Raw genomic sequence first — 142,194 nt, 5'->3', positions numbered from 1 at the left:
TGCCCCTTCCTGGTCCCCTTCAGACTCTCTCCACATTTTGATCTGCCTGAAATGCTATTTCCCCCACGTTACTCTTCTGCTCTTACTATATTCAGTGATGCACCATTATTTTGACATGATAAGTCCAAGATTCTTAGTAGGACTTAAAAGTTGTTCCATGATCTGGCCTCTTCCTACTGCTCCAGCTTCATTTCACACCATCTCCAGTCTTAGGCTTGAATACCCCAGCCACACCAAACCACCAGTGGTTCCCCCAAGCTCTTTATACCTCCTTTGCTTATGCCATTCCGAGTATCTGGAAAGCCCTTCCCAACCCAACGAACTCCTTTTTTTTTTTTTTTTAATTTATTTCTCTCCCCTTTCCTGCCCCCCACCCCGCCCCTACCAACTAACTCCTATTTATCTTCTAGACTCCAACATGAAGTCTACCCGCTTCAAGAAACCCTTCCCAAGCTGAGTTAGATTCCCAGCCACATTACCTTGGGGTATCTGTGAATAGCCCCACCCCCTAATCTGGCAATGCCTGCCTGTTTTGTTAGGGTGTCAGGTCTTTGAGAAAAAAGTCTGAGTCTAATTCATTTTATTATTTAAATATATATCTATATATATATTTCTAATTCATTTTTTTATTCCTAAAGTTCAGCACACAGTAGGGGCTTAATCAGTGTTTGGATGAATCAATCAATGAATAAATGAAGGACTACCTCTTATGCCTCTGTAGCAGTTTGGCATTGTTCATGAATTCCAAAAATAGATTCTGGATTATGTTTATAAACTGGTCTGTTCCTCTGGGCTTATTAGATTGTATTATTTTTAGATGTCTCTGCTTTTATTTGATTAAATTATGATTAGGGCTTTGATTGGACCACGTCAGTAGGACTCTCAGAGAAAACGACAAGGCAGAGAAGAAAGTGGAGTTTTGGATGCTGGAGCCCTGAGAAGTAAACACACAGAAGAAGAACATAGAGGAAAAGAGTTGGCTCCATAGACATGGCAGAGGCCCCGGGAAGAGAGAGAGCCTGATAATCTACAGCTGACCTGGTGGAGAGAACAGAGCAGCTGAACCCAGAGAGGAGCGAGTGCCAGGAAAGAGAGGAGACTTATCCCAGCCTACAGATGATATTGGAAGAAGCTGGGACCAAGGAGCCTTAAGAGGAAGAGGAAGGCAGGACCCTTGAAGATGTCAGCTGCCATCTTGCTCTAACACGAGGCAATAGACTTTGGTGAGGGAACTTTGCTTTTGGCCTGCTAACTGTAAGCTTCTACCCCAAATAAATATCTTTTATAAAAGCCAACTGATTTCTGGTATTTTGCATCAGCACCCCTTTGACTGACTTATATAGTCTCCAATTAGAAAAATAACCTTCACAGCCCACTCTTGCACCTCTTTCCAAAAAAGTGGTGAGTGGGTGATATTGAACAGAGCTCTCAGGTATGCAACCCCCAGCTCAAGGCTGGAAGGCTTCTATTCACCTTTTCCTAGAGGTTAGTCTTGGCTAGTGTCTTAGATTCTCAGTTGCTATGACAAATACCATGGATTGGGTTGGCTTAACCACAGGAATTACCTGGTTTATGGTTTCAGAAGCTGGAAGCCTTGCTTCCTCCATGGGTCAGTAGCATTATAGCTGACTGGCAATCCTTGGGTTCCTTGGATTTCCTGTTACACAGCCATGTCCTCTCCTTTCTCTTCTGGTTCCATTAACATACAGCTTTTGTCTCCTCCCCATAACTTTCTCTTTAAAAGGCCTCCTGTGGGGAATGGACATGGCTCAACCAATTGGGCTCCCACCTACCATATAGGAGGTCCAGGTTCAATGCCTTAGGGCCTCCTGGTGAGGGCAAGCTGGCCCATGCCGAGTGCCAGCTGATGCTGGAATGCTGCCCCACACAGGAGTGCTCCCCAGCGCAGGAAAGCCGCCCTGTGCAGGAATGCCAGCCAACGCTGAGACCTGGTGCAGCAAGATGATGCAACAAGAGACACAGAGAGAAAATAAGAAGATATAGCAGAACCAACTAGGAGCTGAGGTGGCGCAAGAGAGTAATCACCTCTCTCCCACTCTGGAAGGTCCCAGGATCAGTTCCTGGAGCTGCCTAATGAGAAGACAAGCAGACACAGAAGAACACACAGTGAATGGACACAGAGAGCAGACAATGGGGGGAACAGGGCGAGGAGGGATAAAAAATAAAAATATGAAGTCTTCTGGTAATAGAATTAACACCGATCCTTATTCAGTTGGCCACACCTTAACTAAAAATGACATCCCCCAAAGGTCCTACTTACAATGGGTTCCCACCCATAAAAATGTGGGTTGTGATTAAGAACATATTTTTTTTCTGCACTGTCTTACTCAATCTGCCACAGCTAGCAACTTATTTTGCCCCATTCTTTCTCTAGGATTTCATACTGCAGTGGTTTCTATTTTTCATCCCAGGTACACTGACCATCCAATCCTGACTGTCTGAGGTCAAACAGTCTGTCTTCATCTCCATAAGGTGCACTTAATGCCTTAAAAGCACAGATCCCAATTTGAGGTTTAGGTGCCACAGGCACCCTGCTCACAGCTCTCAAGTCCCCACCTCTTCACCTTTTTGGAAAGGGAGGTTTACAGAGATCAGATGAGAGGTCACAGGAAGGGGAGTGGAGGGAGTGGTCACTCATTTATTTATTTATTTATTTATTTATTTATTTATTTCATTTTTAAATTTTTTTAATTTTTGGGTTTACTTTTTTTTTTGCCTTTATTTTTTAATGTTACATTAAAAAAATATGAGGTCCCTATATACCCCCCATCTCCCCACCCCACTCCTCCCCCCATAACAACAACCTCCTCCATCTTCACGAGACATTCATTGCCCTTGGTGAATATATCTCTGAGCACCACTGCACCTCATGGTCAGTGGTCCACATCATAGCCCACACTCTCCCACAGTCCACCCAGTGGGCCATGGGAGGACATACAAAGTCCAGTAACTGTCCCCGCAGCACCACCCAGGACAACTCCAAGTCCTGAAAACACCCCCACATTACATCTCTTCCTCCCACTCCATACCCCCAGCAGTCACCATGACCACTTTCTCCACACCAATGCCACATTTTCTTTGATTACTAATCACAATAGTTCATGAATAGAATATCAGTAAGTCCACTCTAATCCTTACTCTATTCCTCCATCCTGTGGGCCTTGGAATGGTTGTGTCCACTCCACATCTATATCAAGAGGGGGCTTAGATTCCACATGGATGCTGGATGCAATTCTCCTGCTTTCAGTTGTAGGCACTCTTGGCTCCCTGGTGTGGTGGTTGACCTTCACTTCCATGTTAGCTGAGTGGGGTAAGTCCAATAAACCAGAGTGTAGGCTCATTCATTTATTTAACAGATTGAATCATACCAGGCCCTGGTGAGGTTTGGACACACAGTGGCAAGAGCAATAGACACTTAGGAGTTTATAGTCTAGTGTGGTAGACAGACATTTATCAGATTCTCATACAACTAAATGACAGAAATGCTACCCAGAGGTCCAGGGCACTTGGAGAATTTGTAGGAAGGGGCTTGATGCACAGAGGAGAAGCCTTCTTGGGGCCGTAATGACTTAGGAGGCATTGGAAGGAAGAGGTAATTAATCCAAAGGGAAGGGACAGGAAGAGCTAGGGAAGGGTTGGGGGGAGGCAGTTTTTGGCAAAATGAATCTGGAGATGGACAGGGATCCCATGAAGGGTAAGACTAAGGCTTTGGGTCAACCCTAAGAGTGGTGGCAAGCCACTGAAGGGTTTTGAGCAGGGGTAGAGGCTGATCAGATTTGTGCTTGGAAAAGAAAATTCTCTGGCTGAGAAGTGGAGGGCAGATTGGAACTGGGCCGTGTTTTCTTTACAGGAAGGCAGAGAGAAGACACCTTCTAGGGTGTCTGCTATTCATAGACCCCATGTTCCTGCTGCTCCCTCCCTGTGTAAGCTCTACCACAGCAGGGAGAGTTGTCTGTTTTGTTCAACAACCAAAACCGTATCTGGAACATAGCCTGTGCCCTCCAAATGCACTTCCGAGCTGATGTATGTCAATCTTGCAGCCCTGATTGGATAAGTGAGGCCTCAGTCATCTTGTCTCATTCAACTACCTTGTACTGGGGCCTGGAAAGATCTGATGAGGAGGATACAAATGATCCCACTGTCTCAAAAGTGAGAAAGATGAGCAATCAAGGAAATACCAAAGGCAGGGTAATGAAGGCTGGACTGTCTACACAACAGAATGGTGAGTTTATCAAAACAGATCTGTTGGAAGTTTCTCAATTAAATCAGCAAAACCTCTTTAGGTACTTGTTTTCTGCAACCTGTAGGACCTTGGGCAAATCACTTTAACTTGTTAGAGATTCCCTTTCTTCATCTGGAAAGTGGGGATGAGAATAACTGCTTTGCAGGGTTTTTGTGAGAAGTAAACAAGATAATTTTTGTGGATCAGTTTTTCTAAGAGCTAGGTTCTTGGTGGACAACCCAGCTATGCCACTGCTCTTCTCCTCCTCCTTCCTATTTGTCTTCCTCCTCTCCTTGTTGCTATTATTTTTATTCAGCCAGCATCCCAAGTGTTCCCCCAGGAAACTCCTAACCATGGTTAAATAAATCCACCCTGGCTGCTATTCTCTGATAATTATATATGGTGTTGCTCACGTGAGAAGCAGCTCAACTGCAAATGGTGGCGAGAGCAATAGACACAGCCCTTGTCCTCAAGGACAAGGTTATGTGATTTTTGGTTTGGGGCTCATATTTGAATATATTTGAAGTGTGTTCTCTGTCCTCATTTTATTTTTTTCTTTTCTTTTTTTTTTTGAGATACCAGGGGTCAGGGATTGAACCTGACCTCATATGTGGGAAACTGGTGCTCAACCACTTGAGCCACATCCGCTCCTCGTTTTCTTAATATGTGCATTACATCTCTCCTAATTGGATGTCACTTGGGCCTTTCACAGTACCCCTTGGGAGTACTTTTCACAGTACCCCTTGCTCAGGAGAATGGTCACCCACTCAGCCCTTGGGGTGCCCCCATCCCCTACAGGCCAGTCCAAAGGGAATCTTCCATAGTCCTCATAGCTTCTATTTTGGGTCAAACCACTTATAATAAATTCTCCAAATTGGGTGGAAAATCTACCCAGTCATTTTTATGTGAAGTGGAAATGGAAAATCTTATTTATATGGAGAAGGTCCCTCTGGGACTTCACAATCCAAGGAGAAGGCCTGTGGAATGTATTACAGGAAAGGCCCAAGGGGGAAGGAGTCCGGGGTTGCTGGCTTTCTGGAAGGTCACCTTAAATTCCTGTCTAGCATTCAGAGTGGTTGAGAATGTACCTTCAGGAGACAAGAGCAAATTGACCCCAGGCCCCCCACTCCCACATCCTTGCAAGGCAATCTGGGTAAGTAACAGGACTGGCTGGCTGTTGCAATGCACCTATTCACATCATACTGTGGCCCACAAGGGATGGAACCCAAGGGGATGGGGACAGTTATAAACAACCCTACTGGCTACCCCTTACTGGGCTTATCTCGGCAAATATTGACTCTGAAGGATCGAACATGTGGCCAAAAAAACAATAATATTTTCCTCCAGAGAGAAGGTCCTGTTCCAGGCAGACAAGAGTAAGAAGGGTGGGCTGGTGGACAGGGACATGAGCACAGGTGGCAGGTGAAAGTCTACCTTGCGTGGTTTCAGCCAGGGAAGGAGAGGTGGGGCTCAGGGTGCCGGCAGGTGGTTCTGAAGAACAGTTGGCACCCCAAAATGCAAGAGCTCCCCCACCCATAAAGACCCAGCTTCAGGCTTGACAAACATTTAGGCAAGTCCCCACTCTGGACCAGATATTTTGCCAGAGTCCTTCATGAAGTGATAAACTCAACTCTCACCTGTAAGCTAGGTATTATTACCCAGTTTTGCAGATAAGGAAACTGAAGATCCAAAGTCACATTGGGGATCATCTAGTTTCAATCTCTTTGGCCAGGAGTGAAACCCCCAAATAACTACCTCTAGATATGTTGTGTTCATTCTGGTTGTTTCAAGCTCTGAGTTCCTTCCCGTTACAACTCAAACACCCCTTTACACACAAAGTCCAGAGAGCAGAATTCTGGACAAAAGAGCAGGGACTGGGGTCATTGACTTGGTTGAGCCTCCAGGCTGTTGACTATTTTGTAAAGATGTGGATGGAAATAATTATTGATTCTCCATTCTGGCTTGTGGACAGGAAGCACAATTTGGAAAGTATTGGCAAGATGCCCAATGCTGCACCCCAGCCATGCATCCCGCGTGCCCTGTGCGTGCGTAAGCAGCAGGTGGAATAGGGGTAGAGGATTCTCTGTGACTCCCTAAACCTTCCTCTCAACCCAAACCCCAGACAAGGATGCCTAAGAGTGTCTTGGCCCCTGATTACCATCACAATATAACAGAGGCATCACGGACTCTACCCGGAAGGAAAAGGCTGGTGCACAGGAGGCCTCCAGCCAGGGGTGGGGAGATAACAAATATCCTTAATGACAACAATGGGGAAGAGAAGGCAGTCAGAAAGAGAGAAAGCAAGACCAACCCCAAGATAAGCTAGAGTGTGGCAGAGAAGAACAACAAAACAAGAGGTAGAAATAGTTGCACAGTGACAAGCTGCAGAGGAGAGAGAAACACTTTACAGAAAGTGAGGAACAGAAGTTTCTCTGGAGGCGGTAGCCAGGAAGATTGCAAGTGGGAAGGAGGTCCACACCAGGAGGCTGTGGATTGTGTGGGGGGTGCTTGGGGAAGGGCCTCCGAGCAGCAGAGGGTGACGAGTGATGGCAGACACCCCAGAGACACAGCACTGATTGTCCTGCCATCTGCCAGCAGGCTCCAGAAAAGCAGTTTCCAACAGGCACCTGCCCTCCAGAGCTGACACCGCAGGGGAATGTAGTGTTGAGCTGAGGATGGGACTCCAGAAACACCCCAGAACTGAGGAGCCAGAGCTCTGATTTCTAACACACATCCAGGAAGCCCTCCTAGTCCAGTCCTTAGTTTGGCTGTGGAGTTCCCACCACTCATCTGGAGACTGACGGTACCCTTGCTTAGCATTCACTGCTCCAGTGAATTATCAGGGTTATCATTCTCTCCAGGCCCTTTTATTTGTGTTTTTCATGTGGGTGTGTATTGTTTCTTTTAATAGTCTGTACATTTCTCTACACCTTCTATTATATCTCTTTTGCAGTATCTGGGGCAGGGCTCCTGTTCTCTCAAGTATGTACAGCACTATTTACTCCTTCCTCTTTTAGCAATTTATACTTTGAAAACATTCCCAAGCATATTAAATTTTATGCCATTCACCTGGCATGTCTTCTATTAAAAATCCCTTCCTGTTCCTCAAAAAGTCGAAAATAGAATTATCATATGACCTGTTAACCCCACTTCTTGGTATATATCCGAAAAAACTGAAAGCAAGAAATTAAACAGATACTTGTACATCAATATTCATAGCAGCACTGTTCACAATTGCTGAAAGGTGGAAGCAACCCAAGTGTCCATCAACAGATGAATGGAAAAGCAAAATGTGGTATATACACACATTGGAATATTATACAGGCATAAAAAGGAATGAAGCCCTGATGCATGCTCATTTCATACAACATCACGTTGACTGAAATAAGTCAGACACAAAAAGACAAATATTGTATGATCTCTCATATTTGAAATACCTATAAGAAACAGATTTCATAAAGACAGATGGCATTATGTATTATATTAATACATTTCCAGGGCCAGGGCTGGGGAGACTGTGGGAGCTATTGCTGAGTTTCTGTTGGAGGTGATAAAAAAAGTTGGGGTAGTAGATATTGGTGATGTTAATGCAATATTGTGAGTGTAATTAATACTACTGAATAGTACACATGAAAGTGGTTAAAATGGGAAACTTTGGGTTTTTACTACAACAGAAGTTTTTAAAAAATCCCCTTCCTACTTGGTTGCTGTCTATGTTGTTCATTGCCCTTCATGAGGCACTTATGAGTGCCTTATGGAGGCAGACCAGGCATTATCATTCCCATTTTACAGATGAGGGCACTGAGCCTCAGAGACAGCTGAGGTTGCTTAACCCAGCCACAAGATTACAATAACTAATACATTTTATATCACTGTGTGGTTCACAGTCTGAGTATAGGTGTTAGTCCAAGGAACATCTTCTAATTGAAAAGTGATGTATTTTGTTTTCATGCATAATTGGGAAACTAGTACATTAACCTAGTGTTTTCAGGGATACTATTGCTTATAATAAGGCTAAGCTTGTTTAAAAAAATAAGTGAGTTGACTTAACAGTAATTATTAAGGAAATAATAATCGAGGTGGTTCAAAGCTATGGCAAAAATGAGGAGGGAGGCCCTTGAAAGAGTGATGTGTGAGAGGCACTGCTTGGTGTCAGCCCTGCACAAAATGGGGCTTGGTCAATGATGTTTTATAGGCTGACTGCAGCCAGGATGAAGAAGTAGGAGTGCTAAGGGGAGTGACGGGTGCTGCTTGAATGAGGAGCTTCCCTTCTGCAGGCTGCAGATCTTCCTTTTATGCAAAGTGAAATCCTCAGGGCTGCTCACACCTAGGCATATTGGGAGAATGGAGTCATCTCTGCTTCCCTTGGGCAGAGCCTGTAGGAGGGGTCTGTGTGGAGAGGGGAGTCTCAGGAGCCAGAGAAGACCAGTCCTGGCCCTCACAGAACTTTCAGTGACATTGGGGCGATGGAGAAGAAGGAGGAAGATCACACCAAGCAACAGAAAAAGTCAGATCTCAGGACAGCTTTCACAGAGCCCGATTCCCAAAGGCTGGCCAGTGGAGGTTTGCCTGAAGGCTTAGAGAAAGTGCTCTGCAAAGACTGAACCAGAATGCCTGTTAGAAGAGAGTTTTCCTTCCAATGAACTTCCCTAAACCTCCAAAGGACCTATAAAAAACCTTTAAATTGAGGGTCCTACTTTTCCCTAGATGCTTTGCTACCTCCACCCCACAACAGCCCATTTTCTAAACTGGATTATTTCCTTGCATACTCAAATTGACCTCCCTCCCTTTCCCCCCCATCCTCTCTTGAGCAGTTGCAGATTGGCTTCTGATGGGAGGAGAGGCTGCAGTTTAATTACAGAGCAAAGGAGAAACAAGGCCTGTCTGTAAAATTGCAGTGTGTGGTCTATACATCATTATGCAAGGCGGGAGGGAGGTGGGGAGGCAGAAGGGGCCGCTTCAGACCCAGTCTTCACCACAGCCACCTAGCAGCAATTTTGTAAGAGACCAAATGTGCCTCCAGCAACTTCTTGCTTTCCCATGACTCTGCTGATTTCCTGGAAAGGGGAGGTGGGTGATGGAGAATGCCTGCTACTTTGAGGGAAGAGCGTGAAAAGATTGGAAAAGGGGGAGAGGTCAGTGTGCTCAGCTGGACACACATTGCAGCCTACATTGCAACATGCCTCTGCATGGGTTTCAGCTGTAGGACGGGGTCAGCTTTTCCGGTTGTTGTTTTTATGGTGGTGACAGATGGGGGAGGTTGGTGTCTGTGGGGAGCTGAGAAGAAGGCAAGCTGAGTGAATGAGCTTGTGATTCCCTGTTGCTGGCTGTGTCACTTCCCCTCCTTTATTTGTTTAGCTTTGCCTGCTTCTCCTGGCCTCAAGAGGGTGGGGAGGGGGTAACAGGGAGATGAGATAATTGTGGGGACCTGAACAAGTTTGTTTTAGACAGTATGGTGTGGCTGAGATCCATTGAGTGAGCAAGAGAAAGAGGGAGAGGGAGGGAGGGAGAGAAAGACAGAGACCCCCCCCCCCTTGGAAAGAGGGGGCAGAGAGGAGAAAAAACTAAGTACAAGCCATTCTAAAAGTAAATGTGAAGATGCAAAAACAAGAATATGTTGAAGTTGAGAGGGTCTAGGTGTGCGATCTTTCTCCAAGTTGAGAGCCAGGGGCTGGGGGAAGCGGCGGTTTGCTGGAAGGAGGGGGGGAGGGGCGTCTGCAGACAGATTTAGGATTAAGAAGTCTGCTATGTTTCAGGAGCTCCCCCATCGGAATAAGATGGGCTGTTGTTTGCCAGGGCCTGAAAGGTTTATTTAACGATTCCAGATAGAGTATCGCCAAACAGATGTAGTCTTGTTCCTCGAAAGAAAAGCTGCAGCCGGGAGGGGGGTGGAAGGCAGGCCCATCTAATGGAGGCAGCAGCCCGCTCCAATTTTTCACAGATGCTGCACCCTGCTTACAACCTTTTCAGGGAAGCCAGTTCTCTTTCCCTCTGACCCACGCATCTGTCCCGTCTCCCTCGGCCGCCTGTCCTGCTTCCCTTCTCTAAGAGGTCTCCAGGAGCACCCTTTCCAGCTGGTAACCTTGTCCTAGATGCCCAGAGAGGGTCTTCTGGGGTCTGGCCGGTTGCCGGGTGAATCAACTTTTCCCTCGTGTTGCTGGCGAATGGAAGGGAAGGGATGGGAGTTGGGGATCCTCATAAAAAAAACCCAACATTTATGGAGTTGGCCTTTCCAACAGGCACCCTATTTCTCCTTTGGGATAATGCATAGGGAAGCTGTAACTGGGGCAGGGGAGGGCAGTCAGACGCAGTTGGGGAGTGACACTGTAGGGAATATACTCTTTCCCAGCTGTGACAATCTCCGAAGGTCTGCTATTGAGGAGGCCTTAGAGCAGGGGTCAGCAAACTAAGGCCAGTTGTGGCCTCCATCTGTTTTTGTAAATAAAATTTTACTGGAACACAGCCACACTCATTTAAGCATTGTCCTTGGCTGCATTTGAACTCTAATGGCTGAGTTGAGTAGTTGCAACTGAGAACACAAAGCTTGAGTTATTTTCTATTGGGCCCTTCACAGCAAAATTTGTTGACCCCTGATGTAGAGAATTTTGGCTGAGGGACTCTCTGCTTAACAAGCCCCTCCTTCTGATGCAGTGGGCCCCAGGATCCTGAACCTCTTAGGGGTGCTGAAGGGAGATGATCTCTTTTCTGTAACTGCTTCCTGCTGACCATGGGCTGTAGTCATTGCCTAACAAGGTGTAAACTCTTTAAGGGTAAAACAAAATTAATAGGTGGATCTGGAGCCTGACTGGAAATCTGCGTGAGCACCAGTGGCTCCAGGATGACTGCAGGCCCTGCCCCAGGATTCTGCTGTCCAGAATGAAAATTTTTAAACTTCTGAAAACAGGATCCTAGATGCTACACTGAAAATTGATAAGTAATCAATCAAAACAACAAACAGCCACCCACCTCATAGCTTTGATATGGGCTATGGGTGGGAGGCTCTTCATCTCTTTGTAGATAACCTAAGCTGTCTGTGACTTGTGGGTGTGGGACAGTAAGAGGCTGCAGTCCTGCCCTTGATAACCAAATGTGTTAAAAGCTTATCTAGAATGTATAAGGTCCATGCTAAAAGCTTACCTAGGATGTGGACGAGATATGCTCAATGTGGACGAGATATGCTCAATTCAAGCCTATTGAGCACTGAAACAAAGAACAATTCCTCTCTGTTCCTTCCTCTCTGTATAAAAGGAACTTAAAATTCTTGTTCGGGGCTGGGGATTGAAACAGAAAGCTCCTGAGTCCCGCTGGTCATCAATAAATAATTTTTCCTTCTCAAAATCATTCCTGAGTCCTGGCCTTTCTATACACAAATAATTGAACCTCTTACAACTGCTACCACAAACCCATCAAGGATTTCTACCCATCCCTGCCCACAACAACCTTCTGAAAAGGGAGCAGCAGAAACCTCAAGTGGCTTCACGAGTAGTCCCTCCACCCCGGGTTTGCAATGCTCTCGGTTGCTCTTTGTAAAACTGTGGGCCTCAGAAATTGGGAGAGAGAGGGTGGCCTGGCTGAAGGGAAAAGTTAGGCTCATTTTACTCAGCTCACCCAGAGCCTGCCTCAGGGGAGCAGCAGGGGCCCCTTGCTCCCTAGGGATAACTGGCAGTTTGAGAAGCAGAGGGCTCATGGGGTGAGTCCTTGGACTATGGCCCCGCTGATCTGCAGTCATTCTTGCCAGTGAGGAGGGTGTGGAGGCTGTGCTTTCCAAAGATGGCCTCAACAATAGCTCCTGCCCACATGCAATTTCTCCAGCCCCTTGAGTATCAGCTGGTCTGGGACTGCTTGGCCAGAAGAATGCAGGGAAGCGAGGCTGTGGGACTTCCAGGGCTATATCGAAAGGCCTTGCAGCTTCCGCTGGGCCTCGTGGAACACTCTTTCAGAACCCAGCCACTGTGTGCTCTGAGAAGCCACATGGAGGAGCCATAGGTGGGGTTGTTTTGACTGCCCCAGCTCAGTTCCCAGCCAGCGGCCAGCATCAACTGCCAGCCACGTGAATGAGCAGCCCTCCTGGACGGCCAGCTGAACCTGGCCTTTAGGTGATGCCAAGACCAGCACTGTCTACTTCAACTGCACGAGCAACCCATGCAAGAGTCACCCCACTGAACCCGGTGAACACCCAGAACCACAGGGAATATCGTAAATGGTTGTTTTAAGATCTAAGCTTTGGGATGGTTTGTTACACAGCAGGTGATGACTAAAACAATGACAATGACAGTGTGGGCTGTGATGGGCCTGGTGGATGACTGGGGCAAGCTAGTTGGTTTCAGAGGTATTGTTCAATTGATTTGGTCTGGAAAGCATCCTCTAGTTGCAGGAGATTTAGGTTTCTCCCTTCTGTGCTTGATATCCCCTTATTAGAGAAGAATCATCACTGACTCCATAACTAAACACATATCAAGACAGGATTTTTTTTTGAGCCAACAACATGCCAGGTGCTGAGCTCAAAGAACCTTCACAACCACCCTTTGAGGTACAGATTATTATCCTTATTAAAGATAAGGAAGGAAAAGCTCAGAAATTAGTTGGCTTGGTTAACAACATCTAACAAGCAAGTGGCCACAAAGGATGGAAACTCAGATCTGTAGCACATGCTCTGATTTGAATCAAAACTAATAGACACATTCCAAATGCTACTGCTACAATAATGCTGTAAAATAAAAGTACTAAATCATACTTACGTAGTACTTATAATGTTTCAGGCACTATTTTAAAAGTGTAAGTTCTTAAAGTATTAAGTTATCTATATTCTCACAAAAAAAACCCCTCCAGTATCTCCATTTTATAGATGAAGAAACTGAGGCACACAGAGGCTAAACAGCTCAACTTTACACAGCTAGTAAATGGTTGCATTATTCAGTATAGGTTAGTCTACACTAAAATAACAAATTACCCTCCCAAATCTCACTGGCTTAACACCTGTGATGGTTTGATGCTCGATGGACCCCAGAAAATTATGTTCATAAAGCTAATCCATTCCTGTGGGTGTGAACCTACTGTACGTGAGACCTTTCGATTAGGTTGCTATAGTAGGGTGGGACCCAGGGTGTGTCTTGACCCTCTTACTGGAGTCCTTTTTAAATGGGATGAATATGGAGAGAGACATAGGGAGAGAAAGCTGGAAGCAAGAAGCTGAAGCAATGAAACCCAGGAAAAGGGAAAAAACAGCAGATATCACCATGTGCCTTGCCATGTGACAGAGGAGTCCAGGATCACTGGTAGCCAGTCTTTGGGGGAGAAATCATCACCCGATGATCCTTGATTTGGACACTTTCATGGCCTCAGAACTGTAAGTTGGAAAGTTAATTAATCCCCATTGGAAAAGCCAACCGATTTCTGGTATATTATATTTTGGCAACCTAGCAAACTGAAATAAAAACACAAAGGCTTGTGTGACACTCGTTACCTCTTCCAGGAAGGTTGACAGGAGACTCTATTCTCTGTTCCATCCAGTCACTCAGGAATCCCAGCTGGTGGACACTCTGCCTTACTGTAGTCTCAACATCTGGAACAGGTGGGCTAGATGGAAACTGACAGACACATAGGGTTCTTTTATTAGCCTCAGCCTAGAAGTAACATGTCACTCTACCCATTCATTGGCCAGAACAGCATATATGGCTCTGCCCAAGGTAAGCTTCTGTGTGACCGGAAGAAGAGGAGAGCAGGACGTGTGTGAACATTACAGTCTCTACCACAGGGGTTTGAGACAGGATTTGAGACAGGCAATGAGTATCCATGTTCTTAATCACCCTATATTGCCTTCACTTGGTGACTGAGAACATCTAGGCCAACCCCTCATCCTTCAGAAGCACTTGGATAAATTTAGAGAACTTGAGTAAAGTCCCACGGTGTGCTCAAGGCCACACACCTTCAAGTTAGCAGCTAATCTGGATTTAGAGTCTGGGTTTCGTGGCTCCTGTAGAGTAGTAGAAAAGTACAGGTCTGGCATCTGGATCTATTCTATCCTAGTTGTGTGACCATGAGCAGGTCACCTAGCCTCTCTGAGCCTCATTGGACACTTGTGAGAATTAAAAGAAATCAAATAAAATTAAAAGGCCTCCAAGTCCTTTCTCATAATTCCTCTGCCACCTTCCAGGGCTCAGCATTTGTTCTTATTCTTTTCTTTTGTGTCCCCTCTATTTAGTCACTTAGAGTCATCCAGCCTGATTCAGCAACTTCTAGAAAGCAGGACCATACAAAAGCCTAAGCTAGTGTGTCCATGGGAAGAAGTATTTGTTAAAGACTTTCTGAAGACAAAGAGGACGGTGGCGATCAGATCGAGCTGTTGGCATGGAACCCGAGGTTTGTTCAGGAAATCGTCACAAAACATGCAGAATGGCCTCCTAGTCACCCAAGAGCACATTTTTACTTTTTGTTTTTAATTTCTGCTTTTGCACAGTGATGTTACTCAGCATTCCATTATGAAGTTTCCAACCACGGAACTGGGTCAGTGAAAAGGCAGAGGTCCTCATCCCTACTCATTTTGCAATGCAGGGCACACCAAGGAGGATGTAGCTCTGGTCTGTGGCAAATCCCAGGGGAATGTATAGAGAGAAGAGCAAACCTCCTCTGCTCAAGCAATACTCTTATCTGTCTATGCCTCTTCCCTTCCTCCTGAAATGACAACTAAAATGAAAACTAAAACCTCCATTCTAAAAACATATGGGACCAGTGCATACAAGGTGATTTTAGGTACTACTCAAGATATTCAATCATGGTATATAGGCATGACATTACATAACACTGCGTGAAGTTATTCCCTTTTAAAATTCTTCCTATTCTATCATACAAAAATATGCTAAAAACTCACAATTTCTCAAATACTAATTTTTTAAAAAGATGCTCGATTTCATTAGTCATTTGGCAATTACAAATTAAAACCACAATGAAATGCCACTGGATATCCACCAGAATGGGTAAACTAAGAAAAGATGCGGGAAGTGGGTGTGGTTCAGGCGACTGAGCTCCCCTTCTGCCACATGGGAGGTCGCTGGTTCGGATCCCTGTGCTTCCTAAAGAAGACAGTGAGCTGGTGCGATGAATAGGCGTGGCAAGCTGACACAACAAGAGACACAAAAAGAGGGAACATAATGAGAGACACAACAAAATGGGGAGCAGAGGTTCCTGGTGTCTCCTAAAGGAGACAGCAAGTGGACCTGATGCGATGTGGCAAGCTGATGCAACAAGCTGATGCAACAAAATGACACAACAAGAGATGAGGAGAGGAAAGACAATGACAGACACAACAAAGCAGGGTGCGGAAGTGGCTCAAATGATTGGGTACCTCCCTCCCACATTGGAAGACCTGGGTTCACCTCCCAGTGCCTCCTAAAAAGAAACAAGATGAACAGACACAGCAAGTGCAAACAAGGCGTGGGATTGGGATAAATAAATAAATAAATAAGTCTTTAAAAACAAAAAAATGGAAAATGCCAACTGTTGGTGAGAATGGAGAGCACGTGGAACGCTCATACTCTGCTGATAGTATTAGTACATATATTTACTTAGGAAAACTTTTTGGCTAAGTCTACTAAAGCTGAAAACAAAATGACCTATGGCCACACTTCTAGGGGTAGACCGGACAGAAACAGGGGCACCTGCTCAACAAACGACCTGGCAGACAAAGTTCAGAACAGCTCTATTCTTAAGAGTCAAAAACTAGAAACTCCGCAAATGCTCATCAATGGTAGAATGGATAAATTAATCGTGGTGTAGTCATACAATGAACTACTACCCAACAATGTGAAGAAGCTATCTACAACTACATGAGAGAATATGGATGAATCTCACAAGCATAATGTTGAGCAAAAATGAAGCCAAACACACAGAATGCGCATTGTATGTTTTCATTCATACGAAACTCATCTGCACTAACAGAAGTCGGGACAATGGTTGTGCTTTGTGGAGGGTTGGTGTAATAACTGGAAGGGGAATATTGTTACTGCTCTTTCGATCTTGGCCTGGGTGCTAGTTATCTGGTATGGTCAGTTTGTGAAAATATGTTGAGTTTATGATATGTGCACTTCTCTGCTTGTCTATTATATTCCAATAATATGTTAAAAAAATATTCCTCTCTTGCTGGAGAAAGATCTCAGTTTGGGTCTGGCTTGCCTTTTCATAGGTAGAGAGTGTGCCAGGCTCAGAGGCTTCAGCAAGCAACACTTTCCAGCTCCAACTGAATACCATTGTTTTGTTTTCATTGTGTTTATTTTTATGGTTACCGTCTAAATATGGCCATCAATTCTGGTTTTCCATTTACGGTAGTGATATAAAGTTTCTGTTAAAAATAGCTTTGAGTGAAAAAAAAAGTGAATTGAGTTACATTAAAAAATATTGTGTAAATAATAGTACAGGTGGTACTTAGTTACGGCAAACCCTGTAAGGGTGGAGTTTGTGAAACTGTTCAAATAGAAAAAGGCAGGGTTTAGCGGGAGGGAAGAAAACCAGTCTCAGCCTGTCCCATCTTTCAACCAGTCCTTTCTGCAGGGCACAGGCATGTACTCAAGCCTAAGGACACGTCCTTTACAGAGGACTCATGAGAACTTTAAAGTAAGGAGTACTCCAGGAACAGGAGGCCAGTGAGTGGGGCCTTGGTCAAACCTCCACTTCTCTAGACTTCAGTTGATTGGGGCTTGTCTATGATGCCAGCCTCACCAGCATCTTTACTTTCTGGAGTAGGACTCTGAGGCTGGTGGCTGTTAGGAAGGGATTTCAAAAGATGAGGTAGTGGTAGTGGTGATGGTGGTGGTGGGCAAATAATGGCTTTTAACCAGGGGACTAGGAGAAAATAATTGAGGTAAGACCTTTAAACTTATTAAAAGGAGAAATTCTATTGAGCACTTTGCACTTGTCCAGGTAGCATCACTGCCTGCCCACCTCCACTGTTCCTGGCTAAAAGATGAACTTTAGAAGGAGAGGGAAGGAGAATGAATCTCAAAAGGTAAATGAGTGTGACTCAGTCAAAGAATGCTTCTCTTAGCCTCTCAAGGGATTAAGTTCGTTACTTTAGTTTCATACCGCCCCCCACACCCCCAGGCATTATAATGGAGATGAATGCAAATGAGGGTTTTTGGCCAGGTGTATTTTTAGGATAAGACTGCACTTTTTGTTCCTTTCCTTGTTCATTCATTCATCCAACCAATAATTTATCGGGCCTACTGGCTGTCAAGCACTATCCTCTAGACCTGTACACTGTCTAATATGGTGGCTACTAGCCACTTGTGGCTACTGAGCGTCTGAATGTTGGCCAGTCTGAATGGAGATATACTGTACGTATAAAATTCACATCAGAATTTGAAGGAGCATTAAACCTCTTGTTAATAATGATGATATTTTGGATATTATGGTGGGTTAAATATAATATATAATTAAAATGAATTTCACCTATTTCTTTTTACTAGTTTGTAACAGGGCCACTAGAAACTAAATTTATTTCTGTGGTTTCCATTTGTGGTTCGTGTTAGCTTTCTATTGGACAGCATCCTGCTAGGCGCTCTCCCTGTTCTGTAGTGGTAAGCGCAAAAGAAACAAATGTTACCAGGCAGGTACAAGACTGCCAGTGCAAGAGGGAGGTGGGGTCCAGCAAGAGCTTCCCAGGCCTGGCTCTTTTTACTTCTATCAGGTCTGCCCTGCACCCAGCTCCAGATGATTTCCAGAGGTCCAGCTCTGTTTATTTCACTCCTGGACTCTAACATCATACTTGTAACCCTGCTGCCCACCAAATTAAGCCAAACCTCCCCACAAGCCAACTGGCCTTTCCTGCCAGGCTCTCACTACTTCCTCCAAGCGTTCTGCTCTCCAGCCAAAGTGGATTTACTTTCTGATCTCCAACCTCACTTTCCCATTTCTGTGCCCTTGCTTCGGCGGTCCGGTCCCTCTTCTCAGAGGGACCACCATGTGCCCTGGAGGAATTCCAAGCTCAAGCTTCCCCACAAGGCCTCCCTTACCCCACCTCTCCACCCTATCCTTTCGTCTTTCTATTGAACTATCTTTTCCTCAAAGTCGTTAGCAACCAGTTATTTCTTTGTCTTAAACTCTCTACCATAACATTGTTAGTTCTTTGACAGCAGGAACTTGATGTGACTTTTACCTGCATCTAGCTGGCCTACTTCCGGGCTAGGAAGCTACTTACTTGGTAAGAAGCTGTTGAATTGAATTAAATGGCTCTGAGCCTTAAAGTTCGGAATGAGCTGGCGTGGAGGGATCTGGTGGGGGAAGGGGACATGGGGCAGTTTAATGGTCCATCCTTCATCCAGGGAATTTCCCTGACAAGGGTCTTTGTTTGGGGCACAACGCAGGGAGACCGGGATAATCAAGGCTGAGCTCTGCCTGGAATGATGAGGGGTAGGGGCAGCTCAAATACAGGACTCAGTAAATCAAACAGAACAATGCAGGGAGGCGGGCCTAGTCCATCCGCCTCACAGGAGGGCTGCGCGGTAAACGGCCGTAACTCCCCTTTCCCCCACCCCCACCCCGGCCTGCTCTTGCACCTGGAGGGTTGACCTGACCTTTTCAAGACCTCGCAGCAGGGTATTCTGGGATCTCTCCTGCAGCACATGCAGCAATCAGGGGCCGGGGACACAGATCGCTAAAGGATTCTTAGGGGGTGGGGTGATGCAGAAGGCAGCAGGATTCCGAGTGCCCAGAAATTGCATTTCTCGTTCTTACCTATTACACTCACCAGCCCCAGGTTTAGGAAGATGCATTGGTCACTAAGAGGAACTGTAAAGGGCTAGGCTGGTCTAGCCAGGTCTGAACCTCCCCAGGCCCAGGGCATCTCCAGGCAACAGGCCCGCTCGTAGGGCATTAGTGGGAGTGGCTTGAAATCTCCGCGAAGGCCCAGGCTGTGCCGGAAGTCCTTTGAATCGCCCCAGCGGTTATCCCTGTGCCTGGCACACGGGAAGCGCGCGAACTAAGCTCTTTGCTTCGTGTGGTTAGGAGACAAAGGCACCTACTCTTCTCCACTCTCACGCCTATCCTACCCAAACCCCCAATTTAGTCTTACTCTCCGGAAGTCAGGGAGCCCTGGGTAGAGGAGTGTTGGAGGGGCAGAGCCCGGGGAGGAGTAGGTGACCCATAAGGCAGGAACGAACTGGGCGGGGGCGAGTGGGCGTGCTTGCATGCAAAGGCACCGGCGCGGGACTGTCGGGGGAAGGGGGTGGTCTCCAAAAAGGGGAGGGGAGAAGGCAGGGGGCGGGGAGAAGCTGGGCCTTTTAGGACCCGACTGCAGCGGCTGGGGAGAGAAAGAAGCGCAGCAGGAGGCTCCGGCGTTCCCTGGGTTGAGGCACCTGCGCGCTCGCTTCCAGCCTTCGCGCTCACACCGCCAACATGCTGTCGAGAGTGGGCTGCCCCGCGCTGCCGCTGCTCCTGTCGCCGCTGCTGCTGCTGTTGCTGGGTGCGGGCGGCGGCGGCCACGAGGTGCGCGCCGAGTTGCTGTTCCGCTGCCCACCCTGCACCCCTGAGCGCCTGGCCGCCTGCGGGCCCCCGCCAGCCGTGGGGCTGGAGGAGGCCGGTGGCTCCCGTGCGCCCTGCCCCGAGCTGGTCCGGGAGCCGGGCTGCGGCTGCTGCTCCGTGTGCGCTCGGCTGGAGGGCGAGGCGTGCGGCGTCTACACCCCGAGCTGCGCCCAAGGGCTGCGCTGCTATCCCCGCCCGGGCTCCGAGCTGCCCCTGCAGGCGCTGGTCCAGGGCGAGGGCACTTGTCGGGACGCCAAGTACGGAGCCAGCCCCCAGCAGGTTGCAGGTAACGCGGGCTGGGACAACGAGTTCAGAGAAACTCGGAGGGCGGCGGGGGATCCTGGCTGGCGGCCGTTAGGTGGGGAGAGGGTAGTGTGCGGTGGGACCTCGGTGACTTTTAGGAGAGGAAGAGAGGAGTCCTGGACTGGCTTGTGGGGGGTCGGGGGTGGGGAAAGACTATTGGGTCCAGGGAGGGGAACTGGAGTTTGAGAGTGCGCGAGAGCCCTGCCGATTTACTAACTAGATGGGGATAAACTGAAGAGAGGGAAAGCAGGCTTGTTAGCTAGGGTGAAAATTTACCCTGAGTCAAATTTTAGAGGGGAAATTTAGTGGGGAGGAGGGTGTTGATCTGTGGGAGAAGTCTTGAGACTTACGTGGGGGGCTTCAGCTGGTCATGTACGTGACCGCAGACGAAAGACTCCTGGCGCAGAGCCCTGCCGGGGGACGGAGGCTGCAGAATGCCGGTCACACTGGAGACTTGAAGGCGAAGCGCCAGCGCGTAAAGGATCCTTTTCATCTACTGGAGGTGGCAAGGCAGGGCTGGTTGGGTACTTTATAGGGTGAGTCGCTTTTACTTAAGGGGGAAAAATTAAAACCAGCGCCTTCTGTTTTTTACATAGAGAGCGAGGAGGGCTCTTGCCATCGGGTGAGGTGGAAAAATCAAAGGGGGGGGGGGGCATTTGGGAGGTTAGGAGGGGACCCCAGCGGTTGAGTTCATGTAACTTAAGCCAGATGGCCGGCCAGAATCCTGGGGCGGGGGTTAGTCTGACCGCGGCAGTTTCACATCTGGCCCCCCCTGGGCGGTGGAAGCAGCTATTCTTACTTGAGCTATTTGCTAGCCTCCATCCTCTTTCTATACAGTAGAAAGGGGGCTCTGGGGTTCTTACTAAGGGGATCTCGTCCTCTTGAAAAAGTTCTTTGGAGGAGAAAACCAGGCTATATGCTTCTCGTTTTTTTTTTAATTACAAAAGCCTCCTGCCCAGTGGTCTGGAGGAAGCTGTAATTATTTTCTTTCCTCTTTGAGACCGTGGTAAATGTGTCCACTGCCTGCTGCTGTTCAGAAAAGCAAGCGAGGGTGACCAAGTTTCTCAAAGTAAAGAAGAAAAGACAAAGCAACAAGATTTGTGCTTCCTTTCCAGGCTCTGTGGGTCACTTTGCCCCCCCCACCTCCCAGGTTCCTCTGGTCTGCTATTGTTCTTTCTCTCTTGAATGGAATGAAGGGTCAGAGTTGAACTCTTCTGTTTCACAGGCACATTTTGACCTTGATTGCAGAGCAAGTTAGGGTTCCTTCCAAGTGGAAGCCCTCAGCCCCTTTTCTCCTGCTAGCTTCTCTCGCCAGCTGATTCTGCAATTAACCCTTCCCTCTTGCTCCTCTTAAAAAGTAATAAAAGGAAAAAGACTGGGCAAAGGTCCTTTGACTGCAGGGGTCCTTTCCTGAGTCTGAGGGCCTCCTCTCTGAGCTGGGCCTCCCCATCACCCCTTTGCACCCCAGCCCCCACCTCCCAGGACGTGCTGGGTCCTCAGCTGGGTAAACTTTTCGAATGGCCTCCAAGTTAATGAAGTCGTTTGGATTGGGGCTGTTTTAATAAAGTGCGGTGCATTTCCATCCTAAATGTTTTAGTGTTTCTTTCACTCTTCATTCCTCCCACTCTAAGCCTGGAAAACCAACTCTCCTGCTTCCCAGGCTCCAGAAACAGGTTAGAGACTTTGGACTGGAGCAGATGCATGGAGAGCCTTCCCATTCCCCTCTTCCCAGAGGGGGAGTTGTCAGGGGAGCTCGGAGGTAATGGGGTGAGTTCATGGGAAGAATGTCACTCTGGATTTTCTACCTGGGTTATGGGACTAGCTTGGGCCAGCTGTCTCCCCAGCCTTCTCTTCCTCACTGCCCAGATGCCTTCTGCATTTTTCTATTGTGACCCAGACTGTGAAGAGGGGGCACCAAGGTTTTTTATGGGAGGGGAGGTGGATGGTGGCAGTGGTAGAAACATTGTGGAAGTTGAGTGGGCTTATGGGAAGGAAGTGGCCAAGTGCATGGGTGTGCCTGAGACAGGAGTAGGGCAGAAGCCTGGGCTTTCAGGGGCACTAAGAAGGCAAGGTGGGAGGCCTCTGTGGAGCAGGGCCTGGGGACCCTGCTTGGAGCGTGCTGGGGTCAGAGTTGGGGGATGCCAACTGAACATGGCTCAGATGAACGCTGCTGCCTTCCAGTGCTCTCCTTGCATCTCTCCTTGCATCTCTTCTCCCCCCTCTGAAGAATGAGCACCCCACCCCCCACCCCCAGCCTGCATTCCTCTTAGAGCAGGTTGCTTTTGAGAATTTTAAACATACCCTCTTATTTCCAGGCAGCAAACCCCAGCAGTTCCGGCTTTGCTGTTAGCTCTTTTGTCTTTGTTCCCAGGACTCAGGGGCTGAGTTGCTAGCTTCCTGGGGATGGCAGGGATGCGGGGAGTGGGGTGAGGGGGGAAAGAGGGCGTGTGTGGGGGGGTGGGCACGTCAGCGGTAGACGTGGGTGATGGTGAGCCCGCATTCCGTTTGGCTGATAGCTTGGGGCTTGCTGGTACAGAGTAGGGGTCTGGGTGGCTGGGCCTGGAAGAGAACTGGGAGATCTGCCTAAGGTCAGTGGAAGGTCTGGACCTTAGAAGTGTGTGGGTGTGTTTGGCAGTGGAGTGCCCAGAAATGTCTGGGTGAGCGGAGGGAGTGGGCCTGGGCCCGGCTTTCAGAATTCTGGGCCTTGGCTTGGCTTGCCCCAGGCGGGGCTGAACTGCTTCCCTCTGCATCCTCCCTGCCTCCTGCCTGCCCGGTACAATGCTGGGGATTATGCTGAGGGGCGGAGCCGCCCAAGTGGCTGTCTGGCCCGCTGCACATATAAAGGTGCTATAGAAATGTGCAGTCATTCAAAATCCCAGGGCCGGCGGGCCTGGGGAGGCTTTGCATCTGCAGTTGCTGGGGGAGCAGAAAGGGGGGCAGAGGCGAGCACTGATTTACAGTGGTTCAGTGCAGCTTCAAAAAAAAGGGGAAAAAAGCCACGGGACTTCTGGCTCAGAACGCTGCTTTGCATCTCGTCTTGCATAAATTTGCATACCGAGTTCAAAGTCGTAAAATAGGCTGGGGAATGAGTGGGACCCACTGTCAGTGATTGCTAACACCACTACCTTCCGCCCGCCCTCCCCGCTCTGGACAGAACACCCAGAGCCAGCTCTGCTAAGCTGCTCCGTCTGACTCACCACTGAGGGCTGGAAGGAGATGGGGGAGCTGACTGCTGCTGCACTTGGGTCCTGTCTCGGGGGGGACCAGGAGTTTTTTGGCTAAGAGACTTGGCAGGGTGTGACTCCTGCACTCCGGAGCCTCTGAGGCTGGGCGGGTCTGAAGGGTGGGGCTGACAGGTTCGGGACCTGGGAAGCTGAAAGTGTGTTCCCCACCTCTGCTCTAGGGTCTGGTGCGCTGGGATTTGTGGAAGCCACAGTCTCCCTACTCACCCCGTGCATCTGTCCAGAATGTTTACTGTGACAGCTGCCTTCCTGCGATCATAGTGACCCTGTTCTTTTGACAAGATAATTTAGGAGACTTTGTGGGGAACAAACCTGTGTAACCGGGTTAACATCTTTAACAAAACAAGGCTAAGGAATTTCTGAATTCAAATAGGTGGCAGAATATGGGGGGGGGGGGGGGGTGGAGAGGAAAAACCCATCTGTATGGTAACGTGGGTGTCTCTACACAGAGGTTCTTGGCCAAATTGGATGGTTGAGTTTCCTGGCAGGCAGAGTGAAGAGAGAGGCTTATATGGTAGAAGGTTCCCCAAATACCTCTTTTGGGATAGGGGACTCTGGAAGATAGCCCTATAAAAGTGCCTGTGGGTTACTTCGGAGCAGGAGCATATTCTGTCACTTATTAAATATCTGCTCCAGGATTTACTTTGAGAGAACCCTGTTTTCTAGCCCAGTTAATCAGGTTAGCTTCCAGTTGGTTCTGAGGTTAACTTTTCTCTGCCAGTGAACCAGGACCGTGAAAATGGGATGTACAAATGCTAAATTTAGATATGAAAAAAGTTCAGAAAGTTCTTGGCATTTGGAGGGGCAGGGCAGGGGTGGCTAACAGAATGAGAGAAGAGCAGAAAATCAACGGGCTGTGCCCATGCTGGTTTTGTTCACTCTCCTCACGTGCTACAACTTTACCAAGAAAATGCTTAGTATTTTCTTTTAAGGGACCCTGTAAGAGGGGACTCTTTCTCCCTAGTATTCTCTCAGTGCTTCCAGCCCTCCTGCCCGCCCCCACTTCTGTCCTCACTTCTCCACCCTCAGTCTCCTCTAGACTGTTTCTCTCCTGCTTCTGCCATGCCACTCCTGCTGCTGGTCTATCCTAGAAGAACACCTGGACCCATAAGTAGGTGGACAAGGCTTCACTAAAAGGCAAGGAAAGTCTGTCATCCTGTGGTGAAGACTGGTCTTCTCGGCCGGCTTCATCTCCTGTCTTCCAGCACCCCTGTGAGGGAGGCAGGCTTGCATGTTTATAAATGTGTTAGGCAGTGCTCTTTGGAGCCCATTCTCAGCATGGAAACTTCACTTTGTAGTGCCTAGATTGGTGGTGGGAGGAACCGGTGCCAGAGATGGCCCCAGAGCTTGGACTCGTAGGTTCTTGTGCCCACCTTGCTGCTCATGGCAGGTGATATGGCGCTGAGTCTGGCCCTTACCTGCCAGCCTGGCTTGAGGACTCAGCCCTCCAGAGGTAGGTGCTCGAAGGACTGGAGAATCCCTGAGACGCTGCCTCAGGAGTCAGGAGGGGGGAGCCCCTCTTCATAGATGGTCCCACCGAGGAAACCTGCTGGCACTACCCGAACCTGTCCTAATGCCTTCATACATATGGAGCACGGGAGGGTGTGCTGTTGTCAAAGCCCGGGAAGACTCCATGGCGCCCATTTCCTGCTCCAAGAAAATGGGCCTTTCAGTCCGTCCTCTCTGGGCCTTGGATGCCAAAAACTTGAACGTGATCCTGGCAAAGAAATGGGATGTTCGATCCAAAATGACGTCTTCCTGCTGCGTGGTCTCCAGCGTTCACTCCTGAGTGCGGGGAGCAGCATCTCATCCTGTGGGGGGCTGGCGGGTCCTCAGCAGAAGAATTGGGCAGGGACCTTGTATTTTGGGCACTGGGGACCCCCCCCTGGTCTCTGAGTTCACCTGTGGTTTCAAAAAAGCCCCTGGAGTGAGGGCCTTTCTGTGCACTGGTCGCCGACTCCTCAGCTCTTGGGCCAGGCAGGAGGGACTCTGGAGCAGAGGCTCCACTTGTGTCTTTGGGGACCGGCATATAATTGGGAAACTACTTTCCAAACCGGAAATCTGGGACAGCGGGCCGAGCAGCATAGAATTTGCCATTGGGGCAATCTCCTGTGGGCCTTCATGGGGAGCGGGGAAAGGAAAAGCCATTACACATGGGGTCGTAGGCCCAGAGAAGTTTGTTGGTTTTCTGGGTTACCCTACCCTCCACACCCAGAGCAGAATGTATAGGATGTAAAAGAGGTCCCCCCCCCACATTGGAAAATGGCCCTTCCCCCATACCCTCTTCCTCCTTGGCTCCTACCCCCTGACCTTCTCTCCCCCTTCCTCTGGCCATTCCTGTTCCTTAACAATGCCAGGGAAGATCGGGGCTGGCTGGGCTCCTGGGTGTCAGTCAAGGCTCAGAGGGAAGAACTTGCTTAGAAAGCCTGTTCCAGTAGAGGCGGCTGTAGTCAGGAATTTTTTGCCTTCCTCTTTTTTTTGGGGGGGGAGGGTGCGTAGAGGGGGGAACTTGGCAGCCCTTGGGCCCTTCTGGCCGCCAGCCCCACGTCTCTTCCTGGCTGTTGGGAGGCAGGGCAGGAGTGAAGACCGGAGAGAAGGGGGCAGGGGCTGGCAGACCTCCAGCTGCTGGGCAGGGGACTTGGCCGGGGGATGCTGATTAAGCTGGCCTGGGCTCTTGCTAATGAGTGGAGGGCTGTAGGTGTGTCAGCTCATGTTCATTCTAGGGACTGGCCAGGAAGCCAGGGGAGGGAGACCGAACTCCAGAAGGCCTTGGCCAGCTGGGGTAGGGTGGGGAAAAGGGGCATGCTAAGCTGTGTTCAATCCCGATTTGCTGAGAAGATGGAGGCTTTCTAGCTGGAGGCATCCTAGCTGACTTGCAGGGGAGCAGAGGGTCCTTGGCAATGAGTGGCTGTTGGGAGCAAAGGAGGCCATCCCCAAAAGGGTAAATGATAAAATAATGACATGGTCCACTTCTACCAAAGAGCCCATAACTTTTTTCAGCTGTTTAATCTCAGGTTTCTCTCCACCCCCCCCCCCCCCCCCACAAACTTTACAGATTAAGAAATCAAGGCTGAGTTCATGTTGAGATACCAAGTCAGAATAGTCCAGAACAGTCTCTGGATTCTCATTCCAGTGTCCTGTTCCATCAGACTTCCCCCATGCAGAAAAAAAACCCCCCAAAAACCCCAAAACACACACAGAACCAGTGAATTATATACTGCCTCTTGGAAAAAGCTCCTTTTCCGTGGGAGTTAGTAATTAAGGCATAACTTCGGAAAAATGTGCCTTTATGCAACTCCCCAGGAAGTTTCTTTTAGGTTTATTGTCTTTACTTCTGGATAGAGTTGCCAAGCTGCCTCAGGATGGTGAACTTGCTTTCTGTGCCTGAGGCCAAGACAAAATGAAAACGGCAATTCCCTGCCCCTGCAACTGCCTGATAATGCTGTGTAGTTTCTATAGCAACAGTGGCAGAAGGTGTATCAGGAAGGATAAGGGGGGTGGGATTGGGATGGGAGTGGGTTTATTGGATAGTAAAGGCTTTTGAGGGTGTGCAGGGCCAGCTGGTATAAGGCTTTTCTCTCTGGGAGAGCGATGGCCCTGTGGCAGTAGGGATGGGGCGAGTTGATAGGGAGCAGAAGGAATGAAGCAGTTGGATTAAAAAAAGGTCTTGGTTGTGCCTTTTCCTTAGGTCACATCAAATGACCTGATGCCACGTTGGTTGGCTAGGAGCTGTGAAGCCAAACAACGAGGGTTTGGTTCTGGCTCTGCCACTGACTTAAGTGACTGAGGTTGACCCACACTCTTCTGGCTCTTTTGTCAAGTGTGAGAGGGAGATAAGTTATCAACTTCATGGGTTTGCTTATGATAAAACAAAAGTTTTGCACACAAACCACTTAACAACAGAGCAAAACTCTGAGCTCTTATGATTAGAAACTCAGATAATCGAATACATTGTGCTGGTTCTTATACTCTCCTTCCTTTGATTTCCTTTAAGGAGACTAGAAGGAGAATGGCATATGATAGGTTTTTGATAACTTTTCTGATTGCTGCAAAGAATAGGTGTTAGAATCCTGTTTGGGGTGTGGCTTATCTCATGGGGTGTAGGTTATCTCATGGGGTGTGATTTATCTTATGGGGTGTGTCTTAGCTGCCTTTGCTTTGGAACACCTTTCTTGTGTCCCAGACTGAAGTCATGGCTTGAGATGTTTCCAGTGGTCAGACCTGGCCTTTTGTGCCAGTGTCATATTTAATGGTTCTACCAATAGCAGATGGCCACCTGTGGCCACATTGTGCCCTGCGGGTTGGGGTTCTCACTAGAGCTGATGCTGATTGTCTCTGGTTTGGCTTGCTGCCTCTTAAGCCAAGAGAGGATAGCCAAGGAAGGCAACTGATGTGATTCAGTATTATATCAGACCAAATTAGTGAACTCTTAGTTAAAGAAAGAGAAAAACATGGTGACCTATTTAAAGACACTTATTTATATTCAGAACGCTTCTTGTGCTGGTTCGAAAGTGTGGCCTGCAACCCTGGACATCTGCAGGTTTCCGATTTCCTTTTTGCATCCTCCAGGTTCAGTGTGTCAGACCTGGAGTATCCGAGGGCCTTCTTGTAAGGATGGAGAAGAGTCTGGCAGAAGGGGAAGGGGGCAGGAGGCAGGAGAGAGATGTGTCAGATTCAGTCTTAATACTCTCTGGGAGCTGTGGGATTGCATCCTCAAAACTGGGGATTGTCAGAACAGTCGGCTGTGGGCCCTGGAAGAGGGAAATGTCCTTCCGAGCCCATCTTCTGCCCACTGCCACTTGCCACTCTTATTGCTGTGTGGCCTGGCTGGGGAAGGAGAGGGCAAAAAGGGGAGAAAAAAATTTGTCAAGCAGGGTACTGGTAGGTTGCTCTCTGGATAGTCAGTTTTGCCAGTCTTTAAACATTGATTGTACATTCACTGGGAACAAGTTATGAAACTAGTTTAGACCATTAAAAAATGCAGTCATCATGCTTCCTGTAGTACAAGCTTTTTGATCCTGTTGGGGACCAAGAAAACATTTAAAATATTGAATATTTGCTTAAAAAACCAAGTTAGTACAGAAGTGTATAAATCAAATGCAAATAAACGGTGGTTCTTTTTTAGCCCTTTGACCAGGGCTTTTGGGGAACTGTTGCTGTGAAAGTCCTTTATGATGAATAAAGTCACAGAAGTGAGATTCAAGTCTGGCAGGTACCTACTTCTTCAGTCTTGGAAGAAGAAAGCACAGTTTTCATCTTTCCACAAAAGTAAATTTGGCACGCGGGATGGCTCCTTTTCCATTCTCCTTGTTAAATATCATTTTTACTTAAAACTGTGGAATCTAAGATAAGTGTGCTCAGAAAGTTTCCATCCTATGAAGGGGGGAAGGAAAGGCTTTTTGCCCATGGCTGGAGTTCTGTGAAAGAAGTTAAGTGAAAGAAGTTGTAATCAGATTACAAAGAGTGCTTACCTAGAAATGTCCTTCACTGACTCAATCCAGTGGCTTCTTGTCTGTCCTCCTTTCTCAAAAGGTTTCTACTGACCTATACCAGAGGGGAAGCCTGTGGAGAAAGACTTTTCCAAATATTTGCACTTTGTCACTTGTTTTAGTTCTTTCCCATGAAACTCTTCGGTGGCTTCTAACCTGGGGTCCTCTGTTTCGTCTGGCTTTTTCCCCCCTTTGGTCCTCAGGGAGCTGGTACAGCTGTGTCTTTCTCGTTGGATTGTGTATTACTAGCCCTTGGGCCCCTCTGTGACTCTGCACCCTGTATGGTATTTCATCATAGTATCCTACTGACTTTTTTGGGTTCTATTGACAAACTTTTTGGTTGCTAATTGTTTTTTTTTTTTTTTTCCAACTACAATTCAGGCTGTACTGAACATATTTTTGCATGTGCCCTTGTACCCATGCTTGAGAGAAGTAGAATCCTTTGATCAGGCCCAGTCTTCCAGTTTCTGTAACTCCTGATCCAAGTTTGCACCAAAGCCATTTCTGCCCACTTCAGCCTTCAGTGGCTAGGTCACCTTGCCAGGTTCCTGCGTGGCTTCAGTTGAACAAGAGGAGAAATGTGTGGGAACCACAGAAAGGAGTGAAAGCTGATAGTGCTGTGTGCTGTCTCCATAGTCTACCCTGGCTCTTCAAGGACAGCGTTGGCTTACAGCGCCCCAGAGGACCTTTGCTGAATTTGAGCATGCTATTGTCTTCTCAAACTGTCTGCCTCAGCCCTGACCCTCCCCAGGTCCTTGTGATTCCAGGAATGACCCTGCTGTTTATAAAGCAGCCCTTTCAAGAACGCATAGGCAGGGAGACTCAGGAGAGACTGGGCTGTTTCTGCTCACTCAGAAGGAGCCCGAAGTAGGATGGTGAGGAAAAGGCATGCTCCAGGAATCTCCGTAATGACTGGCCAAGAAGGGTCTCTCTGTGGGCCTCCAAACATGCAGCCGTGCCTTTTTAGGAACTTATGAGTCTATGGGAAGAAAAGCCTCAGTCTTTCCAAAGTCTGTATACAGGGCCATATTTCTTGAAAAGAAGAAGCATTGTTTTTCCATCAAGCAGAAGTTCATCAGGAAACCTGGGCAGAATGAAGAGGAAAGGAAAGGAAAGGAATGAAGGCCCTGGAAATGCTGTTGCTTGAAGGGCTTGTTAAAAACACAAGATTCCTCGACCCTTGCCCAGATTTGCTGTCTTTAAAACTCTATTTTCATAGCAAGTTCTTCAGGTGATTTCTGACCAACAGTTGAGTTTGGGAACCAGTGACCTCTAGTGTGAGTCCCTGGATTGACAGATTGGGGACCCTATAGCCCTTGTGTGTCCAGCACCCTGCCTGGCCTCACTCAGGACCAGCTTCTTGGTCTTTGGCTTTTGGATCAGGTCTGCTCTTCCGACCACAATGGAATCTGTTGGTCAGGGCCTCAAGCCCAAGAGCCAGTGTTCCAAAGGAAAACCTTGAAGACTCTGCCCTTCTCCACTAGCTGCCATCTCCTGTAGCAAGTCCTTCACTGTCTGAGGTTGGGGTTATGTATCTCCTGGGCCTCAGAAGGACAGTTTCCTGAGCTTATCAGCACTTAGCTGTGTCATAGGCCTATGGTCACTGCAGGGCAGGGGGATGAGAAAGGCCAGTTCCCACCCTTATTGATATAACCTGGGTGACTCGTAGATCTAGGTCATTCTGAGGGTCTGGTGGTGGTCATTTGCTGCCACAAGGGGAATTCAGAGAGGAGGAACTACCACCTTTTTCTTTTTTAAAGCATGCTAAGGAGCTACTGGGCCATGGTGGAAGGGGTGCGGGTGTGTGTGTGTGTGTGTGTGTGTTTCTTGGCACTTCTGAGGGCTGTCTGGCTGTCTCCCCTCCCCTGACCCCTTGCAGGGAACGGGGCTTCAGTGGGTGGGAAGAATGGAAGAGGAGTTTGGAATGAAGCTGGGTGTTGGCAGGGGGTAGATGGAGAATGCCATGAACTGGGTCGGACTGGGTCCTGGGTGCCAGCGGCACCGCAGCAGACATACACGCTCCATCCAGAATTCCAGTGGGAGAGGCCACTGTGTGCCTGCCTCCAGCCTTTTGAAAGAGATGGGGAAGAAACATAAACAGTGTCACTCACCCAGAGACACTTAAGGGCTTCAGGTTAAACTTTAGCGAAAAATAACAAATAGTCCCCCTTCCTCTCCCACCCATTCCTAGCTCCCCCCCACCCCCAGCATGGCCTGAGTCTGCCCTTCCAGCCTGAGGGGGTGGGATGAGCTGTGTTGAGGAACGTAGCAGCCACGCGTGAAAGTTTGGGGACCACAGTCAGCCACCCCAAGGGACTGGCTTTAGAGTTCTGGCCCACAAAAGCGTTTTTCCATGTGTGTAGCAGGAGCCCTGCCTCACCTGCCTTCCCGAGCTGCCCTTTGTCTTGCCTCACTTCCCATCTAGCTCATTGTCCCTTAAGGCTTCAATCCGGGGATGCCTTGTGGAAATCTGGGTTCTGGACCAGACACTTTGTTTGGCCTTGCAGAATTTTCTCTGTAGCCCAGTTTTCAAATCTGGCCTGTCATTATCTCACTGAATTTGTAGAGAAAGAAAAATGTGACTATATTGGAGGCTTCTGAAGATGGCCTAGAAACTCCTCCCTCCCTCCCCCTAAATGTTGTAAACAAATAATTTAAGCCTTCATCAAATGGCAGAGAGCTTTGAGGTGTGGCAATGTACAGAATTTATACAATCAACAAAAAGTTTAGGAGAAATGTGCAAATAGTGATAATTTCTATTCCCCCATGTATTTGCATTTTTACGCATCAGATATTACTCTCTTCCCCCTTTCATTTACCTATTCATTTCGTTTACCTTTTCAAGAAATAGATCATCTGCTAGAACATTTCTTCTAAAGCATGATTTTGCTCTCAGTATGATACAGTAATCTTGTATCCCATTTAAATCATAGCCTTCACTTGAATAGTTACATTCCCATTTTTAAGACTAGAGACTAATTAGAGTCCAGAAAGGTTAAAGGGTTTGGCTAAAAACACAGGTGAATAATAAATTAGGACTCTTGACTCTTGGTGGTTTTCGTCCACTCAAGCTAGTTAATTAATTGTCCCTGCCACGGACGTTGGTGCAGAAGTTATCAGCGGAGAGGATGGTGGTGGGTGAATTTTTATTTTGCCCATCATGCCAAAGTTAAATGCATTTGGGGAGAAATTAACCAAGGGGCCATGTGAATTCTTTGCCCAGAAAAGCAGCCAGCGTTCCTCAGGTCCATTAGTTGGAATCAATTCTTGAAGGTCCAGAATGCTAAAAAACCTGGTGGTAGGTTCATGCCCCAGTCTTAATATTGAAAGGTAATCTGAGGAGGAGACGGCTGAAAAATGGTTCAGGTTTCTTCAGAATAAAGAAAAGAAAGAGAAGCATGTTGACCTGCTAGGAAGATGTGCCGTGACTTTGGGAAAGGATCTCATTTTCTCATTAGACCTTGCCTCAGACTCTAAGCAGGAAGGCATGGGGAGGCTACTTTTGGATTCTTGGGGCTGATTGTCCCAAGAGTGGTTCACAGTCTCAATCTAGGATGGCCATGTGTTAAATGGGGCATTGGGGTCTGAGACAAAAATTGGGCTTTTATTGCACTGGGGAAAGATGAGGTTTTTATGAGATAAGCACCTACCACAATGGTTTTTTTTTTTTTTTTGAAGATTTATTTATTTCTCTCCCCTCCACACCACACAGACCAGGCGGCCCTGGGTTTGAACCTTGGACTTCCTATATGGTAGGCAGACACCTTATCAGTTGAGCCACATCCGCTTCCCCCACAATGGTTTTGATTCCTTGAAAAAGGCTGTCAGTGCTACAGTCAAACAAGATTATACCTGGAAAAAGGGGCTTATGCCAAAATTACCTTTTATTAAAATGAGTGTATTATTAATGCACAGAAATAGACATGAGCTATTCAGCTTGCAGCTGCCCTCCTTGGCTGAAGTAGGCCAAGGGACAACAATGTGGGGACCCCATACCACTTGGGAAATACCTCTGATGATGCTTGCTCCTGTCCACTCAGATAGTCGTACTTCTGGACCTTACGTTTGTCATCTGAGAAGTGCGACCACACTGTTTCCTCTATTTAATCTGCTTTTGTCATCTCCAGCTCTTCTTTAGGTTTATAAGGTTTAGGGGTGTGATATGGTAAGGAAGGGGGTTCACCCCTGTTCTTCAAGCCCTCCACTAAACGGGGTTGGGACCCTCAATATTGCCCCTCTAAATCTCCCCCACTTTTCTTGGAAAAGTTTTGCCTTCTGTTTTTGTTTATAATCGTGAAACTCCCTGTTGACCCCTTTTTGCCATCACTGTTAGGGGAAAACGGCTAACGCTTATTAATGGCTTGGGAGTAACATCTTTAGGGGCCGCAGAGGTTCCTATCAGTCGTCTCTAAGCCCAATGCCTTCTTCCTTTACAATTTGGGTTGCTGGCAGCAGGAGCAGGTGAGAGCTGGCAGAGCTGCACATGTAAGTGACTGCTTAATAAATATTATTCTGAACCCTACTCTCTTGGGCAGAAAAAATAGACTGGGTGTTTTTGTTATGAGGGCAGATTCCATCTCTAGCTGGAGTTCTACATCTGGAATGTTTTCCTTTGGATTGGTCTGGTAGCCTATAAGAGAATGTACGGGAAGAACTTGGTAACATGGGACAATGCCCAGTCCAACCGAGGTACTGTCCTGGGAGGGAGGAGATGGAAGTAGCAAAGAGCTAACCCTGTGTGCTCCTACAGGGTGCCTGGCATCATATGTGTACGTGTGATACCTGGAATCCTCCCAGCAGCCCACTGGAGCTGCGTGGTGCTTGTCCTTCTACAGATGAGCAATAAAGAAAGATACAGAGTGCTTAAGTAATACAGTAGGGCTGCACAGCTAAGTGGTAAATCTGGGAGTCAGACCCAGGCAGTCTGGAGCCTGAATTCTTGAACCACTTTGATTAGAAATGGAAATGGTCAAGAGGCTTTTCTCAACCTACAGTCCTTTCTGATCTCCCCTCACACAGCTGTTTCATTTTCCAAACTTCAAACTCAAGACTTGGAGTTCAGAACTTGGCCATTGAACTTGGGTCCTGAAGTCTGTTCCAGAGAAAGGAATGGATACTCTTAACACCTTTAAAAAGAGCATGCTCAGCAAACGATGCCCTTGGATTTCCTCATCTTGCTGGCATGTTTGTTGGTTGAGTGATGGGATCAAAAGAGGGATGAAACGAAACATACTCTTGAGTTTAGTGGCCTCCATGAGAATGGACAAACTGACCTTCACCTTGGGAGAGGTAGGGGCCATTTCAGAATAGGAAGCCAATTCTATTCTCCCCGGAGAAAATTGGCCAGTTGACCCCCACCGTCTTCTGGGACCTGGAACCAGGGCTGCACTATGATTTTGGGGGACCCTGGGTACTTTTGCCTGGGTGGGACCTTTTCTCTATAAAAAGTATAAGAATTTTGTCACTGTTGGTAGAAAGACTAAAATGTATTATTAATAATTATATATTAAGGCATTTTATTCTTCCTTTTGATTTTTTTTTTTTTTAAGAGACAGTAAAACATTTTAGTGGGCTCTAAAACTAACATGGACCCTAAACACTGTGCCTCTTTTGCTTAAAGGACACATTGGCCCTGCTTGGGACCTCCAGCCCTGAATGCACATTTGTCTGTGTGTGTCTGTCTTCTTCTGTGAGGCCAAGTATATTTCCAGAGTGTGTAGTGGGGCTCATGAGGGATAAATGATCTGACCTCTAGGACTCAGCCAGAGGATGCTTCTTTGTCCAGTGTCCCTGATACAGGTGTGCTGCGCGGGAGGGCTTAGGGAAGGGGGAGAGGCGGGCTGAAAGTCCTCCGGGATGCCTGGGGAAGACTCTGGAAGCTGTGGAGCCAAAGGCCAGATGTGTGGCTGAAGCTGGAGGGGTACTGGAGGGGAGGGCACTTAGCCATGGGTGGGGAATGTTGGAGAGCTCAGATCTGGTCCCTGTGGGACCTGGAGCCATTTCAGCAATGTGCTGGGGAACTTTTAGGCCTTTGTACAAAGCCTAATTCTAGAGCAGTGGTTCTCAGCTAGGGAGGTTCAGCCTTCCACGGGCTGGAGAAACTTTTGGTTGTCTCAACTTGAGGGGCTACTGTTGACATCTAGTGGATAGAGGCCAGGGATGGCTGCTAAATATCCTACAATGCACCAGACAGCCCTTCACAAGGAGGAATTACCCAGTCCAAAATGTCCATAGTGCCGAGCTAGAGAAACCCTGCTCCAGAAGGCTCTTCCAGGCATCGGGTCAGGTGAGCGGAGCCTTCCAGAAGCTCCTGGATATAGGCCGAAACACAGGCTGCCTTTCCTTTCTCCACCCAGAGAACAGGGATGACCTCTTCTCCTTTTCATGTTGGCTTTATTCCATGGCATGCTCGGCAAGCAGATGGCCACCCTTCCCAGCACTGTGCTCTTGTGAGGCTCCAGGGTCCCTAACAGGCTGGTTCTCCACATGTCTCATGAGGAATTTGCCTAAACTTCAGGGCTGGGCTGGCTGCTTAGGGTCATTTTCCTCTGCTTCCTGACTGGGTCCCACATGACAGGTGGCAGGTCTCCGAGGCAATTGCCATCGTCATCAGCGTGATGAAAGTAACAACTGGCATCATGGTTGTGGAGTTTCTGGGCCCCAGGTTGTATTGTAACTGCTTTAACTAGGAGGTAGGACCTGTTACTGTCCACAGTTTAAGGTTAAGAAAACGGAGGCACTGAGAGCTAGGAAGGCACAGCCAGGAATAGAAGGTGGCGGAGCTGGGATTTAGCTTGAGTCTGTCGTCGTAACCAGTCTGGCCAACCTGGAGATCACGTGCCGGGTTCGGAAGGGGGTGTTATGGTAACTAGTGAGCTCTGACCAGGTTTGAAGTCCTCATGGGAAGGGAAGGGATGGGAGTGAAGCCCCGTTTTGTCGGGGACCATGGTGAGGCATGCCTCCTGGAGACTGGAGGACCATGTCCCCGTGGCAGCAGGTGCTACTGTAATGCCAGCACTCTGTGCCATACCTGGCCCAGAAGAGGCACCCCATCCCTCAGCAGTTCAGAGTGGGGGGATATTACAGCCCCATTTCACAGGTGGGGCTTGCAGCAGGGCGGGCCTTGGACGCCACTGCCTAAGACCAGCCTTTTGAGCCACCCTGCTACCTCAGGTCTGAAGGGTCAGCCAGGTCCTAGGTGCCTTGTCTCCAGTGTGACACACACAAACACACCCTGTCTTGACCGTCTTTTTTGTAGGGGCCCGCAGGGGAGCTGTTCTGGGTGGTGTGGTCTGGGGTTCTGTTTGCTCTGTCAACAGCTGCTGGGCTGAGCTGTTTGATTCCGGTTTCTAGGTCTGCTGGGACTTGTCTTCCCAGGTATGACTCTGCCATATGAGTGTTCTCTCGCTCTCCCCTGGCTGGACGTGCCCGAGCCCCAGCAAGACCATGGTACTGGGCACTGGTCACAGACCCCTGACCTGGGCTGTGCACACACGAGGAGCCTTTCCGTGTTGTTGACTGACAACCGAGGGATGATTTAAGAATAGAATAGATGGTCTTTGGACAAACAACTGATGAGGCTCCAGGCTCTATGAAAGACTGAAATTAAAGGCTGAAGAAGTCAGGTTTCCTTTCCCAAGGCACTCAGTGTAATGGGGAGGAGGCTGCATAGATAGACCTGGATACAAGTAAGAGTCGGTGGCAGCTATAGGAGCAGAGCAGACTGGCAATAAGACTAACAGAGCAGAGAGCATGGAAATGGGAAGCTGGGAGGCGGTGCGGCTCTCTGCCTTCTCACTCCCTCACACACGTGGCATGGCCCCCTGGTCTCTGCAGTGTAGTCTTAAAAACCCACCTTATCTGTGTCCTTTTGAGATCATAGATGATGAGGAATTTAAGCTGGGGGTTAGTGGCAGGCGAATCTGGGTGATCTTTCTAGAGAAGGACTTAATCCCATTCCTGTTAAGGACCTACAGCTGCCCATTCCATGCTCCTCTGCTCTGGTATCTCAGGATAGAAGCAGGAAAGCATAGGTGTTTGGAATAATTTTTCCTGGAGTCAGAGCTAGGTTCAGATCCTGGATCTCTCACTTACTAGGCTGTCTCCAACAGGTAGCTGGCCACTGTTGCGAGCCTCAGCTTCTCTATCTGTAAAAGAGGGAGTGTGTGAGTAGTACCCACCTAAGAGTTAGTGTGAACATTGCCCTAGATAGTCCGTGGGAATTGCTTAGCACAGGACCTGGCGTGTCAGAAGCCCTCATTAGATGACCGTCCTCTCCATCCCCATCATTGACCATGGTCCAGGCGGCCCCTGGAGCCCGTCTTCCTTTCCTCTCTCTGCAGACAATGGCGATGACCACGCAGAGGGAGACCTGGTTGAGAACCACGTGGACGGGACCGTGAACACGTTGGGCAGTGGGGTTAGTGCTGGCCGCAAGCCCTTCAAGTCGGGCATGAAGGAGCTGGCTGTGTTCCGGGAGAAGGTCACCGAGCAGCACCGGCAGATGGGCAAGGGAGGCAAGCATCACCTCAGCCTGGAGGAGCCCAAGAAGCTGCGGCCCCCGCCTGCCAGGGTCAGTGGGGTCAGGACTGGCTTGGGGGCGGGTGGCAGAGGACAAGAAAATGAGGTCTCACATCTCAGGAGGGCATCCCTAAAGAACTGTGGATGTCCTGTATTACCTATACTCAAAGCTCTTCTATTTTCGGCTCTACTGTTACTGTGTTCAGTGACTTTTGGTCCAGTTAGTTCAGCTTTGGAGCCTCTGTCCCTCTGGCTGTGAAATGGACCCTGCATACACACGATTGCTTGAAATCCCTTCCTTCTAAAACCTCCATATTGGGTTGTCTTTGGGACATAGGCAGAGAAGATGGATCCCACAGATAAAGATGGATTCACTTGAACATGTGCCCTCTGGCTGCTCCTCTCCCTCAACTCCTCCCCTTCATCTCCTCAGCTCCTGCTCTGCTGTCTTGGCTTGACCCTGGCTGGGTGTTTGGAAAGGAAGGGAGTTTGGACAGTTGGGTTGATGTGTAGATACCCTGGGGACAACCACTTAAATTCTGTATTTGCCTTTAGGCCCCATTAGGTCCCATTTTGACCCATCAGAGCCTTTGCCCTAGAGCAGGGAGGGGAGGGAGACCTTAAAGGCATCTGAGTGAAGTGGATTTGGCTCAACTGATAAGAGCCCCTGCCTACCACATGGGAGGTCCAGGGTTCAAACCCCGGGCCTCCTGACCCATGTGATGAGCTGGCCCACGCGCAGTGCTGATGAGGGCAAGGAGTGCCATGCTATGCAGGGCTGTCCCCAGTATAGGGGAGCCCCACGTGCAAGGAGCGCACCCTGTAAGGAGAGCTGCCCAGCGCGAAAAAAGTGCAGCCTGCCCAGGAGTGGCGCCGCACACACGGAGAGCTGACACAACAAGATGATGTAACAACAAAAAAAAGAGACACAATCCCAGTGCTTTCGACAGGAATACAACCAGACACAGAAGAACACACAGTGAATGGACACAGCAGACAACCGGGGAGGGAGAGAAATTGAAAAAAAAATCTTAAAAAAAAAATAAAAGGCATCTGACTTTCTTTATGGGGTCGGGTAGCCACAACAAGATGGCACTGCCGACCAGCTGTGTGACCTGGGGAAAGTTCCTTCCCCATGGATGAGGGTCCTCCCGCGGTTGGCTGTAGTGCTTTGGAAGCCCTTTCTCACGCCAGCCGTCCTTTTGTGCCCTCCTGTGCCCACAGACCCCCTGCCAGCAGGAGCTGGACCAGGTCCTGGAACGGATCTCCACCATGCGCCTTCCAGATGAGCGGGGCCCACTGGAGCACCTCTACTCCTTGCATATCCCCAACTGCGACAAGCACGGCCTCTACAACCTCAAACAGGCAAGCGTGGGCTTTGGCCTGGGCAGGAGAGGATCCCCCTCAGCCCCAGGCTCCGGTGGTCTCTTTCCTGCCCCCACCCCACTCCACTCAGGGTCTTCTGAGGCCTAAGTGTTGAGCAGGAGACCCAGGCTTCTGTGACCGTGGGGCTGCAAGGCGCCAGGCCGGGGAGGTGGGGCGTCATTCCTTGGCCTCAGGTGGGTCAGAAGCTAATTCCAGTTACCCAGCTATCTGCCAGAAGCCCTGCGTGGTGGGATTGGGAGGGAGCTTCTTGGGAAATGTAAGTGGGTTTAGACCAGTACCTCTGGAATTCTGTTGAGCACTAAAATCTCCTGGAGGTGATGCTTGGACCCTACTCCAGAGATGACCGTTAGTAGGCCTGGGATGGGTGGGGCCGAGAGTGTGCATTTCTAATAAGCTCCAAGCTGCTGCTGCTGCTGCTGCTGTGCCCTGGGCCACACCTTGAGAACCTATGATTGAATCATTGGCCAAGTAGCTTCTTTCAGGAAATGGAAGATCAGGGAAATCCCATTTAGAATATTCCTAAAAATAATTATAGGTCAACTGTATAAGCACACTAGAGAAAATTAAGAAGGTAGAAACCCCCCAGGAGCCCTCTTCCCCATCCCACTCTGTCCTTATGCATTCTATTGATCAGTGGACATAGGCAGTATCGTCCTACCATGAGATCAATATTTTTCACATAGACTTGGCAATGGTGACTGTTAGAGGCCATGTAATTGTCCATGGATCAGATGTTCTTTTACTTAGCCTTCTCTTTACCTCACCCCTTCAGTAGGGAGTGAAAATTAAATCCTTATTTCACTTAAGATAGGGAAGAGAAAAGGAAGGAGAGGAAGAAAGGGGTGGTTTGGGCCCCGCCTGAAAGTCTGGTTTTAAGCAGAAGTTCTCAACCCTGGGTACACATTGAGATCTCCTGGGGAGCTTTAAAATTTACGAATGTGAGGGCTTCATGCCTGGAGATCTGCCCATCTGAGGTGCTTTCTGGGCATCAGGAATTTTAAAAGCTCCCCTAACGATCAGGGTGGATGCCTGGAGCTAGGAGATGGCATACCAGACTCTGCTTATCCTCTGGGGTCTCAGGGCAGGCACCTTGGCCCTTTAAATATTATTCTAGTGTTAAAAGTCATTTGTACACACCCTCTAAATAAAAGCCAGCTACTTCATTTGAAGCTCGAGAAGAAATTGTGATGAAAAATACAGACAACCCCCCTATTTCAGGGGTTTTCAGGAGTAGTGGTGAGATGGGTGAGAGCATGGACCCTGGGATCAGAAGGCCAGAGTCTGCCTCTTAGGCTGTGTGACTTTGGGCAAGTTGCTTAACCAATCCGTGGGTCATTTTCATCTGTAAAATAGGGATAGTAATGGCACTGGGTTTACAAGGTGGTGAGGATCAGGTTGAATGTATATGTTAGATAGTCACTATAAATGAGCAGTGACTAGATTGCTCACCCAGTGCCTGGCAGTTGGCACTGTGCTAGCCTTGGCCTTTATCATCACTTGCATTTTTCACCATATGCTGTGGCTGAACCTCAGTGGGCTGTATCCTGGGTCCCCAGGGGACAGACCCTCCTTGAAGGGTGAGGGGCTTTTCATCTTCCAGCATCCCTGATTGCCAGCCAGCCTTACTCAGCAGCATCACCATGGAGCTTATTTGCAAGGCAGGAATTCCACCTACCGCAGACCTCCTGGATGGGAATCTGCATTTTAACAAGATTCCCTGCTGCATCTTCAGGTTGGAGAGGACACCTTGCAGATCTAGCTCAGAGCCTCAGCAGCTGCCCAATGATTGTATGAAGGGAGGAAAGCTGGTGGCTGGGGAATGGGTGTCCTTCACTATCTCCCCTTCTCTCCTCAGTGCAAGATGTCTCTGAATGGGCAACGTGGGGAGTGCTGGTGTGTGAACCCCAACACCGGGAAGCTGATCCAGGGAGCCCCCACCATCCGGGGGGACCCTGAGTGTCATCTCTTCTACAATGAGCAGCAGGAGGCCCGTGGGGTATTCACCCAGCGGGTGCAGTAAACCAGAGCCAGCCGGTGCCTGGTATCCCCCCCTCCCCCCACTCTCCAATCGCCGTCAGGGAAAAGAAAGGAGAGCACAGGGTGGTAGGTGGTGGAGGATTTTCCAGGAGTTTTGACACGTGTATTTATATTTGGAAAGAGACCAGCACCGAGCTCGGCACACCCCCTGCCTTCCCCCTCCCCAGCAGGAGACGCCTACGCCCTCCCCTTCTCTCGCTTGCCCGCTGGGGAGGAAGAGGGGTGGGTACAGTGGGGAGCTGGGGTAAATGTTTGGGAGGTGGGAAAAAGACATTTTTATTTTTGAATCTCCGTGTCTCTTTCACATACAATTAAAGGAAGGAAAAATAAAGTGTGTGTCTTTTGCTGAGTCTTTGGGGCCTCCCTGGGAAAGCTATCCGGAAGGCTGCTGAACCAATCCAGCTTTGCCCCATGACTCCCGTGGAAGTGGGAAAGGGCCTTGGTTTCCCACCAATCATGAAATGGGAATGGGAAGGATGGGACAGGAAGAAAGGGGGCTGCTTCCTTGGAGTGGTGTTGGCCTCTGGAAGCTTGAGATCCTTAATCCAGAAACCACTCGCGAGGCTTCCAGTCCCGACGCAGCCCCGGCTGGCCCGGCAGGGGCAGAATGAGCCGTGGGGAGGGGGAGAAAAGGCTTATTTCCCCCCCTCACATTGAAATGACACTGCATAGAGGACAATGAGGAAGTGGAAACATTGGAATTGGGCATTTCAACTCCAACTCAGCACCTTCAGAAAGGTTACCCTTGAGGCAATTCAGGCCCTACACTTTAAGGGACCCAAATAATTTTGGCTCCCAAATAATTCTGGCTCCCAGAACAGTGAGTGTTCCTGGATACAAAGGGCCGGGGGTATAAAAGAATAAAGGTGGGAAGCAGACTTAGCTCAGTGGTTAGGGCGTCCGTCTACCACATGGGAGGTCCGCGGTTCAAACCCCGGGCCTCCTTGACCCGTGTGGAGCTGGCCCATGTGCAGTGCTGATGCGCGCAAGGAGTGCCCTGCCGCAAGGGTGTCCCCCACGTAGAGGAGCCCCACACGCAAGGAGTGCCCTGCCGCAAGGGTGTCCCTCACGGTAGAGGAGCCCCACACGCAAGGAGTGCGCCCTATAAGGGGAGCTGCCCAGCGCCAAAGAAGGTGCAGCCTGCCCAGGAATAGTGCTGCACACACGGAGAACTGATGCAGCAAGATAACTACACAGAACAGACAACTGGGGGGGAGGGGGGGAAGGGGAGAAAAATAAAAAATCTTTAAAAAAAAAAACAAAAGCCGAGGGCCTAGGGAAACTGAGGCATGGGCCACAGGCTCTCTACCCACTGGTACTGTTGGCCCCCAAAATCCTGGTGAATTTTAGGAGACTTAAACCCTTTGCAGTGGTTCATGGAGAGCAAGACATGCTCAGGGCTTTGAGGCCCATTGCCTGTCCCTCTGCCCCCATCCCAGCCGGTGGTACAGATGCTGACTCATCTGTTACTCTCCTGATCTGGGGTCTTAGCTCTTCTGTCTAGAGGAGGGGCCACCTCCCTCTCACCTTGCAAGAGGCAGAGGGACCCCTGGGATCTTCTGCCAGCTCCCTCAGACACAAATCCCAGCAGGAGTCTTGTAGGCTGCACAGGCCTATGCCAGCGGGCATGCGGCAGCCCCCGGGAATATAGGAATTCACTTAATCCTGACTCTTGGAGGTGCAATTAGAGGCATTCTTCAGAGGAGGAAAAAGGTCCCAAATGGTGTCCCTAATTTCAGTTCCTGGGAGCAGCTTAATCCTGAGTTCTACTGCCCCCTGTGGGTGGAGCCGGGCAGGACGCCTCGGAGAGCCTGGAGCACCCCGGGCTCAGATTGGATTTGGGTGGGCCTTGGAGGGAAGCAGTGGTTCTGATTTCCTTTCATCCAACTGATGGGCATTCCTGCCACCCCCTCAGCAGTTGTAAGAGAGTAGTGGGCAGCTGGTGTTCCGGGTAGGGCAGCCCGCGCCGGCTCTCGGGGAAGCACAGTAGTTTTTGTTGTCGGAGTGAGACAATTGGAACAGCGGAGACGAGCGAATGCAGTTAAGGATTTATTGAGAAGCTCTCCCAATAAGAGGGGGTAGAAGACAAACTTCAGCCCGCTCCGGGCAGAGGCAGTCATGAATGTATACAGTGCCTCTATAGGTGGGAACATGCTTAGTGGGAGTGGGTTTGGGCTTGGGTAAGACCCGAGGGTCTATAGGATGGCTAGGGGGTGGCGGGCGAGGGGCAGTGAATTCTAGGGGTGCAGGAGGGGTAGGTGGGGTGGTGTGGCTTGTCTATTGTGAGGAAATGCACGGTATCTGGACATGTAGGGTCTGGATAGGGGCTGTTCTATGTCACGGGATGTGGCTCCTGAGTAAACAGTTGGCCACCCTTCCACAATGGGGCTGGTTAATAATAAACTTGTGGCTGTTGCAGGGGCTAGGGAGGGGGCCTAGTCCTGTCAGTTTTCAACCTTGGCTAATATTTGAATTGACTGGGGACTTAAGAGCAAACACTTGGATGCCAGCGTCCCACCATCAGAGAATCTGATTTAATTGATCTGGGGCACAGCCCAGGCAGGATATATATATAAAGGTTATTTTAATGTAGCGCTGGGATGAAAACCAAAGCGAGGCAAGAATACTGCTGGCATCAGGACACCTGAGTTCAAATCCAGATTCAACCACTTGCTCTCCCATTTGCCTGGGGCTGCTTTACTTGCCCTCTCAGCCTCAGGTTTCCTCATCTCAGGTGCGTGTTTAATTTTAATTTAATTTTTTAAAATGAGGTATCAAGGACTGAACCGAGGACCTTGTACGTGGGAAGCAGGTGCTCAATCACCGAGCTCCCTCGCTCCCCTGAATGTTTGAACATGATAAAATGGGAAGGGTTAGCACGGGGCCGTTGGTGGGGTCAGCTCTCATGTCAGCCTCTCTGCACCAAAGTTACCAACTTACTTAGGTCTTCTCTGCCCTATTTTGCAGTTTGCTGAGGATTTCACACCTCTGCCCATTTCCATGTCACTTACCCAGAGCCCCTTTGCACTCCCAATCCTCAGAAGAGGCGGATTTTAGGGGCGTGAGCGGCAGCACCTCCCCTGGGACCCTCAGCTACAAGGGTCACACTAACTGGCATATAGTATGACCTAAAAACATTTGCCGAGGAAAAACACAACTGCACCTTTGTGGGAAAATGGTTGGCTGTACGGAATCATGAAAGTGGCATGCAGGTCTTTCACCTTCGGGAGAGGTACTTCTCAAATTTAATTCAGCTTGGCAGCTAACACCGGGGCTCGACTGCCACAGTGTGGCAGCACCAGGAACTGCAGCTGAGCTTCCACTGCCATCCAAGGGTCTTCTAGTTCCAAGAGTCCAAAACGGCCCATTTCCGGCACTGTTAAACTTACAGATTCATGGACCCTATCCCAGACCTCTCGGGGTGGTAGCCAGGCAGGGACCTGGGAATCTGCATTTATACATACCTCCTGGGTGAATCTTATGCAGGACGGATGACCTAATTTGTGGGGCCCAGGGCAAAATGAAAATATGGAGCCCTTTGTTTGGAAATGAGGAAGAACTTCAAGAAGGTGACAGCACAACATTAATCTAAGCGCAGGACACTGTGTGACCACACAGCATGCCCATGAAGCTGGTCCTCATCTCACGCCCTCTGGCGTCAGAAAATTCACTGCTGTGGTCACTGATTGCATCTGTTTAGTATGTGTTGAGTACCAGCAACATATGGTATGCTCAGGTGGTGGGCTGGGAGGTGAGGCAGGCTTTTCATGGAATCTGGCCTCTACTACTTGTGAATTAGGTGACTTTGGACAAATTTCTAGCCTCTATGGACTTCAGTTTCTTAATCTTTTACTATTGGGATGTTTCTTGTCTTTTCTTTCTTTCTTCCTTTTTTTTTTTTTTTTGAGGTACCAGGGTCTCTGAGGATTGAACCCAGGACCTTGTTTGTGGGAAGCTGGCGCTCAACCACTGAGCCACACTGGCTCCTCAGAGTTGTTTTTTTGGTTTTGCTTGGGGGGTGTGTGTGTGTATGTGTGTGTGTTTTAGGAGGCACTGGGAATTGATCTTGGGACCTCCCATGTGGGAAGCAGGTGCTCAAGTGCTTGAGCCATATCTGCTCCCTGGGATGATTTCTATCTAAAGAATGGTCTGAGCATAGAAAATAATTTCTGTCACATAGTAAATGCTGCCTAAATATAGTTATCACTGTGTGCTAGGCTTGTTTTTAGACTTTTAGGATATGAAGATGATAAAGATTATGACTCCCGTCCTCAAAAGACTGACTTGTTTTTATATTAAATAATTTGTTTATTGTACTGTCGTTACAAAGAAAACAGACAATGCACCCAGTAGAAAGAAAAAAATGTATTCAAGGTTGTATTTTTTAAATAAAGTTTAAAAAAATTTTTATTTTATTTATCCCCCCCTCCCATGTGGCTTGCTTGCTCTCTGCTCTCTGTGTCCATTTGCTGCACATTCTTCTTTGTCTGCTTGTCTCCCTTTGTTGCGTCACCTTGCTGCGCCAGCTCTCCACGGGCATGGGCTGTCAGCTCTCCGTGGGTGTGGGCCAGCCTGTCTTCACAAGGAGGCCCAGGGACACAAACCCACGACCTCCCATATGGTAGATGGGAGCCCAATCGATTGAGCCACAGCTGCTACCCTCAAGGTTGCATTTTAAACTGACAGCAAATAGAAATAATTACTGCAATCATGGCAATTTGACAGTATTACGATTAAACTCAATATAGGTAGGTGGGGTACTTGGAAGATCAAGTTCTAAAACTACCTCTTTCTACATCTTCCACATCATCTGGCTCCTTAAATGAGAGGGAAAAAGCCCTTAGTAGAGTGGGGAAACATTTCCAAAATGAGTTAAAGCTCCTTTCTCTTATGAAAATTTCCTTTCATTCCTGTCAATTGTTTGCTGAAATAGGGGGCCTTCTGGATTTTTTTGGTTATTTCACCTTAACATCATCATGAGCATTCCCATAATTCCACAATGTGATTTTCCAGTGTAGAAGAGAATACAGTTCTGTCTTCTATTGCTTTAGCTGTAGGTACAGCTGAAAATCCAAGGTGGATATGAATTGCTGAAGAATTTCCCTGCTGTTGTTTAATACAATCTATTTTCTTTATACTTGATAGGTGCATAGACAGCCTGTCTTAAAATTCTTTCTGCAGAAACATGTCTGATTTCAAGAGTACTCAGTTAAGGATCCAATGAATGACTGGCCATAGTGACTCAGGTAATGAGTTTACAAGTTAAATGGATTGCATAATGGCACCACTTTTTCCTTTGCCATTGTTGGTGGAGAAATAAGAGAAACAAGATTCCAGTCTCCCATATAGAAAAATGACTACCTAACAGTCTCATCAGGAGCTTTGCTATAAAGCCTCAAGTTGCACCTCTTGGTTTTCTGTAAATTAAGAGTCCTGCAGCCATTTCTGGAGAATGCTGTAATACCCAAGGCTATTTGGTCCATGCTGAACAAGCAGCGGTGACTCCAATCCTGCCCCACTTCTGCTTTTCAGTATAACCTGAGGAATAGGTAACATCTAGAGGAAGTCTAGGAGAGGCCCATCCTAAAATAATATTCACAAAGCTTTTTTTCATTAAGGTAAAAAAAAAGTCTCAAGTACATCTCAATCATCTAAAAATTGAGGTTAAAAACTTACATTATATAAGGAAATAGCAGCGGAGAATGGCTAATCTTAAAAAAAAAAAGTGCCAACTCTCCCCTCCCTTGGTTCTTTTATCCTGGGGTTTCATGTAAGACACTAAACCTCTGAGAAAATGAGAAAGAGGTAAAGCCACAGATGGAAACTGCTTCAAAGCCAAAATCTTGGGCAAAGTAAAGAAAAAAGTCATAAATAAAGTTAGGGGACTGTTCAGAAAGAGTGTAGAGCTCTGGGACATTTCTTCTTAGATGGAAAGCTCTGAAACCCAGATCTCCTTTCTAGTTATCCTGAATTCTTTAGTTATAGGGCAATAAACTCAAGTGTAATGAGTAAAGTGACAGCCAGGGATTTAAAAACAACAACAAAAACCCCACAAAAAGTTCATCAAAATAACTATGCTCGTAGGGTGACAGAAGACACGTAGGAAAGCACTGCTTGTCAAACACCTGTGAAAAGGCTGACATTTTTTAAAAAAGCTTTTATTTATTTATTTATTATTTATTTCTCTCCCCTTCCCTCCCCCTTGGCCCCGGTTATCTGTTCTCTGTGTCCATTTGCTGTGTGTTCTTGTTTTTGTCCGCTTCTGTTGTTGTCAGTGGCACGGGAATCTGCGTTTCTTGTTGTTGTCATCTTGTGTCAGCTCTCCGTGTATGCGGCGCCATTCCCGGGCAGGCTGCTCTTTCCTTTCGCGCTGGGCGGCTCTCCTTACAGGGCACACTCCTTGCGTGTGGGGCTCCCCTACGCAGGGACACCCCTGCGTGGCACGGCACTCCTTGCACGCATCAGCACTGCGCATGGGTCAGCTCCACATGGGTCAAGGAGGCCCGGGGTTTGAACTGCGGACCTCCCATGTGGTAGACGGACGCCCTAACCACTGGGCCAAGTCCACTTTCCAAGGCTGACATTTTAATGGAGGGAAACAGCCAAGTATAATTCAGTAATTGCCATTCATGTGGCCTGATATGGTGGAGGTGGGCCCAGGCACTATGGCGGCAATAAGGAGCACAATCTGGGCGGGGTCGGCAAGGGCAAGGGCAAGGGCAAGGTAGAGTCTTAAGGAGGAAATAGGAATTAGGGGAACAGAGTGATGTGGGGGGTCAGAAGGCGGAACAGCCTGTGCAAAGATCTGTAGGCATGCACTATATGATGAACTCGGAGACATGCACGTGGTTGAGGATACCTGTGGTTCAGGGATGATGCTGGTAGGTGGGTAGCTAAAGATGAGACCAGAGGGGAGCCCATCAGGAAAGACCTCAAGTGTCTTGCTGAGGAGTTTGAACTTTGAACTGAAAGCTCTGAAGAGCAAAGGAAGGAATCTTGGCAGAGGATGGGCGTGATTGGCTCTGTCTTAGCGAACTCTGACCAAGATGCACAGCGTGGAGGACAAGCACGGAACGGGAGCAGGTGGAAAGGCCCGGCAGGACGTAGCACTGGCCAGGTGAGAAGTGAGCATGAGCTGAACTTGGGTGGGTTGAGGGGAACGGAGAGAAGAGTCAGACTGAAGAGTTGTCAGTGGTGGCTTCCTGGATGCAGGGGTAAATGAGGAGGAATGCGTCTTTGAGAGAAACAGAGGAGGAAAAAGAGGAGAAGGAGGAGAAAGCAGAGGAAGAAGGGAAGGAGGAAGAGGCGTGGTTTGGGGGAAGATGATGAGCTCAAATTTGTTGAACTTGTACTTTGTGAGGTAGAAGATAAAATAGGCAAAGTACCTGAGCTCACAGGATGAGTTCCGTTTTGGAGACACTGAATTTGAGTTGCCTGAAGGACAATTTTTTTGTGGGGGGAGGTGGGCAGACATCCTGGACTTCCACCTCATCCTCGCCTGACAGCCAGTTCCTGAGCAGGCCCCGTCGGTTCCACCTTCAAGGTGCTGTTCCTGCCCACCCCCGTCCTTCGCTCTGCCGCCATTACAGAGGGAGAAGGATGGCTGCAGAGGGAGGTGCGGGCAGCCAGCGGGAGAGCAGGGGCAGGGGCCGTCCCTTGGGAACAGAGGAGGCCTGATACGGGGGTAAGAGAACGTGATGGGTGGTTTTGTGGATAACTCCGTAGGGGTGGGGATGGGAAACTGAGTGAGTTCTCACCTGCCAGTCTCAGTTGGCTCTGACTGGGAGAGGATGAGTGCATTTGCTGGGTGGCAAGCTGACCTGGGAGAAGAGTGAAAATCTGTTATGGACAATGGGATTAGGCCCCGCTCCCCGGGAGGACTTGGTGCCACGGAGTCTGGGGATTCTGCGGTAATCCTGGCTCACGAGGTGGTGGGACTTTCTCCAGCAGGGCCCAGCAGCGCTGTGCAGGAGTGATAATCGTGGACCTGGAAAACTAGAAGCTAATGATGGAGCCTTGGGCTCTACTCTCCTTAGAGAAGGCAGCACAGCCAGAGAGGGGTGATGGACTGAAAAAAAAAAGGGGGACCAAAGATTCGCTTTCTCGGTGAGGTAAACTGCTGCCTGTGCGACTCCCTGGCCCTGTGCCTCCCACTAGCAGATGACGACCCGAGTGGGAGGGTGGGCTTTTCAGATTTTAGGTGTGGGTCCCAGGGCTCAGAGTATGATCTCCATTGTTGCTAGAAGTGTGAGCCGGGGCCAGCTACAACACGGGTGGAGGCAAGGGTGCAGGAAAGCAGGTTCCAGGTCCTACCACAGTCGGACTGAATCCGAGTCTCTGGGGCAGGTGGCACCAGGGAATCAGCCTTTTCCACGAGGACCCAGCTGACTCAGAAGGTCACTAAAGAGTTGCACAACGTGTCCTCAGGGGAGGGCGGACAAGGGCGGAGCACTGGGAAGCCAGAGTCCTACCTGACTGCGGGATGAGAGCAGGGAGTCAGTAGAGGGTGGAGGGGAGGCCCCAGGGGAGGAGCGGAGCATGGTGGAGCAGGTGGGGTCAGCAGGTAGGGGTTGAGATGCACCTCTGAGGAGGAGTCCGGGGAAGGGTGCCCCCACTCACACACCCCTCCAGGGAAGAGGAGAGTGAGCAGCTGAGTGACTGGACGTGGGAAAAGCTGTCTGTGGCCTCTTTTCCTGCTCTGACAATGTGAAGATCTTGAGGAGACCTGGTGCCCAGGGACCTTTCAGAAGACAGTGTGCTGACTGGGCCACACCCAGGCCAGGGCTCTCCCAGGGACTCCACTTGCCACCTTCCTTGGACGCTGCGGGACACTGTGGTCCCTGGAGACCCCAGACTCCCGGCTGAGTTGGGAAGAGTGGAGACGTCCCCAGGTCAGCCTCCCCAGTTGTCCCAGTGGGCTGGGGTGGGTTGAGAGGGGAGGGATGGCTCCTTGCTCAGGTGTCACCATTGGGATGAATAAGGGACAGTGTGCTTTTGGGCTCTGTGGATGAAGAGGGGCCATGGAGAATCACAGGAGGAGCCTGAAGGAGGATGGGGCCAAAGAGGAAGGGAAAATAAGAGGGTGATGTGGGCAGAAGGTACGGACTCTGCTCTTTAAGCCACTGAAGGGTTGAAATCAGAGTAAGGAGCCATTTCATAGTTTTCCTCTTTACCGGGAGGAAGCAGCAATGGAGGGCTGGATGGAAGCTGGAGGCAGGATTCAACTTGGCCTGGGGTTCCTAGGAATGAAAAGCTTATAAGGCACTGGGGTAATGAAGTCTCTTCTAGAAACAGCTTCCTTAAGTTCCTCTCCAAGGAGAAGAGACTTGCTCTTTCCTTCAGGTGAATTAAGGCACTTTCCTGAGGACTAGGATTACATGATGATGCTAATTGTAGTGTCATGACAAGAGCTGAAAGTGGACTGAATACTCACTGTTCTAAGTGTTTTATGGATGTTCACTCTTTTAATCCTCACACCAACCCTATAAGGTTGCTGTTGCCCACGGAGGAGTAAAGTAAGTCCCCCAGTCTTCATGCCTGCCGCGGGGAAGGGCGCACCCGGCTTCCGGGACAGAGGTGCTGTCCACGGGAACCAGCCATCCTCCATTCAGGGGATGCCTCTGAGAGGCCAAGCCTCTGACTTCACTGGGTCCCTTCTCCTTCCCTTTGGCTTTACGGGCTGTGGTAGGTTGAATTATATACCCCCAGACAGACATGTTCTTCATCTGAACCTGGGTCCCTTGGGTGTCATCAACAGGACCGCTCCAAGGTGTTATTTTTAGTTAAGGTGGGGCCTGGGTGGGCTGTACTCTGGAGCACAGAAGGCCTTATAGAGAGAGCCCGGAAGTCACAGAGGGAGAGGAAGGAGAGGCCATTGCTGTGTGATGGGGGCAGACCCGAGCTAAGGAACCCCCAGGCTCGATGCAGCTGGCACCAGGACGCCCCAGCCTCTGGGAGAAAGCAGATGCGGCTACCTTGATTTTGGACCCCGTCTCATCTCGAAATACGAGCTCATAAACGTGTTTGTCGGAGTAGCTCAGGCAAACTGAGACGGGGGCCAAGGAGAAGCGTGCACCTCACCCTCGGGCGACCTTCCCTGGGCCTGGGCAGGAAGCTGAGGCAGGCTAACTGAATGCATAACTTTATTAAATAAATGCTTTGCCATGACAAAAGACAAAGATCAGGAGTAACATAAATTATACGTTGAATAAATAGTATACAGCAAATCTTCACTTTTAATAAAACGTGAGATCCTCTGTTTGTTTGTTTTTTTCCTTTATTTTCTGAAGTACAAAATGCTGAACAGAAGATGCGCTCTTCCACATTCAGGTGATTCTTTTTTCTGCTTTTTTTTTTTTTTTTTCTCCACAAACTAGTTTTGTTTGTTGGTTTATATTTTTTTCATCCTTTTTACCATTAAAGATTATGAGCATTTATTTTTTTAAAAAACGAAAACAAAAAAGAAGAAGAGAACAGAGCTACGGTATGTATGTATGTCAAACTATTAAGAGCTACAGTAATATGTGCTGTGGTTATTGCTGTTAAAAAAACAAACCGGTAGGCAACTCGGAATCTGAAGGAATCTTGTCTGACAACTGTGCTATCCATGTGGGCTACTGTGTGGTGGTGGTGGAAGGTACCGGACTCAGGCTGTGACCAGGGACCAGAGAAGTGGGGTGAATGGGCGCAGGGCAGCTGGGAAATGCTGCCCCACTGCCCCTCTGTGTCTTCCCTTTCCCATCCAAAAGGAGTTACAGAGAGGAGGCCAGAGTCTGTGGAAGTGGCTAAACTATATACTCCATTAGAACACCAAGACAGTATTTTTTTTAAAAAAGAAACAAAAACTTAAAAGGAAAAAAAAAAAGTGGAGAAAGAGTGCAAAATCCTTCTTGCACTTTAGTGGTTTTAAAAATAAAGACAGTACAATGCCCAGGTTGCTGGTTGGTAAAACCCCCATTCCTTTGTCTCACCGCTTCTCAAAATATAGCCTCCTTGCTCTTGGAAGCCAACACTGAGAGAACAGAGGGTCTCCCCTCCTTGGCCCACTCCTCTGAAGTTCCCGTTCTGAGTTGGTAGAGAAGGGGAACGGACTGCCCCACCTTGCGGGGGGCTTGGTGGTTGCCTCAGCAGAGGAAGTTAACCCTGAAGGGTTACCATGGAGACCACAGAGGTGGTGAAGGGCAAGCGGGAGGAGGTGTGCGGGTTGAATGTCTCCAGGACTGTCTTTCCAGGCCTGGCTGTCAGTGAAACTATTGTTCTCTTCCTTCCCAGATGCCCTGCTTCGCCTGGCAGGGTCAGGGCAGGCTGGGGGAAGGAGGATCAGTCCTGGCGAGGTTCCTCTCAGTTACCTGGCAGTCTTGGGGGAAGACAGAGGTATCTTCTCCACTGCTGGAGTGAGGCATGTGTCAGAAGGGGGAAGAGACCTCCCATGGGGAGTGGGAGGACAACACTTAGACCTGAGCCTATGGAAGGACTTGCTAGGAGCCTGGAGTCCAAGGCCTCTATGTGAGTACAGAGTGGGCAGTGGCCAGTCCGGAGTCAAGGAGATGGACACCCTGCTCCAGACCTCACACACTCACACCATTCAAAACTTACCTTCCTGCCCACCCTGCCAAGGGAAAGAGGCTCCATCTTTCCTTCAAGGACTCCCTTCCTTCGGTCTCCTCGCCCCGGGCTAAGGCCAGAGCTCCCACTGGGAAGTTTAGTTCTCCAAGCCCATGAAGGTCCAGCTTCCTCTAGGGAGTGGCCTGCTGCACAGAATCATACCCTGCAAGCACTGATGACTGGTCAGTAGGCATGGGCTTTGGAAATCTGAACAATCTGGTGGAGTTAAACTAGGCCACAGCCCCCACGCGAGGGCTGAAGTAAAGAGCCAATGCAAGAGGCAGAGGCCCATTCAAAGTCCAGCAAGCAGTGCGGAAAAGGAGGGAACCCCCTTTCAGGAATCAGGGCCAGCCTTGTGAGGGTGTGGGGGGTGGTCTATGCAATTCCTGGCTCAGTCTTTTCTTAGGGGGAATGGTACCCCAGTATCCCCTTGGCAGCAGTATCTGCTGCTCAAGATCCATAGAAAAATGGGCAGAAAGAAGAATGAGGTGGAATAGGTTTAGGATACTGGCCTAAGACATATAGAAATGCTGAGTTGGGGGTTTGGGGACAGTTGTGCAGAGAGATGGGGCAGGCCGACATGGCAGGTCAAGTTTAAGTTCTCACTGCTGGCTTTCCCATCTGGCCCTTTGTCTCACGAAGACTGAACACCTCTCCCATCCCCATCCAACTGTCCTGTCAGGGGGAGTAAGAGATATCCCCCAAGGTCCATGGCTCTGCATTTTCCATTAGTTGAAATCAATTTGCTGCTTTGCTGTCCCTCTTCATTTGCCCCAAGTTCATGTATAAGTTGGCCTTCACTGGGTTATGCCATCAGGTACGAGTGGAGGGAGCTGTGTCCACACAGAAAAAGTCTCCTTTGCCGGTGTCCAAGCTCCCTTTCTTGGCAGGCTATCTCCAGCCTTAGAGGACAGACCCGAGGCCACCTATCAGTTGAGAAAGTCAGTGGAGATGCATTTTTCTTGGTTCAGAATCTGGCTGCCAAATGACAGATCCTCTTGAAGCAACCATTCCCTGGTTGTCCTGGACCTTCTTCCTTCCTCCACCCAAGGGAGGAAGCATGGACAGGCCAGAGTGGATGATGAGCTTAGGACACTTTGGCCTCAGTCTCTCATTGCAGCCTGAAGGTGGGCATCTGAACACAGTCTTGTCCCTTTGGAAACATGGCCAGTTTCTACTGATCCTTGTTCCCTCCTAGCTTCCTCACACACCAGAACCCATCTAATGTTACCCACCTTCCCTGGCTCTATGGCCTGCATGAAGGTCATTTCTATTTCACAACCTGTTCCCCCATTTTCATCTGTCCTTCCTCTTGACTTCCAGAGGCTTACAGAGTAGGGCAGGCAAGGAAGGTTCTACTGACTCTGTTCCCCTTTCTGTTGCTTTGCTCCCAAGCTAGAATGAGGCAGTTAGGCCCCTGTTCTTATCCATTTGGCCTCACCTGAACAATCAAGTTCATTGTTGCCCCTATATTTAAATGCTTTCTCCTCCATCTTACTCTTTGCCATCTCTCTTTCAATCTTTCTCCTTCTCTGCCAGTGGGAAGACTGAGAGACCTTCAAAATGCAGGCTCTGTCCAGATGAAATGAAAATGAAATGAACTTGGACCTGTTGGGCTACTTCAGAGTCTGAAGGCTAAAAGGGGATGTATTGGGGAGCATGGCGTGTGCACCATTGAGACTGGTGTCTACCAGGCTTGATGGCACACACATGCACACATGGACACATGTGCAAATGGGAAATCATTTAAAGAAATCCCATAGTCTGGCCCACAAAGGCTTGAGTTTGCAGCTCATAGAAACTGGTATGTTGGATTTTATCACTTTCCTGGTTTTCCCAGAACGAAGAGGCTCCTCACTGCCCCACAGGAACTACTTTGAAAAGTTAATGCAAACCATTGAAAGAAAGGAAGAGAGAAAGAAAAGAAATAAAAAAGTTTATATGCCTATATATGACTATATGGAGCTCTGTAGATAAATACAAGCTCACATTTTTTTTTTTTTTCCAGCCTATCCTCCCCCATGGAGGCTGTGCTAGTTGGGAATTGAATGAAATGAGGGGCTGAAACCATACACTAGAGGATGTGTTTTCAGTCACCCTGGAGAATGAGTGTATACTGATTTATGTATCTGCCTAGGAAAACCTATCTATATAATATTATTCAATTATTATTATTGTTTTTAAAGAAATGGAATGCATTTCAGTTTTGCTAAATTTTTGGGAGGGAGAACACTCTGCTGGCATAAGGAGAAAGGAAGGACAGGTTTGAGCCATCAAATTGCTGGCTGGAGGAGGAGATGGATCCAGGAGAGGCACTGGCAAGTGCTGTCTTTCCCTTTCGGCCCTCAACCAATCCAAACTGGGAAAACTCCAAGCATGTCACCCAATGCCACTTCTTGGACCACACTTTTTCCTGCTCAAACCTCTCCCCAACCAGGGCCAAGGGTTGGATGCGCAAGATGCATCTGGCCATGGCCCCGGGGACCTTTCCTTCCTGCCCACTTTCTTCTTTTCCTTCCCATAACTCTTTTCATCTCTCCCTCTCTTCAACACATTGGCTTTTTGCCCCTCTTTCCCTCATTATTCCTCTCTTCCCTTCCCTGTTCATTCGACTTGCCTCGAAAAGAAAACAATTTCAAAAGGGGGAGGTCTCCTCAGCTTTTCACGTCTCCGCTGTTGCCATTTTCAAAGTTGAGACCTTGCTAGAGATTCCGAGGTCCTCAGTTTCCTCAAATATCTATCTATATATTTTTTTCCCTTAAATGAGATGAAATGAGTGGCGTTCTGGGGTGGAGGGAGGCGCTGGCTGGAGTCGGGGCTGGGGGTGGGAGGGGGTGAGGAAAGGACGGGGAGGGGACGCATCACTCAACGATGGTGCCGTCGAAGGTGTGGCACTGAAGGTCTCCGTTGACATACTCCATGCCTGGCAGCTTCATCCCATACTTGTCCACACACCAGCATTTGCCACGTTTGCGGCCACGGGAAGGCTTGCACTGGGGGTGGGGAGAGCAAAAGGCAGTGAGGATGGCTGGGCCCAAGGCTCTACTTCTGTCTGGCCCTTCCTCTACCCCACCCCCAGAGAGGTCAGGGGGCTGCCCCGAACCTGGGGGTTCTGGAGTGCCCATCTCATGGGGGAGAGCCCAAGGAAAAGATGTGAATTTTGGCAGTCTGCCCGTGGTGGGCTCCCACAGCCTTTTTTTCATGTTACCCCTTGGGATTCCCAAGGAGACCTCCTTTTACAAAGCTACATGACCTTGATAGCAATGGAAATAGGAAGTATCACTTGCCCAGCTTTATCACACTGGCCACTGTTTATTTAACAAACAGTTATGGGAAGTGGATTTGGCTCAACTGTTAGAGCATCCGCCTACCACACAGGAGGTCCAGGGTTCAAACCCAGGGCCTCCTGACCCGTGTGGTGAGCTGGCCCATGTACAGGGCTGATGCACACAAGGAGTGCCCCGTGTAGGGGAGCCTCATGCGCAAGGAATGCGCCCTGCAAGGAGAGCCACCCTGCCCAGGAGTGGCACTGCATATACCAAGAGCTGATGCAGCAGGATGACGCAACAAAAAGAGACACAGATTGTCGATGCTGCTGACAAGAGTGCAAGTGGACACAGAATGATACACAGCAAATGGACACAGAGAGCAGATGGGGGGCGGGGGTAGAAATAAATAAATAAATCTTTAAAACAAAACAACAAACAGTTACGTGACACTTATTATAACCATAGGTACTGTTTTAAGCACTCTATAAATAACATAAACTCATTAGTCCTCATAATCCTGTGAGGCAGGCAACATTAAATAACTGGGAGCAGGGGCTGCATCTTATGGGCGGTAGAGCCAAGAGCTGGCCCGAGGCACTTTGGCTCTTAACCACTAACTTGGACTCAGAGTACCCTTGAGACAGTAGTTCTCAAAGCGGGTTCCCCTGACAGCACCATCAGCATCACCTGGGAACTCATTAGAAATGCAAAATTCTCAGAGTCCACCTCAGACCTGCCGATCAGAACCTGTGGGGTGGGGATTTGCCACCAGCGTTTGAACGAACCTCCCCCCCCCAGATGATTCTGATGCCCTGGACAGTTTGGGGGCCAATGTCTGAGGGCCCCGGAGACCCCTCTTCAATAGGCTCAGCGTTACTGTTAACCTAAAGCAGGGTTATTCAAAGTGTGGCCTGCCGAGGAAAGGTTCATGATTTGATTTCGGGTGGAAGCTGGAGAAAAAAATATTTTTAAAGTTATGTCTAAATAAATGTAAATATTGATGAAAAGATAGAGAGCTAAATAAATCAGAAAGGTATTTAAGTAGCATTTCCAACCTGTGTTGTGATGCAGTAACGTCAAGTCTCCTCTGGAAATGAATTCATATAAATAAAGGGAGGTGGAAGCGGACCTGGCCCAATGGATAGGGCGTCCGCCTACCACATGGGAGGTCTGTGGTTCAAACCCCGGGCCTCCTTGACCCGTGTGGAGCTGGCCCATGCACAGTGCTGATGAGCACAAGGAGTGCCCTGCCACGCAGGGGTATCCCCTGTATAGGGGAGCCCCACGTGCAAGGAGTGTGCCCCGTAAGGAGAGCTGCCCAGCGTGAGAGAAAGTGCAGCCTGCCCAGGAATGGCACCGCACGCACGGAGAGTTGACACAACGAGATGACGCAACAAAAAGAAACACAGATTCCTGGTGCTGCTGATTAAGGATAGAAGCAGTCACAGAAGAACACACAGCAAATGGACATACAGAGCAGACAACTGGGGGGTGGGGAGGGGGAGAGAAATAAATAAAAATAAATCTTAAAAATAAATAAATAAATAAATAAATAAAGGAAGCCCATGTAACTCTAAGGAGGTGACAGCATAGGATGGCGTGGGGAAAGCCGATTGTGGTACGGGGCTGGCTGTGTGCGGTTCAGGAAACACTCAGTCTGGAATGGGAGACATATATGCACCTGCACGAGGTCGAGGTTTCCCGCTAGTTGAACCTGGGGTAGAGAACCCGTACCTGCTTCCTCTTGTAGAATCCTTTGCGGTCGCAGTTGGGCAGGTACACGGCCCGGAGCACCATGCGGGGGCTGGCTTTGAGCTCCTTCAGGGAAGTCTCTATGTGTCTGCGGCAGGGGCCCTGTGTGTGGACAGGAAGGGTCACGAGAGGCCCGAGCGGGACCCAAGAGGAAGCCACACAGCTTTTAGAACATGCAGCTCTGGGCGTGGGGGTTCAGGTGTCCAAGGGGACGGCCCCTGGGAAAGCCACCACCTATTTTTTTTTTTTACATACCAGGGCCGGGGACTGAACCCAGGACCTCATACGCGGGAAGCTGGAGCGCAACCACTGAGCTACATCCGCTCCCACCACCACCTTTTGTTCCCGCCGGTTGCTCTCAGAGACCTCTCTTCCCTCTCACCCGCCATTCCCAGGGGCATGGACAAAAAGCGCGGCTGGCCAGGCCCATAGCCATGCTTTCCCATTTGTCTTCCATGCCGCCCACTCTCAGGGTTTGCATTTTGCTGAAGAATTTGTTCTTTTATGTGATCTATTTATCTTTTTAAAAAAAAACATTAAAAAAAAAAAAAAGAATTCGGCTCAGAGGTAGCCCTCTCTGGAGGCCTGAACCGCTGGCTAGGACTGTTCCCAGCTCCGGGGGTTTCACATGCCTGGCGAGCGGTGGGGGTGGCAGGCTGGCAACGGCCTTCAGTTAGCACCACCCGCACTGCCACGCACGTGCCCAAGCCACCCCCCCACCCCGTCCTTATAAAGGTAAGCTCTGAAGAGTTCCCTAAGAAGTCCTAAGTTGAGCTGCTGGGGCAAGCAGGAGGCCCTCTGCAGGGCCTAAACGCCCCCTGCGCCCACAGGTGCCCAAGTCAGGACGGTGGCCGAGGCCACTGGGCACGGACGTGGGGGGAGGCTTGTGGAGACTCACCTGTTCCGACTCCTGTCTCTTCTCAGGGAGGACGACGACCCGGGGGTGGGCGGTGTTCTCAGCCCCGCTCAAAAACTTGGCCTGGCTCATCTGCTTTCTGCGGTCCTTCTTCATGGCCTCGGCCTTCAGCTCCGAGATGCGGCTGTGCATGGGCCGGAAGATCTTGGGGGAGTAGGCCTCCTCGGCCACCTCGGAGGTGGTGGGCTCCTCGTGCTCCTGAGAGTCTTTGTCTGCAGGGATGGGTAGACAGAGGGTCAGCGGCTGGCTGAGGCACCTGGTTCGGGTGGGTTTGGGGCAAGGGGAGAAATGAAGGGTGGAACAGATGGGGTCTCTGCCCTCCGGGACCTTCCCGGATTCAGGAAGGTAGGGAAATGGAAGCCAGGAATAAGCGTCGCCCCTCACTCAAGGGGTGGGAAGTTTCTGGCATGCTTGGCATCTCATGGAAGACGTCCTGGGCCAGGGGGGTCTGGCAAATGGTGCGCTGATTTTCAAGGGGAAGTTTGATGGGAGGGAGGACAGTCTGTGGGGAGGAAGAAGGGTGAGGGGTGCCCTTCCTGCTTAAGGCTGAGGATGCCCTGAGCCCCTAGCCTCAGCCTCAGCCCGTGGTGGGCCACTTTGCTCGCTGGGGAGATGGCCGAGGAGAGGGGGAGCCGGTCAGAGAAGGGGGGCAGAGCTGTAAGAAGAGGCCTGGAGGTTTAGCCAGAGCAGGGAGAGGAAAGACCCAAACTCTCCTCTTCGTGTGGTCCTTGCACTTTCAGAACTGCTGGGAGTTGAGATATATTTGGGCTGTGAGGCCATAGGAGGAAGGGGCCCGGAAGAGGGTTGCGGCAGAACCAGAACCGCAGGGCCTGGAGGGGATCAGGCCTGGGCCACTGGAACACGGCACTTGCTCCCAGCTCTGGCGCTGTGCTCTGGGCCCTGGTGTCGGGGACATTACTCAGCTCCAGGCTGAGAGAGGACAACAGCTGGCAGGGCCAGAGCAGTTATATATAGAGTGACTCGGTGACAGTCTATACTTAGCTGACTTATGACCTTTAAAGAAGTAGGTCTTTGTTCATTTATTCGTGGATCTGTTAATTCCACCCTTCCCTGGCCTTTTCCTAGTCCACGTATTTCAGTTAAGTTCTTCTGGCACTGGCCTCCTTCTCGGGGAGCCCCGTTTGCCCTCCTCAGCTCCTGGGTCCTGCTGGCCTCGATGGACCCAGAGTGGAGAGACCTTAGACTGCTGTTCCCCGGGGCCCAGCGGAGAGTGCAGGGAGGCCATGCGTTTATTGCTCTCTCTTCTTTTCAGATGCTTGTAAAAGGAAACAGGGCTTGGGGTGACCTTAAGTAACTAAAATGGGGTGAAGGACACGCCTCTGTCCCCTCACTCGCACATCCACTTGGACAGGGCCCCCAGAAGCATGAGGACCAGGCAGCAGGCTGGGAAAGAGGTGAAAGGGGAGGAATTCAAGGAAGTGGGGTGCCAGGAAAAGGGGGCTTTTTGAGAACCCACAGTTGCACATCCCCCAGGCACGACTAGAGCCTGACCGCTGAGCTCTTAGCTCAGGCCCAGTGCCAGGTGTGTGCAGGCTGTGGAGGCCTGGCCTAACCTGGTCTGGGAGGCAGGAAGCACCCAAACACCCGTGCCTCCGTTGGCACAGATTTGTCAAGTTTAACCAAAGAGGTATCGGTCATTTAAGGCCCTGGTGTGGAAGTTCCCACCCTGAAGGAGCCTCCAAGCATTTTCCTGGCTCTGGGTGGTGGGTTAATTTGCCTATCTATCCACAGGAGAGGAGGGGCAGTAGTTACTGGAAGGGAAGATGAGGTAGGGAAAGCAAATACTGGGCAGAAGCGTGACCTGGGCAGAAACGCGACCTGGCCAAATGGAATGTGAGGGTCCCAGGCCCCTCTGGCCTGTCACCCCTCTCTCTAGGTGTCTTTGTGTGCCCAGCACCCTGACTCAACTTTATCAAAGTCTGCTGGAATGATTCATATTCAACACAGTGATGTGCCTTGTGGGCAGAATGCAGCAACGTAAGGATTAGTTAAAAAGAGTGCTGTTTTGGGGTCAGCCAACTTTTCTTCGTTGTGGGGCAAGTTAGAACGGGGGTGGGGATGAAGGGAGGAGTGTGGCTGGCTTGGGGGGTGTGGTGCAAATCAAAAGGCTAAGTAAGACTCTGTCCTCTGTTACACAGGTCCAGACCCAAGGTTCGAGGCTTGGGGAAAGAGGAGACGAGGGGTCCTGGGTGACCCCAGGCATTCTAATCCTCAGAAAGCAGTTGGTCCCTGCTGGAGGGAGGAGATCAAGGAACGGCTGCCATGGAGAGGCTGGGGGCGGAGGGCATGCCGGTGGGGCTGGGCTCCCACAGTTTGCCTCTCGGAGGGGAGGTGCCCCGGGGGGCTGGCTCACCCCAGCTGGCGGCACCTGCTCCTGCTTCCTTCCAGTAGACCCTTTTGTTCATCCCCCTGTGGTCAGGCAGAAGCAACTACATACGCATCTCCCAGTGGTGCTCTTTCTAATTCTCAAAGACATCTGAGAGGGGTGCCACCTGTCCCCCTCTGTCCCTATGGTCAGAGAGTCATTTTAGCTCATCCTCTCTCCATTTCACTTTTTAGAACTTTTTCTTAGAAGTGCTGTGGGCCATGCTTAACCTTTAATAATCACCCTTCCTTGGAGGAAGATGGGGCTGCTTTTACCTGGGACCAAACAATGGAGATGCTAGGAAGTAAAATGTAGATTCCTGTGTCCTTCATTGAGGAATACAAAACGATTTTGCAAACTCTCTCCTTTCACCCCCTCACCAAGGCGGGTCTGCTGAGGGTATAGCCTCCCAAGAGTGCTGGCTCTTTGGCTGCTTCTGAAGGGCAGGCTTAAAGGTTTGATGCGCCTCCTGGCTTTTGGTGCCACCTAACCCCATGGGGACTATTACTTCGGCAGCGGGAGAGTCGAGTATCAGCTACTGATCAGGATCTTGTGGTCACCTGAAGGCTCCAGAGAGACAGTGGAAACTTGGAGGGGAGCCAATGCAGAGTCACGAAGATGAAAGGATTAGAAGGACCTGGAGCAGGACTGCCACAGCCAGCTAGGGCAATATGAGATGAGCTTCAGGACTGTGCCATTCTCCACATCTCAGAAAACACAGAAGGGGCTGGGTGCAGGCCCAGCTGCTGTGTGCCCAAAGGTGCCCTGGTGTGGGCACAGCCCAAGTGCATGCACCCTAACCGAGCTCAGCCATTCCCTCCAAACCTGCCCACTTGCAGGAGTCAGAAGGCTCCCCAGTGGAAGCTGGCACATACCCACAAGCAGCATTCCCAGCGCCGCCCTGCCGCCGTATCACGGCAATGGGTGGCTCCAGTTGCTGACCTGCTGCTGCTGCGTCCTGAAATATACCTTTCTACCTTGGGGCTCTTAGCCCTGCCCTGGTACCATGAAAAAGCCTGGTTCTGGACTGGGGGTAGTTTCCCACTCTATCCTAACTTCACAGTCAAACATAAGAGAAAACAGGGTGGTCCAGGTATTGTGAATTGGTTTCCAGATGTGGCAGAAACAGGTGTCGTCAGAATTCACGGCCCGGGAAGAAGGTAGGGCTTAGCCAGGCCACCTGGACCTGGGGGAGGAAGGTCTTTTTTTCTAGCTGGAAGACAAGATGGAGACACCGGGAATGTCTCTGCAAGGAATGAAAAGGGGGTTGGGTTTCCTCTGGCTCTCATTCTAGCTTCCTCTGTGGAATTTAAACCGTAAACTTCTTAAGGGCAGGGCTTTGTCATTTATTTTTGCCTCTCCAGCACACTGTGGTCAACAGATACTATTTAAATGGAGAGATGCACGAATTTGCCCATGAGACAAAGAAGTGGGTCTAGCTGCATTTCTGATAACATCAACTGGGCCAAGCAAGAGGTCAGCAGATGCCTCGAGAGGTCATCTCACCCATGCCTTGCCTTTGAGCAAGAGAACTGTGCCACAGAAGGGAGTGGGGGACAGAGATGAGCAGCAAGGAAGCTGGAAAGGAGAGGCCCCCTAGGTTTACCAGTCTTCTCTTTGGTCTAAGGCTGTACTGTCCAATTCAGTAGCCATTCATCACATGTGGCTATTTAAATCAATATTTATTCATTAAAAATAATTTCTAATAAATTTTAAAAATCCAGTTCCTCAGTTGCTCTGGCACTTTTCAAGTGGCTCAATAGCCACGTGTGGCTGGCGGTTACCATACTGGCCAGAGCAGATAGAAAACATTTTCACTATGGCAGAATGTTCTATTGGTCAGTGCTGGAGAGAAGGACAGACCTGTGGTTGCATGTGGATGAAAATAGTAAGGCTGAGGCTATACAGCTCCCCCTCTTCCACTCCCACATTCGCCTTGTTTCTTAGCCAATCTGCAGCTTCTTGCTCTTTGCTACAACATTAGGCTCACGGGAGAATGATGGTTCGGCTGCTCACTATATTAAAAAAATTTAAGACATGTTCTAGTTTCCTGGAGTCAAGACAGTTTCCCAGCTGTGATGCCAAATGACTCAATTACACTGTGTGTACGTGTGTTTGCAGAGAGAAAAGGGACAGGGATGGCAAGGAAGGGCTGTGGAGCCTTCCAGGGGAGCTGCAGTGCCCCTTCTCCTACCTGTTCCAGCAGTGACCAGCACCTGCCTCCCCCGGTCTCTTTTGGAAGAAGCTGTTTTCTTTTCCTCTGTGGTCAGGGGTAGGCATGCTTGTTATGGGCTGAGAAGGAAAAGGGCATTAACTTTTCTAGAGGAAAATGAACCCAAACAAGTGTCATCCTAAGGAACAGGCACGAGGAGGAAGAGGGCCAGGAGGAAGATACTGGAGGGAAGTCTGCTGGCGTGGGGTGAGTGGCAGAGGCAGGGAGCAAATGTAGAGTCTGTTTTACTGGACAATGAGGGTGACAGACTCACCCAATGAGCTCCTTTGCGGCCCCCATCCCATTTCAAGATAAGAGAACTGAAGTGGTTAGGTGCTGTAAACCAACAGCAAAGTTGGTCAAGGTAGAAGTGCAACATCTCTGTTTTGACCTTATAGCCCAGTGGATAAAAATTCAGAATCAGGAACTAGACCACACAGGTTCAAATCCCAGCTCCACTACTTAATAGGGAAGTTACTTCCCTTCTCTTTTTCTGGTTTTCTCTTGTGAACATGGGGAGGATAACAATAACTCCTTTCCTATAAGAGCTATGAAGAGTGATGAGCTAAGTGCTAATTAACTCTTAGTACAGCCCCGGTCTTTATGGGTTTCTGCTGCCTCTGGCATCCTTTGTTCCCTCAACTAAAAATGTGGTTGCTATGGACCTGGACCTGGCGGATAGGTGTCAAATAGATGGCTCTACCCTTGTCTCCAAAGAGCCTGATCACCCCAAGTAAGAAGGGCTGTGCACAGGTGCTTCTGGGAACTAGTCCTCACAGAACTCACCCTGGAAGTTCTTCTCTCTGTCTAATCCAATTCTTTCAGGCTGCAATAAAGCACTAGATCTCCTTCCCTAAGGAGGAGAAAAATGACCAAGCACATGCCAGTGTAGATGTGATCAATTTACACATAGGGAATAGACACTTTTGCACAGCTTTCTCCAAAGATGAGCATCTCCAGTCAGGTTTCTTTGGGAGTTGGGAAAGGGGGTGCCTGTTGAGAAGAAATCAATGTTGATATCTGCTCCCCATACGCATCCCATGAGAAGGTAACGTTGAGGCCAGCTGGGGTCTGTGCACAACCTCTGAACAAGAGCCAGAGTGGGGCCGAGGAGGTGGGGAAGCGTACACCACTGCTCTCCCCTGGGGTCCCAAGTTGAGTTGCTCACTTAGAATTAGGCAGCCGCCTTCCCCACATTGTACTGACTGACCAGAAGGGGGCAGCAGGGAGCCCACAGCACTGTGTTCTTTCTCCTTGGTGGCCCCAAGAGAGGCTTTGTTTGGGGTCACACAAGGGAGGGTTCAGTGGTAACCAAAGTTTAGACTCTTGGGAAGCAGGAGGAGAGTGTGGAGGGCAGCTTCCCTTCTCAGGGGAGAGAGGGATGGCTGGTGACCTCAGCCTTGTTCAGTGAGATGGCCATTGGAAATGTGTGGCCAGTATGACTGTGGACCTGAACTTTTAAATTTGTTTAATTTTAATTATTTAAGGTTAAAAGCTGACATTTGAGTCAGTTATTGCTTTAGGTGTGCTTGTGTATTTGAGTCTACTTCAACTGTAAATTTTATGAAATAAAAATACAGATGAAGTATTTCTGATGAAAATGTCATGTTTGAATTGGGATGTGCTCTGAATACGAAGACTTCATAGGAAAGAAAGAATAGAAAATATCTCAATAGATTATTTTGAGTACATGTTGAAAAGATAATCATTTGGACATATGGAGTTCAAATATATTATTAAAACCAATTCCACTTGTTTCTTTTTACCTTTTAAAAAATGTGGCTACTAGAAGATTTAAAATGATGTATGTCACTTGCCTTATATTTCAATTGGGCAGCACGATTCTAAAGGATTTGGAAGAAGAGTCATTTTAGCTGGGGTGACAGAGAGAAGGTACAGTTGTGAGGGTATTATCTGAGCAGTTCGGGATAATTGGAGTCCACTTACAACGTCTTTCCTCCAACAGCAGAGGTTCCTTTGGGGCCTGGACCTGAGTTTAAATTCAATCATGGGCTTGTCCAGATCTGAGAGTTTGGGATGAGGGATCAAGGATGAGATAAACTATTCACTTTAACCCTCTCCTAGGGCTTACTGGGAGGGCCGAACCTATTAGGAGGAAGGGTAGATCTCATCCATCTCTTTCTCAAGCATCCCCAAATGAAAGCTGCCTCTACCTCCAACATCTATTCAGCAGAGACTCTAGCAGTTCCTGGGGCTCCAACTAAAGCCCCAGGCTGTAATTCAGGGGAAGCCTACCTCTCGCCACCACACCCTCATTCCATCCAACACAAGGTAGCCCTCTTGCTCTCTTCCTTATCAGCTTTTGCCGGGCCCCTCCTTTTCTCTTTCTGTGGGAATAGCCAAGCTCATCCCACCCCGCCCCATCCTCCCACACCTCAGCTCCTGCTGTCCCACTTGCCTGGCCCCAAGTAAGGCCTGTCTTGCCAAGGGAAGACAGTACTGTGTTCACCTTAGAGACTGTATCCTGCCCTCCCAAAGCCAAAGGGCAGCCGGAGTGCTCCCTGTCCTTCTGGAAATGAGGCTTGGCTTAACACCACCCCTTCACACCCTTGGCACACTCCCTGACCAAACCACTGGCCTAGCCGAGGCTCGGAGCCGGGTTTTATGAATGTGCAGGCAAAGGAACTGAACAAAAAAAGTGACTGGAAATGACAGGGGCATGGGTAGCTGTGTTCTCCACTTTTGGGCTGCTTCACTCCTTCCCTTACCTCCCCCACCCCAAAATAGAGCACCCCCAAATTCTGAGTTCTTATTTCATCACCACCAACCCCACCAGATGACTGTGCCAGGCAACGTTTTCCAAAGGCCTCACTGCCAGTTAGACCAGGCTGAGTCAAGGGCCCTCGGGACAAGCAAAGAAAGTCGGGCAGCATGGCCTGGAGGAGGACAAGAGGCAGCAGGGAGCCAAGCTCTAGCACTGTCTTTACCACTAATCTTCGGCAAGTGACTTCCCACTCTGGGCCTCAGCGTCCTCATCTGCAAAATGAGGGCCTTGACTGCAGTGATCGCTGTGGGTTCCTTCCAGCCTCAACATTCTTTGGCCCATACCCAGACAATTCCTGGAGAGAAGCTAGGACTAAATTAAGCTGAGTGGCCAAGCAGGAAAGGCCACTTCCCCTCTAGACAGAGATTTCCTGTTATTCCTCTGGATTTGTTAAAAAAAAAAAAAAGAAAGAAGGAAGGAAGGAAGGAAGGATGGAAGGAAGGAAGTGATATCATAAAACTCACGGAGGGAAGTGGAATTGGAAACAATGGGGCGGGGGAGGGGATTCTCTTTGTTGGAGAAGGAGGGAGAAAGTAGAAGCCTACACTAACTTCTTCATTTATTTATTTTTGCATACATGTACTCATCTTACTGTTTTGGTAAACATATCCAGATTACAATTTAGGGATGGTCTCTGGGATTGCAATGTTTGGACCAACAGTATAAAATCACAAAACACAAAAAACCCTCCCAGTTGCCTTCTGGTCTCTCCTGGCCACCATTCTCCTGTGTCTTCACTTCTGCCCTCCACCCCCCCCTCACCCCCCACCACCTCTGACCCCTTAGGGGCTCCCAGTCTGTTTGTGGTATTCTCCTGGTTCCTGGATGCAGTGGGTCTGGAGTGTGGTGATCTCGTTTCCAAAACTATTTCTTCCCTCCCCCCTCACCCCCCCAGTAACTCAAAGTTTCAGAGACATTGCTTAGTACAATGTCAAAACTTTAGGCAAACGTGACTTCCCCTCTCTGCTCCTAATGGGGGTATGTGGGGACTGGGGTGTACTCCAGGGACACGCCCTTTGCTTCAACCCTTACCCTGACTCTGGCTCCTGGGTGGGCCCAGTCCTCTCCCAGCAGTTGCAGGCCCTCTGCCTGCTCAGCTCCCCTCCACAAGTCCCAGGACTAGCTCACAACTGCTCTTAGAACACACATCCTCAGGTGATGACTTAGGGTTGGGGTGGGGAATGGAGAAAGGGGGCAGGGAGGAAGAGAGGGAGGGATAGCAGAGGGTAAAAAGAGAAATGTAAAGAAAAAGCTCCCTCACTGTAGCCAACTGTGCTTGTCCTTCCAGTCTGAGCTGACATTGCAGAAGGAGGGAAAAGAAGAGGGGGGCAAAAGGCAAGGAAAGTCAAGTTAAAGCATGGTCTCTTGTCTTTCCAGCTCCAGTTTTCCTTGGCTAGGGGTACAGCCAGCCTCTCAAAGACGTGTTTCAAATGGATCCGGGTGCGGGTGGGAAAGGAATCTGGCTCCTTCAGTTTTCCATGATCTTGTTCAACCCAGACATAAATTTGGCCAACAGACCTAACTCTGGAACTCGACTGCAACATGGCATTTGGATCATGCTTGCAACTCAAAGATGCAAAGACTGAATTGTTTTATTTATTTTTCCCCAGAAGGATATTTTTGGCCCCTCTTTCTCTCCTATTTCTCAGTGACAGAACTGAAACCCAGATTCCCCTGTCCCCCAAATAATAAGTATAATGGGAAGCTCTGTGGGGGTCCCCTGACTCTCCCCCTGGTTTATTTTGGTTGGTTCCTCTAGCCCCCTGCCTCTTCCCACCTGCCCCTTTGCCGGGTCTTTTCGGGCGCACCTCGCACAGGCTGGGGTTCGCAGGGCTGGAGGGGTAAATGTCCGGCCTCAATCCGGCCTCCTTGACTTGCTTTCTGCTTCCCCTACTCATCCTTTCCGTCTCCGAGGCCGCTCAGGGTGCTCCGGGCGCCTCCTCCAGCTCGCCACACAAAGACTCCAGCGTGGGCACTTCTCATCACGTCCCAAACTGGAAGTCTCACCTAATTCCGTAAGTATGCGCTGGCGTCCAGAAAGCCCCAAGACCCCTCAGCCAAACGCCCTGAGCAAAGCCGGGTCCTTCCTTGATCCCAGCCAGCTCACCGATATTTATGCGCTCTGCCTGGTAAATAACTCCCGTCTGTCGCCTTGCCTCCCCTCCCCGCCCCCGGCCTCTCACACACGTCCCTCTGTTTCTATATCTATCTCTGCTCCTGAACTGGTCAAAATCAAATGCAGCACCAGGCTTGGGCTCAGGGCCCACTCCCTCCCCAGTTGCTCAGTAACGCGCCTAGCAAAACACCCGCCCCAGCCCCGCCCCCTCTAGCCTCATCCTCCCAGAAGCTTTGGCGGTCTGCCACCTCACTCTCCTCCGCTCCCCAGTTCTGATTCTAGAAATGCACTTTTTTTTTTAAATTGAAAAAATATATTTTGCAACCGCGGGAGGGAGAGGGCAAAGTCAAGTTCGCCTTGCTCAATTTGGCGCGCGAGGGGGGGGGGGAGGGGGTGTTGGCGGTTGAGGGGCAGGAATTTTGGCGGGAGGACCCAACACTCTCCTTCTCCATCTGTCCAGTTTTCCTCTCCTTGGGTAAGAATCGTCTCTGCGCCATCTCTAACTTTTTTGGGAACCCACCCAATGGCTCTCCGGCTGAAAGTCTCTGGCCAGGAGCGCGCACTCCCACCCCATCCGGCTGGGAGCTAGACAGAAGCTGAGCGCAGCCTACGGCACCCGCCGCCCGCGAGGCACCTGCCTTAAGTCGGAGGGAGTCCGCGAGCAGGGCGGGAGAAGTTGCTACTCTTTTGGCCCAGAGGGATCTCAAAGGTGCAGGGTGAGGAGGGAGCAGGGGTGGGGGAGGTTGCTCCTTGCTGGCGCAGAGGGATCCCGAAGGTGCGGGATGAGGAGGGAGCGGCCGAAAAGTCTCAAGTGGAGCCTGCTTGGGACAAAAGCCGCGGACTGGAATGGGTTGCACTGGGAAGGTGGCGGCGCCTCTCCGCTCTCCAGGCAGTGGCGCGTGTCGCGCCCTGCACACCGACCACACCTTACCCACCGTCCAGAAAAGCTGGCGGGGATGCGGCTGAGGGATACCTCGCATAATTTCCGCGGCACCGGATTGTTCTTGAGAGCCTCGTTTGCAAGCCAGGAAATCAATGCATAACTTTCCCCCGTGCTAAGCGTTTCCAAATCTGCATCCCGCAAGATGAAGGCGGGCGGAACCGCCTTTGAGCCGTGGCTCTTAGTAAAAATAACCCGATAAGTGGGTCTCTGGAGTCTCCTGGGTCTGCACTTCGCCTTCCTTTTTCCCCCTAAGGCTGCTACCCGGAAAGCAACAGCTTTTTGCAAAGCTGGAGGGGCATTCTGAACTTGAACCTGGGAGAGGTTGAACTAAAAGCTCTCCTGCCTCTGGTTAAGGGCCGACTCACTCCTTTCTTACATGCTAGTGTCTGTAATTTGCACTTAAGAAGACTACAGTGGAGGTGGTTATGCCAAATGGATAGGAGGGGAAAAAGGGATTGTCCCAGTAAGAAATTGCTCTGGATAAACGTTATTTCTCCAAGTCTTAATAACCCCTCCCTCTTGGAGACAATTGATAACCAGGCTGGTGTCTGAGAACCTGTGGACAATGCATTAAATTTAAAAGAAAAAAAAAGTAGGATCAGGTAATTCCGAAGAGAAACCCAGCCTAAGGGGGCAGAGCCATTCTGATTGAACAAGTAGCTCTGTCAATCATTTAAACCCTAGACTCCTGGCGCGGAGGGCTTAGGGGCGGGGCATCCCGGGGGCGGGGCAGCCGGGAAGCAGAGAGGAGGCACTCCGTGAGTGGCTTTGCTGTCTCCGCCCCCTTAATTTTGCATTCGGAGATTCAGGGCCCCTCTGTGCTTTTACACCACAACCACTTGTGATCTGGCTTGAGAGGTTGGGGGTGGGGATGGGGGGGATTAGCACAGGCGGGGGAAATTGGGAGGTGTGAATCTCACTGCCCTCTTGCCTCCCAATCCTATCTGCACTTTACCTCCTAGGTAAACTCTGAACTGCGGAGGGGGAAAAAGGAACCAGATTCGGGGACGAAATCCAGCACAGAATACCAGTGCCCTCCTTTCTCCCTCTTCCCCCGCCCCCCACGTTCCCCACGTCTCCCATGTCCCCACCGCCTCCCATGTCCCCACCGCCTCCCATGTCCCCACCGCGTATCTAAAGTGTTCCTTCCCTTCCGGGCTGGGGAAAGAAAGCACTTTAATATGTTTCACCACCTACCACAATCAATCATATCAAGTTAAAAGCGATGGGTGTGCACGTGAGAGCGGGGATCGAAACCCCCACCCAAAAGGCATTAACTACCTAAGGTGCCTGCGCGTGTTGGTGTGGAGGGAGAGAAACGTCGGTGGGGGGGGGGGGGCAAGGGGGTTGGGAGGGACAAAGGTGGAATTAGTTCTCAAGACGCGTAACGCCCCCTTCTCCAGTCCCCCAGTTTAAACAAAAATATTAACAACAAAAATTTTCCCCCAAGGTCTGGGAAAAACGTATATGGTGCGGGGTGGAGGAGGGAGTTGATAATGGAACATATATAGCTTCTCATACTGGGGATTGGGTACCAGAGAATCTGGACTTTGAGGTCGAAATGAATTGTCAGATTGAACTGCGGGGAGGGGTGGGGTGGGTTGGAGTGCGGGCAGAGGGCAGGAGAAGGATCGAAAACTGGAAAAGCCTCGGCTAGATTGCAGCCCAGTGTGTCAGGATCGGCCAGGGCTCCAATTCTGAGGTACCGGGACCCTCCCCGCCCCTACTCCCGGCTACACCCCGGCTCTAGGCCACTGGCTGGGCAAGCGCGCGCGTGCAGCGGTGCTGGGTCCCTCCCCGCCCCTGCGCTCTCTGCTCTGAGCGCGCTCACCGATCTTGGCTTGCCGGGTGTAGTTCTTTTCGTTGGTGCAAGCTGCACGGCCGTACAGCATGGCGTTCAGCGGCTGCTCGTCGTCCTGCCGCGGGAGGCAGCGCAGGTTCCTGCCGCAGTTCTCAGTGTAGACGCCGCACGACTGCCCCTCGACCAGGGCGCAGGTCATGCAGCAGCCGCAGCCGGGCTCCTTGACCAGCTCGCAGCCCACGGGGCTGGGGGGGCACATGGACAGGGCTTTCTCGTCGCAGGGCTCGCACTGCACCAAGGAGCCCAGGCCCTGGGCCGGCCCCGCGCAGGCGGCCAGCAGCAGGAGGACCGCGGTGAGCACCATCTTCTCCGAGTCTCCTCCTTTACCTCGGGGCGGGGCAGGAGAGCGCGAGTTTAGGGAGAGAGGGGGCCGAGAGGTGGCCGGAGACTTTTTGGTTTTAATTTCTGGCAGATAGAGCAGGTGCCCTCCCTCAGGCACTTGCAAAATTCAGGGAGAGGTGTAAGGTTGAGGTGCCTGCAAGCTGGCCCCAGTTGCAAGAATTAGAGACTTGCAACAGGTTGTGGGGGAAAGAACAGCGCCAGGTGCACGCAGAGGAAATGGAGGCCAGAGAAACCCCCAAACCCGCGCTGGTCAGAATTGCAAGGGGCAAAAAAGCCACAAAACTGCTCGCCCTCAAGCACCCACCGGAATAATGAGCTCGGAGGCTGTGGGAGAAAAGAGAGGAGGGGGAGAAAAAGGGAGTTGTCTTTGAAAATTTTGTTTAAAATCTCAGTCACACCCAGCTCCTTTCTAACCCTCAGCTGCCAGCGGCGTGCGGCTGCTGCGGAACAGGTAAAAGGCGGCGGCTGCCGATAAAGTGGGGGGAAAAATGTTGAGATCAAGAAAGTGAAAAAATGGAAAAACCTAGCACCTCTTTTCTCCTACTCTGCTACCACCTTTTCGAAATTCGCAGGTTCTGCGTAAAGCCCAGAGAAAGGTGCAAACTGAGGAGGGGGTCAGTAAAAGGAGCCGGGGGAGGGGGGAAAAAAAAGGAAAAGCCCCACGCCGCCTTTCGCCTTTCGCCTTTCAGCTCTTCCCTAGCTCTTCTCCTTCTCGGCAGAAGTTTCCAAAGAGACTACGGGCTCCGATGGAGCGGGCGCTTTTAAATACACGGCCCCTGGCTGGCAGCCAGTTTGTAGCTGCAATTTGAGCTCCCCAACACCCAACCCAGGCAAGGATGCCAAGGAGTCTGCAGCGCAAACTCACATGGGGTGGGGGCGGGGAGCGGCCCTCTAGACACCCCGGGGGCTCCCCTTCACGCCCTCAACAGTACCCTCCTCCCTCCGGAATGTAAGAAAGGGGCACAGGGACAGGCCTTGGGCCACTGAGAAGGGGGAGGTGGAGGAGGTCGAGTGCAAGAGAGCTGTGGAGCAGAGTGGACACAATGAGGAAAAGAACTCCGTCTCCCCCTCCCTCCCACCCTTTTACTAGTCAAGGCACAGGCTGGAGGGAGAAGCATTTTCTTAGTAGCCAACTGGATATACACAGTGCAGGGGAAAATCTTCCCCAGCTTTGTAAAACGACTCTCTGCTAGTGCTTAGGTTCCTGTATAAAGTGTGTGCCTGTGTGTTGGGGGACAGGGGGGCTAGGGTGGGGATGCGGGTAGTGTAGAATGGCCAGCGGTGTGCAGTGAGCTAAATGAAATAAATAAAGAAAAAACCTGGATTTCCCCCCAAAAGTCTGCGGAGAGAGGATTTACTCTATTGCTGGTGAAGGGGCTGTCTTTGGTCATAAGAGGTGATAACTCTCCTTCAGCTACATTTTAGCCCAGGGAACCTATGTGTTGTGCGTATTTGCACGAAGGGACCTTCACACAAGCCCCATTGTTGGGAGCGGGAGTTCCAGGGTCTGTCACTTTGGCGGAAAAGCTAAGTCTGACAACCTAGCCTGGTTGTCCTAAAGTGTCCTGCTGTGGGGTCTTTAGATGGAGGGAAGGCAGATTGGAGTGATGATTTCCCTCCGTGTTATTTCAAAGGGATATTTCTCTAGGGCAGGGCCACATCTCTGGGTGATAGAGCTGAGGGACACCTTGTTATAAGCTAATTGAGGCCTTGCAGGAATAGCCCAGGAAAATGAGGTGAATAGCCCACAGGACGTGCTCCAGAGGTCTCTTGACCAGGGACATTGCCACTTCCCTTGAAACCTCAGATCATCTAGCCAGAAACTGTGTGTCCCCTTTTGTCTTTTGTGAAATGAAAGAAATGAAGTCTTAGAAGAAAGGCCATGATGTTAGCTTTTTCTGAAATTGACAAGCTGTGGATTTCACAGCCAGGTCGGAGAGAAACCGCACCCTAGTTGCAGTCCCTTTTGAGGGTACTTACCTCCTTTCCTGCCCCTTCTTTTTAGAAGTACTCTTTTCTTGGGAGAATGGGCTGCATTTCATGAAGTTTGCCACTAGACAGCACCCTTATCTATGATAAGAATTCTTTCTGCAGGACTGTGTTTAAGAAAATATTTCACTTGCTGGTTGGGTTCAGAAGCAAATTGCTTCCTGCTGTTAGCACCCCCAGATCCTGATCGCTCTTCTCACTTATCTACCTGCCGAAAGACACACTTATTTAAAACAAGGCTAAAGCTTAAAGGTCTGCTTTGGCTTGTATTGCCAAAGGGATTTTAGGTGTTGGCTGGGAGAGGGGGAGGAGGAACTGTGTGTAAAGATTTTTAAAAAGTAGCAGCAAGGCTCATTCTCTTTGTTTCTCTTTTCTGTCTGGGGGCATTCAAAAGCTGGGTTGAAATATTTTGGGAACCAGAGAGAGAGATTATGTACTGTTTTCTCAGTTGCGTCAAGGGCGAACTGGAAGAGCGGCAGGCCAGTGTGTTTGGTGTGTGTTCTGGTCTCGGCCCCTATTTGAGCACCACCACACCGGACTCCAGGCATGTTGGAGGCATTTAAGATGAATGGGGAACTTGTGGCGCTCTTTCCAAAGAAATAGGAGTTGCCTCATCCCAGCCACCCCGTACTCTGAGGGACAGCCACCAGTGACATGTCTTTTTGTCTAGCCGGCTTCCAGTGGCTGGAAAAGAAAATGTCTGCGGACAGGTGAAGAGGGGATGATTCACAGAGAAGAGGAGAAGGAGAGAAGGAAAGCGGAGACTGTGGTGGGAGCTGGTCCTTGGGTTAGGGCAGTAGAGGGGGGTGAGGAGGGAGCAGGCTCCGCAAGTCTGTAAATGTTAAACAACCTTCTTTCTCTCCACTTCGAAATGGGCTGGTGTCTTGAGGGATTTAAGGTTGATGATGGGAGGACTGGAACTGCTTGGCTTCCCGAGAGGGCATAAAAGAAGAACTCTCAGTGGTCTGGGATTGCCTGAAATGCTTTTGTGCAAAGATGGGAGACTGGCCAGATGGGTTTTGCTTCTGAGCCCATAATTAACGTGACAGTGGAGAGGGAAGGTGTTGATTCTCTTTCTACAGGTTGTTGGATGGAGGGAGATGCTTCTGAGGCTCTCTTGAGTCCATTTCCCTCTCTCTCCATTCTGAAGGCCTAGATCTGCTCACAGTCACCTTTAGTGGATTGTTTCTGCAAAGAAATAGCTTGCATCAATGAGTTTAGTTGGGAGTGGCTCTTTTTTTCCTGCCAAATGCTAGTATCAGAGGCCAGATTCCCTTCCCAGGGACCTCCTTTTCTGCCAACTTGGTTTCCCTGCCCCGAGCTTGTAACTACAGCACATCTGAGTTCTGATACCTTTTAACCCCATCTTTCTTGGCAAAGGAGGAAATTAAAATAGCATCCACTTGTGTCACGTTTCCCCAGAGACCACCCCTCCCCATTCCTTTCAAAGATTAACTGCCTATTGAAACCAAATTTCAAGAAATGCAATGGAGTCAAAGCTGTGCTCTTATCCGGACAAGTTTTCAAAGTGTGGGTAGCATTTCTGCCTTGTAAATCGTCAGTGAATTTCTATGTGAAAGTTTCCAGGAAAGAATGATACCTGATAAAATGGCTTGAGAATGCCAGCCTCTGAAGAAGACATAAAGGATGGTGGGTTCTGGATGGGAAGGAAAAACAAAGACAGCTCGAGGTCTTCTCTTTACTCCCTTCTGTGCATTGTTCTAGCTTCTCTCTTGGACGGGCTTGCCTAACCCATTCCCCACAGTGAGTATTCGTTCTACTTTAATGACCTCATGAGCTGACACCAGTTCCTTTCCCAGGTGCCAGTGCATTTCGGGCATACTAATGCCCCCTCCTCGTCCTGTACCAAAACCGAGGTACTTGACTTGAAGAACTAAAGTACGCAATTGTTCTGGTCCCTTCCTGGCTGAGGGAATCTCAGCAAGACAGAGGTCTGGGCAGAAGAGCATCTTAAGGCAGCTTTATTGTAGTGACGCCGCGGAAGGCTAGGTGGCAGACTAGATACACCATTCAAAATGCTACTGCCTCAGAAGAACCAGACAGAAGTAGAAATCTCTAACAATGGGGATGGGTGGAGGGCGGAGGAAGCAGAAGTACGTGTGGGGAGACACGCACAAACACTCCGTGGGTCCACTTGTCATGTCCCCCTGGCCTCAGCCTGACTGCGTTTTGCCAAAACAGCTCCCGTCCAGTTTTGGGTGCACAGTCCTCCAGGTCCCACCGGCAGCCACGCTCCTGATTAGTTAATCTCAGAGACAACGTAGGGCCAGATCAGAACCTGAGTACTTTGGGCTCATCAGAGAATGCCTTCAAGCTTCTCTGATAAATAATTCGAGTGTGAGCTTCAGCTAAAGTGTATATAAAAATTCCTTTTTAAATTTAAACCTGCTAATTACGGTATCTACAGCAGAAAATTATCTGACTGATACCCTATAGGTCCTAAACACATTTAACACATGGTAGACTCTGTCCCTTTCCTGTCTTACCTCCCAGAGGTAGCACTATCCTGAAGTTGTACTGGATCTTCTGTTTCTCTAGGTTTAGATGAAATTTCTTATGGAACAGAGCTTAGAATGATTTTGAGGATGAAACCATGTGCTGCGTTAGAGTTAATTTCATAATGGTGGCAATTTAACTAGAGTAAAATTGACCCTAGGGCTGACTTTTGAAGGGGCAGGAGCCAGCTGTGACTCAGGGTGATTTATATTTCTCTGTGAGCAGCATATAAGTTAATAGTTTTAAAAATTGACTCTTCGGAGGCTTCTGGAGCAGTTCCAGGCAGATGGGGCAGAGCAGGGAGGGCTCCATCAAGGCAGAGCCTTGGGGTTGGAGGCTCCGATCTTTCTGGATCGTGGTCTGGGGCATGTTCCTACTACACACAGCCCTGAGGCTGTGTTTGAATCTTGGACAAATGAGCTCACCCTAGAAAAATGACCTATTACGATTTAGCAGACAATTGTTGGTAGACCCAGAAGGAGAAGGGAGAGAGATGGGCTAGGTGGGAAAGATGGAGTCCCATGGAATAGGGGTTGAGGAGTGTTAACTGCTTGAAGCAGGTTTCATATGATACATTTGAGCCATGGAAAGGTCAAATAAATTCACAGTGCACGGTTGAAACCTGGATTTCATCACGGTTCAAGAGGGAGAAGTGGTGAGAACTAGCTTATAGGTCTAGCCCATTGGTCACATCTCTGTGAATTAAAACACACCCTTCCTTAAGACACTGTATTTCCATTTGTTGAAAACATCTTGTAAAGTACAGATTTGTTAGAACAAGGAACTTCTCTGCCCTTGCCAGGAAATTGTCATAATGCATGTATATATCTATGATGTCTGCTGTGTGAATAATATCCCTTGATTGGGGCTCCACTGTGCAGTGCACGACCTGTACAGCTGTATGCAGTGCCCCTGGGTAGAAGAGGTAAGTCTGGTTTCAACACCATCAGGAAACATTGCTTTTCTACTAGTGTGGAAAATATTGGTGCAGTGGCTTGGTTTGATCTGTTACCTGGGCTCAGGGATTAGCAGGGAGCCCTTCAAAGCTGCCTCTGGCTAAGTTCGCAACAGGGTCCACGATGCTCTTGTGACATTCCTTAGCTAAACCGTGCTCTTCCATGTTGCCACGACATCGCATAAACTGTTCAGACTGCCAGGAGTGCCTTTCTCCCTCCCTGCTGACCAGTGAATTCATAGTCATCGTTAAAGACCAGATCCAATTGCACCTACCTTGGAAGGTTTCTCTGACTCACAGGCAGGCAGTGGCTCCCACGTGTGATTTCATAGGGGCCCCTAGCTGGGGAGCAGGCTTCATCCCACGGTCCTGTCAGTTCTGTGTCCTCATCAGTTAAACGAGGTCATAGTGTTGCCTCCCACACAGGGTTGTAGTGAGGGTTGAATGGGGTAGTCCATGTGAGTACTTAGTACTGCCTGCTCTAGCCCTGTCTTGTCATTAGGCTGAATATGGTAGAAGGTCAAGGTCTCATTGTCTTGGGATCTCATTTCCCCCTTGTTCTTCCTTCTATACTTCTTGGCCATGGGTCCCTAGTATAGTTCCTAGCACGGAAGACACTTCATAAATTATTTTTAAATGCAAAACATATACCACCTCCTAATTATTCCACCATCCCCTTACATTTAGGTTTATCTGTACATTATTTTGACTAAGTGTTGGTCCTTCCATGATCACATGTTTCTATTTTGTTTCTTTGTGCCCTAGTCTGACTTAACTCTGTGTCCCTCAAATGTGAATAATTTATAGACTTTTAAAAAATAAAGCAAAGTCCAATAGACCACTATTTCTGGACTTAAATTTTGTTAATTTTGGACTTAAATTTTGTTAAAGTGGTTGAGCTCCTGCTTCCCATGTACAAGGTCCTGGGTTCAATCCCCAGTACCCCCTAAAAAAATTTTTTTTTGTTGATTTTAACATAACTTAAATGGGTACCAACATATTAAGGTTTAAACTCCATATGGTTATATCGCTGTAAAATCCATCAAATATGTAAATATACTCAAAGCTACAAATCCAACAAAAATGTTACATGACAACATTAATTTAGTGTTTTGGTTGATGTTTGGTTGATGTTCTACTGAAAATAAATCACTATTCATCTTGTGATTATGGCTTGACTCTTATGGTGCAAGTTTGTTTGAGCTTGGCAGGCACACAGTACTGAGGCCTGTTTGATAATTTAATTCTTCCACTCTTTTTTTTTTTTAAACTACAGTGGACTCATGTCTTACATAGTGGTTAATTTTAAAGTAAAAAATTGAGTATAATCAAAACTACCCATGAAAATCCCTTCAATCCCTTGCAAAATAAAGCAGCATTGCAAAAACTTCACATTTATAATGTGGCATCACCTCGCCCAGACTTTGCTCAGCTCCCACACATTATTTCAGAACTGAGCCCATTTCTGTTTTTTTGTCCATTAGCCAGGGAAAATGAGAGTGGTGCTGCTTGGCTCCCATGCCTTTGAAAATAGACAATGTCTCCTAGAGCTGGGATTACAAGATGGTCACCCAGATGACCTAGAATACATTTAAGTTTTTAAGATTACTAGCAAAACGAAACACACTTCCCACTGCCACCCTTACCCCTGACTTCTATGCAACTTGCATCCTCCTGGGAATATACCCATAGACCATTCCAGTTTGAGAAACACAGGTGAAGGACTCTTCACTGTTCTCTGTCTTATCCAAGATGTCTCTGTACTCAAGGAGAACAGGAATGATGTTCAGTGTCTGATTCCACTTTCCAGAGCTACTGATGTTCCCTCCTTAACAGTGCTGGAACACACATACTACACCACGAACCCTAAGTTGGGTTCACAGTTTCACAGACTCTTGAGTTGACCAGAACTTCAGGATGTTTTCCTGCGGAGATTCTGTTCAAACTCCTGGCTTGTTGGGAGGACTGTGAGCTCATTCAATTTCACTAGGCAATGAATGGCTTTTAAAAAGACTCAAGATCTGTCTTCTGAGAGCTTCACTCTAGGCTGGATATACCCGACAGGCTGAGAAAAAGAATCTGTACACAACTGTGTGACGAGCCTTGGACAAAAACATGAATTAACACACGTCAGTAGTCTGTTCTATTCTGGCTGTTGGGTGTTGGTGGGGTGTTCACGGAGGATGAAGGAAGTGGGATGACTTGGTGCCAGGAGGGTTGGCCCCCAATTAGTAGTGAAGTGAGGAGGGAGGAGTTGAGGTATGATGTCTCACATTGACAGCCTACACATTAGTCCATTCCACCAATTCGAAGGCCAAGCAGAGAAAGGAAGCCCCAGCATAAGCCAACCAGTGTATCTGTTCTGAGCAAAGCTGAAAGGCTTAACCTGCCAGACAGGTGGGATTTTTCTAACAGGATTGGGGTGGAAGGTGGGTTTCCCTGAGCCCCAAGCTTTGAATACCACTGTCCCTTTTTTTCCTTCAAGGTTTATTTTATTTATTTATTTCTCCTCACCTCTTCATGATTTATAGTTGCTGTGTCTGTTCATCTCCTTTATTTCTTTAGGAGGCATGGGGAACTCAACCCTAGACCTCCGATGGGAGAGGGAGGCGCCTAATCGCTTAAGCCTCCTCCATTCCCTGCTTTTGTTGTGTCTCTCATTATGTTTTTCCTCGTGTGTCTCTTGTTGCATCATCTTGTTGTGCCAGCTTGCCGTCCTCTTTAGGAGGTAGTGGGGACCGAACCACAGACTTCCCGTGTGGTAGGTGGGAGCTCAATTGCTTGAGCCATATCTGCTTCCTCCTCTGTCCTTTTTTTTTTTAAAGATTTATTTGTTTATTTAATCCCTCCCCCTCCCCCGGTTGTCTGTTCTCTGTGTCTGTTTGCTGCGTCTTGTTTCTTTGTCCGCTTCTGTTGTCGTCAGCGGCACGGTAAGTGTGGGCAGCGCCATTCCTGGGCAGGCTGCACTTTCTTTCGCCCTGGGTGGCTCTCCCTATGGGGCGCACTCCTTGCGCGTGGGGCTCCCCTACGCGGGGGCACCCCTGCGTGGCAGGGCACTCCTTGCGCACATCACCACTGATCATGGGCTAGCTCCACACAGGTCAAGGAGGCCCGGGGTTTGAACCGCGGACCTCCCATGTGGTAGACGGACTCCCTAACCACTGGGCCAAGTCCGTTTCCCTCCTCTGTCCTTTTTCGATGAAAGCAGCTCTGTCTCAATTTACTGTTCTGAAAAATGGGATAGGGTACCTAACCATGGCTTATTGGGAAGATAAAAAGAGATAATCTATGTAAATCACTTAGCGCAGCACCCAGTAGACAGCAAACACTCAAATAGTATCTATTATTATTATTTTTCATAATATCCTCTTTTTTTAAAAGATTTATTTATTTATTTCCCCCCCTCCCTCCATTGTCTGCTCTCTGTATCTCTTCGCTGTGTGTTCTTCTTTGTCTGCTTGTATTCTCATTAGGTGGCTCCAGGAACCATTCCTGGTACCTTTCAGAGTGGGAGAGAGGCAATCATTCTCTTGCGCCGCCTCAGCTCCCTGGTCTGCTGTGTCTCTTATTGTCTTTCCTCTGTGTTTCTTTTTGTTGCATCATCTTACTGCGTCAGCTCTCAGGCTTGGCTGGCACTCCTGCATGGGGCGGCACTCCTGCATGGGCTGGCACTCCATGTGGGCCAGCTTGCCGTGCAGGCCAGCTTGCCTTCACCAGGAGGCCCTGGGGATAGAATCTTGGACCTCCTAGATGGTAGATGGGAGACCAGTTACTTGAGCCACATCCATTTCCCATAATGTCCTCTTTAATCACCTTCACACCGGGTATTTTTATATCCAAAATTCTTGAATCCACATCTCTATTTTCATAATCTTTCCAGCTTTGATTATGCCTAGAAAGAAAGCAATGTGAGAGCAGGCAGCTTGACTGTCCAGTACCTGGAACATAGTAAACACTCAGTAATGTTTGTGGATAAATGGATGAAGTTTCTTTCTTCCTTCCTCCTTTCCTTTTTTTCCTCCAATTTCTTAGGGGCCAACCATTCTCCCTGGTTGCCTTTTCTAAATTGCCAATGTCTCTAAGGCAAAAGAAATGAATCCAACAAGGTCTAATTCTTTTGGTTGATGATGATTAAATCCTCCCATCTCAACCAGGTGGGAAAGGGCCTTGCAGTGGGGTGGGTTGTATATGTCAGAACTGGAGCCCCTCTGGGCATTTCCTAGGACGTGATATTGGCCAGGTCTGGGAGTTTGGAATGAATGAGACCTAAAATTACTCCAAGAGTCTGGGAAGAAACCACTGAGATCCTTGCTGGCTCTCAAAGTTTAAAGTCAGAGTCTAAATGAGGAGCCAGGGTCCTGGACAGACAGGTGAGATTCCTCTCCCTTTCATCTGATGCAATGACTCCCTGGGTTTGACCACAGGGCAGGCCCAAGAGATTGAGCCATCTGGGTCAGACGACTCCTGGTCTGAAAATGTGTCAGGACTTGTGTAAATCTTGGAGGCCTGTGGGAATTGGAATGTGAAATGTAGGGAGGCAATGTTCTTTGCTCTAGAGACCCAGAGATGGACACTGCCACTGGCTAGGTAGCTCTTTGGTGGTCTCTGGACCTATCTCCTCAATGTCCCAAAAAAGAAATGACTGAAAACTGAAAATGCATTAATAATTACTGAAGGATGAGCATCATCCACATACATATGTATTTATCTATCTACCCATCTGTTTTGTCACAGCTCTACGACATAGGTCACAAATGGACACAGCAGGTATAAGGGAAGGAAGTGACACAGACTGGGTGAAGACTGTGGATAATCAAGCCATGTTCATGGGGGTCAGTTGTAATTCAGTCTCAGCCTGTGGGTACCATTTGGTAATAAGAAGATAGCATCAGCACACCCTCCTCTCCACATACATTGTTTTAAAAGATTTGACTGGCTTTTAAATTTTACTTAAAAACACCCATTTTATTATGGAGAATTTCAAACGTACACAAAAGAAGACAGAATAGTATAATGAAACCCTATGAGCCCATAACTCAGATTGAACAACAGTCAACCCATGGCCAGTTCTGCCCTGTCCTCACAGCTCGGTCTGCTTCCTTCACTCCCACTGAGTGAATTTAAAAAATAATGAAAACATGATTCCTCAGCTGCAAGTAGAATATTAACATATGGAGCATCTTTGGTCTCATGCCCTGAAATCTCATCCAAACATTTTCTGAAGAATAAGGATGGAGATAGATCATTTCTCTCCATATTATGGAGGAAGAATTTAGGAGCCAATGAAAGTGAATATGTGAGGGGAGTGGGTGAGCAGAGGATAAATGATCATTAGCTTCTTGAGTCTGGACATCTGGAAAGATGGGGGTGGAGAGACAATCCAGGCTCTGGAAGCAATGAAGAAAGAAGTAGAGGAAAGTTGGTGGAGATGATACATCCAAGCGAAACTACTCAAAGGACAGAGGATGTAGCAAGGCTGGTAGAAAAGATCTGGGGATCATCCATAAAAATATGGCAATACAAGTATGAATTTCCTGAGAGAACATGCTATGTAGAGCATATAAAGAACTAAGAAGGTCTAAGCTTAGGAGGAGAGCCCACGCTACTGCTTAAAAAGAGCCACCAAAAGGAAACAAAGAAGAGTTAGAGAAAGGAAGTAAGAGGGGTATGAGCTCCTGTCTTCCAGAATTAAGGGACTCTTTAAGATAAAGAAGAGAATTACTATAATGATACCAATACTTGCTAACATTTATTGAAGGCTTATTATAAGCTAGGCACCTGACATACATTATTTCATCTACAGCCTTATGAGGGAAAGCGTATTTATTGGCTTCATTTTATAATTGAGGAAATGGAGGCATAGTTGGGTTAAAAAACAAGCCCAAGGCAACACAGCCAGCAAGTAGAAGGGTTGGGCTATGAGCTTAAGCAGTCTGAGCTGAAAGTCTGCATGCTCAACTGCCATCCTCATCTGCCAGCCTGCCAGGAGAAGCCGCCAGTTGTTTTGGCATGGAGAAAGACACTCACTAAGAGCCTAATGGGAAAGTGCTGTGAATTGCCGAGAGTAGAAGTCAATGAGAGGCATTGCATGGAGCCATCAGAACAGACCAATTGGTCTCAGAGATTGTTCTTGAGAGAGAGAAGAGAGATGGGGCTTGACTGGAGTGATGGTCCTAGGAAGACCTAGGTTTCTTCAAAGTAGAGGGGAAGGTAGAGAAATTGGTGACAAAAGAGGGAAGGGGTAAAGGCAGAAGGGGTGAATTTAAGAAGAGTGAGGGAATACACACGCTTTGTGTGGATGGAGGGACTTGATTTCTTGGTAGGCAGGCAACCACCTCCTGCTCAAGATTCTCAGGAGGTGGAGAGGACATGCTGGGGAGGAAAGATGGAGTAGAGGGAACCTGTTTGACAGTGAGGGGGGATCAAGAGCTGGTCATTGTGTCAAAGTGGAAAGAGATTAGGATCTGTGGACAGAATGAACATTTGAAACAGCTGGGATGGACTGGGGACTTGGGAATGAAGGAGGGAAGACTTGTAGAATTGCTTTGAAGTGATTCAGCCCAACACCAGAAGGTATGCAGTTATATTCTTTGAATGTTCTCTGTTGAGGCTCTTCTCAGTTGAAGAGTACCTGCAGTTAAGGCAGGTGGAGGCTTGGGAATCAGATGAAACCTCCTCTCTTCCTCTTCCAGCTGTGTGCCTGGAGCACAAGACAGGAAAGAAGGGAGATGGTTTGGAAGCAGGAGGCAGGAAACCCACATCCCTACCCTACCCTACCTACCACCAACACCTGGGCAGCACCGGCCTGAGCTGGGGAGGAGGCCGACTCGGGTGACTGGGGATCTCTCTCCGGGCCAAGGCCCATTTCTGAGGGGTGGCTGGCGGGAGCACGATGACCCCACATGCCTGAGCCCTACCCCCTCCTCCTCACCAGCCCCTAGGAGGTATAAGCATTTAGAGCTGTGAGCTTCCAACCCTACTGCCTAGTAGGTTGGACATCTATGCCCAAGAGGGTAGCCTGAAAAGGAGGGGGCACTCTTATGTCCTTGATTCAGTTCAACTTATGGAAACAGACACTTCAGTTCTAGTTTAGAAACAAACAAAAAATAAGACCCAGTCCTTGCCCTCAAGATGCTTCAGGTCCAGTGATAGGAGTGAGACAAGAACATCAGGAATATAGTACGAGGCAGGTCAAGCCTCCATTCTGAGCGGGAAACCACAGCAACTGCCTTGGGGGTCAGTTCTTCCCTAAATTCTGGGAGGAATGACGAGTGCCTCCAGTTCCTAACCCAAATCCAATTACCCATCATGCTTACAGAAATAAAAGTAAATTTGTCATCTCCTTTCTAGCCTCTGCTTGATAGGGGTCTACCAGATGCGTTGGCTGTAGGAAGTGGGCTTTCTCTTAGCCACATGATGTGCTCAACAATAGGAGAAAGGTGTGGCAAGCTTAAAGCCCTTTGGAGAATGTGGGCAGGACCAATGCCGTTTGAGAAGTTTGGGGTACTTCTTGGTTATTGTCTTCTTTTGCTCAGTCCACCTTTGTTTGATGGACCATTACCAAATACTTGCCAGATCCCTGTCCACATGCCAGGCAGCACACTGGACTGAGAGCTCTTACAATTGAGTAGAAGGAAGCATCAGAGTAAGCAGGGACTGTCCTTTGCTACCACGTTTCCCAAATAATTCCCTTTGCTGTGGGTGTAGCCTGGCTCCCTATCTCATGGGCCAATGATTTCTATCAGGGAAGAGCCACCTAGGGCACGTGCTCCTCTAGGAAGTCTCTCTTCAGGCAGTAGCCAGGATCCATCTAGCCACAGTGAAAAGGACAGATGCTGCACCTGCCCAGTGGAGATCACAACCCAGCAGGAAAGACAGACTCTTAGCAAAAGCACAGCTGAGGGGACAGAATAGTAGGTCATTACCTAGTCAGGTGGTTAGGGCAGGGTTGCTGGAGAAGTGACCTTTTAACCTCCGAGAGAGGCTTTGATCCAGGATAGCCAGGCAATTGTTGGAATTGCTGGTGCTGTTCTCGTTCAGATCAGAAAGCCTGCAGAGCGCTTGATGATGATGAGTGGCTCAATCAGACCTTCTGTTTTCAACAAACTGGGGGTTGGCAAAAGCCAGAATGAGTTAGGGATGAGACAGATTGAAAACACACACACACACACACACACACACACACACACACCACTTACCCTTTTAAAAAATGCAGTTTTGCCATTGTCAAGCATATGCATGGAGTAGTTTTCTATGCTGTGTAAAAAGTGAGCACAGATGTAGAGGCTTTTAATGACACCCATTTATTATCTCACAGTCTCTATAGATCAGGAGGTGGGCATGACTCAGCTGAGTTCTTTGCTTGGGGTCTCACAAGACTGAAAATGAAGTATCAGCTGGGGTGTGTTCTCATCTGGAGGCTCAACTAAAGAAGGATCTGCCGCAGAATCATTGCCTTGCATGCATTTAGAGTGGGTGCTTCTTCAAAGCTGGCAAAATTGAAAGAGACCCTGTGCTGCTTGAAGTCTCTGACTTCAGGGAATATTTTGGTCCTCTTTCCACCTGATTAGGTCAGGCCCACCCAGGATAATCTCCTTTTGATTAATTCAAAGTAACTGCTTAAGTAACATAATTACATCTGCTAAATTCCTTTGCCTTTGCTATATAAGGTAACATAATCTTGGGAATGATATCCCATCACTTTTTCCATATTGAAATGGTTAGAAGCAAGATAAAGTCCCCATTCAAGGGCAGGAGATTATACAAGAGCGTGGGTCATTGGGGGTCATCTTAGAATTCTGCCTGCCACAGTGCTTGACAGGTCGATTCCGTTTTTGGCTTCAGTTTCCCCACTAGTAAAACAATAGGGTTGAACTGAAAGCTCTCTAAACATTTTTCTGGCTCTAAACTGGATAATGATGATGATGATGACAATGATGATGATGATACTAATAACACTAGTGAAAACAACATACTAACTGACATTTATATAGTGTACTTAGTATATGCCAAATAGTGCACTAAGTATTTTACAGAGATTGTCTTGTTTAATCCTCACAGCAGTTCAAGAGGTAAATTCTGTTCTTATCCTAATTTTCTTTTGAAAAATGAGATGCTCTAAGTCAGCACTGTCTAGCGTGGTAGCTACCAGCCACATGTGGTTATATAAATTAAAATTAATTAAAATGAAATAAAAATAAAACTCCAGTTCCTCAGTCAAACTAGCAACATTTCAAGTGCTCAATTGCCGTGTGTGGTTAGTGGCTGCCATATTGGAAAGCTCAAATATAGAACATCTCTATAAGTGCAGAAAGTTCTCTTGGACAGCTGCTGTTATAGGAGCTAGGTAACATGTCCAACATGTTATACTTACTTAGACTCTGAGTAAATATACTTCTTAGATGCTGAGCATGCTCCTTTGACTCTGAGCCCTTGGACTAAATCTCATGCATGGGCCCAATTATCAAGAAAGGAAGGAACATTGCTATCATGCTTCTCACATTCTACAGTGTTTCCAGAAAGTCAGAGGGGACCAGCAGCAGGTGAACTCAAGTCAGCTGACATTTAAAGAGGGAGAGTATTTTAGCGGGGATGCAAAGATGATTGGGTCTCCTGACTGACTCTTCATAGTTGTCTATGGGAGAGTAGACACACCAACCGGCCAAAACATAATGCTTTCAGGCAGATGTAGGCAGCCAGCTGGGGGCCATGGGCAACAGAGATCAGGGGCACCCCTATAATACACATATCTTAATAAGGCATGTCCTATGCTCTTTTGTCACGTGGGTGCCTCCTTGAATTTCTGATTGTTGTAGAGAAGATGACTAACAGTTCCAAGGAACATCTGCAAACTTTAACATTGTAGAGCTGTCAGCACAGCCTTGGTATTGCTGACATCTGGTCAACCCCACAATAAGAAAGCCTCGCAGACTCGTAGTGCATAGGAGGCTGAAGGCCCCAGTTAAAAAATGGAGTTTTCCTGCTCTAACTCCCAAGGGTTATTCAAAGTGTCCAGGAAGTGAGAGGAGGGAAAGACATTGGGCCGGGGCCTTTTGGAACCTGCTCCTGTCCTGGGGCAGGCCCTGCCGTCAGTCTCACCCAGTGCCTTTGAAGTGCAATACCTGGACGGTGAGCTAAGCGGTGCTTGGTAGGAGGGGGCAGGAGGCTGTGTGGTCTGGCAAAGAGCAGATCAGCGGGGCAGAGGGACAGAGCTGGAATGCACGCCAACTCACGGCACCCGGCATGCCGGGCATTTCGCTGCTGAGTCCCCCTGGAGGACGCGTCTCCCAGGAACCTCACTGGTGTCTCACAACAAATCAGCCTTTGCGCTGTGCCTCTGTGCTTTAGTTTGAGCATGTCTCTCTCTTTTCCTTCCTCTTGCTTGCTCAGCCAGGGCTTGATTTCAGCTCTGCCTGTCAGTGCCTTCAGGAATGAGTGGGTAGAGCCCATCTAGGCCCCCTGCCCAGGCCTCCCCAGCTTCCCTTCCAGTTCCAGAAAGGCCAGGGCTGCGGCCGCGCTCCAGAGCGGTGTGTCTCGGCAGGCCTCTGTCCTCTGACAATACAAGGGTTGGGAGGGGCCGGGGGAGGAGAGAAAAAGCTCTTGACCTGGCGGAGGCCTGGCAGGGCTCGGGTGCTGTCTGTTGCTGGAGCAACAGCAAGGATTTTTAAAATAGGCCTTCCTGGTACACGAACAAAGAAAAGCAAGCCCCAAATCACTCTTTGAAAGCAAGTGCTTTTCTATGGCCTTGGCTTTCATTTTCTCTGCCACCCTCTCTCCTCCAGGAACTGTAGGCATGCCAAACCTCTCCCACCTTCCTGCCATTCCAGCCTTCCTGGCCATCTTCTCCCCCCTTCCATCCTCTCCCTTCCCATTCTTCCTCAGTTAGGGTGACTGTGGGAGTAGGTGCCCTTTTAACGTCTACACTGATTTGAGTTCAGTTGAAGAGAGGGAGAACCTTCTTCAGTGGCTGACTGTCGAAAAGTCCTGCAGGCCTGACCTGGATCCTAGCCTGCCACCAATTAGCCGAGTGTCCTTGGTGAGTTACGGATGAGCCTCAGTTTTCCTTACCTGTAAAATGGAAATAATGCAGCCTACTGTGCAGGGTGGGTGGGAATGTGGCACAGGATGATATATGTAAAATTCTAGCACATCGCCCATCACTGGATAGGCTTCTGATCTGGAGTTCCAGGAGGATTAGAGAGGCTCCCAAGACCCTGCCTTCGTGGTTAGTATTAATGATGTACGGGGTTGGGGACCATTCAAAACAGGCACAAAGCACACCTCTAGTCCTTCAGCCGCAGATCTGAGAAGGTAGCAGACTTTCTCCATCGCTGTCCTGGACATCTCTGTGATGTCACCTTAGAAACCAGGAAAGCAATCTAAGGGGTTTTGCCAATTCTTTGAGTTTCTCTAGCACCTGGGAATTAAACTTTTCACACAGGTCAAGAATCTCGGTCTTAGCCAAAGCTTCCTCTGCCAGAACAACAAGGACTGCTTGAAGTGGGTGAGATAATCTTTTTTTTTTAGATAATCTTTTGGGATGCCAGAGATCTTTGACATTGGGTGGGTTCAACATTGGTAGGTCTGAGTGACAGAACATATCCTGAATGAGTTTGGGGTAAGGCAGATAGATAGATGGCTTAGGACCTGAAACATGCCCGCCATCTCCTACATCCTCAACCCTGGGTACTTTTTTCAGATGACTGAAAATAAGGTGAATCCACAATGGATCGAGGTAGAGTTGTCTCTGTGGGGGACTTTGAGGCAGATGCCTTAGGGTGAGGGTTGCCGGATAAAATATAAGATGCCCAGTTGAATTTGACTTTCAGATACACAACAAATAATTCTAGCATAAATATGTCCCATGTAATACCTGAGACATACTTAAACTAAAAAATGCAACTCTGTGAAATTTGGATTTCAGAAAAACAATTTTTAGCATAAATATGTCGCAGGCAATATTTGAAGCACACTTGTATTAAAAATTATGTGGTGTTTATCTGAAATTTGGTTTAACTGAGTGCCCTGTACTTTTATTCATTAAACCTGGAACTCAGCCTTGGGTAGGAATGAGCCCTGTCACCTTCACGTCTGTGAAGGTGGAATGTGTGTACATTAGCATGTTCACAGCAAATGGGGGATGTGTATTTAAAAGTGCATCTGTGTCTTAGGAGGAAACAATATCTGGACAGAGGTCATTTCAGTGCCTTTTTTTTTTTTCATGATTCCAGAATTATTCTCTATTTCCAAACATTTCCCAATTCTCTTTCCTTGGACGATTCCAAAGATCCTCTTGAACTTTGAGCAATTGATTTTCTTAATTAAATTTCTCCACTAGGTCATTTGGAAGAAAGAGCAAGCTGAGATTTTTGGAGTAGTGTTGGCTCTTTCCCCCTTTTCTTCTATCATTGTTTAAGATGGTTCTCATCACACTCCTGTTTCTTCTCTATGATGTGCCACAGAGGAGATGAAATATGCAGACAGAAGCTCTAGGAGCTTAGGTGTGGTTGGGGAAAAAGAAATAGAATCTTGGAGGTTCCAGGGCAGTGCAGAAGAGCATCCAGCAAGGGCTCTGTGGGAGTGGTGAGGACAGACTCAGGATCCTGGAGAGGTTGGGCCGGGCCCTGGCAGGCCTAGGGGTGGAAGACTCCACACGGCTGGTCCCGGGCTGTGCAAAGGGAGTGGCGAGTGGGAGCCTTTATCCTTGGGCTAAATCCTGGAGGAGTTTTACAGGTTGCAAAACTCCCTCTGAAGGATTGCTCTGGAAGGGTGGTGTGGGCTCCCCTTTGGTCTTTGGATGCATGCTAGTTGTGGAGGACAGGGTTAACTAGTGCTAAGTGCAGGGTGGGCGTGAAGAGGTAGGTTGGTCCCAGGTTTCCAGACCTGCTGAACTCTCCCATTTGCCTGGGTAGGATGGAGTGTTCCTGCAGCCTCCAGCACAAGTGTCCACTCCTCTCCTTGGCTGCCTCCCCCAGGCACTCATGGATCCCAGCCCTAACACCTGGGAGTGTCCTGTCTCCCTCAGTGAGGGGCCACCTGGGGCAGGGGGCATCTGTTCAACCCTACCAGTGTCTCATTCCCAGACCCAGAGAATATGCCTTGCTCCAGATCCCAAAGAGCTTGGCTTTGGTCAAACTGGAGGGCTCCATGTGCTAGTGCAAGTGGGAGGGCAGGCTTCCTTCAACTTCTCCGTGCCTCCAAGCTTCTGGCCGTCCCTGGCATCATCCAGTTCTTGGCTGACCCTGCCAAGACCTTCCTCTTCTCTTTGCCACACTTTTGGCTCCCAGCCGGCTGAGGGCTGTAGACAAGCCAGTGTCTCCCTTTGGTTTCAGTGTCCTAATCTGTAAAGTGGATGACACCGCATCCATATCCCAGCTTCAAACTGGGAATCCCTTCCCTAGACTCAGGCTGATGTGGATGAGACCTAGAGTTAAGAACATCTTTAGAGAAGAACAGATGTGACTCAAGCATTAAGCACCTTCTTCCCAAATGGGATGTCCCCGGTTCAGTTCCCGGTGCCTATACACACACACACATACACACACCACCACCACCAACAACAACAAGCAAAGAACCTCTTTGGAAGGGCTCTTAGGGTTTCCCCTAATATTTTCATTTTCTTAACTTTGGGGATTCATGATGATCTTGAGATACAATCCTTGGAAATGTCAAGGATTTACTATATACCAACATTTTGACAGTGTGTTAGCGCTGCCTGCTGTGATTGTGGGTAATCTTAAGTGTCTTCTTTCTACCTTCTGCATAAGTATGCATTATTTGTACAATTAGAAATAACTGTTTGTTTTAAAGACCATCTCAAGAGGGAGATGTCCAGGCCATTTGTTGATCTGTTTCTTGAGGATGCTGATGGGGGCGGGGGTGGGATTTGGAGAATGAGGCAGGGACTCAATTCTATGACCTCTGGAAGGTGCTTCCAGCCCATGATTCTGCATTCAGTGCATGCAGCAAATTTGTGCCTCTCTGTGGGAGAGTGCCACCAGGAACTAGAGGAGAGGAAGGGAAGGAGAGAGAACTGGGAGGGGAGAATGGAGGAGGAGGAGAGAAAGAAGAGCAAGAGATAAAAACACAGTGTCATGAAAAGTTTGAAACTTTCCTTTCAACTTTCCCCTTGTAATTAGTTGATGCAGCTGGAGGGAAATCAGTGGTGGTGAGTTGCAACTTGTTGGGCCCCAGTCCTGGGGATGTAAAAGACTGGCTGGGTGCTGCGGGAAAGCTCAGTTCTCAGATTACTCCACCTCCCTCTTGTCTGTCTTTTTGTTTTCATTCCCGGCCTGGAAGAGACTTGTGAAGGGTTGGACACTTTCTAGTGCTCTCAGCCAAGAAGTCATTCCTGCAGGGCTGGCCTGGAGATGCTGGTTGAAGCAGGTCCCTCTCCTCCCGTGGTTCTGGGGCCAGCGCCTCCGAGACCTGGGCAGTGGGTGGTGGAGAAGGTGTGAAGGAGGGGCCGGGCCCCTGTAGGGGTTGGGGCATTCTGGTTGCTTCCACCTGGGCAGAAAGCCATTTGCCATCCCAAAATCTCCATGCCGGCCTCTGCTCCATCGATGCCTTGCAGGATCCTCGGCCATCAGTGGAGACAGTTTTCTTGCACCATGGATCTCTGAGACCGGACTACTGTGTGGCCCGGTGGGGAAGAGCAGAGAGTCCCAGATAAGTTGATGGGATTTGAATCCTGGTTACCAGCTGGGTAACCTGGAGCAAGTTACTTAATTTCTCTGTGTCTCAGTTTCCACACCTGTCAAATGGGTATAAGGGTAATAGATTTCTTTTTTTTTGTCTTTATTTTTTTTAATGATACATTAAAAAATTATGAGGTCCCCATATACCTCCTCCACCCCCTAACCCCACTCCTCTCCCCATAACAACAATCTCCTCCATCATCATGTGACATCCATTGCATTTGGTGAATACATCTCTGAGCACCGCTGCACCTCATGGTCAATGGTCCACACCATAGCTCACACTCTCCCATGTTCCACCCAGTGGGCCATAGGAGGACATACAATGTCCAGTAACTGTCCATGCAGCACCACCCAGGACAACTCCAAGTCCCGAAAATGCCCCCACATCACATCTCTTCCTCCCACTCCCAACCCCCAACAGCCACCATGGCCACTTTCTCATACCAATGCCACATTTTCTTCGATTACTAATCACAATAGTTCATGAATAGAATAGCAGTAAGTCTACTCTAATCCATACCCTATTCCTCTATTCTGTGGACCTTAGAATGGTTGTGTCCACTCCACATCTTTATCAAGAGGGGGCTTAGATTCCACATGGATGGTGGATGCAATTCTCCTGCTTTCAGTTGTTGGCACTCTTGGCTCCCTGGTGTGGTGGTTGACCTTCTTCACCTCCATGTTAGCTGAGTGGGGTAAGTTCAATAAACCAGTGTAGGAGTTGCAAGTCTGTTGAGGCTCAGGGCTTGGCTATCACATGGTCAGTCCAGAGATTCAGGTCCCCTGGGTATACATTAAACCCCAGCACCAACTACAGTTCCGGTAAATGTAACAGGAGAGACTTGTGGACAAAGATCACATCTAAGTCCAGCTCCATCACACAGAAACAAACTCCAAAGTAGGGCCAACTGAGATGGCACTGAACTCCATCTGCCATGGCCATAGGACCTGTGTGTCTCTGTAGCCCTCAGAAGAACCAATACCCGGGGTTGTATCTACTTTATCTGTCTCTGGGACTCTGCTGAGGTGTGCATAAGGGCAACCCCTCTGATAACCTCCTGGCTCTTTTTGGAGACTCATAGCCATATAAACTCATCTGTCCTTTCCATTTCCCCCTTTGATTCAGGTCAAAAAGCATTTTTAACTCCTGGTATTATATGTAGATTGAGATATTCTGCTGGTCCGAGTTGATCCTTTTATTCAAGGTCATTTATAGATTTCTTTAAGAAGGTTGCTCAGCGTAGTGCCTGGACCAGGATGAGTACAGATGGAAGTTTCTGTTATGACTGCTACTGAGGGAGACGCCGTGAGTTTTGTTTAGGGATGGGGCACATCAGCCTTCTCACCCCATCCGGAGCCCAGGTAGCAGCAGGACAGACCGAGGTTCAGTGGCCAGTGAGAATGAGTAGCTGTAACCTGTTGTCATGGCCCTTGGAGGGGGAGCACTGCTTTCCCACTGAACCAGAGCAGGACCGGCTGGGAAGGCTGCCTGGAGGTGGCTGCATGTTGAAGCGAGGTCCCCGTGGCTGCCCCTGCTGGCCATGCTCCTGGCTCGGAAATTGCTCATCTCCTGCTTATCCAGCCTGCCGTGCCTGGCACAGAGCAAGAGCTCAGTGCCTTCGCCCTCCCTGCTGGCCAGGAGAGCAGCAAAAGCCACAGGGGATCTCTGGGATTCTTTGGCATCATCTGATTTCCATCTAGGGTGAGGGGCTTCTCCCTGTGGGTGAGCCTGGCCGATGACCGTGCTGATAGCTCTCCTTTACCGAGGGGCTGCCATGTGCCAGGGGGGCTACATTTGGTGTCTCTTGGCTTCACAGCCACTCTGGGTGGAGGGATCATTGTGTCCATCTCATGGAAGAGAAACCGATATGTGGTGAGTTGAAACTCTATGCCCAAGGTCCACAGCTCATACGTGGGTCCATAGGGACTGGGATGAAGAGCCTTGTGATTCCAGGGCTTCAGTTCTTAATAGGACATTAGTGGAGCCACTGTCGTGAGGATTATTTTGTTGACATCTTTACTGCAACCATAGAGTAGTTGCTCTTTTATGGACAGGGAAATTGTGGTGAGGGGATGATAAAATCAGACTTACTTCCTTTGCTTTTTTTTAGTCCTGGCAAGATCTCTCAAGATAGCCATCCCAGTGGAATCTGTTTTGCTCCAGTGGTACAGGCTGCTTACCTTTCAGAGAGCCTCTTAGGTGTTAGGATTTTCCTGCCTGCCCTAGAGGCCACGCTAGGGCCTGTGGGAAGGTACCCCCAACCCCCACCATGCCATAAGCTCATTAAGTGCTGAGACTGGGTCTTATCTGCCAGTTACCCCCACTGCCTTGCACATAGTAAGCCCTTAATAAATGCTTTCCAAGTGCAACTGGCCACTGTAATAATAGGTAACATTTACTAATTGCTAATCCACATGACAATCCCATTTGATGGATGAGGAAACCAAGGTTCAGGAAAGTGAACTGACTTTCTTGTTGTCACTGAGACAAGTGGCAGCTCTTGGGAGGTAACATTTTTACTCTCAAATACTGTGTCTTATTTTTTTTTTTTCCATGGCAAACTTCTCACTAGCACTTGGCCCACCTCCTCCTGAAGGCTTCAGGAGATAGACTTGGCTTTGTCACAGTCCCTTTCCCTGTCCTTGTTCTGAAGAGGGAAATACGTCTGCATAGTGCCCACCTTGGAGCCAGGCACCAAGGCCATCAGGAATGAGCCCAAACCATTTCACTTCTTTGGGAGCAGAAGGCATTTTCAACCAAGGGACTGCTTCTGAACTGCTCTCTTGTTCTTTGCTTTCTTTCCCTGTCCCCATCTGGGTCCTGAAGTCATCTCTCTTGTTTGGATAGCTCCAGAGTCTCCAGAATTAGGACTGTTTTCTGCCTTGCAAGAGGGTAATGGGTCTCCCTTGACACAGTCCAGCAGTGTATAGCCTCTCTCTCCCCACCCATCTTCGATTTTAGGCTGCAGGTACCAAGTAGATGCCCTTGAAAGATGGTCAGCTTCCTATTACTGCTGTAACAAATCACCACAAACTTAATGTCTTAAACAACACAGTTTTTTTCTCATAGAGTTCTGAGGATCATGAGTCAAAATTAGACTTAAGGGGGCTGAAATTGAGGTGTTGGCAGGGTTGGTTCCTGGAGGCTCCAGGGGAGAACCTGTTCCTTGCCTCTTCCAACTGCTAGCCTTTCTTGGGTCCTTGATTTGTGGTCACATCATTGCAACCCCTGCTTGTGCCTTCACATCACCTTCTCCCCTCTGTATCTCTACTGCCTCCCTCTTTGAAGGACTTTGGAGATGACATCATTGGTTCTACCCAATAGATAATCAAGGACAATCTCCCCATCTGAAGATCCTTGACTGCTCTATAAGATAACACGTTCACAGTTCCTGGGATTAGGATGTGGACATTATCCTTATTCACTTACTACATGGACAGTCTGTGCTTCTAGAATAGCCCTCCAAGCACTTGCCTGTCCATTGTACCATCGTACTAGCTACCATCTTCCACACATGGATTCTGGGATAAGCACTCTGTGCACATTGCCTTGCTGGCTTCTCCCAAACCACCTATGATGCTGACAATGCTATTTTATCCCTATTTTTACTGATAAGAAACTGAAGCCTGAGAGTTTAAGTCACTTGCTCAAGACCACACAGGGACTAAGTCAAGGACCTTACTGAGATTTGAACCCATGTCTATGTGGTTCCAAGACCATTGTTTTCTTTTCTTTTTTTAAAAATTTTTCCCTTTTTTTGGTCTTTATTTATTTTTTAATGTTACGTTAAAAAAATATGAGGTCCCCATATACCCCTCACCCCCCCTCACCCCACTCCTCCCACAACAACAACCTCCTCCAACATCATGGGACACTCACTGCACTTGGTGAACGCGTCTCTGAGCACTGCTGCACCACTTGGTCAATGGTCCACGTTTAAGTTTACATGCTCCCCCAGTCCACCCAGTGGGCCATGGGAGGACACACAATGTCCAGTAACTGTCCCTGCAGTACCACCCAGGACAACTCCAAGCCCTGAAAATGCCCCCACATCACATCTCTTCTTCCCACTCCCCACCCCCAGCAGCCATCATGGCCACTTTCTCCACCTCAATGCCACATTTACTTCCATCACTAATCACAACAATTCCAGAATAGAGCATCAGCAAGTCCACTCCAATCCATACTCCACTCCTCCATTCTGTGGACCCTGGGATGGCTATGTCCACTCCACCTCTGTATCAAGAGGGTGCTTAGATTCCACTTGGATGATGGATGCAATTCTCCTGTTTGCAGTTGTAGGCACTCTTGGCTCCCTGGTGTGGTGGTTGACCTTCTTCACCTCCCTGTTAGCTGGCTGGGATAAGTCCAACATCATCCCTGCCTTGGTAACCAGCCTTCAAGACAGCCCCCGATGATTCCTCTTGTATCCCCTGCCACATTGTATCAGGGCTGGTCAGTGGACCAGGGGAATGCCATGAAAATGGTGGTGTGTCTCCTGAGGCAAAGGCATAAAAGACACGGGAACTTTTGCTTTGCTCTCTTTGACTACTAGCTCTGGGAAAGTCAGACCCTATGTCCTGAGGACTCTCAAGCAGCCCTACAGAAGAGAGGTTCATGTGGTGAGGAACTGAGGCCTACCACCAACAGCGAAGTGAGGAAGTCACCTTGGAGCTGCTTCTCCAGCCCCCATCAGGTAATCAGATGGCTGCAGCCCTGGCTGACATCTTGGCTGCAATTTCATGTGTGACCTTGGAGCCCAAACCATCCAGCTAAGGCACTCCCAAATTTCTGACAGAAACTGTGAGGTAACACATTAGGTTTTGTTTTTAGCCATAAATTCTTTTTTTTTTTTTTTTAAGATTTATTTTATTTATTCATTTCCACTGCCCCTCCCCCCCCCCACCTTGTTGTTTGAGCTTGCTGTCTGCTCTGTTTTGTATTCTCTGTGTCTGCTCATCTTCTCTTTAAGAACCAGTGGGAACCAAACCCAGGACCTCCCATGTGGTAGGTGGGTGCCCAAATGCTTGAGCCACATCCGCTTCCTTAGCCACAAATTCTTTTTTAAAAATACTTTTCCAATGTTTTCAAAATTTACAAATACACTGTACTCCTCAAGCAACAACTCCTTTCCTCCCCTCCTGGTAACCTCTAATCTACTTTCTGTCTTTATGAGTTTGTTTGTTCTAGATATTTCATATAAGTGGAATCATATGGCATTTCTCCTTATATGCCTTACTCATTTCACTTAGCATAATGTTTTCAAGAGTCATCCATGTTGCCCCATTTCTCAGAATTTTATTCCTTCTTACGGCTGAATAATATTCCATTGTATGTGTGGACCACATTTTGTTTGTCCAGTCATCTGCTGATGGACACTGGGATTATTTCTACCTTTTGACCCTTGTGAATGATGCTGCATGAACATTGGTATAGAGGTATCTCCTTGAGTTCCTCTTTCCAATTTCTTTGGGTATATACCTAGGATTATAATTGCCAGGTAATAAGGTAATCTTATATTTAACTTTTTGAGGAATTGCCATACGGTTTTCCACAGTGCCATCACCATTTTACATTCCCATTTAGCCACTAGTTCTTGATGCAATTTGTTACACAGCTGTATATGCCTAATACAAAGCCCAGGTTCTTCAAATCAGGACAGGTTTTGCTCTGTTACGTTAAAGGAGGTACCAGCCAGACCCCTACTTTATAAAGCCCATGTTCCATCCCAGCAAGTTAGCCTCCAACCCTGGTATGGAAAACCCAGAAGTTCCAGAACATTCTCCATTCCTGAGCCACTTCCCACCATGAATAGCAGTATCTTTTAATCTATTATTTCTCTGCTCTAAGGCCATCAGTATCTCCTTAATGCCCAGGTATAGCTCTTCCAACCCAAGCTTCTTAGTGTGGTATTCAACCCCACCCTGCATGACCCTTCCAGACTCACAGCTCACCACTCCTTAGGCTGACTGACCCTTCAAGCCTGCTCAGACTGAGCCATTCACTGCTGTTGCAGCCTTGTCTTGGCCCTCTTGCTCTGCTCTCACCTCATCTGTTGCAAATGACTGAAGATCTACTAGATACCAAAAGCTAAGATGGATGCTTTTTCATGTCACATCTCAATTTTCCCAACCAGCCTGTGAGGTGAGGGTTCTTTATGCCATTTTTACAGATAAGGGAACTGATGTTAAATGTCTTTCCCAAGGGAAAAGGAATCATCAGCTTTTGGGTTCTGCTTGGATCTGTGACTTTCAGTTCAGTGTTTTCCAGGCACCATATTGCATCCGACTCATGTTTCTATGGAATTTTATAGTTTGTAAAGTCCCTGCTTATGCCTCATTTTTACTGAGCCTCACAATGACCTGGGGGAGATAGAAGGGACAAAAATTGCTAATCCCATTTCGCAGATGATAACCGTGAGACAAGGAAGAGGATTTACTCTCATGGAGACTAATGTCAGAGTCCAACTTAGATCTGATGTCTCCAGATGCACTGTTTCTTCCTCCATCTTCCCTTTGTACCACTCCCACACCCTATCATAGATCTTAAAATGTTTTTTTAAATTAGAGCAGTTATAGGTTTACAGAAAAATCATGCAGAAACTAGAGGTCCGTATACCACCCTTTATCTATACCTTGCAATAGTGTGGTGTGTTTATTACAATTGAAGAAAGATTATTTTTATAATTGGACTATTAACCATAGATTTTTGCATATTCTTGGTGCCCAATGTGTATTTTTGCTGATTGATTATTCTTTAAAAAAAATGTTTTACTTTAAAATAATCAAAATTTACAGGAAAGTTGTAAAAATAATACAAAAATGATATGGAGAACTCCAATATACCCTCTACCCAGATATCCAGATTTACCAACTTTTAACATTTGCCACATTCGTTAAATCAGTCTATCATCTATGTACATCTATCATATCTATCTAATCTATCATCTTTCAATCTTTCTATCTGTCTCTACCATCTCTTTCTCTATATATCTATCATCTCTCTATCATTCTCTTTTATCAATCTACCCTTTGATTAATTTTTAACACATTTTTTAGTAAATGGTGAAAAAGATGTCTGAAGAATTGACCTATGGTGACTTGAGACCAAAGTTTAAAAAGAACTTAAAGTGTAGCACAAAGGTATGAGGGCAGACATCAGAAAGAACTTTATGATGGAAAGGGCTGGAGTCACTGAATGTTGAACAAAGGAGGCTGTGGAATTCACGATGTTGGGGAATCTCAGAATGACCCCTATTTGCCTGGGTCAAAGAAAGTACTATTTATCCTTAGGTGCAGGGGTGTGGATAAACTAAGCCGTGGAGGGCCCAGCTGGCCTGGCATCCATGACCGACGTGGGAGCTTTGTCATCTGGGTTGTTGAAGCAGAACAAAGAGGAGGGGGAGCGTTGTTTCACTTTCTTTGTTGGAGACTTCCTGCCCCTGATGCCCAGCACTTGAGCTGAAGAAGCAGCTACTGCAGAAAGAGGTTCTTTGAGGACAAAGTCATATAGGGTCAGGCTTCTTGGGCTGATGGGGCCTCTCAGGTCACCCCGCCTCTGCCTCTGCCCTTAGACACCAAAATACCCTAGATGGTGCCTGGCGTGTTATAGGCACTCAATAAATATTTGCTGAATGATTGAATGGATGTTACATAAATGGAGTGCTGCGGCTTATCCTGTCCCTGCAGGGTTCTAAGAATATCTCGCCATGTCTTGGACACCCATCCCAGGGCCTGGCTGTCCTTTATTGTTAGGGATTCCTTCAGCCCTCTCACCCCACCCTAAACAAGTCCAGAGGCCTCATGTCCTACCCATTGTGGTGCTAGAGCCCGTGGACATCCTGACCTGGTGTTTTATTTTATTTTATTTTTTTGTATACAAAATTATTTTATTGGAGACCAGGACTTTTTTTTTAAAGATTTATTTATTTTTTTAATACTACTCTCCAACCCGAGATGGTTCCCTCATCTGTCTGTTCGTGTCTCTGTGCTTGCTCGCTGTGTTTACTCATCTTCTCCAGGAGGCACAGGGACCCGAACTGGGACCTCTCACGTGGGAGGCAAGTGCCCCACTGCCTGAGCCATATCTGCTCCCACTGGCTGCATTGTTTGCTGGCTGTGGCGGCTGCGTCGTCTGCTGGTTGCGGCATATGCTCGTCTTCTTTAGGAGGCACTGGGAACTAAATCTGGGATTTCCCATGTAGGAGATGTTTTAAAACACTTTTTCTTTTGGATTCAGAAATTATTTAGAATAAGATGAGAAGGGACTGGGGTGAGGACCACAGAAAGGCCCCTGGGCTTTGGGCTTTCTGCAGTTAGGATTCCTGTTCAGAGCCCGTCCTGGGCTGTAGATGTATGGGGAGGGCAAGGGAGGCCACTACTGGACTTGCAGCACGCGGTGCTCCTGGGAGCCAGGAGCAGCAGGGCAAATTCCGGATCTGCCATGCACAAGCAGGCTAGCAAGCTCTTCCCCTGGGCCCTGGGTTCCCCATTCCTTCATCCACTCCACAATTGCTTCCTGAACCCCTACTGTGTGCCAGGCACTTAGACGATACAGCAGAGAACAAAACATTGTCTCAATCACAGGGCATATCTAGAGGAGGTGGCAAACAATGAATTAATAAGCCAGTGAACAACGAGGTACCCAATGTGCTGTCAGATGAGATGAGCACGATGAAGGTCACGGCAGGAAGTAGGGAGGTGACGGTGAAGCAGGGACCTGAATGACAGGGTGGAGAGGACCCTTAGAAAAGGTGCCGCAAGTGCAAAGGCTTTAGAGGGGAGGCTGTTTAGTACAGTCAAGATAAAGCCAGGAGGCTAGAGGGTCGAGGTGCCAAGAAGTAGCCGGGGCTAAAGCTACTCACTCATCTCATGAGTGAATTAGGAAGCTGTGGGAGCCCCAAGAGCAAGGGTGGGGCATGGTCTGACTTGTGTCTTAAAAGGGTAAGACAGCCTGGCCCAAGGTAGAGGTCAGAGGCCTCTTCCAGCTCTAGGCTACGTGCATCTGGCTTAGAATGGGAGGGGGTGGGGTAGTCCCCAAGCCAGATCCTGCCCGAGAGGCAGACTCTGAGCTGTGCCAGGACAGGCTAAAGGAACCTGCCCGCTCAGGTCTCGTCCTGTTGCGAAGCCAGCCTTAGCCTAAGAGCTCACTGCTGTGCAGGAACAGAGCTAGCTGAAAATCTCCCCCCACCCCTAAGCCATGGACCCATAGTGGGGAGTTAGAGACTAACCTGGCTTTAGAAGTTGGATGTCTCCTCCACTCCCAAAGGATAAATTCTTTCCTTTTAAAAAAATTCCTTCCTTTTCTCCCTTCCCTTTTCTTCCCCTCTTTGTTCATATTTCCCCCATGCCCGTCTTTTTTTTTGGGGTGGGGGGGGGGATTGAGTTTTATTTTATCTTATTTTATATTTTACTTTATTTTATTATTTTATTTTTTAAACAAATCTATTTTATTGAGACATATTAATAAAACATGCAATTTATCCAAAATGTTCAATCAGTGGTATTTGATATAATCACATGGTTGTGCATTCATCACTCCATCCCCATCTATACTCATTCTTCCATTTTGTTCACCTCTTTTCATTATCCATACCTCCCCATTACCACCCCCAAGTATTACTCAGTGTCTTCTAGAAGCCAGAAGCTTATCAAGCTAAAAAGGAATAAGATGGTATTCCTGGCCCATAGAAAAGTTAGGAAGTTTTCCTTGGGCCTCACCACTTCGAAAGTTGCAGAGTCTGCCTTTGCTGCCAGGTGGTCCGGCTCCAGAGTCCTCCTTGGTCACTTTTTCTTGCCTCCCCTTAGGTGCTGGGGTAAGACTTAAGAAGCAGGAAAACTTAAAGCACTTTGGGAACACAGAGGAGGGAGAGGCTGACCCAGCCTGGGATGATGGGACAGGACTGTCAGGGAGGTCCTCACAGAGGAGGGGACATTTGAAATAGGCTTTGGAGGGCGAGCAGGACTTTGCCAGGCAGACACGAGATAAGTTTGGGGGCAGGAAGTGCTGGGAAAAGCAAGAGGGCTGGGAAAATTCATGGTATTTTGGGGGAGTAACTAGTCAATTATCTAAATTAAATACCAAAAGGAATTACCTCAGTGGAAAAATCAGGCAAGCTGGTTGTTTGACCCAATCCTTTGGTTTTTATTTTGTTTTTAAGGAACTGCCCCTGAATAAACAGAATAAATATAGATAATTTTCAGGCAATAAGTGAGATTAAATATTTATATTATGTTCAGGTCAAAGGATAAATCAAATGGGGGAGAAGGGAGGAGAAGGTTGGGGTCAGGGAGAGGGAATTTCCTGTTTGGACAGAAGGGTGTCTGGTCAGCCGACAGCATTTAATCCCTGAAAAAAAAGTTTGGGAAGCCCTGTTGAAAGGACCCAAAACACAGCACTCGATTGGAAAACAACCTCTCAACTCTTCTTATTCCCTTTTCCTAGAAATGGTTCACTGTTAAGAGTATTAAGGCGAAGGAGGGCTTTAAAGAAAATAAATCCTGATTCATAATAATAATACCTGGTGTTTTTGCCACACCTTTCTCCCAAGGAGCTCAGATTGCTGGAGGGAAATGACGTCACTGATTCCTCACAACCTCATCCCTGCGTCTCTTGCCCCGGAACCCTCCCCTCCTGTCACACCCTGGAGAGGAGGAGGAAGCCCTGGTTCCAGCGTCTGGGATTGGGACGGGGGCTCCAGGCAGAATCTGCCCAGGATGCTCAGGCTGTGACTCCAGACTTGGGTCCCGGAGCTCTGGTGCCTTTGCTATCAGCCTTCAAGGTCACACAAGAACACCACACTAGAAATAAAGCAGCCTTCGCCTTTCCTAAACATCTCCAGAAAATAAAGCACTCTCACCTTTTTTGAAATGTTTCAAGCCCCAGTAGAGTGAGGAAGTTTTTTTTTTTTGATGCCGAACTCAGAGCTCTTCAATTGTAGTAGAGCCCCATTCTACTTGGTCTTGTCCACATTTGGCACAAAAAAGGTATCTTGTCCCTACCACATGAAGAAGCCCTCGAGCTTTCCCCTAACTGGCCAATTTTTACATTAGTTGGTTGGATTCTCCATCTTGCAAACCAGAAAGCCGGGCCTTCCTAAAGCAGATAGAGAGCAAATTCATGAACCCCACCAGCTAGAGGAGGTGGCCAGTGAATCGACAATTCCTTTTTGGGTACTCCATAGGTACAGAGCCCTGTCCTAGGTATTGTACAGGATGTGACTGATTGCTACGTGGCCCTGCCATCCAGACACTTTTGGGAGAGGGTAAAGCACATGCCCACAAAGTGTTCAAAAAGTTGATGCAAGGCAATGAGGAGAAATATTGCAAGGGATAATGAAAGTAATAGTAACTGTTACTAATAATAACAGCCTAATTTTATCAAGCACTTATTATGTTCAAGGCCTATTCTAAGTGCTTAATATCCATTAACATATTTCATCCTTCTCTCTTCTGAGGTGGGAACTGTTGTCCTGTTTTATAGAGGAAACGGCATAAAATGGCTCAGGAAACAGAGTCCTAGAGGTATCGGAAAAGTTGCCCAAGATCACAGAGGTAGTAAATGGAAGAATCCAGGATAAGAACCCAGACAATCTAATACAGAATATGAATGAGTAAATGCCAGTAGGGAGAGAAAAGCACTTTTATCCTGGCAGGATACTGGGTCAGTGTCTAAGCCCTGGAGAAGGTTGAAGAGTTATTGCACCTCAAACTCTGGATACCTGGCAGAGCTACTGTTCCTTCCTTTAACCTTAGTAGGATTAAAGACTCAGTCTCTCACCTATGTGTGGAAATATGTGGATGCTACTCTGAGGCAGAGTGTGGTCGAGAGAGCTGGGAGTCGGGGAACTGAGACCAAAGCTTCATCAGTCTCTGACTTGCATGTGCAGGCTTTGATTCCCATCTGGAAAATGAAAGGTGCTGGACTCCTGTCATGTCCAGCTCTAAATGTTGCCATTTTTATGCCTCTTGTATAAACACACGCTGCAAGGCACACAGATGGCTCAGTTCTGCTCAGTGCTGAGCAAGGTCCTGCGCCAAATGTTCATGGGTATTGACTTGCTGAGTAGTTTTGGGCATGCTGAGGACAGGAGCACTTCTGTGGCCTGGAGTGAGTGGGCAGGGCAGAATTCCTGGAGAAGGGAGGACTGGAGTGTGGAATATGCAGGGGAGGTCACTTAGGCACCCCGTCCCTGCCCTACAGATGATGCGTTAAGTGTCTAAGTTGGTTCCTTAGTCATCGGCTGGGCTAGGATGTGTTCTGTAGCAAGTACCAGAACATTTCCTTCCAGCCTGCTTAAAGTAGGGGATGTTTTGGCTTGGAGGGATGGACTTCAGGCATGGCTCAACTGGGACTCCAGTTCTCCATGGTTCTCTCAGCGTTGTCCTCAGGTTGGCGTTTCTCTTGGGTGTGGATAGCAACCTGCAGCAACCATGGCTGCGTGCTTCCTGGGCTTGTCCACCTGTCACCCACAAACCAAAGTGCTGTGCAGGACCAGGTATGTAATTCGTGGGGCCAGGTGCAAAATAAAAACACGGGGACCCTTGTTCAAAGGTTATTAAGAATTTCAAGAAGGTGACAGCAGTGCATGGAACCAACTGCAGGGCCCTCCTGAGTTCTGGCCCCATGCAACTGGAAGTTGACCCTGGTCCTGGACTTCACTCTCCTTGGGCCAACTCGAACCTATCACTAGGACTCCCAGGGGAGTGCCAGGGGCCAATTGGCTCAAATTTGGGTTACTGCTCTTCCCTGGCCCAATTCTTAGGGCAAATTGGCTGGGATCCTGATTGTTTAGAGCAATCAGGGCCCATCTTCTGAGCTGAGGGTTGGCCACACTCCACTTGACTTACAAGGGTGCTACAAAATGAAGGAGGGGAGGCAGCCCCTGTCCAGCACAGAGAGGTTTCCGCAGCTCTGTGTGCAGTTTCTGAGTGGCTGGATCAGACAGTATCTCCCGGCGGGGGGAGCATCTGGAGTGGACTTCGAACTCAGGCGCCAGCTTTTCCATTTTCCCCTCCCTTCCTCGTGCCCTGAGTAACTGAACTTCCCACTAGTGAGCAGGGAAGAGCAACGCTTTCAGACAGTGTGGTATTAGGAAAAGAACTCTGAATTTACATCAAGAAGCTTGCTCCTCAGCTCTGCACTTGGCTCTTTACCAGTTACATCATCTTGAACACTTACCTTCATATCATGATTACTGTTTTCTTTAAAGAACAATAACGCCTGCCCTCCCTATTTTACAAGGCTGGTGTCCAACCAGATAGGCTCCCTGGTGTGAAAATGCCTTTCAATCCGGCAAGGGTGACACACATGGAAAGGACTGCTGTTACATATTTTAAGGCATGGGAACACAGTATCTGCGGGCCTTAAATGACTCCTTATTTGCAAGTTTCCCTTAGATTTTAAGTGGGAAAGAAATGAATAGGAAGCAAAAGGAGAGATAGTTTGGGCAGGGGAATTTGAGGAGACCATGAAATGATTTTGAGCTTTGAAAACAAGGAAATAGGTGATAGGTATTATAGCTGAAGAATAGAATTTCTTGTTTAAAATAATAGTTTCAAGTGGAAATCATTCTAGTTTTTAAATTTTATCTTATTTTTTGTTTTAAACTGATATACAAAGCGACCTCCAGGTCTCCCATCAGGGTCTCTACCTCATTCTCTCCTTTCTTCCATCACACCATCCTCCCAAAATAATTCCTAAGCTGTTCCAACTACCTCTCCAGGCACTTCTCTGGCACCTAGGCTTGGATTTCCTCTAGGAAGCCTGGAAAAGAATCTCCAGTCTCCAATACTTGATAGTCAAGGGTAAAGAGAATGGAACTAAGTTTCAACAGGTTCCTGGAACTCAAGCCTCTCATTTACGACCTCCTCCTACTGGAGATTTCAGCACCCATCATTCTTGACAGCTGCTTGCATGGGGAGACCTTTTTCCAAACGTGTAAATCCCAGGTGCTCCAAGAGAGGGAGGGCAACTTACCTGCAGCAGTATATCAACATGTTAGATGCCCATCTTGACAGCCTTACCTGCAACCTCCAATACACATCTACACCCAAGTTAGACATCACTCATTAAACCTGACATTGGTCGTTCCAATGCCCGGCATGCCCCACCCCCTGATCACCACACCAACATGAAACAGCACAATTTTGTACTATCTCACACCGAAAAGACACATTTTTGAACCTTCCAGCACCCTTGATTGTCCTGAAACACGAATTCTTGTAGAACTAGAAAGAACATGTAAACATGTTACCTAGCTTATTCTCCTATTTCCAGTCGATGCTTTATGCAAATAATCTCAAGGAAGGGTTTGTAAAGGAAAGTGCCACAGAAGAACACTTTGTAGCATTTTTGAATCACCTGCTCCAGTTCCTTTGCATGCTGACAGTGTGGTAGAGCTCCATAATTACAAGGGACATCTATGTATTTGCTGCTCAGCATTCATTTTCTTTTATCCTGATAACAGCTCCCTGATTTCTTTTGGAGAAATTACCCTTGGGTGCAGTCTTGGTCAAAATAAAGGTATCCTGGCAGCAGACTTGGCCCAGTGGTTAGGGCGTCCGTCTACCACATGGGAGGTCCGCGGTTCAAACCCCAGGCCTCCTTGACCCGTGTGGAGCTTGCCCATGCGCAGTGCTGATGTGCGTCAAGGAGTGCCGTGCCACACAGGGGTGCCCCCACGTAGGGGAGCCCCACGCGCAAGGAGTGTGCCCCGTAAGGAGAGCCGCCCAGTGCAAAAGAAAGTGCAGCCTGCCCAGGAATGGTGCCGCACACACGGAGAGCTGACACAACAAGATGATGCAACAAAAAGAAACACAGATTTCTGTGCTGCTGATAACAACAGAAGCAGACAAAGAAGATGCAGCAAATAGACACAGAGAACAGACAACCAGGGTGGGGGAGAAGGGGAGAGAAATAAATAAAAAAAAAAAAAAAAAAAAAGAAAATGTTAAAAAATAAATAAATAAAGGTATCCTGTCCTTATCTAACCAAGACCCAAGCTTTGCCTGCTGGATTTTGTCTTCTGGGAATTCGTTGAAGTGAATGAGCAGGATGTGTTCCCAAGTGGGATCCTGCTCCTGCTGGGCTTTTGTTCTGGCTGGCAGGTGCTTGACATTTGCTGTGGATCCAGCCTATCCCAACCTTGCTCCGGTTTCTCTCTGATTCCGTGAGACCCCAAGGTAATATTCAGCCCCCAGGTGGGGTTTGTTTTGGTTTGTTCAGTTTGGCTTTTATTATTCGTTTGCTCAAGTCTGCAGTGGTAATTCTGTTGTCTCCTAACTTTACGATGCTTAGACTTTTCCTGGATGAGCATATTCACACCTGTGGCTTTAACATACCATCCATATAAATTGAGATTTATAAATCTGATCTTGGGAAGTGGACTTGGCCCAGTGGTTAGGGCATCCGTCTACCACATGGAAGGTCCGCGGTTCAAACCCTGGGCCTCCTTGACCCGTGTGGAGCTGGCTCATGTGCAGTGCTGATGTGCACAAGGAGTGCCCTGCCACGCAGGGGTGCCCCTGCATAGGCGAGCCCCACGTGCAAGAAGTGTGTCCCATAAGGAGAGCCGCCCAGCATGAAAGAAAGTTCAGCCTGCCCCAGAATGACGCCACACACACAGAGAGCTGACACAACAAGATGACGCAGCAAAAAGAAACACAGATTCCAGAGCCACTGACAACAACAGAAGTGGACAAAGAAGAACATGCAGCAAATGGACACAGAGAACAGACAACTGGGGGGGGGGGGGGAGAGAAAGAAAAATAAATAAATAAATCTTTAAAAAAAACCCCAATCTGATCTTATTTCCTTGACCCTTTAGCCCATTTCCAGATCCATAAATCCAACTGGACTAGACTTCTCTGCCAGGATGTACACTGATGCTTTATCACTAGGGATGATTTTTTCCCTCCTTGCTCCCCTCCTCCCTTCCATTATTACCTCTAAACTCAGGAAATTCAGAAATGGGCTGTAATTCTATTGGGACGGGGACAGGTAGGGGCAGGTCTAGTAACAAGACAAGAATTATGAGGATGATTACTACTAACTAAATTTTTGGGTGTGTTTTAGGTTTTAAATACTTGTGAAGTGCTTTACATGGATCATCTCATTTAACCCCCATAAGAACCTTATGAGGTTGGCACTATTATCTCCATTTTACAGATGAGGAAACTGAGGTTAGAAAAGATAATTATTTATCTTCTTATTATAGCTTTAAATCAGGGAAAGGGTGGGATATAAAGTTAGACAATCTTAGCTAAAGCCCACTGTTCTAAGATGGGTGGTGGAATGGAGGGACATCTCAGTACGACCCCCAACCCATCCATACCATAGGCTGACATTTTCTGGGCTCTGACCCTGGATATATAAATTCTTTTTTTTCCCTTTAGTTTTTTTTTTCTTCTTTTTTTCTTATCTTTTTTTCCTTCTTTTATTATTATTTTTAAAGATACATAGATCATGTCAAATGTTACATTAAAAAAATATAACATGTTCCCATATCCCATATACCTCACTCCCCACACCCCCCTATAAATTCTTAATTTTGCCAGCCTTCCCCTTCATCTCTTCAGTCTTCCTCACCCAGTGTGACTGCATAGTGGTTCCTCAAGCCCTGCTAAGAAACCTTGGAAGGCCCTACCTGGGAAAAACCCTGTCAAGCCTTTCCCAAGTAGTCACCTATCTCTCCCTCCACCCCCTCCCCCCCGCCCCAGATCCAGAGCTGGGTGAGTGTGCTTTCTGAAGGTCTAGGTTGGTGTGGGAGCTCTGGGTCCCCATCCTTCAGCCCTGACAGCTGAAGGTGGGGCCTCCCCTCAGGTGGGTGTGTTCCCAGGTGACGTGAAACCCTGGCCTTGCTGTGTACCTGGAGCCTGGAACAGGCCTCCAGTTCCCAGTTACAAATACATTCATCTTTCATGGGTTCCGCTTCTGCTAAGTGCAAAGGCCGTGTGTACCTGGAGTTCAGGTTTGACTCCACATCAGTCCTGTGTGCTTCTCTCTACCCATCTGACACTTTACTGGCAACAGTAATCACAGGATCAGATGCAGTGGTAGTCCTAGATGAGGCTCCAGCGAGAGATCATCTAACCTGATGTTTCTCCTTTTCCCATGAGGAAATGGAGCCCTAAGAAGGGTTAGAGGTTTTATCAAGGTCACAGAGTTAGTGGTGATTTGACTTGTTTGGAGCATCAGCTGAAATGAGTGGGTTCTCCTGATGAGAGGTTGAAGCTCTAGTGGATGTTAGAGAGGGCGGAACTGAGGCCCGTGACCTTTACTGATTGGGTACCAACCAGGTTCTATGTCCCAGAACCATTCAGGAGTACCTGTTTCTCATGAGACTGATATTTCTAGGGAGGTTTGCTTAGTATCTTTCTGAGGATCTGTCAATAGCATGGGTCCTTTGCAGAGCCAGTGAGATCTCCAATCATGGGTGAGTCAGATAGAGCTTGGAGAGTCAACAGATGGTGAGATTGTGGGAAGGATTTGCATGTGGGCTGGGGAGGGGACCCATCAACACCCCAAATTCTACTGGCCTCTCTGAGCTAGGACTGGAATCCAAACCTGGAGATTTTTGTTGTCATCATTTGTTTTTCAAATTTTAATAAAGGCTTGTTGCCTCTGCTCAGTCCATTAGGGTCATCAGAAGTCCCTGTGGCCATCCCTCTGCCTCTTCACCCATCCAAAGCTAGTAGAAATCTACCATGTGGGGAAGTAGCTCCAAGGAAGCCAATTCAGTCTCTCTGAAACCCTGCAATTTGGTTTCCAGTGACTTACAGCATGGAAGTCCTTGGAAATACCCTCCTTAGGGGCAGTTTTAATTCTTTCCTTCTTTGTTGGTCATCTGTGAGAAAGAAAATCCAATTAATTAATTAATTCATCAAACATTTATTGAGCACTTGCTATGTAACACGAACTAAGTGAAGGACGTAGAGAGATGAACAAGTCTGCAGACTGCTAGGCAGTGGTGCCGTGTTTCTGATTCAGAAGGTCACTTGGCCCCACCTGTCTCTCACCCAAACACAGGATTCACTACAGCTCTGGTCCACACACAGGATTTGACTATATTTGGGGGTCACTGCCTCCCACGTTCTTTTCTTTCCAGGGGGCTACTCTGGGGAGGAGAGCAGTATGTCCAAGCATTGGTGGTGGGGGGGTGACCTCAGGGTCCCTGGAGAGATCCCCCCTCATCTGATAGTTCCCAGCTTGCTTACTGATGAAAAATCTCTCTCCTTCCCTTTAGGGATTTAGTATGTATTAAAATGTAAATCTTTTTAAGAGAGATCGCATATACACTCTGATTGGTTGTAATCCACAGTTATAAGATCTTTTTCTTTTTTTCCTTTTATTTTCATGCAATTCTAAAAGTAGTCCCTGATCACTACAGAAAACGTGGAATACATAGAAAATGCATAAGGAAGAAAACAAGAATCGTTCGTTGTCTCATAACCCAGAGACTAATGCAGTTGAGGTTTGGCACTATTTTCTAACAGGCATGTTTCTTAGTTTACTGAGAAGCATAGTACTGTTGAGGATAAAAGCAAAGTCTCTGAGCTAGGTGCTAAGCCAGCTACTAGCTCTGTTATCTTATACAAAGTACTAACTTCTCTCTGCCTTTTGCTGCTTCTGTAAAATGAGGAGGATCACAGTACCTCTGCTATAAGTCTGTTGTGAAGGATTTAGTGAGTAAATACACGTGACGTGCTTAGAGCAGTGCCTGGTACATAGTGCTCAATTAATGATAGCTGTTATTATTTTTTGGTCATCATCATTGTTGTGTAACTCATAAAAATCTAAGCCACCACCTTGGACTGCTTTGGGTACTTGTTCGGTGCCAACTGGAGGATGGTCATTGCAGTCCCCAAGTCCCCTCCAATTCCCAAAGCATTGCTGAGCAATGAAGATAGTCTCAGATTTCTTGGAAGGTGATGGAAATGTTTACTCATATTCTTTGCACACCTGTGTGCTTTCTCCAAAGCTTTAATCCTGGTGGAAATTGCCTCATTCTCTCTTCTCACTCCTTCCCAACAATCTCTTCCTATGTCTCTCCAGCCACATGGTACTTAAGTCCTTCCCATACCTCCTCAGAATCCCACCAGCTTGCAGAGCTAGCAGGTGAGCTTAGCAGAACTGAAGAGCTAAGCCCTGCCACGTACACCTCTGTGAGCCTTATTCTAGCCAGCCAGGAATGTATCTGGTTACGCACATGCACAAACCCAGATCTCCACACCTAGATAGACACCGAAAGAGCTGGATTCATGCTTTATATGCTGTTTGGTGCCTTACTTTTTTTACTTACCAAAAATTGTAAGCACTTACTGTTATATTATGGCTCATCCATAGAGTGGAATACTACACAGTCATTATAATACTTACACATATTTGGAATGCAGTTTTATGTTTGTTTTCAAAAGGAAGGAATCTTGAGGCAGCAAGTACTGGAGGTGAAGGGTTAGGCATGAAGGCTGGCAGGAAAGCAGCCTCCCACCCCAGCACTTACAGCCCTCTGGTCTCTAGCTCGCACACCTGCCTTCCCACCGTTATTCCTCCTTCCTGAGCTCTCTTGAGGCCATCAACTGGAACATGCCTTCCCATCCTTCTCCTTCATTATTCTTTCCTCTTCTACCACCCTTATTATTTGGTGCCCCTCCAGGTTCTTGCCTGGACCCTCTCTCTTCTCCTATCTCCTATCTGTCTGGTTCTCCAGGGCCACCTCCTCTACTCCAGAGTCTTTAGTCCCCACTCCTATATCAGAGGTTCTCAAAATTTTTTCATCGACCAAGATCCCTTCCCTGACCTCCATTCCATTGTCTAACATCTCCATGAGCCTATCTCCGAGGACCAAATCAAGCTCAACATGTCCAAAGGGGAATTCATACTTTCTGCCCTCAACCCACCCTCCCTGGGGTGCTCTGTTTCAGTAGGTGCCTTTACCCTCCACCCTCTTCTCAAGCCAGAGACCATCCCATGCTTTCTTCTTGCATGGCCAATTGGTGTAGTAGGTTTTTCATACAATTAAATGTATTCAATCACAACCACTACCCTTTATTTTAAAATATTTTTCCCTATGTTTTTTTTTTGCCAATTATTTATGAATATTTTCATGTTTTATTTATCTTTTAATACCTTTTTTGTCTTTATTTATTTTTTTTAATATTACATTAAAAAAATATGAGGTCCTCATATACCTCCCACCCCCTCACCCCACTCCTCCCCCTATAACAACAATCTCCTCCATAATCATGAGACATTCATTGCATTTGGTGAATACGTCTCTGAGCACCGCTGCACCTCATGGTCAATGGTCCACATCATAGCCCACACTCTCCCACGTTCCATCCAGTGGGCCATGGGAGGACATACAATGTCCAGTAACTGTGTTTTTGATCTCAAAATGGCCTTTGTTTTATGAAATGTAGGTGGTGGTTTATGGTGGTCATTTTCATCATACAGAAAAGTGAAATATCCTCCAAAGTGTGGGGCCAACATGGGAATATCAACTCCTTGCTTTCCAAGTATAACGTATAATTTGATGTATCACCTTAGCTAGGTTAGGGTGTCCGTTTTTTTCATCAAATAAGCCCTGGCCTGATTGTTCCTGTGAGGGTATTTTGTAGATGCACTTGTGTCTAAAATCAGTTGGTCACATCTACAGTCCACCATGGAGATTTCCCTTAGCAATGAGGGGAATCTCCTCATCCAATCAGCTGGAGGTCTTAAAAGCCAGAACGGAGGATTTCAGAAGTCAGAAAGAAAAATTTCTGCCTCAGTTGCAGTCAGCTAGCTTCCCCTGGGGAATTTGGAGTCAACTTCAACATCACTTTCATCAGAGTTTCTAGCTTACAGCCTGCCCTGTGGAATTCGGACTTGCCGGCACCCACAGTCACATGAGCCAATTCCTTATAATAAATTTCTCTATATGCAGATATATATCCTACTGGTTCTGCTTCTCTGGAGAACCCTGACTGATATACAAGTAAATGCGGTATCAGTTAGGGGGAGCTTAGCACGGTGAGTACCAGAGAATCCAACTCAAAGTGAATCAAACAGTAAGGAAGTTTATCCTCTCATGATACTGGAATAGCAGAGGTAAGGTGGCTTCGGAAAGATTTCATCAGCACCCAATGCCATCATCGAAGCCCAGGGTCCTTCCCTCGCCACGCTGCCATCTGCAGCAGCAATGTTTTTCCTCATGGTTGCAAGAAGCTGCCAGCGGCAATGGGCACAAAAAGCTTTCTGTTCCCATCCAACAGAAGGAATTCTTCCTACAGACATGGAATATATGTCCTTCCCTGATCTAATCTGATTAGGCTAATTTGAATCACTTGGATGATCAATAGCTGTCACCAGATTAAACCAATGGTTCTTAAATGTTTTTGTTTCGAGACCCTTTAAAATTCAAAAAATTATCAAGGTCCCAAAGAGCTTTTGTTTATGTGGGTTGTAGCTATTGATAATTACCATATTAGAAATTAAACCTGGGAATTTAAAAAAATATATTTATCAGGGTGGCGGACTTGGCCCAGTGGTTCTGTATGATCTGTACGCCACTGCATTAAATGATCCTGGGCAGTTTCTCTAAACATGGGGTACCATCAAATAGGAAGAAATGGGGGAGAAGAAGAGGGAGTGGCAGGGACTTTTGAGGCTCCACCATATAGGCGAACTGCCACATATAGATGTTCTAGTGCAGACAGAGAGAGAGGCAGATTAGAATATATGGATGTCATGGAATTCTTGGACCTACTGCATCCTTTGGGAACCGGGCCCTGGGAGCCATATCCTTTTCCCTTCCAGGTTCCCCATCCCCCACTCCTCCACATCTCTAGTTCTCTTCTTTTTAAACCAAACTCAATGTCTAGATGAACTGACTCATGGCGATAGCTGGGGAAGTTTGTCCCACTGTCTGACATGGGGATGATTAAACTTCAAAGCCCTCGGGCCTTTGTCTCAACTATTCATACTGCCAAATTGAGAAGGAAGAGGGAAAGGGCATGCGTGAGAGGTACCTGTTGTCACCTTCTCCTCTGACAGCAATTGTGCTGGACTCTAGTTCACCATTTACTGTCAGGACTTTTGATGGATCTTGCAGATTATTTTGTGTGCAAAGAATGCAAACCCTGTAGAAAGATCACATTACATGCTTTTTTTTTTTTTTTTTTTTTAAGATTTATTTATTTATTTTATTTCCCCCCCTCCCCTGGTTGTCTGTTCTTGGTGTCTATTTGCTGCGTCTTGTTTCTTTGTCCGCTTCTGTTGTCGTCAGCGGCACGGGAAGTGTGGGCGGCGCCATTCCTGGGCAGGCTGCTCCCTCTTTTCACGCTGGGCGGCTTTCCTCACGGGCGCACTCCTTGCGCGTGGGGCTCCCCCACGCGGGGGACACCCTTGCGTGGCACGGCACTACTTGCGCGCATCAGCGCTGCGCATGGCCAGCTCCACACGGGTCAAGGAGGCCCGGGGTTTGAACCGCGGACCTCCCATATGGTAGACGGACGCCCTAACCGCTGGGCCAAGTCCGTTTCCCACATTACATGCTTTTTGAAAAGAGTGTTCTTGCCTGTACAAAATGAGTTTGGTGTCAAGGGGCAAAAATTGGTGGCTTTTAAAATACGACGGTCTGTGGCAGGCATTGCTGGGGAGAGCTGGAGTGACTACATGCACATTTGCAGATATTTCTTCAGCTGGACATCTCCAAAGTGAAGGTTGTACAGCAACTGAAAAAGTTTTGGCTGATTTTTTCTTTCTTCCTTGTGGGTGGGTAGATAGGTAGAAGAGGAAGCAGGGACTTAAAAAGACAAATTGGACTTTTCTGTAATAAATTGCAAGTCAGACACAAAAGATCTTTCTTGTTAGAAAGAGACTAAAGCTAGATAAGAACTCCTCATGCTTTAAAAAATGTTTTTTAAAACAAAAAACTGTTATGAAGACACAAAGCACATTTGACTTGGGATGAGCTCTGGAGACTTTATATATTTTTTATTTTATTTTTTGTTTTCATTATTTTCAAAAATTTTTTCTGAGACTGTGTTTGGATAATCAAAAATAGTTTAATTTATTCAATCTTAGAATAAAACTAAGGCTGTATTCAGCAATAGTTGAAATCAGTAGAAGGTCAGATGGGTCAGATATGCCCATTTCTATTTAGGTGTTTGCATCTATTTGTTTATTTTTACATTGCACTTTAAATGATGGATGCCTTTTAATTTCAAAAGCCATAATTGTCATGATTATTTTATCATAGTTTTTGATTTACAAAAGTCTGAGGAGTGGAAAATGCATGTTGTAGTCTTCATTGGTTGCTTCTTCACTCTCAGGGGTCCTTAAGCCAAAGAGAGAGTCCCTTAGTGAACTAGAATAAACCCACAGGATAATTATTTTCTATGCAACCAATGCAACATGTTTCTTTCCCTTGTAAGAATGCTGAAAAGATGCCACAAAACTAAACCAATTAGGATAATAAGGGAAGAAAGAGGAGATTAAATTTACTTCCATTTGATTTAATTTATTAATTTCTCAGGGAAGAAGGATTTCCTTGCTGTTGACCTTTGTGTTTTTAACCCACAAGCCCCTGCTGCTTTCTAGATGTGGCTTTAATTCACACTCTCTATCTGCTAGGCGTTTTTGGTTGACTCAAAATCCTCTGTCCTTAGAAAATAGGTTTGAGGAATTAGAGTCAATGAACGAGTTATCAACCAACAAATATGTTTTGTGTCCCCACTCCATGGTAGACATTTCTACAGTCTGGAGATTCAGGGTGAGCTGGTGAGAGCCCCTGCCCTCAAAAAGCTGACATGCTAATTGGAGAAAATAGGTAATAAACCTGTGAAAATAATTTTAGTGCAATAATTTCAAGTATTTGTAAGTGCTGTGATGAAGTTAGAATAGGGAAGGGTGATATAGAAAGTCACTTTCCAGCAGATAGGACAGCAAGGGCAAAGGCCCTGGGGAAGGGGCCCCCTTAATGTGTTTGAAAGAGAACTGAGTCCTGCATAAGTGAGGGTTAGGTTGGGCTAAAGGAGTGGTAGCCACAGCTCTTTTCCATTCACTGTTTGATCTTGGCAATGACCAATGCAGCCAAAACCTTCCAAATTTTCTCTGCCTGGTGAACTGAGGAAGCTTATTATAAAGGAAAACACCAGCAGAGTAGGTGTAGGTCAGTGGTTGAGCACCTGGGTTCAATTCTCGGTATGTCCTGAAAAAAAAAAAAAAAAAGGACAATACCAAAAAGGGATTCCTTGAATCTCATGCCTTGTTCTACTCATGGTACAGGCCACATGATAAGGAAGTTGATGTCTCCTCCTTCCTGGCACCTTAGGGATAGAATTTTCTCAGTAGGTTCAGGCCTTCGTTCAACCATAATTAAGTAATTAATATATTATAAAAAAATAAATAATTTTGGGAAGGGAAGGGTCAGCTCTGGAGGCTCTCCCACTTCTAGCTGCAGTCAATGGAATCCACTCCAGCCAGAGGAAGTTAAAGGGATTTAATTAAGAGGTAGAAACAGTGGAATCTAAACCCCCTCTTGATGAAGACGGGGACTGGACATAGCCATCCCAGGTCCACAAGATGGAGGAATAGAGTATGGTTTAAAGTGGACTTACTGGTGTTCTGCTGGGGAACTACTGTGATTAGTAAGGGAAGAAATTGTAGTAGTGATGAGGAGAGGGTGGCCACAGTGGCTGTTGATGGTCGGGATAGGAAAGAAGAGATATGGTGTGAGGGCATTTTCAGGATTTGGAGTTGTCCTAGGTGGTGCTGCAGGGACAGATGCTGGACGTTGTGTGTCCTGTCGTGGCCGACTGAGTGGAGTAGGGGAGAGTGTGGACTACAATGTGGACCACTGTCCATGTGCTGTAGCACGTATGTGCCACAGTGATGGAAGAGTTTGTTGATGTGGGAGGGGTGGTGTGGGTCGGGTGGGGGGTATATGGGGACCTTATATTTTTTGAATGTAACATTTAAAAGAAAATAAAGGAGAAGAAGAAAAAAAGAGGTAGAAACAAATCATGGATCAATTGGGAGGACTGAAGAAAACAATTCTAGGTTGAGTTTCTGGAAATGATTCCCCAAACCTTGCAGAACTGGGTCTCCAGAGGAGCTGCTATCTCTTCTGTGATCAGAGAGCTGCCTGCTGTCCAAGGCCCATCCACAGCTGTCTGCTCCAGCTCCACCCACCTTTGTCCCACTCTACTCCACTTAAGTGGGCATCCCATACTGGTCCTCTCTTCCCTCGTAACTTGATTCCAAATCAAAGTCTTGAATGAGTGTACTTGCTTAATAGGTCCTGAATCACCTGAGCTGCCTGGACATCTGGGAAATGTAGTTTTTTTTTTTTTTCTTTTTTTTTTTTATTGACTTTGTAATAATATTACATCAAAAATATATATGTGAGGTCCCATTCAACCCCGCTCCCCCACCCCCCCCTCTCCCCCCCCAACAACACTCGTTCCCATCATCATGACACATCCATTGGATTTGGTAAGTACATCTTTGGGCACCTCTGCACCTCATAGTCAATGGTCCACATCATGGCCCATACTCTCCTCCATTCCATCCAGTGGGTGGGAAATGTAGTTTTTTGGTTTCTAGCCTCTGCAGTAGGGGAAGGACTGTTAGCAGCTAGATGGGTGCTGCGCCAGGCAATCTACTGAACCTGCTACCCCAACTAGGCTTGCATTTTCACTACTTACATTCTGAATATTGGAGCTCATTCTCGGTAACCCCAGCAGTTTTTCTTTCTTGAACACTCAGGCTGGGACAGCTGTAAAACCACAAGCAATTTTCCTTTTCAGATCCTGCACACAGGGGTGTGTACTCCTAGGCAAGATTTAACCAGGTTTAACCTGGCTAGGGTTTGCAGGTGCTTGGAAGAAAAGCTAATCAAAAGAGCTGACATTTAGACTCAAAGCCTCAAGAGTGGTTGGACCAAGTTGTTTTTGCTCAATTTTATAGCTATAGTGTTAACACAGAGCTTGACATGTAGTAGGCACTCAATAAATATTTACTAAATAAATTTAAGAAATAGGGTGAGGATCCTTTTGACATTAAATACTGAGCAAATTCATTTGAGCTTATGCTTATTTAACAAGTGCTAATAATGTTTGATACGTGCCAGGCATGGCTCTAAGTGCTTCACAAATATTAACTCATTTAATTCTTATAAACTACTCTATGAGAAGTATACTATTATATGTTCCATTTTAAAACTCAGGCACAGAGAAGTCATGTTAATTGCCCACGGTCACACAGAGAAGTGGAGCTAGGTGTCCAATGGTCTGTGTTGCTCCAAATATCTTCTGCTGTTATAGGACTCACCTATTATTGATTTGGCCCTCATTTGATATTTTGAAAATTAATATGCATCATAATAAACGTAGGCTTAGTATGATAAATACGCTGAAATCCATTGGTCCTTATTTCCTCCTCCCACTGCTCTGGCCTTTTGCTCTTTTCCTCCGGGCCTTGCTTGCCCATGTCCCTTTTCCCTTGCTCTTTTTGTGCTGGACTTGGTTTTGGTGCTATTTTATTACCCAGATGGGCCAGGTGCGACCCTCTGGTGTCCTGCTGAGCCCCAGGAGGCTGGGCCTGCCTAAGTGACTCCCCCATCCAGTGTGGCAGTTGGCTTGGCACAGCAGCCACAGTCCTCTTAGTTCAGTTCTGAGTTAGAGACCTCTGACCGCCCTGACGGCTGAAGCTTCCCAGAGCTTTGTGGTTTCTTCTGGAAATGCTGGAGAGACCACGACAGCAGTACAGAGCATCCTGTCCCCCCACTGCCCACCAGGTCCGGCTGCCAACCTTCTCCTTGGCCAGTTTATTTTAGGGTAATGGGTGCCTTGGAAAAGCAGAGATGGCGTGTTATCAAAACTCTTCTGGCCCAGGAGAGTACGGTATTTACAAATGCACTGGAGAACTTGATCTTTTTTACAGGAGAAGTATGGCTTATTTGCACAAAACAACAGAGACTCTGCTGGCATTCTTGCAGATAAGCTGGGCCGTGGGGAAAGTATCTTTGCCAGCACAAACAACAGGGTGGAACTGGTAGGGCCAGGGAGGAAGGATGTGCTGTTTCTTCAGAATTCATTCTGTCCATCCCCCTGCATCCAAGCAGGTCAGACCATTTCCAAGCACAGATGGCTCTCTTAAGGTACCTTCCCTTCTTATACCTCCCTGCTCTCCTGCTTCTCCCCGTCTGCTTGCCATGGAAGTCTAGGACAATATACTTCAGATGTAGGGGGAAAGATAACTTGCATGAATCTGCTGCCCTGATAAAGGGTTTCCCACACTGTGCCACCATCGAGGCACCCTATGCCCAGCTTTGGCAAAGTTGCTGCCAAGGATGCCCAGTGGGTTCTGAGCCATTTACCTCTTGACTTTCCTCTTTTTGTGTCATCAAACTACATATGCTGCTCTGTTCCTTTGGAGTATATTTTTCATCTGGATTTTCTTTTTCTCTCTTTGGTATTTCGCTTATGTGGTGAGTCCACATTTATATTTGCAGAAATGCCAAAATGCCACCAGGGGAAGCTCTGCTGGTATAGAGGTCACCCCCGTATCTCAGGCTTGGCTGCAGTGCCATGCTGAGGTTTCAGCAGCCAGAGCTGAGCTCACAGCAGGACCACCCTTCTCCCTTCTCGGTTCTTTCTTTGCCCCAGATCCTGGAGTCCTGGTCCCGGTGGCTTGAAGTCGCCCAGAAAGGAGGAGGGGGCCTGCTTAGAAAAGAATAAGGCCACTTCCCCTTCACCCCCTCCTCAATCCAACCCAGAGTTTCCCCCAGACTTGGGACTTGTCTCCTTTCTTAGAACCTGACTGATCTTTTTTCTTTCTTCTTTTTTTTCTTTTTTTAATAACTCTGCTTGGGGCTTCTATTTTATTCTATTTATTCATTTATTATTATCATTTAAAAAAAATTTATTTCTCCCTCCAACCCCCACCCCCACCCCCGTTGTTTTCGCTTTCTGTCTGCTCTCTGTGTCCATTTATTATGTATTTTTCTGTGTCTGCTTGTCTTCTCTTTAGGCAGCACCAGGAACTGATCCTGGGACCTTTTAGGGTGTTAGAACGGTGCTCAATCTCTTGTGCCACCTCAGACTCCCTGGTCTGCTGCTTCTCTTATTGTCTTTCTGCTGTGTCTCTTTTTGTTGTGTCATCTTGCTGTGCCAGCTCTCTGTGTGGGCCAGTACTCCTGTGCGGGGCAACACTCTGCATGGGCCAGCTCACCGCATGGGCCAGCTTGCCATCACAAGGAGGCCCTGGGAATCAAACCCTGGACCTCCTATATGGAAGACAGGAGCCCAATCGCTTGAGCCACATCCATTTCCCTGACTGATCTTCATAGTCTTAGAGCTAGACGTGGGTTCGTAGATTAGATGGTAGAATTTAGAGATGGGCTGCCTGGCTGCCAGCCTCCCTTCTACTGGGCTGATATTGCAGTATTCTAGGATGGTTGAAACCATGGACTTTGGAATCATACAGAACTGGGTTGGAATTATGCCTTTGCCAGTTACTAGCTGTGTGGCTTTGGACAATCCCTCTAAGTCTTAGTTTGTCATCTTAAACAAGATCATGATACCTACCCCTTAAGATTGTTAGGAGAATTAACTTAGGGCATGAATGTAAAATGTTTTAATTATGATGATGATGATGATGTTAATAATGATGATCGTGATGTTAAGAGCTATTGTGTCAGAAAGAACTGGCAACTTTCCCATCTCTATTTCCCCTCTAATAGAGCAGTATTTATCAAATTTTTTTGTCATTATCACTCCCTTAAAGAACCTTCTAGGTATTTATTTCCTAATTATTCCCCCTCTCTCCTCATATATTGCATGTCCTATTATGTACTGTGACTCTTTGGAGCACCACAAATCATTGTGATATCTAAATTTTTTTATTCCCCAAGATACAATTTTTGCCTCTACTGAGAATGCATGTATTGGAGAGAGGCTGTAATTGGGGGAATGGTACAGATTATTGTTAAAATATTTTCATTAGAAGGAGCAGGAGGTAAAACCCAGCATAGCCCTTTTGGGGAATAGCTGCCTACAGGAGCGAACTCCAAAGAAACCAAATGCTTATCATACAAAGTAGATACCCATTGGCCAGCAGGGTGGGGCCAGAGCCTTGGCACTAGAGAAAATACTCTTTGCCCATTGTGGCTTAAACTATACCTTTTCCTCCCTTCCCCCATTAACGTGTGTCTTTGGGATAGCTCTCAGGGATAGGTGATTTGGAGGATCTACATTTGCTCCTCTCCTGGTGTCTTTGAGCCTGGATGATGACCAACATACTGATGTTGACCAGCATACTGGCTGACATCTTTAGCTCCATATGAGACTGCAAAACTTTGAGTCCATTTGGGGAGCTGAGACTTCTTCAAATGGAAAGGGAAGGAAGATTGCTGAAAAATGGGAGTAATGCTTAGATGGAGAGGCTTGAAGAAGGTACATGTAATGAGCTGAGTGCAGATGGGTCAACTTAGAGGTGAGGCAAGGCTGCCTTTACAGCTTCGTAGGCTGTGCCCTGTACAACTCCAGGGTGAGCTGTCATGTTGACTCTGACATGAATGCTGCTCCCAGGAATTATGCACTATGGTAGCCCTGCACAAATGACCCCTTCCTTGTTAAAGCCCTAAGTCTAGAACCTTCCATGGGGAATTGCCAGAGTGCTTGAGAACTTTGTCCAGCCTAAATGATCATCTCTTTTTCAGTTTTAACTCTTCAGCAAAAAACTTGTATATAACTGTAGTTTTGTGTGTTATTCTTCTGGTGGCTGAGGGGGTAGGAGTGGGGTTGTCCTATCTCAACTCCTCCTGAGTTCCAGTGGAGAAAGGGTGATGGTCTCCTGGGGGGCATATGGCTCTAAAGTCTTGGGTGACCAGAAGATGGTCCCAGTTAAAGCCCGTGGCAGAGTATCCTAGAAAAGACATGTAAGAAATGCCATTTCATCAAGCCCTGCAAATGCCCGCCATCTTGAGAAGGAATGCAGGGTCTGGGGGTAACTTCTGGTTAGCACTCCCCTTTGCTGAGGGCTTGGTGTATAGGAGGCAGGCTGTTAAGTATTTAGATTTATAATCTCGATCCATAATGAAGAAGATGATGATACCTATCATTTGGCTTCTTTTTTTTCCTTCCAATTTTCCAGGCTGGGTTGACAATATTATGTCTTGGGTCCTTCTAGCTCTGACATCCTAAGGAATCTGCCTGAGAGAAGTTATTAGTCAGTTCTGCCTCAGTGTGGTTGAATGCATTACCATCTTCCCTGAGAGTAGATGCTGCTTATGAAGAAAAGGAGGTTGATGTTTGACAAGGAAAAGACAGAGAGAGGTAGAACTGGGGGCACAGAACACAAATGTTTGCATTTTATGGCACTTCCTAGAGCAGAACCTTTCTTAACTTTCCCCCCAGTATCCTTGAAACTTTAAAATCTTCCCATTTTGAAAGTTTTGTGGTCCTTGTTCTCTTCCTATTTCTCAGCCAATCCCCCCCTCTCTTAAGATTCTCTCTGGAGACATTTGTGCTGAAGGTTTTGCCCCTACTCAAGCTTCTCCACCAATCTCATGGCCTGAAGCTCTACACTGCAACTCTAGGGCAGTCCTGATTGGGAAAACATCCTCCTTCCAAAACGCAATGCAACCAGTGCTGTGTGGGGAGAGGGGAGATGTCTGTGGTGCTGGGAGGGTTGACCTACTGACTGTGCAGATCTGAACATAGTCTAGTGGAAAGAACCCTGACTGGGGTGCCAAAGACTGTGGCTCCAGCACTGGCTCTGGTCCTAACTCACCATGTGACTTTAGGCAGGTCATTGAGTTGGCTGAGCCTGGAGGTCTTCATCTGTGACAGATGGGATATTCAATATCATCTCTGAGGTCCTTTTTCTAACTAGGATATGTTATGACTTAAAAAAAAAAACTAGTTGAAAGAATCTCCAACTTTTTCTGTAGACAGCATCCATGTCTCATTTGGAACTTGGAAGAGCATATCTTTCCAAATGTGGGCCCTAGTGGTTGCCTGAGCTAAGGATGACATTGACTTTACTCTTGAATTTTGACCTGAGCCTTCATTATAATGGTTCTATCCTGATTTTCCATCACCTGTTTATCCTTAGGCAGGAGGATACTTCCCCACAGGCAGCTGGATGAGGGGCCTGGGAACTCAGATACTGAAAACTGAAGCAGAGTTAGCAATGGGTTCTCCAAAGCAGGTATGGGGTTACTCCAATTATTAATGGTACTAGTCAATTCCACCCACCTCCAAGTATAGTTGTCATAACAAAGAGGAAAAGACTTCTCAATTCTCCTCCTGTCCCAGACTTTCAGGCAACTGACGTTGGAGGAAGAACTTCTTTTCCTTCTCTGTCTCCACTACTTTTTACTTTTTAGGTCCATTCACATCTTTTTTCTTCCCTGAATTTTATGGGCCATGGAAAAACTATGCTAAAGAGCCATGGTCTTTTACCTTTTTGGACCTGGCTGGTAGCAACTGACACTTCTCTGGAGGCTGGAAAGTGAGGAGGGTGGACACCTTCTCCCCTTTGGTCTAGTAACTGCCCCATGGACCAGACAAGGGGAGTTGAGTGGCATGATGTGTCAGCCCTCCAAGCTGAGGTTGGAAGCTTCTCTTCATATGAACTTTCAACTCTCCAAAGGTTATTCTCTCAGTAAGCAATACCTTTTCCCTCCAAGAATCCTCTTCCTTATTTAGTCAAATAATGTCTCCTACTTTAGACATTGCATCAAGGCCTATCTGACATCTCTTTAGCAAACAGGAAAACAGAAGCTAACTATTGGCTGAAATGGGATATATTAGCACTAGCTAAAAGTTACATTTTCCAAAAAACCTTGAATTCCAGAGGAAGAAGAAATATGTTCAGGGCCCCCTTAAAGCCACATACTGGGAACCTGCCCTGCCTAGAGAAATGAGAAACATATTCTGTGTTTCAGAGGTAGGAGTATATGGTTCTAGGAAATTGGAATATGTGTGAATTTATTTTACAAATCAAAGTGGCAGGTGGGGAAAAAATTCATTAAGAATGGGAAGCGGATTTGGCTCAACTGATAGTGTCTGCCTATCACATGGGAGGTCCGGGGTTCAAACCCGGGGCCTCCTGACCCATGTGGTGAGCTGGCCCACACGCAGTGTTGATGTGCACAAGGAGTGCTTTGCATGCAGGGGTGTCTCCTGCATAGGGGAGCCCCCCACACAGGGAGTGCACCCTGTAAGGAGAGCTGCGCGGTGCGAAAAAAGTGCACCTGCCCAGGAGTGGTGCTGCCACTCGGAGAACTGACGCAGGAAGATGACACAACAAAAAGAGACACAGATTCCCGGTGCTGCTGACAAGAATACAAGTGGACACAGAAGAACACACAGTGAATGGACATAGAGAGCAGACAACTGGCGGGGGGGGGGGGGGGCGGGAGGGTGGAAGGGTAGAGAAAAAAAAAATCCATTAAGAATTATCAAATACTAAGTCCTTTTGATACAAAAGGTTAACATTTTGTGTATCTCTTGACATACAGGAAGAAGTGACCACAATTCATCGTGGACAAAAAGATCCAGGCAACTTTAAAACACTTTAGAGTTAATTAGCTTTATAATCAGCATAATTTTCCTTATAGCTTCAGTTCTCGTTGCTTTTCTCTTCTGTTTTATTTGGACCATAAAGCACCTGAAAGATTGTGCCTTCCATACTGTGCTTGGAAGTAGCTGTGCATGTGCTTAAAATGGTGACTCAGACCTAGTTCCAGTCTTCCCCTCCCCTTTGTGAATCATCTCGAACCCATTCAACAGTCCGTCTTCAAATTGGGCTTTATCCTATAGGTAAGACTGGAGAGGAAGGATGTGTAGCAACATGGAAAAATTGCTTGTGGTATAATGTTAAGAAAAAGACATCTGGGAAACGGACTTTGGCCCAGTGGATAGGGCGTCCGTCTACCATATGGGAGGTCCGCGGTTCAAACCCCGGACCTCCTTGACCCGTGTGGAGCTGGCCCATGCACAGTGCTGATGCGCGCAAGGAGTGCCATGCCACGCAAGGGTGTCCCCCGCGTGGGGGAGCCCCACACGCAAGGAGTGCTCCCGTGAGGAGAGCCGCCCAGCGTGAAAAGAAAGAGCAGCCTGCCCAGGAATGGCGCCGCCCACACTTCCCCTGCTGCTGACGACAACAGAAGCGGACAAAGAAACAAGACGCAGCAAATAGACACCGAGAACAGACAACCAGGGGAGGGGGGGAATTAAATAAATAAATAAATCTTTAAAAAAAAAAAAGAAAAAAAAAAGAAAAAGACATCACATGACCCATCACATGTGACTAGGATGGTGATAATTATATATGTTTAAAAAGATACATAGGAAGAAAATCCTGGAAGAAATATACCAAAATGTGACCCATGATGGAATTGTTGATGTGTTTTTTTCTTCCCTCAATTTTTCCAGAAGTTTTAAAATGTACCTTTTTTGCAGTGTGTATCTGTTGGAAGTAGGGTGGAGGGTATATAAGTCATCCAGCTGTTGTCCTCCCTGCCTGTCTTCTTGTTTAAGAAAACTGGGTGGGAGCAGTGGGTGTTTTCAAATAGAAGGTCTGTGGGAGGGTCTCCTCATTCTCACCTTTCTCCCTACCTCTGCCTGCCCTGGTACTCTGCACACATACACATACGCACACACATACACACACACACACACTCCCTTCTGCTCCAAACTATGTGCATAGGAAGGCAGAGAGGTGCCTCTGGGAGAGGCATCTGTGTCTGTACAGCCAGCCAGTCTCCACCCTCTAACCACTGAGATGATGGGACCTCAGTGGCTGCCAGATTGGACGTGGGCGAATTGTAGAATCCACCGGTGAATTGCTCCTTTGTTCTCCTCCTAAGCTTCTAATCCTGGGGAACAGAGGAAGGAGTTTTCCTGGAACTTGGGTCTCAGCCCTCCAAATCCCTCTGTCTTTGACCCCACCCTGAGGGTTGGGGTGGGGGAGGGCAGGTGGGAAGAAGCCAAGGACTAGGTGGTGTCAAGGTTGTGAAAATGTTTAGCGATGGCCACCCATCACCTTCCTCTAAGGGCTTGAGTTACACTGACCTCCTGTTGGGGCCCATGCCCCTTCTGGTTTGGGGCCATGGTGTTTTCTCAAAGTCTCTCTGTGACCCCCTGTGCCCTTCCTGTATCATCCACCCATGGTACTGCAGTGTCCTCCAGCCTGGCAGAGCAGAAGCAGGCCCTGGATGGGAAACTGGATGGGAAATTCTAACTCCCTAGCCCATCACCCTCCCGATCATCAATTTATCCCTTGGCCTATAGGTGTTATAAATGTCTGATTTCCTGTGAGAATCATGACTGGTTAGAGTCCAGTACCAGGAGACCACATACACAATCTAGTTTCCTGTAAAAAACACTTAACTTTCCTCAGGGCTTGCAGCCACTGGCTGCTGCTTCCTTAACCTTGGAAGTGATTGCAGTGAACACGTGGCCAGTTGCAGCGATAACAATAACTGATGTTTATGTATTAGCAGCTGAATATGTGTCAGACCTGGTGCTAAGAGTGTTGGGTGGGCATTAGCTCCGACTGTCTGCATCTTGACTCTAGGTGGGGAGTTCTTTTATTTGCTCTACTTTGCAGATAAGGAAGCTGAGGCACAGAGGTAAGGAGTCTGCCCAAGATCCTGGAGCTGGAGAGCAGCAGAGCCTGCTTTGGGGGGCGAGGAGCACAGCTGTTTTTATTTATTTATTCATTTATTTATTCTGTAAAAATATTACATTAAAAAAAATATATATGAGGACCCATTCAACCCCACCACCCCCACCCCACCACTCCCCCCCCAGCAACACTCATTCCCATCATCATGACACATCCATTGCATTTGGTAAGTACATCTCTGGGCACCTCTGCACCTCATGGTCAATGGTCCACATCATGGCCTATACTCTCCCCCATTCCATCCAGTGGGCCCTGTGAGGATTTACAATGTCTGGTGATTGCCCCTGAAGCACCATCCAGGGAGCAACCCCTTGCTGTTGAGCCTACTGCCCCCTGAGCAGGGAGCATGGATGACTCGGGGACCAAGGGCCGCCACCCAGAAAGCTGCCACCTGCACAAATGGCAGGGCCAGTTACCACCGCGGTGCCACTGAATGATCAGTTCTGGTTTGATGGAACAAATGAATGGTGGAATTATTAAATATCTGTCTGAGTCAGAGACAGTGCCTTACATTCCTAGATCTGTGTAATTTACTCTGCACCCGAACAAGCCTTTCTGGACAAAGTGGAACGTGGAAGGGATGTCTCATTTGCCGTTTTCCCCAAAATACACCATCATTCCTTCTGCTTATTCTTCTACCTGAGGTCTTGCTGTCCCTTCCTCCCTGACCAGGAGGAGTTGGCTGTTCCCAAGTCACTCTCTGGAACTGCGAACTGATAAACCTCCAAGCAGCAGAGAGTGGGGGAGCTCTGAGACACAGCGTGGCCGGGATCTTGCCAGGCCTGATTTTGGCAGGTCTCTTGCCCTCTCCCAACCCAAAGAGGGTGGTATTGCATACCTAAGGTTATGAGGGTGGGGAGGAAGGAAAGCTCCCTAAACCTGGGTTTTCAGAAAGATTTCTGGCAGCCAGGACATGATGAGGAGAGGCTGCACTCTCCGGTTGAGCTGGAACGGTGCTGGCTGTGTTGGTGGATGGACTTGGAAACTGGTCGAATGGCTTTAAAAATTATTTCTTGGTGCATCTGGGTTTTTTTTTTTTACCTTGTGCCAGCTTGAACAATGCTAGCAAGCCTCTATCAAAGGGACTAAGGCTTCAGGAGAAGGAGCTCATTCCCAACTTCAGCTGGCAGGAAAGCAAACATGCTGCCCTCTGAGGCACTCCTTCCTAGCTCTGCCAACTCCAAGCTCCAGACACTGGCACTGGTGCTGGCATGGGTGAGCAGGGCATTCTGGGTATTGACATGCAAATAAGCAGAGCATAATGTGTGTGGGTGGGCAAAGGGAAGGTCTGCTTGTGGGTTTAGGGTGTTCTTTGCCCCAGGGGACTGTCAATCTCTTCCCAATTTAGTGCCTTAAGAGTAGGAGGGTAATGGCAGGGAGAAGAGAGTTCAGAGAAAGAAAAAGGAGAAAGAGAGAATGGGCAGTGGGAAAACAGCTGCCCAGGACACAATGCCAGCTCGTGTTTCAGAGGGCTTCAGGAGAGCTTGGCCAGATCTTGGATGAAACTTCTGGGCTGCCTGGGCTGCCAGTCCTGGGCCTCAAGCACGCTTTCCTCACACCTGGTCGGGGCACACTCATCGGGGACCTTGTAGCTGCCCTCAGACTCTCCCTATTGCCCCTTTTTTTTTTGTTTTTTAAAAGATTTAGTTTTTATTTATTTTTCTCCCCTTCCCTCCCCGCCCAGTTGTCTGCTCTCTACGTGTCCACTCACTGTGTGTTCTTCTGTGACTACTTCTATCCTTATCAGCGGCACTGGGAATCTGTGTCTCTTTTTGTTGCATCATCTTGTTGTGTCAGCTCTCCGTGTGCGTGGTGCCATTCCTGGGCAGGCTGCACTTTCTTTCGTGCTGGGTGGCTCTCCTTACAGGGCACACTCCTTGCATATGGGGCTCCCCTATGTGGGGACACCCCTGCGTGGCAGGGCACTCCTTGCGTGCATCAGCACTGCGCGTGGGCCAGCTCCACACGGGTCAAGGAGGCCCGGGGTTTGAACTGCATCCCTCCCGTGTGGTAGATGGACGCCCTATCCATTGGGCCAAGTCTGCTTCCCACTATTGCCCTTATGAACTGAAATAGTCTCTGCCCCAAGGACTTTAGAGGCTCTCTGTGAGCTCCTCCTTTCTCCTGCCTCTCCCTGCTCCCAGGTTCTTGGCTTGACTTTCTCTCAGGCCTCCCCTTCACCCTTCTGTCCAGCTCATTCCTTCCAACTCCCGGCAGCACCCAACTTCCCGTGCCCTTAAGCTGCGCAGGGTCAGTGGATGCCAAGACTTCTCCAAGCATGTCTGGAGGCCTCTCCCTGCCTCTGCTGACATAAAACCCCTCCAATATCCCTTACTTAAAAATCAACACTCTATTGAGTACCATTTTACTCTGGGTAGATGAAGGCCTTAACATTCAGCACCCAAATCTCAATGGCTAAGCACAATAAAGGTTTATTTCTTGATGGTGTGATGAGGGGCTCGGCGGAGGGGAGAGGAGTTGTGGGGGGTGGGAGCCTCTGCTTCATGACTCACTCGTCTACCTAGTAGCTCTTTCCATCTCCAGCTCTGTATCCTGCACTAGAGCCTCATGTTCACGTGGTGGCTGGAGTAAGGGGAAGGAGAGAACTTGAAAGCAGGGGTGGGGGTGAGGTGGAGGAAGAGAAGACTGGTTTGGTGGTGGGGGTACAATGTGGAGGCCTGCCTGCGAAGTTTTCATGAGCTGCATCTGTAGCTGGTGTTCCAGTGCTCAGTCTCATGGTGACACCCAACTTTCTGGTGGCTGGAAATATAGTCTAAGTGCTCTGGAGGCTAAAGGCAATGGTTTGGTGAACAGCTGCATGGTCTCTGCCACCAATACCCAGTCTTGTGTTTAAGAGAATAATATTGGGTGTCGTAAAGACTTACCCTCCCATTACTGAGTAGTACGTGCTCAGAACTTTGGAGACACAATTGACCCCTGGAGTTAAGAAAACACAGTTAAGTGAGGAGGCAAGTTTTCAAACCCAGGTTGGCCTGGCTCCAGAGCTGTGTGACACTGGGCTGACTTACTCTCTCTGGGCCCCCATTTTTCATCTGTGAGATGAAACTGAACATTCACCAGGGTGGTTGTGCAGATAAAAAGAGGATGCACTTAAGCCCTTAGCACAGGCCCAACACCCAGGGCTTGGTAGTTGTCTGTTACTGTGATTACTTCTTACTATCATTATTGCTGCCTCATGCCATATCCTGTGCTGGGAGCTGGAAACACAGAACTACTCCTGTCCTCAAGGGCCTTGTCATCTAGGAGCAACAGAATGTCAACAAGTAATTTCAGTGCGGTGGCATTCACCATGGTGTAGAGGAGAGATAAGCACCTTGTCTTGGGTGAGCCAAGGGAAATGGGTAGTTTCTGAGCTGTAGTTTGAAGTAGGGAGGATCTTGAGAGGTGGAGAGGTAGGAAATGGCCAATTGAGGCTGGGGCCTGGGGATTGGGGTAAAATAATAAGAACAAAGGCCTCAAGGTGGGGAAGTATGGAGAAGCCCACGTGGGGTTGATGGGTAGGGCACAGCCTTTGTACCTGGATATGTGCTGGGACATAGTGGTGGATAAAGGATAGATTAGTTGGAGCCAGATCAGTAAAACAAACCAAAACTTGACTTTGGCCTATAGACAGTTATTGGGCCTCCTTGGCAGCCTCTGGCCTTGCCTTATGCTTGCCCTGAGACCAGCCTCAGCATGTTGTCCCTTTCCAAACCCACAAATCATGGTCCAAGAGTGAGGACCCATCTAACTACACTTTGTAAATATTCTCCTTCACCATCCCTGCTTTCCTCTCCTCTGTATCCTTATTCTCTCTCTCTTTCTCCAGCCCCTTCCCTTTAGCTTCTATTGCCCCAGTCTGTAAATAGAGTTTAAACTTCCTATACCTAATGCCCCACTCCCTAAGCAGAGTTCAGGATTCCTGGACCATTCCCCTGGATCCATCTTCCTCTGGCATAGAGCAATTCAGTACTCATTTGCCTTCTCAATGTGCTTGGGAAACTCACCTTTCACCAACTTTCTGTAAAACAAGGGTCTACATCCTCTCCATACTCCCTAAGAAGTAAGTACATGTTTTTTCCCTGTTAAACACAGATGAATTGGTCTTCTACTCCATGGAAGATAGTGTGTGGTGGTCAATAGGCTGTTCACGGGCTAATTGGGCTGTTACCCTTCTCTACCCTCTTCAATTTAGATGCACTCAACAACTTGTTTTTGACCAGTGAAATGTGAATTAAAATGAAGTGTGTCACTTCCCATTAGAAGCCATAAAAGCTAATGTGGGATTCTCCATAGTAGATAGAGGGTAGGCATATCAGTGGATGATTCTCCCTCTATCACTGAACTCACAATGTTCAAGATGCTGGCAGATCCATCGGCCTGGGCCCTGGAGGAAGGAAACATGGAGCAGAGAGCAAATCTGCAATGAACACATGATATAAAACAAACCTTTGTTGTCTTAAACCTCTGAGATTTGGGGGTTGTTTGTTACCAGAGCATAACAGGCCTGTCCATTCCGACCAATGTACCTGGTGATTGGCATTCAGCGGGGTCCATCCTAGCAGAAGTTGTCCACACTCAATGTGTAGTATGAAAGGCTTTCTGGTGAGAAGGATGATCATGGGCATGGCAGTGAGAAACAGTCTCAGTACTGCAAGAGTGGACACTCTTAGTGTGTGCTCCAGTTAATTTTGGGTGTTCACATATGGGCTGTCCTCCAAAGACCACAACGTGGAGGCCTCTGCCTTTCCTCTTTTGTTCCTGCATTCTGGCCCTGACTGCACAGTCTCTCTTCAGCTGTTTGTGCCAAGTGACTCTACTAGGGTGTGAAGACATCTTAGGAACAAACTTTGTATCGGTAGATGATTTGCTTGTTTAAACCTTATGTGCTGGGAAGTGGATTTGGCTCAATGGAGAGAGCATCCACCTACCACATGGGAGGTCCAGGGTTCAAACCCAGGGCCTCCTGATCCACATGATGAGCTGGCCCACGCACAGAACTGATGAGAGCCGCCCAGTGCAAAAAAAGTGCAGCCTGCCCAGGAGTGGCACTGCACACACGGAGAGCTGACGCAGCAAGATGACACAACAAAAAGAGACACAGATTCCCAGTGCTGCTGACAAGAATGTTTAAGCGGACACAGAAGAACAGACAGCAAATAGACACAGAGAGCAGACAACTGGGGAGAGGGGGGAGGAAGGAAAGGGGAGAGAAATAAATAAAAAATAAACCTTATATGCTGGCTGGAGGCTGGGAAGAGAATGGGAAGAGGGCACAATGAGAAAAGGGAACAAGGAAAGAAATAAACCAATGAACAAAGAGAGGCTTCTTGCAGGGACCTGTACTCACAAGACAATGATGCAGAATGAAGGGGAGGGTACTCAACCTCTAGTGGCCCAGATCTCCCCAAGAAGATTATAAATTATATCCAGCTTGCAGGCTCTGTGCTAGAAACTGAATTCAAGGATAATTAAGACATGGTTCCAGGTCTCCAGGAACTTCCAGACAGATCTGTAAATTCTGAATTAAAGCATGGTGTGCTTAGTATCATTGGTGTCTACAAGTGGGATGAGTGGGAATAAAGCGGTTCAATGGCAAAACTTCTGAATTGCTATGGGTTCTGGGGAATGAACAGTCGATCCATTTCTGTCCAAGTCTCCAAGTAGGAACTTCCCTTTCCCGCCAAAAGGAAGTTGAAAGGCTCCTCCCAACAAAGCAGCAGAGAATACTGGCTGTAAAGCAAACCCTGGGGGTCTGAGATCTTAATGCCCAGATTAGAGAGCAAGCTAACAGACTGTGCAAACAGATCCAAGCCATTAGCAGTTGTTAGTAAGGCAGGTCCTCCCTCCCTTCTTCCCTCCCTCTCTCCCTCCTTCCTTCCTGCAGTTTTTAAAAACAAACTCTGAACAATTTGAAATTCAATAACTGAGAACTGGAGATATGGGTAAGATGTTGGGAGTGGGGTGCACAGGGGAGGCTGGGAGGAACTGGAAGCATGGTGTGCAGGACGTGAGGTCAAACCTGAAGAGCCCCCTCCCTAGCTGAGGCTTTTCAATGACTCACATGGAGAGGGAAAACTGGAAGATGATATAAGAACAGCCCCAAGCCTCATGGTTGCATTGGCTTAGGATAAAGTTAACTTTTTAGTAAAATATCTGTAGAACTCATTGCAGTGTTTGGGCTCTGCCTTTCTCATCAAATCCTTTTACCATCTTCAAAAGTGCAGCATTAAAGAGTTGCGGTATAAGATGATTGTTACCAGACTGTGAGAACCTTGCTCGACAATCAGACAAAATTCTGACTCCTACAGTTGGCAAAAGCAAGCAAACAGCCCTCTTTCAGTATTTTTGTTCTAGCAAAGCTTATGTTGGTCTGAGAGGGCCTCTGTTTATGAGGAGGTATGTGTCAAGTTCAGTGATGGATCAGAGGAGGGCCTGGTCTACTCCAAAGGGGCTGGGAAAGTTCTCCCCAGGAAGAAGATTATTGAATTGTATTGCAGGGATGAACAAGGTCTTTCAGGCAGAGATGAACCAGCCTGGTGAAGGCAGGAAGCTGTGAGTGGATGGGATTGGTAAAAGCTATCACTGCTATGGTTAGTCCAAAGGCTTATTTTACCATTTTGGGATAATATGCAGTCTAATAAAAGGATCAAGATTTGACAATCACAGTCTGGTTTCCCCCAGGGAGACTGGCTTGATTTTCACATAGTCATAGTATATCCATTCTTAATGTTCCAAATATAGGCTGTGGTTTTAGAGTGGAACTGTCCTTTCTTGGCCACCAGGCCTTTCTCTGATGAGTCCTGTCTTAGCTTGCCACAGGGCTGCCAATTCAAAGTACCAGAAATGGGTTTGCTTTTGCTTTTCTTGAAGGAACTGTGGATTGAATCCAGGATCCTGTACCTGGGAAGCAGGTGCTCAACACTGAGCTATATCCACTCCCCAGTGCGAATTGGTTTTTTCGTGTGTTTGTTTTTTTAGGAGGTACTGGGCCTCAAACCTGGGACCTTACACTTGGGAAGCAGGTACTCAACCACTTGAGCTATATTTGCTCCCAGGTTTGCTTTTTTTCCCTTCAGCTTTTTGTTTTTTATTTTTTCTTTTTAAAAAGATGCATAAATCAGACAAAACATTACATTAAAAAATATAAGAGGTTCCCATGTACCCCACTCCCCACACCCCCCACTCCTCCCACATCGACAACTTCTTTGATTAGTGTGGAATATTCATTTCATTTGATGAGTACATTTTGGAGCATTGCTCCACATCATGAAATAGAGTTTATGTTGTAGTTCATACTTCATTCAGTGGGTTATGGCAGGATTTATAATGTCCTGCATCTGTCCCTTCAATATCAATGAGGACAACTCTAAGTCCCCAAAATGCCCCAATATCACATGCCTTTTTCCCTCTCCTTGCCTTCGGCAACTCCCACGGCCACTGTCTCCACATCAATGATGTAATTTCTTCCATTGCTAGAGTCACAATAATTCTATAGTAGAATTATATATAGTAGCAACCAGGCTTGCTTTTTTTTAATTTTTAAGACTTTTTATTTTTTATTTATTTCTCTCCCTTCCCCTCCACCCCCCCCCCCCAGTTGTCTGCTGTGTCCATTTGCTGTGTGTTCTTCTGTGACCGCTTCTATCCTTATCAGCAGCACCAGGAATCTGTGTTTCTTTTTGTTGTGTCATCTTGTTGTGTCAGCTCTCCGTGTGTGCGGCGCCATTCCTGGGCAGGCCACACTTTCTTTTGTGTTGGGCTGCTCTCCTTATGGGGCACACTCCTTGCGCGTGGGCTTCCCCTACGTGGGAGACAACCCTGCGTGGCAGGGCACTCCTTGTGTGCATCAGCACTGCACATGGGCCAGCTCCACATGGGTAAAGGAGGCCCGGGGTTTGAACTGCGAACCTCCCATATGGTAGACAGATGCCCTATCCATCGAGCCAAGTCTGCTTCCCCAGGTTTGCTTTAATAGTGGGAATTTTTTGGGTGTAAAAACTTACAGTTCTGAAATATCCAAATCAAGGCACCATCAGAGATGCTTTCTCACCAAAGTCAGCTACTGTTGATCCTGGTGTCCTGCCACATGGTGAAGCAAGATGGCGGGTGATCTCTGCCGAGGTCTCTGCCTTCCCCTCCAGGCTCACCGGCCCGGCTCCCAGAGCTCAGCTGTGAGCAACCAGACATAGGGCTTGTTTCTTTCATGCCTCCTCTCTCAGTCAGCTGCTCTGCTTTCTTTCCAGGTTCAGCTGTGAGTTATCAGGCATATGGAAGGGATCATCTCCTCAGCCTTGAGCTGCTCTATGGGCCCAGCCTCTCTGGGGCTTCGTGCTTAAGTTTTGGCTGCTCGTGATCTTTGAGGCCTCTCTCACATAGCAGGGTAAAAAATGGCAACTTCCTTTGTATATCCATTTATATCAGACCCTGCAAGAGGGCAGAGACTCAAGCTGGCTCCCACCTCACTGAGGTAGTCCAGTCAAAGGGTCTTACACCCATAGGAATGGATTAGTTCAAAGACATACTCTTTTTCTTTTTGGGATTCATAAAAGAACTTCAAACTGTCACAGTTCCACTCCAACCCAGATACAGTTTCTGTCCAGCATCTCTTTAGCAAGACTTTCTTCCTGGGCCTTTGGTCTTCTGTACAGTCTTTCTTTATAGTTGATGGCACTATAGGATTGTAACTCGCATCCTAACTAATGGTGCATCTTACAAGGGATGGATTTTAGATTTAATTAGTTATCATTGGTTAGTTGATGGACTTCTCCAAACCCACTGAAGCAACACCATCTTCAAATTTTCATATGAGTTTCTCTAATTTCCTTTTGTTTTTGTCTTTGCTTCTATCACAGTCATAAGCTTAAATGGATGCTGTATTAGTTAGATAAAGGGGTGCTGATGCAAAATACCAGAAATGGGGTTGGTTTTTATAAAGGGTATTTATCTAGGGTAGGAGCTTACCGGACCATAAAGCATAAGTTACTTCCCTCACCAAAGTCTATTTTTACGTATTAGAGCAAGATGACTGCCGACGTCTGCGAGGGTTCAGGCTTCCTGGGTTCCTCTGGGCTCAGCTCCTCTGTTTTCTCCACAAAGTCAGCTATAGACTATGAGGCTCTCTAGGCTTTGCCTCTCTCCACAAGATCAGCTGTAGACTATCAGGCAAACAGTTCCGTTTCTCTCCCTGGGGCTCCAGGTTCAGCATTAAACTCCAATATCAAAACTCCAACATCAAAAGCTGGCAACTCTGTCCTTTGCCATGCCTTTAATCTATGAATCTCCACCCACCAAGGGGCAGGGACTCAATGCCCTCATGATGTGGCCCGATTAAAGCCCTAATCATAACTCAATCAGGTCCAGGTACAGATCAGATTACAAACATAATCTAATATCTATTTTTGGAATTTATAACCATATCAAACTGCTACAGATGCCACTTAGCTACTTGTGAAGCAATGGTGAAATTAGCATTCTAAAGACTCTCTTTGCCTTAGATAACCTTTTCCTTGGTATTGAACTTCAGATTAGGATTTAATATGCAATAACTTTTTAGAGGATAATGTAGTAAAAAATAAGAAAAGGACTCAATATTGTACAACAAATGATAGTCTTAATAAGTCATGATACACCGATATGACAGAAGGCCATCTACCCTAAAAATTTATGCTGGCAAAGATCTACATAATGACATGAGAAAATGTTAATGTCTTATTAATTTATCAGAAAAGAAGGTTAGTAGTAGGCACAGTAGATACAGCACAATCCTGATTATGTTAAAACATGTGGATACACAAAGAATATGAGTGAGTTTTCTTTTCTTCTTTGTGCTTTTAATCTGTTTTCTAAATTTCTGTAATGAACTCACATTGCTTTTATAATAAAAAAAGTATGTTAATAGCACAACATTGTGAATGTGATTAACCCCACTGAATGGTATGTGTTGAGGATTGAACTGTGTCCCCTACAAAAAGCATTAAGGGCCCAACACCTGGTTCTGTGGGTGTGAACCCATTTGTAGACAGGATCTTTGAAGATGTTATTAAGTTGTGCTAAAGAGAATTGGCTAGGCCTTAATCCAATGTGACGGAGGTCCTTATAAACAAAGCTGTAAGTCAATAGAACCTGGAAGAGAAGGGAGAAGACACTACCATGTGCATTGCCGTGTGATAGAAAAGCCAAGGAACCCCAAGAATTGCCAGCCATCCAGAAGATACTGACTCTAGGAGGAAGCAAGCCTTCTGGCCTCTGAAACCATGGGCCAATAAATACCTGTTGTTAAGCCAACACATTATATGACATTTGTTTTAGCTGTCCAAAAACCAAAACAGTTGATATGGAAAATTTATGTTGTATATATGTTTCTGCCATTAAAAAAAAAAAGTGACTAAGAAGAGAATAACCATTAAGTGCAATACATGATCCAGGGGGGATTTCTAATGGAGAGGAAAAGGCTCAAAAGGATATTATTGGGACATAGGAAAAAATTTGGAATATAGACTATAAGCCTTATTTCAATGTTAAATTTCTTGAATTTGACACCTGTACTTCAGTTTGCTATGTAAGTGCACATCCTTGTTTTTAGGAAATGTACATGGAAGTATTGTGTATTCAAAGAGATGATATATGTAACCTACTCTTAAATTTTCATAAAATAGATAGATAGACATATAGGTAGAATAAAGGATAAATAGATGGATAGCTAGAGAGCAAATGTGGCAAAATGTTAAAATTGGTGGATCTGGGTATGGGTGGCAGTATATTGGAGTTCTCCGTGTGAGTGTTATATTATTTTTGTAACACCCTGTAAGTTTGAAGTCATTTCAAAATAGTTTTTTTTTAAAGCCACATGAATCTGTTGTTACCTTTTAAATAAAATTGAATTTTATCTCCTAAAAAAAAGACATAAAAGTATGTTAAGTTCACTATACGTATTTGAGAGATGAGAAATTCTTCACCATGGCTTTTTAGGATAAGGCAGGACTTGTAAAACTTTTTTTTGGAATTGTACAGTCCTAAAAACAGAGAGTAAGAGTCTTCACAAACTGTTTCCTGAAGATAGTCAGCTCTGGCAGAAAGAACGGCAACTTGCTGCTGAGCTTCAAGATGGACATTGAAACCAGAGGTTATGGCCCTGTCCTTCTCCTACAAACCATGATACAAACAAAAATAAAAGTGATAGAGGGGCTCAGCCCATGATGCAGCTCTTGAGAAGACCTTCCATCTGCTTTTACAGAGGGTTCTCGTCCTTGAAAGATGGAGGTTGGGAGTTGTGTGGTACCTATTTATGAAGCCATGCAGGGTTGGGATAGAGTGAACCTGTTTATGATTTTCGACTCCTTTGCTGTGAGGAGAGAACATTCCTAGAAGCACAGAGTAGGTCATTTTAGAAAAGAACTTAAAAGGACCCAAAGTTTACAAGAGCCACTCATATATTTTGTGTAGATGATTTACCTTCCAAAGGTGGTCCAGGTAGATCACAAAAAACTTGAGTGAAGTTGGTGGGCTTGGAAGTATGTCTTGATGGTTTTCAACCATTTGGCACTTGTGGCATAATATTGGAAATGCACTTGATATACTTAAAGGGCAGCACTTAATGCATCAGCAGTGATTACAATGTAACCAACAGCAGCAGTAAAATAATCTCTTTTTGGTATTCATAAAAGCATCCTCTTACCTCATAATTCGCTTGGCACCCTTTTCATGTTGTGGTCCTTTTGAGTAGAGCTCTTTAATTACCCAGACCATACTCTCGTATTTTCCTCCAGGCTGGGGTCTCCCGTGTCCCAGAGGACCCGCATTCCTGCTTTGAACCTCTTCTCTGTCCCCTGACCCACCCAGCCTTTAGAGCAGTCATTACCTGCTCTGAACAAGTTCCATGATAGTTCCAAGTGCCACCTGACCATCGTTGCCTTACTGCTGTGCACACTTAGTTGTGGCAAAAATAAAGATCATGCTCATTCAGAGTGGGAGGCTCACCCGTGAGGCTGAGAAGCATATTGGTGGAATATTGCAAATTGATTAGATTGTGTATTGATACTCTCACAGATTAAGCTCTTGAGGCAGTAGTCCTCATAGAATTATGAAAACCTTGGTGTGATAGAAGGTGTGCATTTTGCTTGTGGGACAGTGAGGGTGGAATGCAGGTAGAGGTTGAGAAACCTCTCTGGATTCTGACTCTCTCCTCACTTGAGAACACTCAGTGAGTTGTCACCTCCCTTTTGCTTCCTCGTGAAAGGGTTGATTTGGCACCATTTCTCTGAATCTCTTTTATCCACATCTTGGGCTTGCCTGAAGGTTATTATCAGAGGGAAAAAAGTCCAGCTCATTAATATGCCAATGAGCCACCGATGGCCTGATTTGGCCCCACAATCTCAGGCTACAAGAGCGGCAGACTGCATGGATTTCTATTAATTAAGTCCTGAATCCCAGAGGACAGACAAGTTCCAAATCCCAGGACTTCTTTGAGTCTTTTTAACGGGTCAGGCTGGGCTCCAATTTGGGTTTGCTTGATTGAGGCTCCCCAGAAGCCTTGTTGCTGAGGGGGCTGCCCAGGGGATAGATGGTGGCACCTTGGAAATGAGCAGCAGGCAACAGATCTGGAGGGGCGAGGGGAGTGAAGGAAGGGGCTTGAGCCTCTGACAGGAGGTACACCTGGAAAGCTACCTGTAGATACACCCAGAAAGACTTGGGGGTCTTCAGCCAAGTGGGCTGAGGAAAGCCCTATTTTCCTGCTTCTTGCTTTTGTCAAGGCAAGCAGCGCGATCTGCTCAGTCCAGCAGGAGTGGCAAAATCCGAGGGCCGAGACAGACCCAGAGGTCACTGGTGCTTTAGTTCTCTATTTGCTGCTTTAACAGATAATCACTAATGTTGTGGTTTAAAACAACATGGATTTGGGAAGCAGATGTGGCTCAAGTGATTAAGCTCCCGCCTACTGTAGGGGAGTTCCTGGGTTCAGTTTCGGTGCCTCCCAAAGAATATGAGCAAGACAGCAAGCTGGCGCGATGGGCTGGCGTGGCAAGCTGATGCAACGAGATGATGCAGCAAAATACATAGATAAAACATAAGGAGAGATACAGCAGAGCAGGAAGCAGAGGTGGCTCAAGCAATTAGGTGCCTCCCTCCCACATGGGAGGTCCTGGGTTTGGTTCCTGGTGCCCCCTAAAAGGAAGACGAGCATACAATGAACAGACACAGCAAATGTAAATGATGAGGGGGTGGGGAGAAATAAAATCTTTAAAAAAATATATAAAAACACACATGGATTTATTATCTTAGGGTTCTGGGGTCAGAGGTCTTACCTGGGCCTCATTGGGTTATCATCACGGTGTCCACAAGGCTGCTTTCTGCTCAGCACAGAAGCCGTTCTGGCTTTTTCCAGGTCCTAGTTGCCTCCTGTTCATCTTGGCTCATGGCCCCCTTCCTTCATTTTCAAAAACAGCAACATTGTCTCTTTCTGAACCTTTCTTCTGTAGTCTTAACTCCCTCCAACTCTCCTCTTCCATTTTGCAAAGACCCTCATTATTAGTCAGGCCTGTGTGGACAGCCCAAGGTAAGCTCCTTTCTGAAGGGTGGCCGATTGGCAACCATAATTCCATCTGTAACCTTAATTCCTCTTTGCCATGTGTGGGGATGGAATCATGGCCCCACGAAAGGCAGGTTCAGGTCAACCCCAGGTTCTGTGGGTGCTAACCCATCTGTAAATAGAACCTTTGAAGATATCACTAGTTAGGGTGTGCCCAAACTGAATGAGGGTGGGCCTTAATCCAATACGGCTGAAGTCCTTAGAAGCAAAAGGAGTTGGGCTTGGAAAGAGAAGCCACAGAGAGCAGCCAGAAACCAGAAATCAAAGGAACCTGAAGGATGAAGGAGAAGACATTGTCATGTGTATTGCCATTTGATGGAAAAGCCAGGAACCCCAAAGATGGCCAGCTACCCAAAGATACTGTCCCGGGAGGAAGCCAGCCTTCCAGCCTGTGACCCCGTGAGCCAATAAACTCTGTTGTCAAGCCACCCCATTGTATGGTCTTTGTTGTAGCAGCTGAAAAACGACAACACCATGCAATGTAACCTATCTGCAGGTGCCAGGATCAGGCTGTGGACCCCTGTGGGGCCCACCTTCACCGTCCAGCTCAAGTGCACGTTGCATCTGTATTGACAACAACTCGGCTCTATGAATGGAGGTCTCAAAGACACTTTGTTCTACTCCCCGCTTCTGCCTCCCTGACCTCCCAGGCCAGGACCGCCTCTAGAATCAAGTAGGCATAACCTTAGACAGGAATTGTAGAAGGTACATGGCATCTGGAACCTACCTCATGAACTGCAATCGCACTCCTAAGCATTTTTCCCAAAGAAATGAAAACATATCTTTACATGAAAACGTGCACATGAATGCTTATAACAGCCATATTGTAATAGCCAGTAACTGGACACAGTCCAAATGTCCTTCAGTGGGGGAATGGTTAAGCAAACTGTGGTATATCCATGCCACGGAATACTATCCAGCGATATAAAGGGTTCAACTACTGATGCACGCAGCTACTTGGATGATTCTCAGGGTGAGAAAAGGAAGTCCCTTTTCTGAGTGAGAAAAGGAAGTCCCAAAAGGTGACATACTGTATGATTCCATTTGTGTAATATTGCTGAAATGACAGAGTTATAGAATGAATGTTACTGGTTCCAAGGGTGAGGGATGGCATGGGAGAGGGAAGTGGTGGCAGCTACAAAACAGTGATGCGAGGGATGGAAACATTCTGTAGCCCGATTCTATCTACACCGATATCCTCATTGTGATATTGTGCTACAGTTTTGTAAGATTTTACCATTGAGGAAAACTGGGTAAAGGGTAGAGGGGAACTGCTCTGTATTTTTCCTTACAACTGCATGTAAATCTGCAGTTATCTCAAAATAATAATTTAAAGAAAAGGCATGGAGGCAGGGGACTTCCCAGCCAACAGAAGCCTTGGAGAGGTGGTAACCTTCCGAGGCGGTGCAGGGGTGTTCTAAACAGCTTGGCAGTTAGCAGGATGGGGTGACAGCTATAACTCAACCTAAGCAGCTTTTCTCCCATGGGCCTGGTTCCCCCAGTTTTGAATATGGGCGATGTTCATTTACTCCTATGCCAAGAAGTTATTCCACAACTATTTTTATACACATCATCAAGTTTATGGGCCACTTGAGGGTTCTAGCCCAGAAGAGGCCACATCCCCTGACTAGGCCCCACCTAGTCCCGTCTCGCACCCTCTCCACCCTCTCCCTTCCCCTCTCCCTTCCCCTCTCCCTCCACAGGCTTCCTGCCCCTTCTGGCAGGCAGCCGGGTTGCCTGGCTGTGGTCTGGTGGAATGGGGCGGGGGGAGGGCACAGTGTGTGGGGCTCTCTTTTCTTGGGAACGAAGGGTCTGTCCCTGGTCAGCAAGGGAGGGAGGGGTGGGGAGAGAGCCTGGTCATGGAGGAGAAGCTGGTCCTGACTGGCTCTCGGGGTGGCTTTGCTCAAGGCCAGAGCTGTCAACTCTGCCCTTTTGACAATGAGCAACCAAGGGAAAAAGTAAAGAAAGGAGAAAGGCAAGTGGGGGAGGCGGGTGGGCGCGGGCAAGCCGTGGCGGGGGAGGCAAGGGCTGAGAGAACAGGTGGGGGCTATTTAAACAGAAGGCCTGACTCAGCCGTTTTCTTTCACTGAGTTTGTTTTAGCTCTGGCAGGCCGCTGACAGGAGCGAGGCTGGGGGGCCTGCTGCGGGGGAGAAGAGGGGCCTGGGCTTGGAAGGGGGAGGAGTGGGCTTCAGCTGCTCCCTGCAGCCCTCTCCCTCCGGGCTTGAGGGGCTCTGCCTGAGGGTTTCAGTTCCTCACTTTCTGGTTCCTGAGCTCCAGGGTAACATTTTGTGAAAGGGCTCTCACCCCGGGGAAACTTGGGGGACTGGAGAACTGGGGCTAAGCATGGGAAAATGAAGTGCTATGACACCCCCTTCTCCCCCACCCCGCCCCCGCAGTGGAGAAAATCAATGCCACGTGTTGGAGGGTCTAGGTATCGAAATTGAAAATTTGTAGAAGAAAAGAAAGAAAAAGGGGTGAGGAAAACAGAATTCTGAGGCTCTCCACAGGCTAATTGTTTAAGACACCAGTAAATTATTTCTTTCTGCCTAGAAGAACGCCTGAACTTTCTGAGTACTTAGTTCCACAATTTTATTCACAAATAAGGCAGAGCTTGGAACTTGCAATTAGTGCCCGACAAACCACACCTCCTACAGGAAGGCCTCCAGGACACCTTAAAGGGAGATGTGTTTCTATTTGGTCTCACCAAGCTCTCTTCTGCTCCTTCACTTACCCTGGACCTGCTTCTATAACCATGGAGATCAGTGGTGTTGTCTATAGCCGGGAAGAACAATTTGTGAACCCAGGGAGCGTTCTTTTGTTTTAGCAACAGTTTTGAAAGCTAATT

The 142,194-nt window shown here is 47.9% G+C and overlaps 2 protein-coding genes and 2 long non-coding RNA genes across 5 annotated transcripts in view; 2 read left to right on the top strand and 2 right to left on the bottom strand.

Annotated features, from left to right (window-relative positions):
- LOC101444504 (uncharacterized) overlaps positions 1-20,552 on the bottom strand; it is a 27,896-nt gene extending 7,344 nt beyond the window's left edge. Inside the window, exons 1-2 of the long non-coding RNA XR_188634.5 lie at positions 20,407-20,552; positions 13,707-13,830 (exon numbers count right to left, since the gene is read on the bottom strand). This is a non-coding gene — a long non-coding RNA (uncharacterized lncRNA). The remainder of the gene's footprint in view (positions 1-13,706; positions 13,831-20,406) is intronic.
- Positions 19,531-41,061, top strand: IGFBP2 (insulin like growth factor binding protein 2). Its single transcript, XM_004469597.4, has 4 exons — positions 19,531-20,039; positions 37,130-37,359; positions 38,532-38,672; positions 40,549-41,061. The coding sequence occupies exons 1-4, from the start codon at positions 19,628-19,630 to the stop codon at positions 40,711-40,713; spliced, it is 948 nt and encodes a 315-aa protein (XP_004469654.1). The 5' UTR covers positions 19,531-19,627; the 3' UTR covers positions 40,714-41,061.
- Positions 41,062-50,855: 9,794 nt separating this feature from the next.
- IGFBP5 (insulin like growth factor binding protein 5) lies at positions 50,856-71,973 on the bottom strand. Its single transcript, XM_004469596.5, has 4 exons — positions 70,545-71,973; positions 58,254-58,483; positions 57,338-57,457; positions 50,856-55,327 (listed from the first exon to the last, which is right to left on the bottom strand). Exons 1-4 carry the CDS (start codon positions 70,876-70,878, stop codon positions 55,196-55,198), a joined length of 816 nt encoding a protein of 271 aa, XP_004469653.1. The 5' UTR covers positions 70,879-71,973; the 3' UTR covers positions 50,856-55,195.
- LOC105747207 (uncharacterized) lies at positions 68,166-124,466 on the top strand. 2 transcript variants are annotated; one of them, XR_001119316.4, is made up of 3 exons: positions 68,166-68,245; positions 95,633-95,773; positions 123,593-124,466. It is a non-coding gene; the product is annotated as an uncharacterized lncRNA (long non-coding RNA). The 2 variants fall into 2 exon arrangements; XR_009186473.2 differs by lacking the exon at positions 68,166-68,245 and adding an exon at positions 86,825-87,412.
- The last annotated feature ends 17,728 nt before the right edge of the window (positions 124,467-142,194 follow it).

Source organism: Dasypus novemcinctus, chromosome 7 (genome assembly GCF_030445035.2).
Source record: "Dasypus novemcinctus isolate mDasNov1 chromosome 7, mDasNov1.1.hap2, whole genome shotgun sequence".
Classification (NCBI taxonomy): domain Eukaryota; kingdom Metazoa; phylum Chordata; class Mammalia; order Cingulata; family Dasypodidae; genus Dasypus; species Dasypus novemcinctus.
The sequence above is the reverse complement of the archived record's forward strand: the minus strand, read 5'-3'. Positions and strand labels throughout refer to the sequence as shown.

Excerpts from the sequence above, each read along its gene's own strand:
- IGFBP2 (XM_004469597.4), top strand. The coding sequence starts at position 19,628 with ATGCTGTCGAGAGTGGGCTGCCCCGCGCTGCCGCTGCTCCTGTCGCCG. Across the intron at positions 20,040-37,129 it reads CAGCCCCCAGCAGGTTGCAG|ACAATGGCGATGACCACGCA; the intron begins GTAACGCGGGCT and ends CTCTCTCTGCAG. Across the intron at positions 37,360-38,531 it reads TGCGGCCCCCGCCTGCCAGG|ACCCCCTGCCAGCAGGAGCT; the intron begins GTCAGTGGGGTC and ends CTGTGCCCACAG.
- IGFBP5 (XM_004469596.5), bottom strand. The coding sequence starts at position 70,878 with ATGGTGCTCACCGCGGTCCTCCTGCTGCTGGCCGCCTGCGCGGGGCCG. Across the intron at positions 58,484-70,544 it reads CACCCGGCAAGCCAAGATCG|ACAAAGACTCTCAGGAGCAC; the intron begins GTGAGCGCGCTC and ends CCATCCCTGCAG. Across the intron at positions 57,458-58,253 it reads AGAGACAGGAGTCGGAACAG|GGCCCCTGCCGCAGACACAT; the intron begins GTGAGTCTCCAC and ends GTCCACACACAG.